Source organism: Castanea sativa, chromosome 5 (genome assembly GCF_040712315.1).
Source record: "Castanea sativa cultivar Marrone di Chiusa Pesio chromosome 5, ASM4071231v1".
Taxonomy (NCBI): Eukaryota; Viridiplantae; Streptophyta; class Magnoliopsida; order Fagales; family Fagaceae; genus Castanea; species Castanea sativa.
Genome location: NC_134017.1, coordinates 52075846 through 52183627, shown reverse-complemented (window position 1 = coordinate 52183627; position 107782 = coordinate 52075846). Strand labels below are relative to the sequence as shown.

At 36.2% G+C, this 107782-nt stretch overlaps 4 protein-coding genes and 1 pseudogene across 8 annotated transcripts; 2 read left to right on the top strand and 3 right to left on the bottom strand.

Moving 5' to 3' along the window:
- Nucleotides 1-8599: 8599 nt before the first annotated feature.
- On the bottom strand, nt 8600-28785 carry LOC142636165 (pre-mRNA-processing factor 39-2). 3 transcript variants are annotated; one of them, XM_075810276.1, is made up of 11 exons: nt 28666-28785; nt 26653-26753; nt 20058-20287; nt 17796-17963; nt 15223-15592; nt 14949-15092; nt 12484-12636; nt 12265-12381; nt 11650-11730; nt 11168-11317; nt 8600-10842 (listed from the first exon to the last, which is right to left on the bottom strand). In XM_075810276.1, exons 1-11 carry the CDS (start codon nt 28682-28684, stop codon nt 9028-9030), a joined length of 3348 nt encoding a protein of 1115 aa, XP_075666391.1. In that variant the 5' UTR covers nt 28685-28785; the 3' UTR covers nt 8600-9027. The 3 variants fall into 3 exon arrangements, with proteins under 3 accessions (XP_075666391.1, XP_075666392.1, XP_075666393.1); XM_075810277.1 differs by lacking the exon at nt 20058-20287; XM_075810278.1 differs by lacking the exon at nt 26653-26753 and having other exon boundaries at nt 28666-28777.
- Nucleotides 28786-40105: 11320 nt separating this feature from the next.
- LOC142636369 (putative LRR receptor-like serine/threonine-protein kinase At1g07650) lies at nt 40106-55143 on the top strand. 2 transcript variants are annotated; one of them, XM_075810572.1, is made up of 24 exons: nt 40106-40247; nt 43246-43417; nt 44162-44233; nt 44324-44392; nt 44470-44541; nt 44819-44890; nt 45018-45089; nt 45231-45306; nt 45399-45466; nt 45591-45662; nt 45755-45826; nt 46599-46667; nt 47193-47258; nt 47619-47681; nt 47762-47797; nt 47903-47943; nt 48182-48558; nt 48627-48822; nt 49118-49258; nt 50117-50235; nt 50394-50604; nt 50713-50950; nt 52625-52775; nt 54550-55143. In XM_075810572.1, the coding sequence occupies exons 1-24, from the start codon at nt 40148-40150 to the stop codon at nt 54922-54924; spliced, it is 3000 nt and encodes a 999-aa protein (XP_075666687.1). In that variant the 5' UTR covers nt 40106-40147; the 3' UTR covers nt 54925-55143. The 2 variants fall into 2 exon arrangements, with proteins under 2 accessions (XP_075666687.1, XP_075666686.1); XM_075810571.1 differs by having other exon boundaries at nt 40118-40247; nt 45231-45302; nt 45395-45466.
- Nucleotides 55144-57211: 2068 nt separating this feature from the next.
- Nucleotides 57212-70995, top strand: LOC142635392 (putative LRR receptor-like serine/threonine-protein kinase At1g07650; annotated as a pseudogene).
- Nucleotides 70996-77574: 6579 nt separating this feature from the next.
- Nucleotides 77575-90908, bottom strand: LOC142635391 (putative serine/threonine-protein kinase PBL21; the record flags this gene model as incomplete). Its single annotated transcript, XM_075809552.1, has 6 exons — nt 77575-78017; nt 79893-80025; nt 80127-80254; nt 80421-80572; nt 80696-80828; nt 90830-90908. Coding segments are annotated over 6 exons (1068 nt in total), but the record flags the coding sequence as incomplete, so codon positions are not given.
- Nucleotides 90909-96662: 5754 nt separating this feature from the next.
- LOC142634491 (pentatricopeptide repeat-containing protein At5g46460, mitochondrial) lies at nt 96663-100248 on the bottom strand. Of its 2 annotated transcripts, none has more exons than XM_075808784.1 (3): nt 97908-100248; nt 97454-97778; nt 96663-97317 (listed from the first exon to the last, which is right to left on the bottom strand). In XM_075808784.1, exon 1 carries the CDS (start codon nt 100206-100208, stop codon nt 98103-98105), a length of 2106 nt encoding a protein of 701 aa, XP_075664899.1. In that variant the 5' UTR covers nt 100209-100248; the 3' UTR covers nt 96663-97317; nt 97454-97778; nt 97908-98102. The 2 variants fall into 2 exon arrangements, with proteins under 2 accessions (XP_075664899.1, XP_075664900.1); XM_075808785.1 differs by having other exon boundaries at nt 97454-97767.
- Nucleotides 100249-107782: the final 7534 nt, after the last annotated feature.

Below are 107782 nucleotides of genomic sequence, written 5' to 3'. Positions count from 1 at the left end.
GAGTGCGCGATAGCTTTCCAACGCTAAAAGAATATCTCTCGTGACCACCGCTATGTCTCGACCTCGAGAGGTTGATGAGATTCGTTTGCATATATTGCGGTGGCTAACCATGCCGTTAGTTTGGTTCTTATCCGAGATGACAATAACATCCGGGGAGACCGGTTTATTATGTAAGCAAATCTGCATGAGGCCGAGTCAGTTATTTGCCACTTTGGAGAAAGCTATCTTGGCGGTGGTACATGCTACACGAAGACTTCCCCATTACTCTTAGCCTCATACGGTTGTTGTTCTTACACAACTCCTCTTAAATCAATTTCTGCGAAGTGCGGATTATATGGGAAGAATTGCCAAATGGGGAACTGTCTAGGAGCTTTCGATATCAAGTATATGCCCCGCACCTATAAAGGGACAGTCATCGCGGACCTTGTGGCGGAATTTGGCCGAGCCTTCGTTAGAAGACTATCAAGAAGGCATGGGTACGAAATCGGTAGGAATGATTTCGTGTGAAGGGCCTCCATTATGGAAAGTCCATGTTGATGGAGCAGAATCGAGAGGGGATCGGGTATCGGACTAGTTTTGATATCCCCGGAGGGAATTACTTTTGAGAAATCTTTAAGATTGGGATTCTCGGCCACCAACAACGAAGCGAGTATGAAGCCGTCCTCGCGGGGATGAACATGGTTCATAAGATGGGAGGAAAGACGGTGCGATGTTCTCGGATTCACTATTGGTGGTAGGCCAAGTAGAAGGGAAGCTAGAAGCAAGGGATTCCGAGGAATGCGAGAGTACCTAACCCGTGTCGGTATATGCAACCTAAATTTGAGTCTTTTTCACTATTGCATATATCCGTACGGATGTGGCAATACCCATGCCGACTCATTAGCCACGCTCGCGACGTCCTCGGCACAAAGTCTACCACGAGTTATCCTCGTTGAAGATCTCGTTGAAACCCACTGGACGGATGGTAACTCCACTCAAATTCTTCAAATTCGGACGGGGCCTAGCCTGGATGGATCAAATAGTAACATTTCTCAAAAATGACATCCTGCTGGAGAAAAGGTCCGAAGCGATAAAGTTCGCAGAAAGCCACTCGTTTACAGTTATCCGAGGACCAAAATTGTACAAACGTTCCTTTTCGGGACCATATTTGCTATGCATACACCCCGAAGCAACGGAGCTACTTTTGGAAGAGTTACACGAAGGGATTTGCGGAAGTCACACAGGAGGAAGGTCTTTAGCTCACAGGGCCCTTACTCAGGGCTATTGGTGGCCAAATATGCAGAGAGAAGCGCAAGATTATGCAAAGAAATCTGACCAATGTCAAAGGTTCGCTCCAAATATACATCAACCAGGTGGAGTCCTGAATCCTCTATCTAGCCCATGGCCTTTTGCCCAATGGGGCTTAGACATTGTTGGACCCTTCCCCAAAGCAACGGGAAACAGACGGTGGCTTCTCGTGGGAACAGATTACTTCACCAAATGGGTTGAAGCTGAGCCATTATCAAACATCAGAGACACGGAAGCAAAAAAGTTTGTATGGAAGAATATCGTTACCAGGTTCGGCATTCCTCATACTCTCATTTCAGATAACGGTTTACAATTTGATAGCAGAGCCTTTCGGAAATACTGCTGTGATCTTGGTATTACGAATAGATATTCCACTCCGGCTTATCCGCAAGGAAATGGGCAAGCCGAGGCTGTCAACAAAGTAATAGTGAGCGGACTCAAAAAGAGGTTGGGTGACGCCAAGGGGAGGTGGGTGGAAGAACTGCCACATGTCTTGTGGACGTATAGAACTACACCACGAAGATCCACAGGAGAAACACCCTTCGCTACATGACTTATGGAGCCGAGGCGGTAATCCCCTTAGAAACCGGGTTCCCACCCCGAAGAAAAGCTCCTTTATTCCGGATAGCAATGATGATCCGTTAATGAGAAACTTAGACTTAGTTGAGGAACGACGAGAAAGCGCCATGGTTCAACTAGCTTATTATCAACATAAGCTCAAGCGGGGTATGATTCTCATGTGAAACTTCGACCTCTTGGACCGGAGTGACTTAGTACTAAGGAAAGTTTTGGGCACGATGAAGAATCTGCGTGGGGAAAATTGGGGCCCAGCGGGAAGGACCTTATCGTATTACTTCGGTCGCGAGGAATAGGGGCCTATAATACGGAAGATTTGGACGAAAATGTTGTACAACGTCCCCGGAATGTAAATAATCTACGAAGGTACTATTACTAAATAAAGGGCACTTCGGCCGTTCTTTGTTGTAAACTACATTATATTCGTTATCTTCATTCGTCTAAGTATCGAAGCTGAAACTTGGTGTGCTGGATCACTCGGACACATACCTCGTCTAAATTTATTCTCTTTACTAAGTGTTAAACAGATCCTAAGTTACGTCTGGTCCTCGGATCATCTACTTTGGGAAAATTAACATTTTAAATTTATTCATCTAAGTATCAAGCTGAAACTTGGTATGCCTGGATCCTCGGACCACATACCTCGTCTAAATTGATACTCTTTACTAAGTGTTAAACAGAACCTAAGTTACGTCTGGTCCTCGGATCATCTACTTTGGGAAATTTAACATTTTTATCAAGTTGAAACTTGGTATGCCTGGATCCTCAGACCACATACCTCGTCTAAATTGATACTCTTTACTAAGTGTTAAACAGAACCTAAGTTACGTCTGGTCCTCGGATCATCTACTTTGGGAAAATTAACATTTTATCAAGTTGAAACTTGGTATGCCTGGATCCTCGGACCACATTCCTCGTCTAAATTGATACTCTTTACTAAGTGTTAAACAGAACCTAAGTTACGTCTGGTCCTCGGATCATCTGCTTTGGGAAAATTAACATTTTATCAAGTTGAAACTTGGTATGCCTGGATCCTCGGACCACATACCTCGTCTAAATTGATACTCTTTACTAAGTGTTAAACAGAACCTAAGTTACGTCTGGTCCTCGGATCATCTACTTTGGGAAAATTAACATTTTTTCAAGTTGAAACTTGGTATGCCTGGATCCTCGGACCACATTCCTCGTCTAAATTGATACTCTTTACTAAGTGTTAAACAGAACCTAAGTTACGTCTGGTCCTCGGATCATCTGCTTTGGGAAAATTAACATTTTAAATTTATTCATCTAAGTATCAAGCTGAAACTTGGTATGCCCTGGATCCTCGGACCACATACCTCGTACGAATTGATACACTTTACTAAGTGTTAAACGTAACCTAAGTTACGGCGGTCCTCGGATCATCTACTTTGGGAAAATTAACATTTCGAATTTATTTATCTAAGTACCAAGGCGAAGCTTGGTATGCCTCGATCCTCGGATCATTTACTTGGGAAAAATTAATACTTCGTTCTTTTTTGACATAAACATCAGATATTTGCATAGACCATATGCCTTATCTTTACACAATCAAACTAGAGATCCAAAATGAAGAATCAAATACTCCAAATGCATCACTTAATGCGAGTTCCCGGCATAATTAAAGCCCTCTGGAGTATCAATTTCAATTCAAGTTGTTGTTAATAACTTTGGTAAAAGACAAAAAGATGATATTTATGGAATGATATGATCAACATAAAACAAAAAATATATATAAAAATCATCTAAAAACAACATTCATTCTTATATTAAATTCCAAATAGTACTTTTGCACCTATACTTAGGTATTACACTTGGAGACAAAATAAAAATAAAGAAAGGAAAGACAACAAGCAAGTCACTTGTTTACTTAATCTTGAGAGGGCCTTTGGGGTCTTGAGGAGATGGAAGCTTAGCCGAGGACTCAACGGCAATTCCTTTGCCTTTGGGATCATCTATCAAGGTTATTGGGTTAGCTTTATCACCCAACTCATCCTTTGAAGATTCCCGAAGATCACTTGAAGGCTGTACGTCTTCAATTGCCTTTTCTTGTGCGGGGGTCAAGTTGTTCGGGGGCATCTTCGGGAAGAATTGAGTCTTCACGAACACCCCCTTATCCTCGGATGATCCAGGGGCAGCTTCTTGTGCAAAGGTGTCGGGAATGGAAGAAGCGCGAATTGCGGGAGGATAGTAGACACTCTCTCGCTTTCCAAGAGTGGAAGAGGCATCAACCCCGGCTTGGGAAAGTGCCTCATTCCACACTTGGAGGCGGATAGTGCCTACATACCTCGGGAACACGAGCTCTTGAAGGTTTCAGTGACCTCCTTCACGCCTATATCATAACCGTCTTGTTCGGCTTGGTCCCTCGAGTTCTCGGCCTCTTCTTTTGCTTTCTCAGCCTTTTTCTTCTCCTCAATGGCTTCTTCTTTGCCCTTGATGGCTTCTTCCTTGGCCTTCTCAGACTCGTTCAGATCTTTCTTAAGATCCTCTACGAGCCTTCGTGCTACTAAGAGGTTATCCTCAGCTTGGCGAAGCATTAGGCAACTCGATCCTCGGCTGTTTAGTCGTCGTTTTCGGATCAGCCTCTAAGCCCGCCTTAGCACTCTCGGCCTTAGCCAATTTTGCGGTGACCTCCCCGGTTTCTTCTTATGAAGGTCCGAGATCTTTTGAGCGAGTTTCACGCCCGGACTCCTCGGCCCTCGAGACTTGTAGGAATTAATGGCAATCTTTTACGCATAGGCGAGATTGAACGGCCTACGAACAAAACATATAAAACTTAGACATATAGATATATATAGGAAATAAAAACAAAAGTCAAGGTTTTAGAGAAAACTCACCATTGCAAGCTCCTTCTTCAAAGTCATGAAGACGGTGTGGTCCCTTTTCTTTCTCGGCTCGATCATATCCTCGGGGAGTAACGGTGCTCGCTCCAAAGCATCCGCGACGCATGCCGCCTGTCCCTTCATCGGAATTTCTAATGGACGCATCCACGGCAATGACCTCGTCGTCCATAGAAAGGTCGGGAAGCCATACGGGGGCGCGTACGACCGCTGTTGGTCGGTTCTTTTCCGACCTAGTCCGTATGGTGCGGGCCTGCTTTGCACCCTTTTCCACCTCGGGCTCCTTGGAAAACGAACCCTTTCCTACCTCCACAATTTCCTTCCCTTTTGGATCCCTTTTTCTTTTGAGATCGCCTATGTTGGCACGTTGAGTTTGGGAGGATGGAGGAGGAGGAGGAAGCCTAGCTTCAGGGCGTTTGTCAGCACCCTTTTCTTGAGTCCGAGGGCGCATCTCTTTTGGAGGTTCTTGGACTCTAGGGTCCTTGTCAGCGCCCTCAAGGACATCTTTCAGCCGGGCTTAATCTTTCGTTGAATGCCCATAACGTCAAGTTCTTCAGAAGTAACCTTTGAGATTTGGGTAGAAGTGCCGAGGATGGAAGTTGAATCTTCAGGAGAGTAGAGTTGGTTAAAAACCTCAAACTCGTCCTCGGAATCTGGTACGTCAACTTCTTCTTCTTCTTCTTCTTCCTTTACAGTGAGGTAGGAAGATGCAGCTTCACCAGAGGTTAAATTTGTGGAGAAAGGAACTGTGGGAATCCCAACTGGAACAAATGGTGGCGGTTGGATTGGTTGGGTGACCAAAGTACCTTGAGGAATGGTAGTCCCCCCCGGTAGCAAAAAACCCTCCACAGCAACGCTAATCCGAGGAAGACGAGGATCGCGGGCTTTAATCACGCACTTCGGCGCCTGAAAAGCTTTTGATATTGGAGTGTAGCCGAGGATCAGATGAGCCGCACGGAGTTGACCGTCGGTGTGCACGAAGATCTCGGCTTGTAGGATCCTATCCAATCGCCCGAAATCCACAAGGTTAGGATGACGATCCGCCGCGTGTGGATCTGAGTTATCCAAGTAAAAGTGGGTAAGAGTAAGTAAAAAGACGAAAAATAATAGTATGTAAAAGAAACTTCACACTGGAGTCCCTTCCCTTGTCGGACAGGGAGGCCGTCGTGCCAATTTCTGATATGATTAGGAAGTCATTTTTTAGGCCCTTATTTGATTCGGGCGGACATTGAATTAGCGACTTCGGGTGTCTAGACTTTAGGTAATATTCATCTTTTTTGCTTAGGTGATGGAGGTTATAAACCCGAGTTCACGTCGTGGTGAGTGAGCCCTAGGTTCATCTTCTCATTTAAAGCATCTATGGAACCTAAGATCCTAAAGACATTTGGGGCACACCGGGTGGGAGCCAACCTAAAAGCCCTAAGATAATCCCTAGTCACGCTTCCCGTAGGATTTTCATTCCCCCTTCGATGAAAGCAATCATCGGGATTACAACTTCCCCCGTTTTTCTTTTTGTATAATACTCTTCCTCGTTACGGTACATAATGGATACATCCGAGGAATTTTGTACTTAACCTTAAAAACTGTTCTATTTTTTCGTTTGAATCCACCGGGGACGCAAATCTACCCATTCTTTTTGAAAAAAAGGGGGTGTGGAGAAAAATAACTATGCCGAGGATGAAAGACAGTGAAAAAGAGAAGTCGGGAAAGACAAGAAACAAAAGAAACAAAAAGCATAAGGAGGGGCGAGTATTGAAGAACTTACTTTTAAAAAAAGGAAGAAAGCACGGTCATTACCTCGGACGGGTACTTGATAGACGAGAGAGAGTACGGGGAGATGAAAAGTATGGCAGGTACGTTATGAGGTTTCTGTAGTGTGAAGAATTTTGAAGAAAATTAGTATTTATATGTCAGAAGGTGTTTTAAAGCGGGCGAATTCCCGCTTCAACCCAGGAATGGCTCTCGACCGTTGGATATGTGTCATATTAATAAAACGTGGGGGACATAGAAGCGCCAACAATCAATTCGGGGGCGTTTCGCATACCGAAGCATTGGGAACACGCGATGGGTGATTCGAAGTTATTTGTCAACAATATTGCCAAAAATTCTGTGGTAAAAGGGTCTTTTTAAGTCGAGATTCTATTTTTCTCCCGAGGTGAAAAAATAAAGAAACTCGAGGGGCTATTGTAGGGGTATTGGGCCCAATAGTATATGAAGGATGGCCCAACGAAGTATTTTGGGCTGGAAACCCAAAATCCGAAGACATCAAAATGGTCGTGGACTATTTAAATATCCAAATACGTCCGAGGAGTAGTTTTGTCCTCGGATTACAAATCCGAGGACATAGGGAGAGTAGGTTAGTTTCCTTTGGTTATATTATAAATAGTCCTACAATTATGGGGATGCACGTATACGTGGAGGGCGATAGAAAGAACGGTGGAATGTCTAAAAATAAAGCCGCTACCACCGCCCATACATTAAAAGCTCGTAAATTGATACGGCCGACCGTATAGATGGAAGGATGGGACCTGAACATCGAGCTTGGAACTTGGTCCCTAATCCCAGCGGGCTTTAGGGAAGAATGGATGGGACAAGTATCCAAAAATGAGGATTGCAACTAGGAAAGTGGAAGGTGATGAAGGGAAAGAAAAATATATAAATAGGAGGAAAGGCATACGAAGAAGGGGAGGACTTTTTGAGTAGAAGGGATAGAGTCAATAGTAAATGATAATCAACACTTGTATCCAAACTTGAGAAATATTATTATAAACCATCCTCGGACATTATCCGAGGACGACTTCTCAGTCTTACTCTTTGCAAACGATTCTTTGTTTTGTTCCATTGGGCCCAAAGCCCGTTCTTTTTGTAATTGTCTAAACCATCCTTGAAATCTAAATTACAAACCCATCCTCTACAAATTCATTGTGAAGAAAGGCCTTTCAAGCCCATTTTTCTCCCAGTCGTTGTTTGGGAACTTGAATTGTGTCCTTACAGATATCATGATCTCTTTGCTCTGTCTATTACGAGTAGAAATATATTTTCAATAGTATTGCCATGAGATGTAATTTCATTAGTTAGTTGAATATATTAAACTCCGAAAAAAAATATTTCGAGAATCAAAAGGTTCCGTTATATTAATGGAATGAGAGTATTTGCTCATGTCCAAAACATAGAAGAAACATTGCTTTTTTTTTTTTTTTTTAATAATCTGCAATAACATTAAGAAGAAAAAAAAGGGAATACAAGAAGGACGATCTTTCCTTACAAATTGACTCGATGACATGTAGAAGATTGCCATTATTGAAAAAAAAAAAGATAGCCTAGAATGAACAGCGTATCTAGCGGCCGCATAAGCTGCTGAATTGCAGCATCAGCGCACCCAAGAGAAAAGAACAGAAGGGAAAGACATAGACATAAGGCGAATGTTATAAATATAAGTACGATTGCTTGGTTTCAAAGATAAGCTGGAGAATTGTGAATTACACTAAGCATAAAGGGGAATTTTTTTTTTTTTTTCACAATAAGAAATAAAAACACAATTATATGAGACACAAAACCAAGAAAATTTTGGAATTTGATGCAATTTCTAGTGAATCTCCGCTTTGACTCAAATTCCACTAGGTAGTCTCATTTTTTTTTTTTTTGGAGCAACTCCACCTCAATCCAAACAAACATTCTTTGAACATGTTAATCATGGTTTCCACTAAAGCCAAGTTTGTACGTGCCTAAATCAAAATAAGTGCAAACTTATACCTTCTTTTTTCTTTTTTTTTTTCTTTTTTTTAAACCCATATTGCGGATTCATAGTAGAATAAACCTTTAACTTTGATACCGATTTATTAAAATTTAGAATTAGAATTTATACTCATGCCCAACTAATAAGAACCCCATGGGAAATTGAAGATTTGAATTCCTGCCAAAAGGGAAAGAGGAAAGAAAGTTCAGTGTTTTACAATAGAAATTGGGTCTAATTATATGTTTTGGCTAATTGCTGCTTTCTCGCAATTTAATGGTCTTAAAATCACATCAAATGGAAATTGCATTTTCAGTGATCTTCAGTCTTATGATGACTGTACACCGTATCATTGGCACACAATTTTTTTCTTTTTCCCATTTTAGCTTTGCATCTGGCTACCACAACCCGCCAAGCAAAGGGGATCCAATCTGGATATTGCCCTGTAATTCTAGTGTATATTGCCTATTACCATCCACAATGAAGTAAACAAGTAATCCTTCCAAAACGTTTTCCAAGTAATTGGTCACATAATCAGCTCCTAGTAACATCTTGTTGGCGACAATTAACATTCTATGTCTGAATGTCTGATGGAGTATTCTGTTGCTGGTGTTCTCTCTGTTCTACCTCTTCTTCTTGTTGCAATGGCTGCTGCTCTTGATGTTGTAGAGGCTGTTGCGGGTACAGCAGTTGCTGTTGTTGCTGCTGATAAGGTTGTTGCAGTGAAAGCTGCTGCTGCTGATTGTATTGTAACTGTTGTTGCTGAAGCTGTTGCAACTGCTGCTGTTGAAAGGGATTTTGTTGCAGTTGATGGTAATGTTGTTGCAGTTGCTGCTGATACTGCTGTTGCTGGGGATGTTGCTGCTGCTGTTGCAGTTGCAGTTGTTGTTGTTGTTGTTGTAGAAGAAACTGCTGTTGCTGGTAGTAATAATATTGCCACATATGATTATTCTGAACAGGCCCATACTGCCCATCACTTTGTATTACATACTGAGAAGTCTGCGAAGCAATAGGTATAGCAGGCAGCTGAGACTCGGATGCAGTGGCAATACTCTGTTGCTGCACATTTTGCACTTGCCAGGCATTGTTAGTTGTTAAATTAGTATGAGCAGCTGCTTCTTGAAACTGATTTTGTCCTTGACTGCTTTGCTGAACTTGTGCATTTTGAGAAGACTGATTGGAATAACATTGACCTGTAGGCATTTGAGCATCCATTTCAGCCCTTGGGTACTTTTGTGGAGGCTCCTGCCGATGTTGATGTATTTTTCGTTGTGAATGCCCTCGAGACCCAAATTTAAAATTTCTGCGAACTCTATCAGGATTATTTCTTTGCCGCCAATTTCCACCACTATTTGCAGTAAACTGTGGCTGCCTAATTGTCTGCATTGGAATAGGATTTTGATGGCTTGCTGAAGCTGAGGGATTAACCACTTCAATTTTAGTTCTGGAAGAAGCTTGAGTACCTAATGGGCTGCACAATGAAGCATTGGGACTAGCACTGCAACTGCTCTGTAGCATACTTCTATTCAACATTTGCGTATCTTCAGAAGATTCACCCGTGTGAGATGTGGAGGGAACCGATTTAGGAAATCTATCATTCTGGGTGTTCAAGGAGAGATTCTCCAACAAAGGTGGCTTCAGGTCTTGTTCAGTCTCATGGTCATACTGTTGCTGAACATCAGGTTCTTTCAAGCATTCTTTTGAAGATTGTAGAGATTCAGCTCCATTAGCAATATGACCAAGTCTGTCAACAGATGACACTATTGGTTCAGAAATATCTTCTCTAGGCTGCTTGTAACGTTCTGGAGCCACCTGTTTTACTTGTATCAAATTTAAAGATGACACATTTGGATCAGGAGTATCTCTTCTGAGCTGCTCGGGAACTTCTGGAGATACGTGTTCTTGTACTAAATCTACAGATGGCACACTTGGTTCAGGAGTCTTGTCTACAGAAGGCACACCTGGTTCGAGAGTACTGTCTACAGAAGGCACACCTGGTTCAAGAGTATTGTCTACAGAAGGCACACCTAGTTCAAGAGTATTGTCTTGGGGCTGCTCAGAAACTTTTGGAGATGCCTGTACACTGTTGCCATCGTCTCTTGATTGGATCTGGTCTACAGAGACCCGCTCAATTTGATTATCATTATTTTCAAAAGATGGAAGTTTCTGTTCTGATATGTTAGTTGGAGCCTGGTCAGAACGGGTATCATACTTTTCTAAAGGTGACATTTTCTTGTCTCGTAAAGAGAGTTGGATCAAAAGGTTAGAACTCAAATCTCCATATTGCTGATGAGGCTTAGAGAGTGTCCTTAGAGAGTGTGGAAATAATCGTATGTGCCGGTTCCATGCCTTCCTCAAGTCATGGATGGTTCCACAGAGGTCAACAAACTGCTCCCATCATACATTGAAGTTGAAGAAGAGAGAGATCCTTAGTCAACATATGGCATGAATGAGGAAAGGGCTTTCAAATGAAACACATTAAACTAAAGAATATGGAAGAGAAAGATACAGACTCACAAACCAGGAAGAAATGGAACTTCCTCACCAAAACTAGAAAAACAGAAAATGAAATGGGGAGAGAGAGAGAGAGAGAGAGAGAGAGAGATCATCACCACTTTATACTATATTGCCCATGACCAGATTGATGGATACTACATCATCCACATTTAATATCCTCTACATCTTGAAATAAGAGTTTAAAGAGAATTTTTACCTCTATATATAAGTTTGAAATATCCTCCGCATCTTTCCCATTTAATCCTTGAGATATTCCTGGCCCTGGAGATATTGCATTAGCTATAACACAGTCTACCACATTTATGTGCCTTGGGCCTTCATGCATCATTGTGAAATTTACCAACTCCTGTAGAAATTAAAATAAAGCATCTGAAGCAACAACTAACTGTTTAATAGCAGTTAGAACACAATTATAATGCTGCAGAGTCAAGGGTTCATAATTTAAGAAACAAACTGACAATTTAGCATTAAAACTTGATTGTGACCATTTATGCAAGCCTGTGTATGGTGCAGAGACTGTCAATCATTTTTGCTTCAGGATTTCAGAAATGTAACAAATAAATTGAAAACTATAAATTTAAATTGATACAATTCAATGTTTACATATTGTCATTATTTTCGACAAGCATATTAATGTGGGAAGCAATAATATGATTAGATGGAAAAAGGGCAGAAAACCTCTAATAGTAATTTGCAGTGAGGCACGTGTTTGATGCCATCAACCAAGACATTTATGGCAGCATCTGCACTACCAGAACTCTGTAGTGTAAACCAAAAAAACAAATTAGTAACCATATCTAATGTCAGCTTAAATGTAGAACAAACACAGAAGGAACAAATTACCCAAAAGAGAGAAAGAAAAAGAGAGGAACAGTTCATATTTGCAAAACAAAGAAGCTACAATGAAGAAAAGGTGCTTCCTAAAAGGCCAAACTGGGAATGCATATTTACTCTCCCTTACCAGTTTTATATCAAATCCACGGAATTCAGCTTTACTTGGTTCAATGTATAAGTATCTCAAACACAAACAAGCATAAAAGCACACAATAGCAAATTTAAAGTTTTGAAAATTTTGAATATGATCTTTTCATGTTGAAGAAGAAAGACTAATTCTGGGAAAGCAGAAATAAAACAATAGTAAGACTCTCAAACAATTTACCCTGAGAAATCAATCAATAAGTAATTGACAATTAAAATTTTAATTTTTTAAAATAAATCTGGATCTACAGACAGTGCATGTAAAAATTGATAAAATTGCAATGTTGAAAAGTTGAGTGTGGATATATCACCTACCATATATTTAAGCCGAGAAAAATGCACATATAAAATGGAAAGAGTCTGCGTCATTTTCTTCATGGCAGCCATTTCTAGTGCTTCTTTGTATACATTGGAAGCTGCTTCAAGATTTCCCTGATAGTGTTGGAACACAAAAGCATATGTAATTTATTAAACTAGATATAGACAGTATAAAGTCAAGTTTCCTTTTGAAAGACAAAAGAGAGGATTACACACCATACGTTTTTCCATGTTAGCTTTCATTTTAACATTTTCCACAAAGTTGGGACCAGATTCTGCCTCGCATTGAAGAAAAGCAGCCTGGGCCCCACACACATCTCCTATTTGCTCCTTAAACCTGGATTTGAAAAGATGGACCACTGGAACTCTCTGCAACGAACATATGAGGAGGGCCATAAACACCTCCAGTCATGTATAAAGCAATCGAGTCAAAGTATCCTATGAAAACCAGCAATCAAACAAGTTTCAGAGTTCCATAAGCTTGTCTTGTAGTTAGTTAGAGTACTGTAGATACAGGAAAGAATTCTGATTTAGTCCATCTGCATAATGTCATTCAAGTCTTCCTCGAGGGTATTCAGGACAGTTTAGCTAGTTCTTAGATAGCATTAAACAATATTCACACTGCCCAATATACGATATCAGTACAAAACATTATTTCATGATAAAGCTATAATAATATCACTACGCTCAAGTAGTTTAAATGGTGCTAAGATGGCAGCATATTCCCACTATCACACAATGCGAAAATTATTTCCAGTAGTTCACTTTTTATTTATAAGGTAAACATAAGAAGGTAATACATCTATGGGAGTCAAGATTGCGGATACCTTCACAAGAATTTTCGTATGAGGAATTACCTTTTAATTCAAACAAAAAATTGCAAAAGACATACTCTCCAATAATTTAGGGCCCATTTGGTACGTATGTTTAAACAACAGTTTTCAGTTTTTTTGGAAATACGTGTGGATGAAAAAGTATGTGAAAATACGTGTAACGTTATTTAAAAACTAAAAACATGTGTTCAAACACATGTACCAAACATGCCCTTAAATACAGAAAAAGCCTATGTAAAAAGTTAACATATATAATTAACGTAATGTTATCTAACATATCCTCATAGGTGGCGCCGGGAGCAGGTCCATTATGACAGATCTAAACAAATTAAGTTGTCAAACTTATAGTCTTTATAAAATACAAATATCTACGCAAATAAATAATAATTGCTTTCTTGATCACTCTATTATGTATACGAGGGTACCTATCCTCCAATCATTTGTGTACAAAAATTCAATCATTTTTTTCCACTAATAACCTCTATTTCTTCCACATCTTTATCCATTCATATTTTGATTGTATTGCATGACACATATTATCTGCAGTAACCCTCCAATGAACTATAATCTTAGGACATAATTGAACTAAGATTTGATCCCAATTAATTGGAATTGGCTATTGATCCTCGTCAACTTGGGATTGGCCACGTATAACTTCTCTGCTATTCTATCCTATCAATGTCATATTCTTAGTCACAACCCTAATTAACACATCTTCACTACTTCTGTAAATGTTATTTTCTGCCTCTCTATTTCTATTTCTTCCTCAACTTGAATTAAATCGCTCCTGAACAATGTACTGATTAGTCTTCATTACAAATACAATCTTCTTTTTGATAAGTCATAAACACAAACAATTTTTCTTTGACAAAGACGGGGATCAAACTCTGGAAAAAGACCTCACAGAGGAGGTGACTATATCACCAAGCCATAAGCCAATGGACAATCTTATGCAACTTACCCTCATCTTTTCATCAACAAGAATCAATAGCTTATAGGAGAACTGGAACATCCTGGTGATTTCAACAAAGACATCCAAGGTTCAAATTCCCCTCATAGCCAATAACCAATAGGAGTCACCCCTACCTTTGAACAGACCATTTCATTCCTTATCAATCCTAGCATTCCAGTCCATCTTAATATTCACACTTTGGCTGCATTCATCATGTTTCTTTTTAACAACTTAAAAAATTTTGCACCATCGAGCATAGCTGGTCTTCCAATAATCCCATCAACCTATAATTTTACGAGTAAATGCAAAGCACACCCTCTAAGTTTGGGGTCATTTTGACTTTAGCCTCTAGTATTTAATACTTCTGATTTTAGCCCTAAATATTTGAGTCTGTTTTTAATGCAGTCCTTCTGCCTAAACACATTAATAATGAGGCAGTTAAATGCCACCTATGCCTGTAATTTGCACTAGCTGGAACAATTAAAATGATAATAATAATAATAATTCTTTAAAATCAAAGTATTTAACTCAAAAATAATATAAAATAACTGGATTGATCTCTCTTTCTAGCATGTTTTCGACATCCAAGCAAAGAGACTACAACCCAATTCTACCACCACACCATCGGCTCACCACCCATCACATATCATCAATGTGTGTACGATATACCCAATTGAGAAAAGACCATATTCAAAGAATTTGCAATTTCAGAGAAAGAGAAAAAGTCAAAGTCAAAGAGGAAGTGCCACTTGAGCTAGAGCTCATTGGAAATGTGTTTTCAATTTATACGGAAACCAATGGGCAATATTAAAATGATATTAACAAACAAATTAGTGTACTTGAAATGGAAGAGAAAAAAAAAATTATTTATATATATATATATATGAGGAACATACCTTCAGAAAAATTAGCGTCGATCGGTCCAAAGCATTATTGGCTATTTCTCTTCCTCCCTTAGATTCCATAAATTCCACGTAACGCACCCAAAATTCTGGGTAATTAGCACATGGAATCAAGCATCTCTCATAAAGTTTAACAGCCTACCATTAGGGAAAGAAAGGGGTGGGTATTAGAAATCCTAAGAGAAGGGAGAGAATGTAAAGGAGGAAGAAAGGGGGGGGGGGGGGGGGAGCAGGCATAGTCCACATAAGCACAAGGATAATATTTTACCCAGTCAAAATCCCCATGCATCTCAACAAAGTCCAGATAGTTATGCCAATTCTCCAATTGACTTGAATCTAGTGGCTTGACATGGAAATAAGACCTATGAATATTAGCTTCAAAATGACGAATTTGATCATCTAATTGGTGTGCTTCTTTATAGAACCATTCTCCCACAGACAGATATTTCTGCAGTGCTTTAGATCTAGCAAAGCCAGCAGATGGATCTAGCAGGTCTTTGATGATACAAGAAATCTCATCATCCTTAAAACATATTGGCTTTTTGCTTTCAAGCACAGGTTCTTTCTGTAATTTTTCAGTAGCAGAAATGCTCTGACACTTTATCTCCTCTTCCCAAAAAGCAACCAACTTCTTAAAGCTGAAGAAAAATGGAACTAATAAGATACAATTTATATGGAAAAAAGAATCATGGTAAAACACTGGTAGTATCACAATAAAAGAGAATGAAACGGAAACAAAAATTAACTGCCTTAATAAATCATGGTTTGTTGGTCACAAGATTTTCAAAATTCTTACACAAGTACATAATGGTACTACAAAGAAAAATGTGTAGTCACTGAAGAACCAAACATCCGATTGATAAAATCATATAAGATTCAATTCAAGTAAAAATTTGATGAATTGCTAACAAGAAAGTTCCAATATCAGATAAATCAATCAGCTCAATTGTAATTGGTAGGATGGGCATGGTTTAGGTATCACAGATTTGCAGCTTGAAAACAACTAATAAACTCAAAATTACTGCATATAAGTGTAATTTTGGGAAGAGTCACTGAATATTAAAAACAAAATTTGAATAGTAAATTGAAAGTTTTTTTTTCCTTGTTTTTCCCCCTTTTTTTTTTGGTGTGTGTGTGTGTCACTGCATATAAGGTAGATGAAGACTGAAAATAACATCAGTAGAAGTGATGCAGCACAAGTAGGAAATGTGAATGATAAAAGAGGAACAAAAGGAACAACAGGAAAAATCCTAGGCTTCACCACCTAGAACCTGCCTGCAAACCCTAGGCATCACCAGCTAGGGGTACTTGGCATCACCGCCAAACAGAGGAAAACAAAGGAGGAGACATTTCTCAACTCACAATAATCATATTCTTATTCAAATTCAACTGCCTTTCACCATTACAAGAGTGCTAGTTAAAATGTTTTAGGGATTATACTAATATGGAAAGCATCTAATCAAATCACTAAAAACTGTCTACATTAATAACCAAATTCAAAAAAAAAAAATTAATTGCAAATTAAGACAAAAAATCTTGGTTCCCTGCATCAAAAAGTAATACAAAATGACATGTCAATTAGGGAAGTAATAGAGAGCATGACTTTAGATAAAATAGAATGGAGGGAAAGAATTCATGTGGCTAACCCAATCTAATCCATCGAGAATTCATAGCTGATTCCAAAATTTTGGGACTAAGGCCTTGTTGTAGTTGTTGTGTGTGTGTGTGTGTGCGCGTGTTACGGAGGTAGGGGGAGCAGAAAAGAATGTGCAACCTCTTTTTTAGGTAAGGCATGCAATCTTAATGGCCTATCATGTGAATAACAAAGATCTATATCCAGTATATTACTCATTTACCTGATTATCATTATAAGTTAAAATCATTGAAACTTCCAATACTAATAGCTCTAATCTAAAGCCATCAATCAAATAACATGGTCAATCAAAATGAGTTCAATCTTAATGTTTCTCCTAATTAATAATTTCTTTTAATGATTTGGGTGTTTTTGTTTTCTTTTGATAAGAAAATATCACTACTGAAAGATACAAGTAATAAGAGATCCATGATGTATCATTTGTTCACACAACTTGCTAGAAATGCATCAACCAGCCCATGTCACAGTTGGGTCATCTATCATGTTTTAATCAAAATATGATCTGATATTTGCAAAATCCTGACTTAGTCATCAATGTAGTTATATATTGGTCCATAATCTAACCCTATGTTTGGATGGAGGATATAAGTATAACAGGAGAAGACAAAAGTACATTCCCGCCACCCTTCCCCTCTCACCCACTCCCTCCAGCACCCTCCATTCCAAACACACTTTAGATCAGAACAATGCCATGTGAAATAGGGTAATGCCTAAAGGTTAACAGGAAGAGGAGATGGACTATCTGGTTTTAAGCACTTTAATTAGTGTATTCCAGCCACCCTTCTCCTCTCCTCTCCTCTCCTTCCATTTCCCACCATTTGAAACATACATTTAGAAGCAGAACAGTGTCATGAGGAATACGGTGATGACTTAAGGTCAACTCAAAGAGAAGGTGGACTACTCTGGTTTTGAGCTCTTTGGTTGATCATGGAAGAGTTCATATGAATAAGAGTGAGCAGTACATTAATGTTGGAACAACTAGCGTATAAAAGGGAACATTTTGGTTGGTTTTCTAGTCATTCATAAAAAACGTAACGGGAATGAAATAAGAATCACATTTGTCATTAGGAACATGATTTTAAAGGGTTTATATAGCAACATTTTCTTTTTTTCATATCTCAAAATTTTTAGTTTTTAAACTACATTATGGAATTGGGAAAAGAGAAATTTAGAAAAGCAAGACATACCAATTATGATAATGACGCAACTTTTTGGTTGGGAATCGTAGAGCTTTGATGTAAATGTGTGTTAGGGAACTCCACTGCTGTTGAGAAAGCTCAAATTCAATGTATTTGTCCCACAAAGTATGGCACATGTAATCTTTTCCAACAAAGGAGATACCTCTCTGAAACAATCTGTCAAAAAAATAAATAAGAAACCATTAATTGCCTTTTGAATGGCTAAATGTGTTTCATCAATCAAGAAGATCCAAGGTATTGAAAAGTACTGAAATCTTTAAAATTAAAAATAACAGAATTAAATGAAATTTAGAATTTTTTTGATAAGTGAAATGAATTAGATTATGCACACTTAATTATTCAGCTTTCAGAAGAAGACATTCAATTGCCGAAGCATAGACTACTTCATCATAAAAATATATGCACACTTATTTACAGCTTTCATCAATAAGTATTGTTCAGATAGTTGTGAGCCAGAAGGTAAAAATCCTTCCGCATTTATCACTCTGGCATTACTACTTTTATGGTTTTGATATACTCCACAAAGGTGCGGGGTGTTGGTTCTGACGTTCTTTGTTGGATGCCAACCAGCAGACAAGGTTTTAAGGTGAGTGGGTATTACCATTCTATTTCCCCTTCTACTGGCAGTTCTTTCCCTTAGAAAATGGTGTGGCAATCGAAGGTTCCTCCTCGGGTAGCTTTTTTCTCTTGGACTGCGGCTTTAGGCAAGATTCTAACTATAGACAACCTTCGGAAGAGGCATTTTGTTGTCCTTGAGTGGTGTTTTATGTGCAAAAGGTGTGGGGAGTCTGTAGATCATCTCCTCCTTCACTGTCCTATAGCCTTTGAGATGTGGAGTATGATCTTTAGCTTGTTTGGTGTTTGTTAGGTGATGCCTCAAAGGGTAGTGGATTTGTTGGATTGTTGGACATGCAAATTCAGGCGTCATCGTAATGTAGTTATTTGAAGGCTTGTGCCGCACTGTTTGATGTGGTGTATTTGGCGGGAACGGGATTCTAGAAGCTTTGAGGGTCGTGAACGGTCCATGATTGAGCTTAAGTCTTTCTTTTTTTTACTCTTCTCGAATGGTGTCTTGTTTTACCATCTTTTTCATGCATTTCCCTTCCTATGTTGTTAGATCGTTGTAATATGGTTTCTTGATGTTTTGCCTTTTTGTACATTTCCTATGTACTAGGCTGTGCGTTTTTATAAAATTTCTTTTTACTTATCAAAAAAATACCTAAAAATAATAATAATAAAACCCATAAAGTGAAACTGGCAATGGACATTAAACTAGACTCAATAATTAAAAACCCATTAAGTTATTTCTATTCTATCTGATAACCAAGATTAAAACTAGAATATTACTCTCTAGCCAGGACTTCCACAAGCACAAAAATAACATGGCAAATCAAAACTCAATCCATTAAATACAGGGTTGTCCAGATCATATATTTAAAAGGGTGGTACCAAGTCTCTTGTTAATGTGTTTGACGGAAATCATGGAAGAAACAGTCCACACCAATGTTCACTTCCTCTAGCTTCCCAAATACTAAACAAAGCTTGATATCCAAAGAAGCTTCATTTTTTTAATACCCACTGATGACCTAGTTTTACTCAAAATCACTTTTTCCAATAAGAAATGGAACATTCTACCTTTTCTGATTGGGCGTGTGTCTGTCTATAATATATATGGCATTCATACTAGGAGAGGAGGGACAGAGATGAAAACTGATGATACAAAGTGTTTTTCTTTTTTTGTTCAAGTTTGTAGTTTTGTGTTTTCCTTTTATGCTAGACTATCTTCATCTGAAACAAATCAAGTTTGTTGTTTTACTTTTTCCCCATTTATACCAGACTATCTTCATCTGAAAAAATCAACTTTTTTGCGTAGAAATCTTTTAAATAATTGGACACCTAAGAAGGCAAGAACTTGTCTGTCTAAGTACAAATAAATCCTTCCACCAGTAATTAACTGCACCTGAATAACCAGGCTCCAAGGTGCATTGTTGAGATGATAGATAAAAACTGCACACAAGTTAGAAAATAAAACATCCCACTATCATAGTGTGATTAGAGTCTAAGAAGCAACATTTTCAAGTAAATCCTTTCATATTTCTAAGTGGAAACTGTTGTAGTATGGTTCATTTTCCAAGAATATATTCATATAACTGAGAATTCTAAGAGCATAAAGCATGCATGTCTTGCAATATATATAAAGCAAGCAATTGTTGTGGAGGCTAAGTCAAATTTTCTAACTATTGATATTACCTACGGATATCAGATGAATCCTCAAAAACTGACATACTGAATGTACAGTAATCAACCCACACACCAACAGAGTATGTTGCTGACTGGACAGCTCGTTCAAAGATTTCAACAACCTTGTCAACAGTGCATAATCGTGTCTTATGATCAGCATACTTCCTCCAGTATCCATAGCACAAGGGGAACTCAGACAAGAAGGAGTCATACACTAAACATATTTTTTTAATGTCATCCTGCAGTAGTTGCACAAAATATCTTATTTGCAGTCAGCATACAAATTAATCTGTGAGCAGCAAAAATTAATAATTAAGATTTAACTAAGGCAATTGCAATGAAGTAGACAGACTAAACAAAAAGTACCACTAGAGCTAACTCATCGAAGTAGATTTGTACAAACTTTCTTTATAAATCATAAACACATAAAGGAACTCATTAGAAGAGTAGCATCCAAGTGCCCATGATGTGCAAAAGAACTCTACTCCTCAAGGGGCATTAGCAGATATAAGACAAAGTTAACAAATCAGGACAAAAATTAGAAAAATAAATAAAAATAAAGAGGGAGACAGAGAAACAGATATACATTTTTTTGATAAGTAAGAAAAGAATATTATTAATAAAAGAAAAGCAAGAAAAATACAAGGAGTTCACAGTAGTGAACGAAGGAAAAAAAGAAACAGAAAGACAGAAGCAGCCCCTAATCTATTTTATTAGACAAAAGAAAATCCATAAGGGTATAACAATCCGAGAAACCCAACAACAAGACCAATCAAAGAGGGTCCGTTGGCAAAGCTCTAATAACTGAACCACAACTTTCCCCTCATCCTCAAAAGACTGCCGATTCTGTTCGGTCCAAATGATCCACAATAAATAGCCTGGAACCAAATTCCAAATTACAGAACTATGCTTCCCAAGCCAATTATACCAAAAAAATAATAAGTCCGCCACTGAACCTAGCATGACCCAATCGATCCCAAACAGCCGAAGCATATACATTCACAAAGAATGAGCTATTGGACAAAAAAGTAATAGGTGATCCACAAATTCCGCATTACAGCAACACATACAACAGCGATTCGCCAAAGGGCGACCACGAAGCATAAGGTTATCCAGGGACGATTCTGCAAAAGGAAAAAAGGGTCCTAAGAAAAAGGAAAAAAGGGTCCTAAGAAAGTCAAATTAGATCCTATGAATGCATGTATCATTTTTGTCAAAAGCTTGCCTACCTCTCTCCATCCACTTAATTCCAATCATGCATAGTGGCCATGTTCTAAGAATCATGCATCTCTATTCTCTAAATATCTAATTCCACCACATCACCTGATGCACAGTGAACAATATGAATTAAACCACCACATAATTCCATTTATGCATGGGTGTGGCTTGTGGAGAAGTATCCGCATGGAATGGGAGAATTTTAGCAAGAATATTCGTTTTGAGGTAGGGGTGGGGGATAGAGTGAAGCTATGGACGGATCAATGGTGTGGGGATTCTCCTCTTCAATTGACTTTTCCGAGTGTGTATGGGATTGCATCCAATAAAGAGGCATCGGTGGCCTATTCTCTAGAACGGTTGGGGATAGAGGAGCGGAGAAGCTGGAATGTTCACTTTACTCGGAGACCAAATGACTGGGAGATGGGTGGCGTGGATGATTTTCTCCGTACCTTGGGCTCTAATCTTCCTCCTACTGAGAACGGAAATCGTATGCAATGGAAGTTGACAAAGAATGAGGATTTTGATATTCGTTCGTTTTACAATAAGTTGAGAAGCCTCTTTCCCATTATGTTTCCTTGGAAAGGTGTTTGGAAGGTTAAGGCTCCTCAGCGTGTTTCCTTCTTCGTGTGGACTGCTGTATGGGATAGGATCCTTACAGGTGATAATTTGAGGGGTAGAGGGTTGGATTTTGTAGACTGGTGTATCATGTGCTGCAGTAATGGGGAAACGGCGGATCATTTGTTACTACATTGTAGGAAGACTTATCGGCTGTGGAGTTTGGTGTTTAGATCTTTTGGGTTTTGTTGGGTCTTGTCTGGTTTGGTTGCAGATACTCTATTCGGTTGGTGGAATTGGCCTGGAAAGCATTTCTCTAGCATTTGGAATTTAGCTCCATTATGCTTGATGTGATGTCTTTGGAGGGAGCGAAATAGGAGGACGTTTGAGGGCATGGAAAGTTCAGATGACCAGCTTTTGGCCTCTTTCAGTGGCACTTTGTTTGATTGGTCTAGGGCTTGGGGACTCACCTCTAGTAATTCTCTCCCTATGTTCCTTAGCTCTCTCCTGTGTACTTAGTTTCTTTTTTTTTTCTTTTTTTTTCTTTTTTTTTTCGCTCTTCCTTTTGTATTTTTCTCTCTGCCTTATGTTTTTCTACATAAGGTAGTATTCTTGAATATATATCTTTATTACCTATCAAAAAAAAAAAAAAATTCCATTTATGCATGTATGCATCAGTGTCATTTCTGTCAAAAGCTTGCCTATTTCTCTCCATCCACATATTTCCATTCATGCATAGAGGCAGTGTTCTATGAATAATGTGCCTTTATTCTCCAAATATCTGATTACACCACATCACCTGAAGCACAGCAAACGATATGAAGGTCAACCACCGCATCTCCTTGCTAAACATTTTAATAGGAGATGGTCCACCAACTTGTCAGAGCTTCTATACATGCAAATCAAAACATGGGTATCTCTATAAATAGAAATTTTTAATTTCAAGAATGCCACAGATAAGTGATGGCTTTCCTTAAATATAAGTTCATTTTACAAAAATAAAAAAGTGTTGTCAAACATACATGATATATATGCAAGAGGGCCTCCTAAAAGAAACTCCAAAAAGGAAAATTATGGAAGACTGCTAAGAACAGTCATTCAGTCAACATAAATGTGGTAAGCTCTATTATGTTGAAAGTTCAATTATTTCGTTTATATTAGAGTATCCACATTACATTATGATTGCCAATTTTCCATGCAACCTTTCAAGCAAAAGTGCAAAACTTCAGTAGGGATACCAGCACATGACTTCAACTCAAACTGTCATCCCCTTTTAGAAGCATACAATTACAACTCTTGCATCTAGTGTGGCACCAACCCAATGTATCTCCTCAGAATTCACTTTTGCTTAATGTGGATAGTCTGGTATGAAAGACCAGTTACACTGTAGTGTTGCATTCAAGCTGTGGAGCTTTGTTTTTCAGTCCGTTGGGTTTCAGCGGGTGTTACCGAGCACGGTCACTGATCTCTTGTTGGGATGGTGTAATTGGATAGGCAAGCCGTCTTTAGATATTTGGATTTTGGTTCCATTATGTTTGGTGTGGACATTTTGGTTGGAATGTAACCGTTGTACATTAAGGAGTTGGAAATTTCAGGGACACATTTGATAGAATTGTTTCCTAGATCATTGTTTGATTGGTCTTAGGCATGAGGTTTTACTAATTGTAACTCCTTTCTTGAGTTTTTAGCATCTTTGTCTTTCGGTACATGACATTTTGAAATTCTTTAGATTCCTTTGTGTTCATTTCAATGTGCATAAAGTAGTCTCATTCAATAGATTATTATCTAGTTATCAATAAATAAATAACCACCACTTCTAGCTCCTAGTTATTTTTTGATTGGTAATTATGCACGCACCTGGGGTCTTAAACGCACCATCTCACCCTCAACTTGCTCTTACAAGAGGAGGAGGTGCCATTTGAACCAGTGCTTATTGGCAGATTCAGCTACAAGTCTTGGAGGCTCTCACAAACTTTGGAATCCAATAAATAACACACCCAAACCAACTCATATAACTCACAACTACAACAATTTGCTATACTGAAATGTCAAACAAGTCAGGGGGAAACCAACAGCAAAGGGCTCTTCTCTACACCAAACAACAAGCCAAAAAAGGGTCCAAATACCATCACCAAGAATCAAGAAGACATGCCAACCAAAATAATCCCTGCATCAAGATCCATATCCAAAACCTGACATCATGCAGCCTATGACACATGAATGTACCAAATTATGAATTGTCTCACAACCACATGTTTCACACTTGCCACCAGTCCTGGTGAACCCCAAAACCACTTGCCTAAAAGAGCCATACTAAACATAGACACTTGCATAATGTCTCTTAACCACCAGTTTTAAAGGAAAGAAAGTCACCCCCCCAATAAAACAAGTGACACCTAAACTCCTCCCTGACATCACTCCAAAAGAAAATATTGAATAAGAGATTATAATATATTTCAAAGATTTAATGACCTCTTTTTGGCAGAACGTCACTTTCATTGTAACTTGTCTCATTTTCATCATCAATGAATTAATTAACCAAAGACGAGAGATATTTATAAAAAGGAAATTAAATAAAATTGAAAAAGTTGTTTTTCGATTCTTCCATGTGTTTTGCAACATGAGCCTCAGGAACCTCCTGATTGCTTGGGTTGCAAATATTTATACAAGTGATCATGAGAACTATTCAGTGTTCAAAAGAACTAAGAACAACAGAAATTTAATAATGAAAAAAAAAATTTATATATATATATATATATATATAAACTGCTTTCTTCTTAATTTTTGACAAGTAAAAATATTGAGTTTTATGATTTCTTCTCCGGAGGTAAGAAAATTAACCAACAAAAGTTCAAAGTATCCAGGAACCCTAGAAAGCTCATAGTAGAAAAAGTAAAATAAGTCAAAGTCCAATCATAGAAAGTCTTCAAGAATCAGAACAAACTTTGATAAGTTCAAATCTTTCCCCTTGACACAACAAGAATTTTTTTCTCAAAATAAACCACACTAATCACAAAGGAACAACTTTCCTAATCTCCCTATAGCTTCTCTTTTCGAAACATCCCTTCCAATACAATAAGAACAACACAGGATGCCAGTCATGTTGAACCTAAGATTGCATCTGACCCTAAAGATAAAGTCTGTGTTTGGAGGCCTGCCAGCTCAGATCAGCTAGTGGACATACAAAGCAAACTGCACCTGGTTAAATTGAAGGAAGAAGATAGAGTCTTTTGGTCATCATCCCAGAAGTTTGTGTGCACTGAAACATGGAATAAGGGAGCTAAGGTGGGTTGGTTATTGTGGTTCAGTCTAGTTATTCCCAATTCCAGGCATTCTGTCATAGGCTGGATGGTTGTGCTAAACAAAATCCCAACCAAAGCTAGACTAATTCAATGGGGAATTAATGTAGACAGCTTATGTGGGTTTTGCAGGTCCTCAGGGGCCATCTTTTCATCCAATGCTCATTGACTAAAAGAGTGTGGGAATCCATCATAAGGTCATGCCTAATCTCTGATTTTAACACCAGCTGGCAAGAACTAGTTGATTGGAGTGTGGTTCACCTACAGAGGATGGGCCTGAGAGCTACACTCTGTAAAATAGCTTGGTGGGAAACTATTTATCTCCTGTGGAGCCAAAGAAATTCCATCCTTCTTGTTAAGAGGCTATATTCTGAAGATCAACACAATAGAATAATAAAAACAGATGTTAGAGGAAGAGTTGAAGGCAAACAGATGTTCAAGAATTCAATTCTGAAATGTGTACTGTGCTGTAAATGGGGGATAAATGCATCACTGGGTTTGTAAGGATGCTTGACCTTGTCTATTTAGAGTCTTTAAGTTGGGGCTGATAGGTGTCCTTTTGGTGGCTGTTTGATTTGTATTTTGTTCGTTTGACCTCAGCTGAATCCTATATATGCTGGGGTTGGATATTTTGCATCTGACTGTAATCTTGCAGGGCTTTGGTTTTTTGCTCTCAGTTGGGCTGTATTCTTGTGCAAGTATTAACCAAACTAGGAAGCTCCCAACCTAGGAAGCACCTATAACACCAATCAAGACTCTATATATATATATATATATATATATATATATATATATATATATATATATATATATATATATAATTTTTTTTTTTTTTTTTTTTTTTTTTGGATAAGTCAAGACTTTATATATGAATACCATATACGTGCAAGTATTCATATATAGACTTGCACATAACCAACCTAGGAAGCACATATAACACCAATCAAGAAAATAATAAACACTTGCACCATAGACATTAATCTGTCTCAAGAGGTTGTTGACCTTCTTGGTCTTGGATATATAGCACTTAGCAGAAGCTCCCTCCCTTGAGTACCACTCTCGAATTAACTTTCTCTTGGCACCATTGTATCAAGGTGAATAATTGATGACTTCTTGTCAATTAACTTAATGCCATGGTTCTTTGAAATTCAGGTTTTACGGAGTTATAAGTTCTTTCATATTAAATAACAAATAATCCTGGATAGTTTCTAAAGCAATAAGTTCTTACGGATCTTAATCACAGATAAAGCTAGATATTTAACATGGTTGATACAAATATAGAGTTGGGAGTAAAAAACTTTCCAATATGCAAAGTTTTTTTTGGGGAGTAAGTAATAAAATTTTGTTAAAATGAGAAGGCATATCATGTACATAGGATATGTACACAACAATCTCCACAGGCAAGGAAAAGTTTGTATCTAAATTGCTGGGCACAGCCAAGTCAACAGTTAAAGATGATTTTTAGAGCACATTCAAAAAACCAATAATTGAAAGAGTCCAACAAGATTTTGAATTGTGGGCATGGAACTTACAGGATACATTTTGTCAATCTCCGAAATAAGTGATGTCCATTCATGAAAATCTAATGGACCTTTAGAAATAACTTCATGAAGTTTGAGCTCATCAAAATCAACTGCAGGAAAAAAGAAAATGCTAATGAGCTGCTTTATTTGGCTGGTGAGTTTCTAGCATCACATGATGAAGAAATAAGCACCAAAAGCATTTGACTTATCCTATATAAGCAGATTTCTATATCTTAATCCAAAACAAATACTTTTTTTTTGATAAGTCTGAAACAAATAACACTTTAAGTGTCTAGGAGTTGCCCAGGAAAAAATAAATACTTATTATTAAATTAATCAGCAGCTACAAGTCAACAAAAGTAATAAAAGTCTCATTAATGACTCCCAACTTTAAAGATTAAAATGCATAAACTTTCAACATTTAAAAAATATATATAACCTTTCAACTTATGTAAGGGAAGAAAGTTTGATTGGTCTCGGTGTTGGGGTCTCTCGGATTGTTTTACCCTTATGGATTTCCTTTCATCTATTAGAATAGCTTAGTGGCTGTTTGTGGCTGTTTGTGTCTTTTTGTTCACTACTGTGAACTCCTTGTACTTTCTTGCTATTCCTTCTTTTTTAATAATATTTTCTTCTTATTTATCAAAAAAACAAATGTAAGGGAAGAAAGTTACAGAATAGGGTAATACTTATATACCATTATTTACGTGTTATACATTAGGTTCCCCCAAAAAATAATTGGGGGTAAGACTGCCTACCATAACCTTTCTCAAACTTCGCAAAAGTGAAGGCTTTGTGCTCTAGGTACAACATTAGGTTACCCAATTAAATTCAAACACATGGTAGCATTGAAAAATAAAGCATAAACATTGTTATCTTTTCCAAAGACAATTAAATTCAATGCAACTATGTGTTTTGAATTTAATTGAGAAATCTAATGTACTACACCTAAGGGATTGTACCTAAATTTTACCCTACAAAATAAACATCTTGTGCCTTGCAATTGCACAGTATACTTCTTGCAATAACAGTGGATATCTAAGAGCTCAATGAATGACATAGAAGCCTAAATTGAACTCATTATGCATGGCATAAACCCTATAGATACAATGAATTCCAAAGAAAATTAACCAACCTTAAATACATAAACTCTATGGATACAATGAACTCCTTAAAAACAATTTGAGCAATTTTATAGCTTGTTTGCTTTCAGCCTAGTGTAACATATCCATCCATTGTCTTCCTATGTCACCATAAAATTAGACCATTTCATGCATCCATTTGAAGAACATATTCTTGTTTTCATGAGTACAATTTTGGACACCTACACCTATCCTGTCACAAGACTCACAACATACTTGCACAGATCGTCGAACTGGGAGTGGAAAATTCAAGCCCATTCTTGAACATTACTTAAACATAGTCAGCATCGGGTTAACCCAACACGACTAGTTACACTTACACCCACTGTTTACGGCCATATCCACTGGCACAACATACGCTAATAAATCAAAACCCACCAGGAGTTTCAAACCAGCAATCATTTATAATCATAAACAACTACGCCTCTTAATGAGCGGGAGCTTTGTGCACTGAGTACGACCTTTTTAAGATGAAACCGAGCTACCCACAAACACCACTCTTATCATATTTATAGAAAAGCTAATTCATGCTCATTTGCCAATTAAAGGCACAAACCTCAAGCTTAATTTTTAGCTCAGCAACCTTCGCTAGAAATTCAGACAATGAATTCCAGAACAGTGCGGACATGAGTGACTCTAATTTTGCATATTCCAGAGCTTGATTCTCAGTCGAAATAAGCATATTCCACCCAAGATTGAAAATTGCTATCTGGGCTAAAAACCCTAGCTCAACCAAGCCAATTGAATGCAAAAAGCCCTAGCTTTTTTTTTTAATTACCATACGTTGTGAAATTCTGATTTCTTAGTATCCGAAACTGAAATTGCATTACTAAGCAAAGGAATTAGGTGCACAAAGAAACTCCAAGAGAGGGAAATTTACCTGGAGACTTTGATTCCATTGGGAACTGGCTGAGCACTGGAAATTAGGGTTTTTGATTTGGGCGAATCGATGCCGTCAGGGAAGATTTGCTACTAAGATAAATTTTAATTTGTGCCAAAATTTGAAAGTTGTTATATTTTAACAAATAAAATAATATAAATATATATATTTTTTAAAAAGAGTATTACTAGTTTTTTTTTTTTTTTTTTAAGAGTATTCCTAGTTTTAAAAGAGTATTTACTAGTTTTTTTAATACTTGATAAATAGAGTTGGAGGGATTTAGAGGCTGCTTTACAGTGTATTTTAAACGATAATTTTAATTAATAATTACAACGATGTGATTAAATCTAGAATTAGGTTGTACATGAAAAAGTAGATCATATTATCTTAATAAGGTTAAAGAAATTAAAGTTGCACCTTGTGAAAGAGATAAAAAAATTAAAAATTAAAAAAAATGTGTGATTTTGTAAGATAAATCATATATAAGATACGGAAAAATAACGCTTATAACTTATAAGAGGGTATAATAGTGAACCTCATGGTTTAAGCATTATAAAGTATAAACTGTAATAACCTTATGGTGTGCAAATATTATTTTCCTGGACGTGTTCAATGCTTGTTTCAAGATTAAATATAGAGACAAAGAGAGATAAATATTTGAAAACAAATTCATGTAATGGTTTTTGTTTATTGGATAGGTTGGAGGCTTTTTTTTTTTTAGTGTGGTTATTGCTACAAAGCCATTGATGCTATGCTTGCAACTTTATTAAGGGAAGCTATAGGTTAGTAGAATGAATTCTAAGTAAATAAATTAGCAGATATAACAAAACAATTACTTGAAAAGAAGAAAAAAAAACTATAATTCTACACATGAGGCTAAGAGAGGAAGAAAAAGAGGATAAAGATAATTGATGAAATACTAATGATAATATGGAGTAGAACCTTCAACGGATATAGCTTTCTCAAGGTATGGAGAAACAATTGAACTATAAAATTGTTTAAGAGGGCTGGGATCTTTCGGTTTCCTTTTTTTTTTTTTTTTTTTTTGAAAAATGGTTTTGTAGTAGAATTGCTCAATATATGTTTAGAAAATCTTAAGTACAATTTATAATTTTCAAAATTAAAGTTGATTGGCCACTAACTTATGCGATGCACGGGATATATATCACTTTGCTTAAAGGAACAATCACTTAAAAATGAAAAAACATAAATAATTCCAATATAAAATAAACTTGAAAGTGAAAAAAAAAAACATAAATAATTCCAATACAAAATAAGTGTTGAAGATAGATAGAAAGATTGATCAAATATACAATACTCTTTGCAAAATGTTATTTGAAAATAAAATGATAAAAAAAAAAAAAAATTCATGTTCAAACAACTCATCAAAGTGGAATTTGGTTATTACTAAGATCTTCTATGTAACTTACCGAGAAGATAGTGTTAGCTTTAGTTATAACATTTAACTTCTATGTAATTTTTTGCTTTAACTCAATTGTCATTTTGGGATAAATCTATAGACATCTCATTTTTACTACTGGTACTCATCCCCCGTCTATCACCATTGTCATCATTTCTTTGTTTAAAAACTTTTGCAAAATCTGAAAATTGAATAATCCTTTTTTTTTTTTTTTTTTTGCCATTTGCCATCATCAATATTCCTAAAAGACCAAATTTTGCATGCTCCTGCAAGAAGTCATAGTTGTGCAAATACTAATCTTTAGTAGAAAGAGAACTCAACATGCAAACACAATTATGGCTTGTAGGGACTACTAAATTGGTAAGATCCATGGGAAGCTTTGAAATCTAAGTAGATCCAAGTGAGGCTCTTCTATCTTGAATTTTAAAGGTAAAAATATATCGTTTTATAACATTGATGCTTCAAGATCTTTTTTGGTAATAAACGATGCATTTAATTAAAATTTTAAATAACCAAAATAGAGTTCAGGACAGAGCCTGTCATAATTGTAATACAGACCCAAGGAATCATAGAAGACATAAAGACATATCAGTAGGGGCCTATCAAAACACAATCTTGTTGTAGATGTCTATATTCTTGCAAGAGCATCTGCACTCTGTAACTCCCCCCACCTTGATCTAAACTACAACTCTCTCTTTGAAATTCAAAAGCAGAGAGTAGCAGAAACATATTTGCTGATGCTGCATCATCAAAATTCCCACATGAGAAAGAAACCCTTCCAGTATGAGAATTGTACCAGCTAATCTGAGTAAATAAACATAACCTTCTATGCTCTAGCGTAACTTTCTACTTTATTAGGAAAAATAATAACCAAATAAACTTGAATATAGTCCCAAAAGTTGTGGGTTAGGACAGGTAATGAGAAAACAAAAAAGAAAAAAGTTCCATCATTATACTACTTGTCACATACCTTCAAGAATTTAATACTTAATTTTCCATATTAAAGAGGAATGTGAGGCATCACTGCTTACTTTAGTTGAGGTGGCAATGGCACACTTGTAGGTATTGTATGTTCTAACTTATACCTCAATGAAGATATCAACTGTTTATGCCGTGATTCTTTTCTCTTCAATACTTTAATCCAAGCCATTCAACTTCTTCTTCCTCCAACTGAAGTATTGGCTAGATATCAGAATAATGGCATGCAAAACGCATCCGTTTCTTTATGAGCTTGTACATATACCTACCAAGTCAATCAATAAAGACAAAAGAACTGAAAAAAATAGTAGAAAATAAGTAACTTTAAATTTGATAATTAAATTTTATAGTTCTTAAAATTTAAAGATTGTGTATACTGCACATGGGGCTTCAACAATGCTAAAATATCAACTAAAATCAGCATAGAAAAACCGCTCTCAATAAACCAAGTTTATTAACCACATACACTGTAAGAAAAACAAGAATTACATCCATACCTTAGAGATGTTTCAATAATGTATAAATAGAATCCCGTATGAAGTTTGCATATGTATGATAAGTCACAAACATAGCAATGAAACTTCATTGCACATACCAAGAAAGCCTGATATATATTTAATCTGATAACGACTGCAGAATTAATATTTGAATCAAAGAATATAGGGTGGCATTTAGGTCTCGTAAAGCTACACAACTTTGCCCTTAGATGGTGGCCTGGTTTACTTTGCCAGCTGACAGTAAGAGTCGAACTTAAATGATTATTCAGATACCTGTTTAGCATATGGAAAAAGTTAATTGGAGAAGAAATTGAACTTTCACAAATTCTGGCTAGAAAATCAATAAGAATTAGAATTAATAAATAAAAATAAATCAAGCAACAACCAAAAGGAAACTCTCAAGTATAATTGTTTGGAAGAAAGAAGATATACAACCATATAAGAATGCTAACATACAATTTTGAAAGTACCAAATGTTAAGGCCTTAAGGGCAGTACTTATACACCAATAATTTTTTGATAATTGTTTTATCAAATTTTTTTTTTTTTGTTGATAATTTGATAGTTGGGGAATGAGGGGATTTGAACCCTGGATGTCTCATGTTGGAAACACCAAGAAATGCTAGTTGAGCATGGCTCTTGGCAATATACATCAATAATATTTAGACTATAGACTACAGTCTGCACAGTATCATGTTATGTACACTTAATGAGTAGCCTGACAATGATTTGGAATGATTTCAAAGGTTCAAATGATTGTGTCCCAATCTTAGCATCTGAAGCTAAAGCCCACCAATAAAACAAAAATGTTGATTATCCATCAAGACACCACTAGGTAAATTCCAAAACAGAAGATCATAAGATATATCTGGCAAGTAGAATGACAACAAAGCAAGTAAAATGTATATACAAAAATTAACTTTGTGTAGTCTGCCTGAACTTCTAAATTGCAACAGTTGATAAGCAATCCACACCATCGAAGAAATGAAATGCCATCTTCATCCACATATGCCCTGCTTGATGGAATCCCTAATAACTGTCCAATATCAAAATTATGAGAAAATTTGTCATCATTCATGTAGCAGTTGTACTCACAAAATCCTCTTTGCAGCCTGGAAAAGAAGCTAGCAGCCTGCTTCTTTGAGGTTGAAATGGAAAGATAGTCATCTGTAAACCTAAGAAGTATATATCTATCCCCACTACTTTCCTCTGCAGAAGCATCCATAGAAATATGTCTTCTAGATACATCTTTACTAGCACCTTTACTAGTTTTTTCAAGAAATGGAATGATCAAATTCCTTCCCAGATGTCCATAGTATAATGAGCAAAGTAGAGGTGACAAAGCACTTCCTTGAGGAATACCTACACCTTGCATGAAAAACTTTTTTATCGAATTGCAATACATTGTACTTAACATGTTCCTTTAAAATGAAAAATAACTCTTCTTTTTTCACATGCCTGCTCCACTCCTGTAAGAAGAAAAAATATTAAACAAAACTTAGCTTCCTCAAAAGAGATGATTTCTTTACAAGTATAACAATTCAGAACAGAGGCATTTCATTTTTCCACTTTAAAAGTACACTGTCCCATTCAGTTGACATCTAATTGTGGAGTCCACTAGGATGATCTGACACTTAGTTTATTGAAATATTAAGTGATGTCTGTTGCTTCAAGCTAATAGCAATTTCAATTGATAGGGAATGAAGTGGCATTTACCTTTTCAACTATAACAATCATTACATCTGCACAAGTGAATGAAAAAGATACATTCAGATTCAATTTCTTTTTAAAACATAATTCTCAGATATCATTGAATTATACTTCCACCTATACTTCACCAAATGCAGATTAGAGGATGTTAACATGCATAGTGTTGTGGGCTTTAGGCCCAACTAGTTTACTTGTATAATACACATTTTTGTACTACACTCTTACTTGTACTGCACTTATATGCCTCCTATATAAAGGCACTCATGTATATTCTTTTAGTGAGAAATACAATACTATTGAATTCAGCATTTCTAACATGGTATCAAAGTCACTGCTCTGACCTTTTCTTAGCAGTTTTGTCTTTATTGGTGGTACTATATTCTCAACATCGCTTCCGCCATCACAGCAACCAACGCATTTTTTTGCCGTAGAACCTCCGACGTCTTCTAGTCATTGTCCTTGGGTTTCGGATCTGCAGCCGCCGTCGTTGAGGAGTACCGCACCACACAAACCACTGCACTTCCTATCTCCGCCGTGCATCTTGCTCCAATAAATATTTTTCAAGTACCACAGTGATCGCCTCTTCCCAATCTACTCAATCGTGGAAACCTCGCAGTAATCGGAGCCTCCACGCGCCCTCACACGCCGTCCAAATCTTCTGCACTGAAGCTTATGCGTCCACGCGCCGCCACGCACCGAAATTCTTCCTCACGCGCCGCCACGCGCTCACACGCATTACACGCGCCAAACTTGCACCTACTGACGTCAGCCCAAGGTGACGTCATCACTACCACATCATCGCTGACATCATCGTCCATCTGCGCTGCTAACGTCACCCGCCACGTCATCGTTGATTGACGTTGACCCACGTGCTTGGTTTGCCAAATTCAGCTCTACCATTTCTTGTTTAGGTTACATGGCCAGTCATTATGATTCTGCCTTATTTCTTCATTGCACTGACAAATGCACTATTTTACTTCTCCTGTATGTGGATGATATGATCATAACTAGTGATGACCTTAATGGCATTCAAGAACTCAAGAATTTTCTCAGTCAGCAATTTGAGATGAAAGATTTTGGACATCTCAGCTACTTCTTGGGTCTTGAAATCACTCATTCTACAGATAGACTTTACATTACTCAAGCCAAGTATGCATCTGAACTCTTGTCTAGAGCTGGACTCACTGATAGCAAGACTGTTGACACTCTAGTCGAGCTTAATGCACATCTGACTCCCTCGGGGGGGGGGGGGGGGGGGGAAACCATTGTCTAATCTCTCTCTTGACAAACGCTTAGTTGGCAGCCTAGTTTATCTTACTGTTAGTCGTCCAGACATTTCCTATGTTGTTCACCAAGTGAGCCAGTATCTGTTTGCTTTACGATCGACTCACTATGCTGCTGTTCTGCGCATTCTTCGGTACCTAAAGGGCACTCTCTTCCATGGTCTTTTCTACTCTACTTAGTCTCCTCTTGTTCTCCGTGCATTTTCTGATGCTGATTAGGCAGGAGATCCCACTGATCGCAGGTCCACCACTGGTTATTGCTTTCTTCTTGGTTCTTCTCTGAATTCTTGGCGAAGCAAGAAACAAACTCATGTGGCCCGTTCTAATATTGAAGCAGAATATTGTGCCCTTGCTGATACCACATTTGAGCTTCTTTGGCTATGATGGCTTCTCAAAGACTTAGGTGTGTCTACATCCTCTGCTACTCTTCTTTATTGTGACAACAAGAGTGCCATTCATATTGCTCACAATGATGTTTTCCATGAACGGACTACACACATCGAGATCGATTGCCATTTTATCCGTTATCATCTTGTCCATGGTGCTCTCAAGCTAATCTCAGTCTCCTCTACAGATCAACTTGTAGAAATCTTCACCAAGTCACATCCTAAGGGACGCCTTCGTACTTTGGTTGACAACCTCAAGTTGGTCTCACATTCACCTTGAGTTTGAGGGGGCTGTTAACATGTATAGTGTTGTGGGCTTTAGGCCTAACTAGTTTACTTGTATAGCACACATTCTTGAACTACACTCTTACTTGTACTGCACTCATATGCCTCCTATATAAAAGCACTCATGTATATTCTTTTAGTGAGAAATACAATACTATTAAATTCAGTATTTCTAACAGAGGATAAAGGGCATGCAAGATCCCCACTAGAGTTCCATGTATAAGGGTGTGAAAGAAAAGTGCAGTGACATGAAATTGCATTTTATTAGTTCAGGCTCGATCAAAGTAATCCCTATGCATAGGGAAGTAGACAATATATTTTCATTAAATGTAGAAACGATGAAAAAATCCTTAATTGGGTATGTTGGTAACTATTGGAAAATCACGTGTTTATATTGCATACAAAACATACGTAGCGAAAATTTAACGAATTTACTTCATACACAATTGATAACATGCACTATGTAAGTTTTAGAATTTAAGAACAAGAGAGCGTACCTTGGAGCAGTGAATTTCAAAACCGAAGATCAGAAGCACTTGGGAATACTTTCAATCTTCACTCCAATTCCACTAACGCCCAAGAAGTGTGGTCTCTCAATCAGTTTCTAAGGGAGAATTAGAGAGTGTCACAACACTCATATACAAACCATTTCATCCTTGTATGTTCTTCATGAATCCATTTATGAAAAAGACTTATGAAAAACCCTCTTAAAATTCTATATGTTTCTCTTTTTATATATAACTGATTATCTAATTGGGTTAGCCTTTTGGGTTATTCTAATTGGCCTCTTGTGTGTGGCTTGGAGTGGGACCAAAAGGGACCAATAAGACACTAGCTCCAATGGGTCTTGGGCTTTTTAGTCAACTCTTGACAAGTCCAAAGTTACCATTAATTATACTCAATACCACTATATGAATATAATTGCACTCTAGGCCTTACTAATAAATTATATCCCAAGACTTTATTATACATGCAACTCCTTCATTAAAATATTCGTAGTAATACAAAGTCATGAATATAGACTGCCACTTTGAAGATTATTACATCTTAAACCTTGAGTGCTTGGTTTAATCCTTTATGTTATTCATCATATATTTATGAAATCCAATTTCATAAATATATACTTTAGTAACTCCTTACTAAAGTGGTTGGGCCTAACACTCTAAATAACCAAACCCATTAAATTTATCTCAAGGGAATATTTTATATCTCCATTAAGAGATTATGAATTCTATCTTAAAAATATATGTTTCATCAATACTAAATGCGGTTGTCCAACATACTGAGGTTTTGATCATTATTAATATATCTCACTCCTGATATATCAAAATAACCTGCATCTCATAATTAGGTCCATTATTCTCTCAAGATTTAGATTTGATGTAAATAGAAGTCGTGTGATTTATTTTTTATTTGACAGTCGTTAAGAGAATAATAAATCTCACAATGGTCCAGTTCAATATGTCTTAACTCTTAAAACATATCAACATATCAACTAGAAATCTCTACTTCCATAATCAAAACAAATCATCTTAGTTGATATGTTATAATCTTCGCAGATGAAACGTCCAATTTCATCACCGACTACGAACTACATTTTGAGTTTACAAGGAACTTGTGATTTCTTCTGTGACTAAATTACATACAATGCATATTATGGACTAATATAATGTCCCATTAATTCATTTGTAAATAGTCTCATATAATTAAACAATTTAATTATTTATAACATGACAATAAATTGAATTTTAGGGCATAAATCCCAACAGTAACATGTGGTATGCTTAAGGAAATTCACAAGTCAAGGACCAAATTGAGAGAGGAATTTGAATCAAAGAGTGGCTATACTACACAATGGGCAGAACTGACTAAACTGGAATAGAGGCATGGCGGCAGCTCTTCAACAAAATAGATCAATTTTCACTGTCAAAATTTTTTGGAAATGGGTAAATTTGCTACGGAACTTCTGCATGGTTTGCAATCCTTTCCTATTTGGTTTAAACTTTTTATTTTTATTTTTATACAAGATTGAATTTCTACTCTAACCTAATCTAAGTGTATATGTGTGTGAAGCTCCCTTTTCGAGACTTGAACTCCGGTTCTTGCCCCCCATACCCCACAAGTATTTACACTTGTGAAGTGACCACCACACCAAGGGTGCGCGGTGGTTGGTTTAAACATTCTTAAGTCTCTTTTGTTTGTTATTAGTAATACTAGTAGAGGAATAGCTTATTTAAAGTCCTAGTCCTAGGAAAGGATTTAACACCTGCCGACATAAGGCTTTATTGTAGTAAATAATAATTATAGAGAGTTTGATTTTAATAAAATTTCAGCATCTTATTCAAAGCTTTGAGGGTGTGACTACCTTCTCATACCTAAGTGTGATTGCTAAGGAAAACCTAAGAGTGATTGTCCTAGTGTTTTTTTCTTTTTTTATTTCATGTTATTTTCATCATTTTTTTAATAGCAAACAGCCATCAACCATTCAAGATCTAATCAAGAATCTAATTTAATGCTGAATTTCTAGAGACCCTACATCAGTTAGGATAAAAGCTTGATGACAGTAGTAATATGGAAGAGAAAGAATACTACCTAGTCATCACAACATTGATGCATCCAAATATCTTATTATACCACATAGATACACCACATGGGCTACAAATACTTTATTCTTTGTCCCATTTAATGTACATCAATGCATAACTAACATAGGCTGCATATGCTTGGTGAATGAGCACATTAGGGGGATTGAGGAAAGTTGGTTCACTAGTCAAAGCATAACTGACCTAAGTCTAAATCTAAATGACCCAAATATATTTTTAAGACTAAAGTACCTTTTTGGCCCTTGAAGTTTTGGTTTCGTTTCATTTCAGCCATTTACATTTCAAAATTTTCATTTTGGCCCTTCATGTTTTATTTCATTTTCATATTGGCCTTACCATCCATTTCCGTTAGAAATCTTTTTCTCTCCTTATTTTTTATTTTGATAAGTATTAGTAATCTTACCATCCATAATATGTTATTTTGCCTACAATAAGGAAATTACTACATTCCACAACATTATAGAGCTAGTATTTCATGAATAGTTAAATACAAAGGACACTTAATGATTAGATTACTAAAGGAAATGGATGATAGGGCCAATATGAAAATGGAATCCAACATTAAAGACCAAAATAAAATTTTGAAACTTATTAAAGGGTTAAAATGAAAACAACCCCAAACTTTAAAGACCAAGAGTTATTAGTAAGTAACACATGTATCCAACGGATCTTGAACCCACAACCTAGCCCTCCACACTTTACTGTTACAAGGGAAGAGGTGTCGTTTGAGCTAGAGCTCATCGGCAACCCAAATACACTTTAGTTGACAACTAAATAAGAGTCGCAACCAATTACCCAGTTCCCAGGCCATAACAAAATAGACAAGAATACCCTTGTCATTCAGTACAAAAACCAAATGAGTGTCCGTCAGTCTCTGCAAGTACCAAAATTAGGGTAGCACAATTAGCTGGGCCTAGGAACCACTCAAAAATCTCTGCAAGTACCAAAACTATTTTCATTTGGTAGAGAGTTTCATTTGAACATCAAAACTTCTAGTACTAAAAGCTATGATTTGATCTAGAAAAAAAAGGTAGTCCCTACTATTTTGCAAAATCAGTGACAAAAATATAAAGAATAGTCTTTAGAATCCTGATACTATGTGACCTAGCTGATAAAAATATTCTAGAATGGTAGTAAGAGTTGATAATATGTGACCTAGCTGATAAAAAGCAAAAGCAGGAATCCTTAAAATATTCAATGGAAATAGAAAAGATCTATAAGAAAACATAACAAATCTTATGCAACAAACTGTTATTAATGGGTAAAGAGATGATGCCAATATTAGTCCTAAATTAGAATTAATAACAGCTTACCATATATGATTTGTTATAAAATTACTGTAAAAATATTCTGAATGTAGCATTACTTTTATTTTTGTAAAACTCATTTTTGTGATTTTCAAACCAAGGTGTTTAATATTTATATTAGGGTGATCCAAATAAATTAGTTTAGTATATAATTTTTGTTGTAAGTATATATATACATACATACATATATATATATATATATGTGTATATATATATATATATATATATATTTGCAAATCAGGATGTGGAGCCACCCCTACCAACTCAATTATAGATTTGAGATCTCAGGCAGTTATTAAAAAAATTCTAATTCAAGGGCTGATATTAAAATGATTTTTCAACTTTTTAATTTCAGCCATTAGTTCACTATTGAATAAGGCTATTGCATCAAATCCAGATTCACTCAACTACCTATTGTAAAAATTAAAAATAAACCAGAAAAATAAAAAATAAACCCACATAATCGTAATTTAAAGACTTTTACAGGTTATATGTAAAGATCATCCATCAGTTTGACATAAATTTATTTCGCTTATTTATTTATTTATTTTTAAAATTAGTTAAAGTATACTTGAAATTAAAAAAAATAACATTTAAAAAATCAGTATTATATAAACAAACATGTTTTTTTTTTTTTTTAAAGAAACATATTAACAAACAAGTAAAACGTTAAACGAAAAAGCACATGACAAACCTAAAAAAAAGTCTGACAAATGGATGAGACATTAAAAAGCCAACATTAAATTTCATGACCAAGGCTTTTTTATATATTATAAAGTTAGCTTTTTGTTGGTTTTGCAATATGGAGAAATCTCATTTATCTTAGGAATGGGACATAGTCCTAACTATTAAAGATTCAAAAGCAAAAATAAAAATTATTGAATGTTAAGGGCCCTACTCTTTAAATTGTAGGGGTCCCTTAACATTTAACAAGTATTATATACATGGTATATTAGACTTTTTGCACTTTGCAAACAAAGCTCGCGGAATAGCTAGTCGGCATAGCAAACAATAATGGCGAGGCTTGTTCTTCCTTACATTAGCTTTATAGTGTTCTTGTTACTTATATGCATGGCAGTACAACCTGGAATAGGGACAACTCATAGTGATGAAGGTCAGGACATTCTTTGCTCTGTTTTCTATCTATATAATATTTCTATATATTTTTACTCATACATAGGATCAAATCTGTTCTTTCAAACTGGACATCTATACATTCAACTGTTTTCAACAAAATCCGTCAACATTAGAAGGAGTAGGCGAAAACAGTATAGTTGATATCCAATATTGCTCTGATTGATTATTGTTATTTAATTACTTTACTAGTTTAGGTTCTATATAGATGTATGTGTGTCAGTGTGTGTTTATTTCTTAAAAAGAAAAGAAAAGAAAGGGTTCTATAAAGAAGCTTAGAATACCTCTAATAATTTTTTTGCCACATCAAATTTTGTTTTTTATTTTTGAGAAAAGTTAAACAGCGCACAATTTTAATCTAAAACATATATATATACACACAAATGATATATATGGACCTTTGTTTTTTTCAAACATGATATATCATCCCAGCCACATGTTTCCTTCTGGGATTGAGACTCAGGAGATGCAATAATTTTTCAATGATTGAGAATATCAGAGTTTAATTTTAACAATTTTTAATTTTTCAACTTTTCTCACCTATGGTTAAGATTGAAAATTAAAATTTTTAATTCTCAATCTCACTCTCTTTTGCACTAGCTTAACTATAGAGCGGGAACGGGATTCAAATCTTTCCTTCATCACCAACTTTAGTATGTGCGGTGATTGATTTGTCTTCATACATGCTGCATGTATGACATTACTTTTGCATGTTTTTGAAATCTTTTGGGAATAAGAGTATTCAAATTGGGATGTTAAAAAATTTAGTATTTAGGTTGTGTTTAGGATTTGAGAAAAAGTTAGTTTATTTTAATTTTTAGCTTATTTTTCTCTTAAAGTGGTTTCTATTACATTATTAAGTGGGTCCCATTGCTCCAAAAGTCAACTATTAGCTTCTTTCTTTTTATTTTTTATTTTTTATTTTATTTTATTTTTTACATACTTTCGGTAAAAAGTTTTCAATTTTAGCAAAATAAGTCGTTTTTAAACGGACTTTTAATTAGCACCTCAAAAAGGCTGCTTTATTTATTTTAACACATCACTTAACAATACACCCTACATCTCATCTTCTTTTAACATAAAAGTATACAACCCAATAAAAATTCATTTTCCTATAACCCATGATACCACCAAAATCATCCACAACCTATAGCAACTATTGAAACCACCATGATCACCGACTAGTTCACATCACCTATGCACTATCGAAACCCAAAACCACCATGATCCACCAACACCCAATCAAAATGTTATTATGAGTATCCCAACCAAAAACCTACTAGTTGATCACCCATAACCGACAACAACACTATTGGCACCTGACCAAAAATCACCATGATCAACTCAATCAAAAACCCAAACCAAACTCAATCAACCATAGTGACCGAAAACCCAGATCAACACCGCAACCTACTCTAACCTAATCTAAGTGTATATGTGTGTAGAGCTCTCTTCTAGAGAGTTGAACCTTGGCCCTTGCTCCTTAGACCCCACAAGTACTTATAATTGTGGAGTGAGTCGAGTGACTATTGCGCCAAGAAAATAATATTCCAAAAATGAAACTTCTTTTTATAAAAATAACTTTTAACTCTCCTATTGTAATCAAGGAAAATATCCTTTTATGTAACCTTGAAATCATAACATATTATCACAATATTTTCTAATTAATGTGTTGAATTTTATAATTCTTTATCAATGTTATATTCTTTTTAAAGTCTTTTGCAATCAACCCATATTTTGATACTTCAAAATGAAATCTAAGATAGAAAGAATAAATATTGGTACTTTTGAGCTAATCAGAAAAATAAAAAATAAAAAATAGAAAATAAAAAATAAAAAATAAAAACTCATGCATCATCTTTAGAAAGTCAAGGCCTACATAGAATATTTTAAAATGTTCAAATATATGATCATATTGTAGATATATACTTCTAGGTTAATTTATTTTTAATTTTACTTTTTAAGTATTCAGGTAATTTGTGTGAATATTTTATATTTATATGAATCTTTGAAGTTTGAACTTCATAAGAGAATGACTATATATTGATTATTTATATTTATTACTTGTTCGAAATATCTATTTATAGTGAGCTTAAATTATGAATGAATAGCTTAAGCATATACTAACTCTAAACTAGGCATAGAAAATCAATTGAAACCAAGCATGGGAAAACTAAATTATAGGTTACATATATCTTATATTTACTATTTTAATATTTTTCCATTTAATAAATTAAGTCATTTTTTTCTTATACTAATAATAAAATTTAGAATTAATTTTGTCCTCAATATTATGTTTTAATCTTGCTTCTCTAAACACCTAAATTAGGAAGTAGAAACACTAAAAGGTATAAGGTGAGATTCAAGCCTCTCAACCTATTATGTTGAAATGAAGGCATTAACAAACTCAATGCCACCTCGTTAGCCCAACCATTTTAGTATTTCACATAGATAGATAGGGTACCCATAGTCAATTGACCCAATGAAAGAGCCCAATTACTTATTCAATTTCTCATAGCTCAAAATAAAATGTGGGAGAAGAAAAGACCTCGAGAAAACTTTGAAGATTTTGATCTTAATTCTTTTAATTTGCTTGAGGCAGCTCATTTCTTATTTATTAATGAGGCATTACAATTGGATTTTTTTCCCTTTCTTAAAATTTTTAATGCGCATCTCAAGGTTCAAGTTTTACGGTGATAAGTGTTTATAGTTCTTCTTTAAATTCATAATTTAAATTACTTTTTTGTCTACTCAGAGCAACTAATAGTAACCTAGCATTTAAAATTTATTGTGAAAATGTTGTGGATATAACATTTTTAAGTTAAACTTTAATTAAGATTTTTTTTAGCATAATATTACATTATTTGAATTTATTACTTGGTTAAGGAATTTGAATGCTATTGACTATATTAAATCTAAAGCCAACAAAATAGGTAAAAGGTTAAAAGGAAATTGATTAAGTTTGATTTATCATGCAGTGAAAGCCCTTGGTGAAATAGCTGAACAATTGGGAAAGAAAGGCTGGAATATGAATGTGGACCCATGCATAAATGACTCAAGTTGGTTAACACCAAAATTGGATTCGAGGCCATTGTACAACAATTCTCTCATTTGCAATTGCCCTGGTAGAGTATGCCACGTCGTTAAATTGTAAGTCAAAGTTAAACTTTTATTTTGCTAATCAACCAAAAGAACAAACTGCATAGTGTGAAAATTTTTCTCCTTCTTAGATGGAAGAAGTGGCAGCAGGTTTAGCTTATTAGGGTTTACGTTGCTTCTTCCTTCTTTAAATATATATATACGCGCGCGCGTATTAAACTTTAAATTTTAGATGGATACTTGAGTACCCAGTTAGCTTACTTACTAAGACTTATTTAATTGAATTACCCATTTGGATCTTGTCAATTTAACCCAAATATTTAATTGGACTGAGTTAAGACTTACCCAAATTAGGTGAGTCATGAGTGAGTTAATAGGTTTAGGTAAAAATTGTCACCTCTACTATATATGGGTCTTATTGTATTGCTTGAGAAATTATATAATATGTAGAGATTGTTTTATTCAAATGAAATTAAAGTCACGATTTTCAAATCCAGACTTATTTCCATTATCTTTAAAGTGTGGGTAGAAGTGTGGAAAACAATTTGTATGTAATAAATACTATACTTTAAAATTTTAGAAAAATGATCCCCTCCCTTCCAATTGAATCTTGATTCTCTCAAATTTTTAGTTGGTTGTACAGCACATAATATTTATTTAATTTTTTTAAAATGAGAAGGAAATAGCGCATTAATAAGAGATTTTATCCCAAAATTTTATTAATACTTTCTCTCTTTTTCTCTCCCTTTCTCTCCCTCTTTATTCTAAACAATTCAAAGTATCCTTGTCACACAGGATTCTTAAAGGGCAGGATCTCAGCGGTGTGCTTCCACGATCTCTGGTGAAGCTACCCTACCTGACGTACCTGTAATAAAGAGCACCCATTATTTGTTTTAATAATTAGCACTCCCATAATTGATTTAACCACATAATTGCACAATTTCCTCTTGATTATAGTGATCTCAATCGTAACTTCCTTAGCGGTAACATACCCCACGAATGGGCTTCTACAAAGTTGGAATATTTGTAAGTGATTCCTCAGTTCATGTCCAAGACTAGCCATTAAAGGCTCATTCTTATTTAATTAAATGGATTTGCTACAGGTCCGTCTCTGTGAACAACTTATCAGGACCAATTCCAAGCTTCTTGGGAAACATTACCACACTTAAATACTTGTATGCTCTTATTTTGTCGTTCTTTCTGGAAAATACTTGAGTTACTACCAATTTAACAACATAAAAGTTACAAACTGATGTGTCAATAAAAGTGGATGCCAATCACCTAATGAATGAATGAATGTTTGAATTTTTTATTGGTGATTGGTGGTGACACATCGGAGCAGAAAAAAATTGAAGTATTTCTATCATCACTGTGTCATATAGACAGTAAATTATGTCATACTTCCATTTGGTCTAACCGGCTTTAATATTTAAGAATATATTATACATTCAGGAATATCGAGAACAATCTGTTTTCAGGAATGGTTCCCCTTGAGCTTGGAAAGTTGGTTAACTTGGAGAATCTGTGAGTTTCTTTGAGTTTTTTCTCTTAATTTTTCAAATAAATTTTGATTTGTCATTTCTAAATTGTCATTGATTTGCTTAATCCTGAACACATGAAATGACCTCAACTTTAATTTTGGTGACTATAGCACTCTTAGTGCTAACAATCTCTCAGGAGAGTTGCCAGTTGCGCTAACTAAGTTGACCAAATTAAAAGAACTGTAAGTGGTTGAAGCCTTTTCCATGGTTGCTAGTACTTCCAAGATTTTCCTTAAAAAAAAAATCTTAGTCATTTTGGTGACTGTAACATTCTTCTTGTTTGTATTTTGTTCAATAATGTTTTTGTTTTGGGATACATGCAGTAGAATTAGCAGTAACAACTTCACTGGAAGAATGCCTGACTTTTTCCAAAGTTGGAAACAACTTGAGAAATTGTATGTGCTTTTTCTTACATCCCTATCTAAATCTCTTTAAAGTAAAAGGTTTCAGGTGTGATCTAAATCCATTTGAATTGTGTTGTTAACAGAGAGATCCAAGCTAGTGGTTTTGAGGGGCCAATTCCTTCTAACATTTCTATCTTGAGTAACTTAACTGAGCTGTGAGTTCTGCCTTTCAAGATAACAATTCTTAACTTAATCTCTAGGATATGCTCATGTGATGTTTTAATTAATGAAATTTAATGCTGAAGAGCTAACAGTTATTGATGGTGCAACTCTATGTAGAAGGATCAGTGACTTAGTTGGAGGGGATTCAAAATTTCCAAACTTAGGAAGCAGCACACGAATGAGTAGATTGTAAGTCATTCTTTTGTTGAACAATCCTATAGATTGGAATGAAAACAAAATTTACCACAGTTTTGCTCACCAGAAGTTTATTTACATTGCAGAATGTTGAAGAGCTGTAATATTTCTGGACCAATTCCTCCATCTATATTGAGCATGACCCAACTTCAAACCTTGTATAGTGCTACTGTCATTTCTCCTTGACCCTCTTATTTTTAGTCTTTCTTAATGGAAAATGAGTGTACTGCAGCCCCCAGATGATTGGACATTTGAACAGAACATGGTCAGTTATATATATATATATATGTATGTATGTATGTATGTATGTATGTATAAAAGACAAAACCAGAAATAAAATCCAAAAATACCCAATAATCAAGTAAAACCCTTAACCTAGAGTGTGTGTACGATGAGTGTATAAGGACTGTGAGAGAAGAATTTTCATATATATATATATATTATAGATATGTACAAATGATGGTTTCATTTTTTTTTTTTTGGTAATATGAATAGATTTTTTTTTAACAATTTGATAATTATAGTAAGAGAGTAGGAAGTTAAACCCCGGATGGCTTCGTATGGAAACGTTAATAGATGTCAGTTGAATTACAATGCTCTTAAAATATAATAACTAGATATTAATATATAGAAATTTACGGACTTAACCTTTGGGTCATACTTTACTTTCTAGAACTTAGAGCACATATATATTTCAATAAAAATTAGAATAGAAACTTAAGCCAAAATGGGTACTATTTGAGGGAGTTGGTGGTAACAGAGCTCATAATTATCTCACTGATTAATGAGTTTCTAAATCAATTAGTTGTTATAATAGATTGTGTTCTTAATTTTAACTTGCATTCTTTTAGTAGTTGACATTTTGTGTCATAACTTTTTCTATATATAGTTCAGATTCATAGTTATAAACCCCTTTTTTTTTTCTTGCAGAGATCTCAGCTTCAACAGATTGGATGGAAAAATTCCAGACTTTGATGGTCTAACACAATTGACATACTTGTAATCTTCACAACAAAACCCTTAACCTAGTTCAATTGTAGAGTAAATTCAAATAAACAATTAGGCAGCTAAATCGCATAACCATATGTAGCAAGGTTTGGCTTTTGGCCAACATCCATGGGTGAATCTGCAATGAACTTCACTCTGTATACACCTAAAACTAGAATATTCTCCATTTCTTTTAGAATAGGTTAAAAGGTGCACTATATTAGGGTAAAACACAGCCATATTGTTTGAGTTCAATTGTCTCTGGAAAACATAACATTTTTTTTTCTTTATTAGTTAGTGCAACTATGAGCTAATATACACTATGTGTCTGTTTGGCATCCTTTAGCCAAAATATTTGCTTATATCCATTTTTTGTCCCATCTTTTACCAAATAAACTTTTTCATTTTGGTAATAAGCTGACATATTTTTTCCCACCTTTTAGCAAATAAGCTACTGAAAATTATAGGTTGCCAAACTTAGTCACGCTATATTTGTTTAGTTGATGATATTGTTTTCTTACTTTTTTTACTAAACAGGTGTCTGACAAGCAACTTGCTCACTGGGTCTGTTCCAGACTGGATCATGAGCAGAGATAGTAAATAGTATGAGTTTTCATCTTAAATTCTACTTCAATATTGCATTGACTTGTGAGTCTAGAGAAAGATATTTTTAAAGTTATTAGTTTATTACCATGATACTATATACATAACCTTGGACACTGCTCTCAGACTTGGTGATTCAGGTGGTGGACTTGAACTGGTTTAGGTTTAAAGAGTAGAGAATTCTAAACTAACATACGCCTACAATAGGTTTTGGTCTCTTGGACCATAATATATTAACACTTTTCACCATGAATAGTTTAAAGTTTTAACAATTTTAGCAAAATACTCTTAAAAAGTACTTTGTTGTTCTTGTTTGGTGTTATAGTGAAGAACAATATAATAATCTTGCTTTTTGTGCAGCCAAATAGACCTTTCTTACAATAATTTGTCAGAGGGCTCTGCACCAACCTGTACAGATAACATGTAAGTCTGCCTTCTTGAGGTTTACACACTTTTCTCTTCATAACCTTTTCTGAAACTAACTGATTTTTCCTTTGCATCAGAAATTTCTTCAAAAGCTTTTCTGGAAGGGACAAGTTGTAAGCTTTAAACTTGTAATCTTTTAAGAAGAACCACAGCTTTTTTTTTTTTTTTTTCAATTTATTTGGGATAACTGACATTCTTTATCTACTTCACTAATTAAGAACACTTCGTGAGTGCCTGGATGAATCTCCATGTTCGAAAGGTAATAATCATATATGAATATCAATTCGAATCAAATTATGATAAGGTATATGCTTCAATTGTCTAGTCAGGCATTCCTCTTTTGTAATTTCCTTCCAAAATGAAGAAAAGAGTTTAGTTAAATATTTCATCTTTTGTAATTTCCTCTTTTGTAATTTATGTATTTGTACATGACAAATACATAAATTATTTAACAATAATTGTCTACTTGTATTTGATTTGGTACTGCTTCTATGTAGATTGGTATTCAGTGCATATAAATTGTGGTGGGAAAGCAACCACAATTGGAAACATTAAGTATGAAGCGGATGTTGACCCAGCTGGTCCAGCGAAATATGTTCGTGTGAGGGAGTATTGGGGATTCAGTAGCTCTGGAAGATTTTGGGATTTAAACACTAGTGCAAATGACTATATAGCAAATAATGTATCCATACTCAAAATGAATGAGTCTGTATTATACACAAGTGCACGCCTGTCTCCTCTTTCAATCACATACTATGCCCGCTGCCTAGCAAATGGACCTTACAAATTGAAACTTCACTTTGCGGAGATAGTAATCAGAGACAATAGATCTTTTAACAGTCTTGGAAGGCGGATATTTGATATTTATGTGCAGGTATCCTGTCAAATTTATTTCTATCTGTATATTATAGTAAAGGAGTTAATTGAGTTAATTTGCTGCAGGAAAAATTGGTGTTCAAAGATTTTGATATTGAAAATGCTGCACCAGGGGTTGATAAAGTAGTTGTTAGGGAATATAAAGCAAATGTAACAAATAAAGTTTTGATGATTCGCTTTTTTTGGGCTGGGAAAGGAACAACAGCTGCCCCAACGAGAGGAACATATGGTCCCCTCATATCAGCTATCTCTGTGGAAGCTGGTAATTATATTGGAGATTGAGAATCTTGTTGTTGTCCAAGTTCTTCCATACTCAGATTAGATTGATAAACTGTGGAATCATAGGAATTTAGTGGATCTAGAAATCCATATGTATCTGCATTTAGATGAAAGACTCAAAACCATGTTAAAGTACATATAGATGGAAGACTACAAAAAACTTTATTTGTCTTTTAACCATCTATTGCTGTCTTGCTTTGGATTTTCTGTATGGTGCTAAATATATTTCAGAATGCAATCTTAAAATTACTGTCCTTACTTATTTTTATTTTCTGTAGATTTTAGTCTCCTTGATGATGGCAAGATGAAGATATCCATTGTGGTTGGAGCTGTAGTTGTAGTGCTACTCCTCATTTTTATGATTTTGGGCATTCTTTGGTGGAAAGGTTGTTTGGGAGGGAAGAAATCAAGGGAAAATGGTAATCTGTGCAAATCTTATTTGGAAATTATAGAGGACAGTATTTAATATCTCCTATTATGGCATGAAGTTGGAACAACGTATAGAAAATGAAAAATTTTATTTTCCTTTATCTATCCCTAGATGATCAGCATTCCAAAGTACATTTTAAAAAGAAACTGTAGGATTTCTGGGCTCAGAGCTTATGATCTTTTATTTGGGATGATGATTTGGGTCATTTAGTTCCAATTTTGATGATAATGAGCCCATGGAATTATTCAAAAAAAAAAAGTCTTTATCATTGCTTACTTTTTTAAAAACTGCATAAAGTAAATTTTCAAATGAATAATGTGTTTTTGGCTTAAGTTCTCTGTCGTCGAGTGATGTCTAAAGGTTTTCATAAACCAAGTTTTTAATAGAGAAAGTATTATTTTGAAAGATTTCACTCTCAACTTGTCCTCAAAGTCGCATGAAATTTGGTTTGTTTGTTTAATATTCTTATTTTAGTTGCAAAATGATCTTGTGACAAGTATCAAGCCATCTCATTCTATGATAAATGAATGGAGTATTTCACCTTTCCATTTAATTTTTTGATTCCCAATAAAGTACTTGTAATTGAGAAAGAGGAAAAAGATAAAATCTAAAAACTTACGGTTTTCTATACTTGTTCATACTAAATACATCTCTCCTTCACCCCCTCCCCCTCGCGCATCGCCCCGCACAACTTCTACTACAATATATTGCCATCCAAAAGCCTTTTATTTTCTTATCCTCTTTAAGATTTATCTAACTAGACAGGAGGCATGCATATTTTTGGTTAAACATTGTTCTTGTTATACTATAAGATGCATTTTGACATCTCAGTTGATGCCTTTGACAGAGTTAAAAGGATTAGACCTGCAAATTGGTTATTTTACATATAGGCAAATAAAAGCTGCCACTAATAACTTCAATGCTGCAAACAAGCTGGGGGAGGGTGGTTTTGGATCAGTTTACAAGGTACCTGACAACTCTTTTTCTATTCTAGAATGAGTTTTCTTTTCATCCATTTATTCTTATTCTTATTCTTATTCTTATTCTCCTTATTGATAGACATTTGAAGAGTTACACAATAAAATACATACCTGAAAAAGTATATTTTTCTATTCTTGATGCAGGGTATACTATCTGATGGTACTGTAATTGCAGTTAAGCAACTTTCATCAAAATCAAGGCAAGGAAGCCGTGAATTTGTGAATGAAATAGGCATGATATCTGGTTTACAACATCCAAATCTTGTTAGACTGTATGGATGCTGTATTGAAGGAAAACAATTATTGTTGGTATATGAGTACATGGAAAACAATAGCCTTGCACGTGCTTTGTTTGGTAAGCTAATATTTTATACCTTACCATGCATTTTATGTTGATAATAGAATAATGAGGACAAACACTAATCATGAATTTCATTGATTGGGTTTTGGACATGAATTTCAGGCCCTGTAGATAGCCGGTTAAAATTGGACTGGCTTGCAAGACAGAAAATATGTGTTGGTATAGCAAAAGGCCTGGCTTTCTTGCATGAGGAATCAACGTTGAAAATTGTTCATAGAGACATCAAATCTACTAATGTGTTGCTTGACAAAGACCTTAACCCTAAGATCTCTGACTTTGGTTTGGCCAAGCTCGATGAAGAGGAGAACACACACATTAGCACCAAAATTGCTGGAACAATGTGAGCTGACCTTCTTTCTTTTGCCCCCTCTATACTTCGTTTTGGAGTCTATTTTTTCCCTCTCTTCTATTTCATTACCTCTGCAGATCTTGATTATGAGGCATAGTGAATTGATGCTGATCTTATACATCGGTAATTTGAGTTGTCCCCTGAAAGTACACCAGAATATGTCTGGAATGAAATCTCTGCACTAAGACAAGTATAGAAAATACTGTCAGAAAAGTATTGACCAAAGTACTTGACTGGATCTTATATCTATTTGGCAACAACAAGTAATAAGGTCCATGCTCTTCAAACTGAATTCTAATGCTACATCCCCTTTTTTTAATGAACAAGCAAATATAATCAACCAAAAAGACACAATTACAGCTTAAACAACACAATATACAAGCTGCCATGCTGCAGACACTAGGTTGTCAAAGCAACCTCCTACAATACCCCCAGATGCACGTAAACCTCTGCCCAAAACCCATAAGCAACAACACAATTCACCCTAACACATAGTAGCTTATTTGCAATTACTAAAACAAGCAGCTATACAAGCATCTGGGACAACAGATGAACCTCCGAAACCCCTGACACATTGTCAAACCCTGCCAGTAGCCAGCCACAAACAACAAGAAGCTGGACAACAAATCTGGCAGCACAAAACAGAGCCCATTTGCAACTGAATTCTCAGCTTAGAGCAGAGAGCTTGATCACTGATTGAAGGTATGGAAGGAAGAAAAGCCTCAGGTCTATATCTCACATCATTTCAAGATATTCTTCACCGTGTTATTCTTGGAATTCAATGGGTCCTAATGCAGTATCTGATTTCTCAACCTCAAAATGCAATATACTGTTGCTGTCACAACAACTTTACTAACCACTTGAGAACACCCCCATTGCGTCAAACTCCAACCAGTCACAGGGGACACCACTGCCGGGACACCACCAACTCACTTACAAACAGTTTGAAAGAAGGGAATAGAATGGCAATCCACCTCAGCACAACAGTATTCCACACCAATTTCCACCAATCCACCTCACCACTCCTAACTCTTATGGCGTCCCAAGTAGAATGGCAAGAAAAACACTACTTGTTGTAAGAGTCCACCTCACCTTATCTTCATCATGCAACTAATCCAGCAAGCATTCTAACTATACAGCACTAACAGCTTCACTTCTAGGTGGTTTCCATTGCAATTCACCATTCAAAGTAACACTAGACACTCTAGAAACTGCCATCAGCACCAATCACGATGAATCAAGTCCAACAAAATCAATTATCATTATAGGTCAAATTCTATGGCCAAACCATCATGTCCCCACCTTCTCACATAAACAGGGAGATATAGCAGACTGGATGTATGGAATAATTCCCTCCCCCCCCCACCCCCAAAAAAAATCTTTTAGTGCAACTACTCATTAAATTTGATCCACTTTGCCACTTTTAGAAAACATAATATCTCTATTTTAATTTACTTATTACTCTTGCTTTAGTTGATTTATTATTGCTTCTAGCTCAATGAAGCTAAACTCACTTGTGGTGGCCTTATTAATTGCAAGTTGCACACATAACAATTGATTGGTAATCTGATGGTTGGTAATTGACTGATGTTGGCCTTTTTGGATTTAGAAGTTTATAAGATCATATTAGTGAACCAAATATCATGATAAATTTATGTGTTGCAGAGGCTATATGGCACCAGAATATGCATTATGGGGTCATCTAACCTACAAAGCGGATGTTTATAGTTTTGGAGTTGTTGCATTGGAAATTATTGCTGGGAAGAACAACATGAAATATCGACCAAATCAGAACTTCGTATGCCTTCTAGATTGGGTAAGATACATCATTCTCATGTTGTTTTAAAATGTACAGCTAAAAGAATATAATGAACCAAAGTTTTTTTTTTTGGGTAGAAATATGAACCCAAGTTTCTTCTTTTGGAACTACTCTATTTGACTAGGTCAACCTGCTTTATGTTTCACTGGGTTCAAGTTGGAAAATAAACATCATTCAGTTGAAAACATACATGTGAGAGAGTTAGGCAAATTATGCAGGTTTTTTTTTTTGGTTGTATCTTCGAGGTTCAAGTTGCATAAGGGGCTGTAAACAAGTTGAGCCGAGCCAACTATTAAAATTTCAGGGCTTGTTCATTTAATAATATTTCAAACACGAGTTGAGTTCAAGCTCATCACCAAACAAGATTAATGTTCAAGCTTAGTCCATTTTCTTGTCGAACAAGCACGAGCTTGTTCATGAGATACTTGATCAACTTATTATTTTCCCATATATAATAAAATCATGACTAAATTTTTTATCCCTTCACAAATCTATGAATTTTTACTACTAATGCACTCTATATTATCAATAACATATAATAACTAATTTGATATTATATGAACCTATTTACAAATCTACGTAATCTATTCTATATAAATATAATTTTAGACAAGTATACATATAAAACTATAACACTATATATTGTCAAATCAAACTTTCTTGTTCACAAGCTTATTCGTGAACACATTATCATGTTTTAGTTTGTCTAGTTTAATATTCAAACCCAAACTTGGGCTTGAGTTGCCTTGTTTGCTAAAAATCAAACATAACACTTTTGAAGCCATTAAATCTAGGTGGGTTTATAGGGATGCAAATCTTGCTACTGATATGTCAGCTAAGTGGTCTCTACATAGCTCTATTTGTAGTTGTTTTGATATGGGATTTAGCCCCCCTCCCAAGCAAGTTTTGTTAATGTTATCTTGGGTAAGGCTGCCCAGTATTCTCCATAATGTTTTTCTTAGTTTTGGTTAATAATATTTCATTCAGCAAAAAAAAAAAAAAAAACCCATAAAAAAACCTTTTTTCAAGCTGAGCTTGAGCTGTTCATAAACAGTTTTTGTTCACTTACAAGCATAACTAATTTTTATTTATTGGAATTAAAGTGATGTGCTGGTGAGTGATGTTGTCTTAACATCATATAATTCAATAACACTGTCCACAGGTTCTAATTATCGGAAGGAAAAAAAATGTCCGTAAGTTCTTTCCATGAAAAACTTGGATTTGATCTCCAAACTTCTACTTCTTTTATGAACAAACACAGACACACACCCAAAAAAAAAAAAAAAAAAATTCTTAGATATCTTTAAAATACAGGAAAATTAGATTATGTTTGGCTTATAAATGAAAAGGGTGAATTTACAAAACAAATGTTGATATTAACTGCCTTTATATTTTAATGAAAATGTCATTCTTTTTTTCATTATTAACTGTTAATTTCCTTTTCATATTTTAATTAGAGTAATGTTTATTTCATGCACTATTACACACATAGTATATCCACTCACAAAAACACAAGGGAAAACGTGACTTGAAAAGTCTCAATTTCGAAGTTTGAAATCGTGACTTCAACTTCTAAATTGTGACTTAAAGTAATGTTTTCCCTTATTTTTTGTGAGTGTGTGTACTATGTGAGTGATAGTATTTTCTCATTTAATTAACATGGTAGCCTATTGTTTGCTAACTTGGGGAACACCATTGATAGAAAAAACAGAATTGAATTGTTTGTTTTTTCTTTTAATAACTTACAAACTCTTTTCATTTGTCATTTTAGGCCATATTGTTACAACAAAGAGGAGATTTGATGGAATTGGTGGATCCAGAATTGGGGTCTGATTTCAGCAAGGAAGAGGCACTTAGAATGATTAAAGTAGCTTTATTATGCACTAATCCATCACCAGTGCTTAGGCCTGTCATGACTGCAATAGTGAACATGCTTGAAGGCCGGATAGTCATTGATGAATTTACCGGAGGTCCAAGTATTTATAGCGATGAATGGGGGTTCGAAGCCTTAAGAGATCAATATGGGGAGAGCTCACGACCAAACTCAATGGAAAGTCAAAGCCTTGTTCAATCATCAAATGCAACATGGATTGGTTCTTCTTCTACATCTGCCCACAATATCTATTCCACCAATCAAAATGAATGAGGAGTGTGGATGGCAAGAAATGTGGGATTTTAAGTAAAATTAGTTAACATAGGTACGTTATAACTCTACAAACATGGTTAATAGTGTTTTGCTTACCGTTAAATCTAACAATAATCTACGGTTTAAAAAAAATTTTTACCTTGAACCTATTTCATATATTTCTATATAAAAGCAACTAAGTCTCCAGCTTATGCGACAAGCATTGTGCTTGTTTAATGATTAGAAACTATGAGCTTTGTGGTTTTAATTCCAAGATAGTACTTTGAATGGGATTTGGTTGGGAGAGAGACATTGCCAGCTTGTGAAGCTAAACGGTATTTTCCAAAATTATTCCTTCTTGATGATTATAAACTTTACATTAGACAGTGTCACAGTATAGTGATTTAAAAAAGTAAAGAAAAAGAGTGATTTGAAAAAATTAGTCTCAATTTATAACTTAAGAACTAGTTTAATTTAAAGGCTCCAAAAAAATAATTTAATTTTAGACAAAATCTTTGACACATCCTCATCAAATTCGTGGACAAAATTTTGACCAAACTAATCTTAAAAACTCTTCAAATAGAAAAAAAAAAAAAAAAAGATCTTCGCCACAGAAAATACATCGTAACGGCACACAACTCCATACCATCTGTGTCCAGATTTTGATCTAAAGCTTAAAAGAATTCCTTGAAGTCCTGCTCAGTGCTCCACGCGATGTTTTTTTTCTACAGCTTTCTCATGCTCATTAACTACGTACACATTATATGCAGCTATATATGCAAGTCCAAAGGCAATGTATCACTCCTTATTAGCTAGTACCTGATGCTGATGACCAGTGACCACCCACCTTGGACTCTCCTGTCTGTAAGTTGTTGTAGCTGCATCTACTTTTAACAACGTATTCACCAGAGAGCCATTTGGCATTGATATAATTAAGCCTTTCTCCCATCCATAATAGCCAAGAATGGTCGAGGAAGGCTCAAAATCTGATAAACTAGGGGGTAGTAAACAGTACACAGATCGAAGCCTTGCATTGGTTGGTTCATTCCACATTCTCCCTGCCCCTAGTGCAATTTAAGTCAGCCATATGCCATTTTATGCATCTTATCGGTACAATTTGTAGGTTTATACCAAAATTACCTCCAGGCCAGCCCAAAGCCTAGGCCTAAGGCTCCTTCTCCATTATAAAAAGACCCAAATATTTTTAATGATAATTGACTTCTTTTTAAACAGAATATATAAAAATAAAAAAATTGGGGTGCTGTTTTCCCACCACTGCTTGGAAATATAATATCACAAATATACATTTCGAATCATCAAATATTAATTACATTTCCCTAACTAACAGATTGAGGCTTTAAACATTTAGTCACATAATCTCTATCATGACCACACCAAATAATTTCTACTTCTCTTAGTGGAGGGTAAGCATAATTTTGAGTTGTTTCTCAAGAGCGTTAGACATGTTTAATCAAATGTGGCCAAATGGGTTATATATAAATACCATACGGGGGCAGAAGAGCTTAAAATAATAACAATAGATATTTTAACACAATTTCAATAATAGATTAAAACACTTGCAGGAGGTAATAGTAGATACAAAGATTTGAGCTAGAATTGGAAAAGGGTTACAAGCTTCGGACCTCCTAAAGGTAGCTTAGAAACTATAGGAAATTTGAAACTAATAATATTGAGTGATGCCTCTAACCTAAAAGGGACATCCCTTTCATAGGCAAAATAAAACATTGTTTAAACAGTGAATAGTGAACAGTAAATATTAGATCAGCAATGCATGTGCTGTCTAGAGAGGGAATCATCCCCCGTGGGGAACAACTAGAGCAAGAGCCAATCTTTTATCTAGGAATCAAAATAGCTTTAATAGAATGAGTTGAGTTGGTGCAACTTTACCAGGGTATCAATGCAGCTTTATGTTTAGCCCTTTTGGCTTCTTGCGCCGACAGCGTTAATTCGCACACAAATCTGGTGTGGAAGCTTTATCATGAACAAATAATTCCTGATTATAGGGGTAATAAGGATTATCATTAGCAACAGAGGCTTTAGAGGATGCTTTGGATTCTTGATCATCTTCCTCATCTCCTGAGTTAGCATTTGTAACTTCTTCCTCATCCTTCCAATTTTGATTTAACAGAGCGATTATGTCAGTTCTATTAAGACCATCAAAGGTAGACTTTTTCTTTTTGGTCTTGGTAGAAGACTTAGCAGGTTTAGTTGCAGATGTGGTAGCAGGTGCATTGGGTTCAGGCATGGTTGCCTAAACAGGGGGGTAAGCCAAAGCTTGAGCTTTGACATGAGCAATAGTGTTAACAGTGCTTTGAGTAGAAGCAAGGAATTCCAGGACAACATTATCAATAACATCTTGGGTGTGGGAGAACTTGTCCCACCATTTAACAAACCATTGCCTAGTAAGAACATTGCCTTCCTTGACATATTGCCATTTTAAGATCTAGGGGACCTTGTATTTTTTTGAAAAGTGTAGGGTTGCAGGAAATTTAGCACCATGTGGATTTGTCTTATAAGTAGTTGTAAAATACTTGTAGGAGTCAATTAGAGGTCCTGGGAAAAAATTAGTAACAGAGCCAAATTGCGTCCACCAACAGATGAACCAAAGTGGGAGTTGAGAATTGAAATTTTTATCAAAATTAACAAACCTGGATTAGGTCATAGTGGAACATAAGTGGAACATAAGATTTTTGTATTCCTAACTGAACACACTTGTGACAAATAAAAAATAATTAATTACTTTAAAAAATATCGTGTCAACATCTCAATAAATAAAAAATCTAGATCAGTAAAAAAAAATGAAATGATTATTTTTTAAGAAAAAAAAAACATAAAATGATTTTATAAAAACACTAAAGTTTTCTTTTTATTTCCTTTCATTTTCTTTCTTGCTAACCAAACACATAAAAAAAACACAAAGAAATTGATAAGCCACTACAGAACTCATTGAATTGCTAGAACGCACCACCGCTTCATTGTTTTTGTTTACGTGTAGTAATACAACGTTAGAAAGTATATTGTCATGGACAAAATTTGACTACAAACTTAGTTTAAGTTTTAGGCTTAAAGAGTTTCAAATCTAAAAGACTAATATGACGGTTATATATATATATATAGAGAGAGAGAGAGAGAGAGAGAGAGAGAGAGAGAGAGAGAGAGAGAGAGAGAGAGAGAGAGAGAGAGAGGGCCAAATTGAAAATAGACCCTAAATATGAGGATAAAAAAATATTTGCATTTTCAGGTTTTACTTGAAAAATAATTATAGTCCTTCTGGTGATTGCAGCAGTCTTAATACTGTTTGTATTTTGTTCAATGTTGTTTCCATTTTGGGACACATATGCAGTAGAATTAGCAGTAACAACTTCATTGGAATAATGCCCGACTTTTTTCAAAGTTGGAAACAACTTCAGAGATTGTATGTGCTTTCACTTTCATTTTTTTTATATCTAAATCTCTTTAAAGTATAGCTTTTAGGTCTGATCTAAATCCATTTGAATTATGCTGTTAACAGAGAGATCCAAGCTATTGATTTTGAGGGGCCAATTCCTTCTAGCATTTCTATCCTGAGTAATTTAACATAGCTGTGAGATCTGCCATTTAAGTCAATGTACAGTTCTTGAAAAAAGAGTCAACAGTCCATGAGCTGCATAATCTCTAGGATACGTTCATGTTATGTGATTTTTAAATTAGTGTTTTTTTTTTTTTTTTCTTTTTCAAGTTTTGTTGAAGAACTAAAACTATTTGATGGTGCAACTCTACGTAGAAAGATCAGTGACTTAGTGGGAGAGGGTTCAAAATTTCCAAACTTAAGTAGCATGAAAGGCATGAAAAGATTGTAAGTCATTATTTTGTTGTAAATTGCTGTGGATTGGAATGCTAACTAAATTTACAGCAGTTTTGCTAATAAGAAGTTTATTTACATTGCAGGATGTTGAAGGGCCGTAATATCTCTGGACCAATTCCTGCATATATATCAGACATGACACAACTTTTAACTTAGTAGTGCTCCTTTTTTTAAAATTTTTTTAAAATTTTAATTAATTAATTTATATATCCTTTTTCCTCTTAATTTTTTTCTTCTCTAACTGGAAAATGAGTGTACTGCAGCCTCCGGATGATTGGACAGACAACGATCAATCATAAATGAAACCAAAATGAGAAATCCAGCAAATCATACTTCAATTGTCTAGTCAGGCATTCCTCTTTTGTAATGTCCTTCCAAAATGAACAAAAGAGTTTAGTTAATATTTCATCTTGTTCAAGACAATACATAAATTAGTTAACAATAAAATGGAAATTTCATTGGTGTTCTATTGTGTCTGCTTGTATTTCATTTAGTGCTGCTTCTATGTAGGTTGGTATTTAGTTCATATAAATTGTGGTGGGAAAGCAATCACAATTGGAAACGTTAAGTATGAAGCGGATGTTGACCCAGCTGGTGCAGTGAAATATGTTCGTGTGAGGAGAATTGGGGATTTAGTAGCTCTGGAAGATTTTGGGGTATTAACACTAGCGCAAATGACTATATAGCAAATAATGTATCCATACTCAGAATGAATTAGTCTGAACTATACACAAGTGCATGCCTGTCTCCTCTTTTGATCACATACTATGCCCGCTACTTATCAAACGGACCTTATAAAGTGAACCTTCACTCTGCGGACATAGTAATCAGAGACACTAGATCTTTTTCCAGTGTTGCAAGGCGGATATTGATATTCATGTTCAGGTATTCTGTCAAATTTATTTTTATCTCTATATTACAGTAGAGGAGTTAAATGAATTAATTTGCTGCAGGAAAACTTGGTGTTGAAAAATTTTGATATTAGGGGTTGATGAAGAAGGGTTCTAAGACTTGCTCAAAGTTTGGTTTAAATTAAGTTTGGAGTCGAGTAATTGCAGAAAATTACTATTCAATTTTTGCAAGGCTCGATCGATTGAAAATTAGACTCGATCGATCGAGAATCATGGATCAGTAATTTTCTGCAAAATTCTCAAACCAGCCCAAGCTCATATGACGTGTAGGGTTAAGTGTTTCACTCCAAGTATAAAAGGAAAAACCTTAGCTACGTTTTAAAAAGTCTTTGTTGAGTTGTGTGTTGGATCTTTTGTGAGATCTGAGAGGTTTTTAACTTCAAACACACACATAGAGCTATCAAGATCAAGATTCATATCAAGAACTTGATGGTTGTTTCAGTTGCTGCATAAAGAACTTTCAAGGAGATCTAAAACCTTTGAGTGGAGTTTCAAAGTCACAAGTAGGAGAACTTGTGGTGGCTACAGATCAAGGAAAGAAATAGTCCGTGGACTCGAAGCTGTCATGTGGTCGTGGTAGTAAGTTTTCTATACGAGGTAGTAATAGGATGTTAGTGATCTGAGTCTTACTGTACAGACTTCAATTCTTTCATAGTGGATTTGTTTTTACCTTGAGAATAGTTAGGTTAAATCATCTCCAGGATTTTTGCCGGTTTGGTTTTCTTGGGTCATCACATCTGTGTCTTCTTTACTTTCCGTATTATATTTGTTTTACACATATTTGTTTAACCTAGATTTAATTAACAAACTTGTTAATCAACTTGGATTAATATTAGGTTAAACATATTGTGTTAAGGGGTCTAAAACCTAACAGAAGCAAATGTAAAAAACAAAGTTTTGATGATTCGCTTTTATTGGGCTGGGAAAGGAACAATAGCTACCCCAAAGAGAGGAATATATGGTCCCCTCATATCAGTTATCTCTGTGGAAGCTGGTAATTGTATTGGAGGTTGAGAATCTTGATGTTGTCGAATTTCTTGCACACTCAGATTAGATTGATGAACTATGGAATCATAGGAATTTAGATAAAAGACTTCATATGTATCTGCATTTAGATAAAAGACTGAAGACCATGTTAAAGTGCATTTAGATGGATGATGACAAAAAAACTTTATTACCATCTTCATCATTTTATAATCATGCTATGCCAATTTGTCGTTGAGCCATTTGTTTCTATCCTTCTTTGGATTTTTTGTATGGTGCTAAATATATTTCTGTTAACATGTAATAGGTTGTGGGCTTTAGGCTCACCTTGTTTACTTGTATAGCACACATACTTATACTACACACATACTTGTACTATACACTCTACCTCCTATATAATGGTACTTATATATATTATATTACTTGAGAAATACAATACTATTCATTCAGTATTTCTAACATGTTATCAGAGCCATTGCTCTGAATTTTTGGTGTGCAATCTGCAGTCCTATCTTCTTAGTGTTCTTCGCTACCTCTGCCGTTGATCTCACCATTAGACTCATTGTTGCCGTCGCCGTCATACATTGAAGACCACTACCATTCCAGTTGCAGCCATAAAATTTTGCCCTGATCCTCTCGTCACCGATACCATCGAAATTGTCTTCTTCTGATCTACATCATCAGAGAAGAATTGACGTCATTGGGCATCTCACGTGCCCTCATACGCTGCCCAAAGTAATCTGCATCAAAGACACACGCCGCCAGAGAATTCTGCTTCATCGTTCCATGTGCTGACGCGCCTCACGTGCTTACTTGCCTCACTCTCCCATGCGCTTCACGCGCCCACTCGCCTCACACACCCATGCATCTCACTTGCCCACGCGCCTCACACGCCTCTAGTAACCTGCTGACGTCATCCTGCTTATGTTAACCCTAGCTTATGTCAGTTGCCATGTCATCGCCAGTCTCCACTAATGTCATCATCCACGTCATCTTGCTGATGTCATTGCTTCGCTGGTTGACTTTGACCGTTGACTTTTTTCAAAGTTGACTTTTTTGCAGTACATGTGCTCATTACCCAGTTTTTCGCGTAGATTTCATTTTTGTAGTCCATTTTTGTGTATTTTGCTTCTAAATGAAGAATAAAGGCAGGTCTTCTTTTTATTACAACAATCGTCGCCGACAATCCAACAAATGTTTTTGCAAACGTCTTAGCCATAATATTGAGACTTGCTATTAACGCAACAAATCAGCTATTTCCATTTCTGCTGCTACTGTTGCTAACACTGAGAGTATCCAACCAACGGCTTCTATCTCCGCAAAGTCCAAGTCTTCTAGATCCACTATCACCATTTCCACGGTTGACCTTCAAAACATAATCGCTAATACCATTCGTATGGTTGGTAATGCATCTTATTCCTCTTCTCTCTCAGTTTCATCTAGTATGTCTCATTTCTCTTGTCTTATGGATTCTTCTTGTTACAACCACATGACACCTCACTCATCCTTATTTTCTCAACTTGAATTTGCACCACACCCTCTTAATATTTGCATAGCTAATGGTTCCACATTGTTTGGTCATAATATAGGTTCTATCTCGACCTTTAACCTCTCGGTTCCTTGGGGTCTTTAATGTTCCTAACCTTTCTTACAATTTATTTTGTGGGACAATTAGCTGAGTTGGGTTATCGTATTACCTTTGATTATTCTGGGTGTACTGTACAGGATCAGAGGACGGGACAGGAGCTTAGGACTGGTCCCAGAGTTGGGCGTATGTTTCTCGTGGACAACCTTTGTCTTCTACCTGTTGCTTCTGTTTCTGTTGCTACTGCAGCTGCTACAGTTTCTTCTATTCATTCCCTTGCACTTTGGCATACTTGACTTGGTCACGCATTTTCCTCTCGGGTGCAACACTTGGCTTCTAGAGTTTTGTTAGGTTCAGTGTCCACAAAAAATTTTGATTGTGTTTCATGCCAGTTAGGAAAACAACCAGTTTTGCCTTTCAATACTAGTGAATCAATTTCCATTGATATATTTGACCTAATTCATTATGATGTTTGGGGGTCTTCCTCTATCTCTAGTATTGGTAGATTTCGATATTTTGTTGTCTTTGTTGATGATTATTCCCGCTATAGCTGAATTTTTCATATAAAACATCATTCTGAATTATTGCAAGTATATTGTAATTTTGCAAAAATGGTTGAAACTCAATTTTCCAAATGAATCAAAATTCTTTGATCTAATAATGCTTTTGAATACAGTCAATATGCTCTCCAAGCTATTTTGCATTCCTATGGCACTATTCATCAACTAATTTGTCTAGGTACCTCTCAGTAAAAAGTTAAAGTTGAATGAAAACTTAAAGTTGAATGAAAACTTCGTCATATTCTTGACACTGTTCGTGCTCTCCTTCTCTTTACCAAAGTCCCTACTCTTTTTTGGGGTGAAGTTGCTCTTTATGTTGTTCATGCTATTAATTGCATTCCCAGTCTGGCCATCCAAAATCAAACTCCATATGAGTGCCTTTTTGGATCAGCTCCAGACTATCACCACCTTTGCTCTTTCCGTTATGCCTGTTTCATTCTTTTTCAGTCGCAAGAGCATAACAAACTTGAGCCTTGGTCTAGACTTTGTTGTTTTCTTGGCTATGGTGAAACTCAAAAGAGGTATCGGTGTTATGATTATGTCTCTCATTGTCTTCGTATCTCTAGCAATGTTGTCTTTTGGGAACATAGCTTCTTTTTCGAGCTCTCTCACTTCTGTGCCTCCCCATCTACCTCCTCTGTCTTAGATCTTTTTTCAGATGAGCCACATATTCCTTCTATAGTTGCTCTTGATCCTCTTATAGACTTCTTTGTTCAACCACCAAATATTTTTAATGCCTCTCCTAGATCCCCCTTTAATGAATAGGTGGAAGATGAATAGGTCAAAGACGAGCTACCCAACCCTGGGCTTGGGTCCCCTGCTCTTGCTCCGCCTGAAGATCTTGCATAAGACATTCCACCTCGTCACTTAACTCGGGTAAGATCCATTCCTGCACATTTACTTTACTATTACTGTTACATTTCCCTTACTACACTGCACGAGCCTCATAGCTATCGTGAGGCCTCCAGTAGCCCTTTATCATAGATTGCAATGAAAGAGGAACTTGATGCATTATCTAAAAATCATACTTGGGATTTGGTGACTCTCCCTCCTAGGAAATTTGTGGTTGGTTGTAAGTGGATCTACAAGATCAAGACTTGCTTTGATAGGTCCATTGAGCGATATAAAGCTCATCTTATTGCAAAAGGTTTTACACAGGAATATGAAATTAATTATGAAGAGACCTTTGCTCTGGTTGCTCGAATCTCATCTGTTTGTGCCCTTTTAGCTATTGCCACTACCAGTAAATGGGACATTTTTAGGATGGATGTCAAAAATACCTTCCTTAATGATAATTTAAGTGAAGAAGTTTATATGCAACCTCCTCTTGGTCTCTCTATTGAATCGAACAAGGTTTGTCACATTTGACATATACTTTATGGTCTTAAACAAGCTCCACGAGCTTGGTTTGCCAAGTTTAGCTCTAGCATCTCTTGTTTGGGTTACAGTGCCAGTCATTATGATTTTGACTTATTTCTTCGTTGCACTGACAAAGGCATTATTTTGCTTCTCCTATATGTGGATGATATGATCATAATTGGTGATGACCTTAGTGGCATTCAAGAACTCAAAGGCACTATTTTGCTTCTCCTATATGTGAATGATATGATTATAACTGGTGATGACCTTAGAGGCATTCAAGAACTCAAGAATTTTCTTAGTTAGCAGTTTAAGATGAAAGATCTTGGACATCTCAGCTACTTCTTGGGTCTTGAAATCACTCATTCTACAGATGGACTTTATATTACTTAAGCCAAGTATATTTCTGAACTTTTATCTCGAGTTGGACTCACTAATAGCAAGACTGTTGACACTCCAATTGAACTTAATGCGCATCTAACTCCCTCAGGGGGGAAACCATTGTCTAATCCCTCTCTTTACAGATGCGTGGTTGGCAGCCTAGTTTATCTCACTATCACTCGTCCAAACATTTACTATATTGTTCACTAGGTGAGCCAGTATTTGTCTACTCCACAATTGACTCATTATGCTGCTGTTCTATGCATTCTTCGATACCTGAAGGGCATTCTCTTCCATGAACTTTTCTACTCTGCTTAGTCTCTCCTTGTTCTCCGTGCATTCTCTGATGCTGATTGGGCAGGAGATCCCACTAATCGTAGGTGCACCACTGGTTATTTCTTTCTTCTTGGTTCTTCTCTGATTTCTTGGCAAAGCAAGAAACAAACCCTTGTGGCCCGCTCTAGTACTGAAGTAAAATATCGTGCCTTTGCTGATATCACATCTGAGCTCCGCTGATATCACATCTGAGCTCCTTTGACTACAATGACTTCTTAAGGACTTAGGTGTGTCCACATCCTCTGCTACTTCTCTATATTGTGACAACCAGAGTGCCATTCATATTTCTCATAATGATGTCTTCCATGAATGGACTAAACGCATCTAGATCGATTGTCATTTTAGCCATTATCATCTTGTCCATGATGCTCTCAAGCTGTTCTCAGTCTCCTCTAAAGATCAACTTGCAGATATCTTCATCAAGTCATATCCTAAGGGACGCCTTTGTGCTTTACTTGACAACCTCAAATTAATCTCACACCCACCTTGAGTTTGAGGGGGGCTGTTAACGTGTAATAGGTTGTGGGCTTTAGGCCCACCTTGTTTACTTGTATATCACATATACTTCTACTACACACTCTACCTCCTATATAAAGAACCTCATGTATATTTTATTACTTGAGAAATACAATACTATTCATTCAGTATTTCCAACACAGAATGCAATCTTAAAATTATTGTCCTTAGTTATTTTTATTTTTAGTAGATTTCAGTCTCCTTGATGATGGTAAGATGAGGATATCCATTGTGGTTGGAGCTGTAGTTGTGGTGCTACTCCATATTTTTATGATTTTGCGCATTCTTTGGTGGAAAGGAATTTGGGAGTGAGGGTATCACATGAAAATGGTAATTTGTGTAAATCTTACGTGGATATTAGAAAGGACAGTATTCATTATCGTTGTTAAATTGCCGATTGTCCCAAAATCTTAAGCTATCAGGAAATGGTGAGTTTAATCACTTAACTATATTTCCCTAGATGATCAGCATTCCAAAGTACATTTTAAAAAGAAACTGTAGGATTTCTGGGCTCAGAGCTTATGATCTTTTATTTGGGATGATGCATGATTATTTGGGTCATTGAGTTCCAATTTTGATGATAATGAGCCTATGGAGTCATGGGGAAAAAAAGAATTCTCATTGCTTCTTTTTATTTATTTATTCCCATTCTATGATAAACGAATGGAATATTTTGCATTTTCATCTAGTTTTTTGATTGCTAGTAAAGAACTTGTGATTGAACAAGAAGCAAAAGACACTTAGAATAAAGTGTACTCGTTCATCTATTTTTCTTTTTTCTCCCCCTTATAGCTTGTGTGTTCAACTACAATATAGTGCCTTCCAAAGGCATTTAATTTTCTTCTCCTCTTTAAGAGTCATCTAACTAGTCAAAAGGTATGCATTTTTAATTGGTAAAAAATTGATCTTGTTATACTATAAGATGCAGTCTAACATCTTAGCTTGATGCCTTTGACAGAGTTAAAAGGATTATATTTGCAAACCGGTTTTTTTTACATATAGACAAATAAAAGTTGCCACTAATAACTTCAATGTTGCCAACGAGATTGGGGGAGGTGGTTTTGGATCAGTTTATAAGGTATTCGATAGCTCCTTTTCTATTCTAGAATGAATTTATATTTCCATCCTTTTTTATAATGCATTTTTTCTATTCTTGATGTAGGCTATTCTATTTGATGGTACTGTGATTGCAGTTAAGCAACTTTCATCAAAATCAAAGCAAAGAAGTCATGAATTTGTGAATGAAATAGGCATAATATCTGGTTTACAACATCCTAATCTTGTTAGATTGTATGGATGTTGTATTTAAGGAAAACAAATATTGTTGGTATATGAATACATGGAAAATAATAGCCTTGCACATGCTTTGTTTGGTAAGCAAGTTTTTCATACCTTACTACATTGGTCCATGCATTTTATGTTGATAATAGAAGAATGAGGGCGAAACACTAATGGTTTCTAAACATCAATTCCAGGTTCTGCGGATGGCCAGTTAAAATTGGATTGGTCTGCAAGGCAGAAAATATGTGTTGGCATAGTGAGAGGTCTGGGTTTCTTGCATGAGGAATTGACACTTAAATTGTTCATAGAGACATAAAATCTACTAATACGTTGCTTGACCAAGACCACAACCATAAGATCCATAGTCTTATCCAACATTCTGCTAATTGCATCTATAACTATGACAAACAGCAAAGGAGACAAGGGGTCTCCTTGTCTTAACCCCTGTATAAGGATAGAGATCCGAACCACGTATAGGCATAAGTGGAATAAAACAAAATGGGTAGGGCCTAGGATTTGTTTGGAATTAGCACCAAGTAGTATAAATAGAAAAAATACAGCCAATAAGTCATAACCAAGCATGGGAGAATGATAAGAACCCAAGAATCAGTACATAGACTTTCTTGGAATTAGCACCAAGCACAAGAAGAATTCAACCCAAATTACATTAAGAAAATATTTTTTCACACTAGTTCACACACATATTCACAATTGATGTGAGAATGTCCACATTTTAAAATTATCAGACATTTTAACACATAAAAGTACATGATGAGAAAAAAAAAAATCCTTACATTAATCCATGACCAGCTGGCTACAATAAGGAATCATGTGCTTCACCATAGGCTCTCCAAATTTCACATCTAAGATAGAAAGAAAATAAACTCATAATAAGATTACATAAGATATGAAGGTAAAAATCAAATCCCTCAAATAGCAGCAATTAGAGTTAATCAACATATCACTGGTGAGTGTGATGCAGCGATAGGAAGCCCTCAAAAGGATCCATAATTTTGAACCACGTGCCAAGAGGTCGTGAATTCAAGTACTAGTACAGACCCATACTTCCTAATATGCAGAAATTGTAATAATGGAGTCAAGTGGTGGCACACCCTGCTATAGTGGCTCCCATAGGCTTACCAATATATGTAAGTGACAATGTACCATGAGGCGTGAAGCGATGATTACACACGTGAGTCCCTTTTTTTCTTCTAAAAAAAAAGAGTTATCCAACATCAATCAGGTTCAACAAAATGAATCAGTACTAATTACTAATAGGCCTAATTTAGGATTCGCACCACAATATCTACTACTCCACACACCTAGCACACCTCACCCTGCCCCCACCCCCCCCAAAAAAAAGGAGGAAAAAAACATTTATCTTTGACGGCAATTACTCAAGCACTTTGATCCATTTTGCCACTTTCAAAAAATGTAACTCTCTAATTTAATATACGTATTAGTTGTTATTCTTGCTTTTTTTTTTCTTTGGTTACAATTATTACAAATTTTCTTCTAAAAACAAACTATTACTAATTTTATTACGTAGACCTTACAAACTGACGAGTCAACTTTTAAAACATAAACCAAGAAAGTAATTAAGAATTTAATTATTATATTGCTAATTTGGCACCAATCACATTTGTTTATACTTTTGTAAGTTTTTTGTAATAAAATTTGTAATAGGTCTATTATTTTCCTTTATTGTTTTGTTATCACTTCTAGTACAGTGAAGCTATACTCTCTCATATGGTGGCTGTCTTAATTACATGATTGCATGCTTAATAAAAGTTGATAGTTAACTGCTGTTGGTCCTGTTGGATTTAGAAATTTATACTATCATACTAGTGAACCAAATATCGTAACTGAATGTATATGTTGCAGGGCTATATGGCACCAGAATATGTATTATGAGGTATTTTAACTTACAAGGCAGATGTTTATAGTTTTGGAGTTGTTGTATTGGAAATTGTTGTTGGGAAGGACAACAGGAAACATGGACCAAACGAGAATCCTGCATGTCTTCTAGATTGGGTAAGATACATCCTTTCCATGTTCTTTTGAAACTTTGCAGCTAAAAGAACCATATGAAGCATGAACCCAGGTTGCATCTTTTGGAGCTACTCCGTTTGACACTTTGACTAGGTCAACCTGCTTTATGCTTCCCTAGGCTCAAGGTGGAAAATCATCATACATAATTTAGCTAAAATTGTCTAACCCCGACTTTTAGAGCATCAACATCAAAAAGGCTATATTCCAAATTTAAGCATAAAAAACCCATTTAGGCCCAAATGCTCCCTCCATTGAATGTTGTAAAACGTCAGGATTGTAAAAAAATATACAATTGAGCTACAGTGCGGTTCTAAATGTAGAACCGCACTATAGCTCAATGGGAAAAAAAAAATTTATCCTTAAAGTTTTATCTCATCTCTCTCTCTCTCTCATTCTCTCCACGATCTCTCATCTCTCTCTCTCTCTCTCATTCTGACTCTCAGTTCCTCACTCTCTCTCTCACAACAGCTCCTCCCTCCTCACTCCCTCTCTCACATCTCTCTCGTTCGAAACTTGCACCAGTGCTGGGTTTTGGATTTTGGATGTTGGATCGGCGTCGATTGGTGGACTGGGTTTGGATCGGCGTCTCCGCGTGGGTCAACTAAATGTGGGAGATCGCGGTGGGCTGGGATCGGCGTCTCGGCGGGCTGGGCTGGGTTTGGTTAGCGATGGAATGGGTTTTGGGTCGATGGGTGGCGGTGGGTTGATTTCAATAGGTGTGATTTTGGTGGGCTACGACGTGGTCGGTGGATGCAGCGGCGTTGGTCTAGTGGTGCAACGACTTGGGCAGTAGGTGCAGCGGCGTGGGTCTGGTGGTGCAGTGGTGTGGGATTGACCGTGTTTTTTTTTTTTTTTTTTTGTGGTGTTGATGATCGGAGGGTTTGATGGTTTGGTTTTTTTTTTTTTTTTGGTTGGTGATTGACGGCAGATTGTGGGTTGCTGTATGTGTGTGTGTGTGTGTGTTTTTTTTTTTTTTTTGGTGGTGTTGATGATCGGAGAGGGTTTGATGGTCTGGGTTATTTTTTTTTTTTTTTTGGTGTTGACGGTAGATTATGGGTTGCTGCTGGTAGAGGGGGCAGGTGTGTGTGGTGCGGCGATGGAGGTGATGGTGGATCTTGAGCAGAAAGAAAGAAAGAGAGAGAATAAATAATGTTGTGGAATATATTATTTTATTGTGTAGAAATATTATTTTAATGAGTAGAATAGGAAAATAGAAGTTTTGATGTGGAAGTATTGTAAAATTGTATTGTATAATTGATAAAGTAGCTTTTTAGATGGTAAAATAGAATAGAGTTGGGATAAATGAATGTGGATGCTCTATGAGGCAAGAATTTAGCCAATTGAACAATATTTTATGCTTGCATATTCAAGGCTCAAGTTGCATAACTAATTTTTCATTGAAATCTAAGTGATGCGCTGATAATGTCTTAAGGTTTTGTTAAAATTCTTCAACACATTGGAAAAGTAAACTATATTTTGCAAAAAAAAAAAAAAAAATGAAAAGGATGAATTTCCCAACTAAAAAGAAGTTGTTATTAATTGCTTTATATTTAAATTATAAAAACTATTCTTTTGTTAATTTACTCCTTATTTTTCATAATTTTTTTTATACAATATATAAATTCTATTCTAACATAATCTAAATATATATGTGTGTGAAGCTCCCTTCTGGAGACTTGAACCTTAATATTTTCCCCCACACACTACAAGTACTTAATAGTTGTAGAGTGACCATCGCGCCAAAAGTGTGCAATGATATTTTGTCATCATTTGAATAAGAAGCTTATAGGTTTGCTCATTAATAGAAAATTGCAAAATTAAATCACTTTTTTTTTCATTGGTTTCCTTCTCACTCTTAAACTCTCATCTTTGCCCCTTCAGGCCATCATTTTACATCAGAAAGGGAAGCTGATGGAGCCTGTAGATCCAGAATTGGGGTCTGAGTTCAGTAAGGAAGAGGCACTTAGAATGATCAAGGTGGCTTTATTATGCATTAATCCATCACCAGCACTTAGGCCCACCATGAGTGCCGTAGTGAGCATGCTTGAAGGACAAATAGTCGTTGATGAATTGAACATGGATCTAAAAATTTACAGTAATGAATGGACGTTTGATTCCTTAAGAGACCAATTTGGTCAGAGCCAACGTGAAAGCTCAATGGAAAGTCAGAGCCTCACTCAGTCATTAAAGGCTAGATGGATTGGGTCTTCTTCTTCTACATCTGCCCGGGATCTCTATCCCACTAATCTTGACTCTCGGTAATATATATAATCAACTAAGCATGCCATCTAGCTTCTTTGACAAGTAATATGTGCTTGTTTAATGATAAGTAACTATATATTTGTTTCACCAACTCCCAAAGATAAATGGATTAGCTATGTGACTGTGAGTAAGTCTTGTGGTTCATTAGTCTCAAGTTTCTTGTCATGTGATCTTGAGTTTGGCTCCCTCCATTAGTATACAGCCAACTCCCTGGCTCCTTGCAGTTACCTAAGAGATTTATTCATGAATGTGCAACAGGACGGTTGCCTATGCCTATTGCTCCAAACAGCCTATGGACTAGTTAGGTTTCAAAAAGATTTGGATATCTGTTAAAAATAGAAAAAGAAAAGAAAAGATCAACTATGTGGTTTCAACTTTCAACTCCAACATTTGTAAGAGGAAACTCAATATATTTTTCACAAACTGAAGAATTGTTCCGTCTCGATATGACTACATGTGGCCCTAGATATCTATAGTGTTGAGCTCGTAATCATTATTAATTATAGAGATGCATATACTCTTCTTGTGCATCTGCCCAGGATCTTTATCCTATAAATCTTGATTCCTGGTAATGTAAGCATGCTAATGCCCTCTAACCTTATAAGACAGGTAAATGTTTGTTTAATGACAAGAAACTATATTTATTTCACTTTCTCCAGGAGTGAAAAGCTCAGCTCTGTGGTATTAATTCCAACATGATACTTTGGAGTTTGGATGGGATTTATTTGGGAGTGAGGCACATCTGGGTCAAGGGCACACTCATTTATTTAGCCCATTGTCGGCTTGTGGACAAAAATATGGTCTATGCCAATATTGCTACTTGACTTGATTGACAATTGCAATCCTATGCATCGGATGGGTTTAAGTTATACTTGGTGTATATTTACAAGAGTTACACTATTTTTGAATCATTGGATTTTATTAGATCTAATGTTAGAAAAAGAACAAGATGCCATGATATTAATGTTCTTTATTTTGCGAAATTCTAGGCTTTCTCTCTTACCCCCAAAATTCGTCACTTACACTCTCTTGAGTCTCTATAACAATGTGTTTGGGAAGAGGAAAATGAATAGAATGAAAAGAATAGTTTTAGAATATTCTTCCATTCCTTTGTTTGAGAGTTGTAATTGAGAGAATGAAAAGTTTGTTCCATTGATTGGGAGTATAAGTGGAAGAGAATGGAATGAATATGATGGAGCTACTCTTTATTTCCTCAAATTTTCACTCCCTATCCCAAATTGGAAAGGATTTAAAGGAATAAAATAAAATTTAATGAATTTTTTACTAAAATTCCTAAAATTCTCCAATATATATATTTATTTATTTTAAAATATAGATCTAATAGTAACATTTTCATAAAATGATTCTATTCATTTTCGTCTATATTACTCATAAATAAGGTTATTTACCTTCTATTATTTTATTTTAAAACATTCAAATAATATTAATTAATTTCATTCTATTCATTGTCAGTGCTTAATGGTTGGAGGGCTCCCAGCCAAGTCATATCTATGTTGTACTCCAAAGTCCAAACTGACTAGTCAAGTTGTAATGGAAGCTTTTCTTAATTATTTATAGGGGTTTAATGTAATTAAACCCACATGTAGTTTCCTAGAAGACCTATGTTGTTTTTCTTCTTTCTCTCTTCTTCTGTTTTTTATTTTATTTTTTATCTAACATTTAAATGTAGCATTACTCTTTATATAATGAGGATCGTTTTTTTTTTTTTTAAATTTAATTTTATTTATTTTATTTTTTATCCAAGTCATCCTCTTATGCAATAGGGCTTGGACCACAATGGGCATTAACTCATATTATGCCTTTTTAAGCTTTGGGCCTTTTGGCCAATATTTTGGTTTGGGCCTTATCACCCTCCCTCTTCAAGCAGAGACTGAAGCTCAAAGGTGGGCAAGAAGCATGTCAATTGATGAAGGCTGTGATTTAGTGGTAGTGGACGGTGACTGACTTCCTTGTCTGCTATCAATCCTTATCCCTTGCGGTTCCAACATTCCTAGGAGAATTAGAACTATTGTTCAGGTCTGCAAATGCTGCAGCAGCTCATTATTTAGCCAAACGGTCTTTGATCTATAATTTTGTGGGGTCTTTTGGTATCGACTGTTGTCCTTGTTTGGTTGGTATTCTTGTAAAGGACTCTGGTCCTTTGTAATTCTATGGTGTTTGTTAAAAAAGTCTTCTAATCATACATATAAAAAAAAAAAAAAAAACTGTAGTGTCCGAATGACTTGCTCGTTTACTCAAGTCGATGTTTCCCGACAATCGTATAATTGAAATGCAATTTGCAGTCAATTTCCACTCATACGTGTAACCCAATATGCAACCTATAAGTTTATAACATGTAGTCCCTAATACAAAAATGTGTCAAATTTTTTGTTTTTTAACATTGCTCAAAAGAATTTCCTCACACACAAGGTCCAAGATTTGATTTTTCAGATTTTTGTGGGTCTATTTGGTGACATGGAAGATACATTGTATTCGTTTATTTATTTATTTTGGCAGAATGTATAGATGTGGACCCTTTTGTCCCAAGGCTACGATTAAAATCAATCATCAAAAAGAAAAAGAAAAAAAAGAATATATATATATATATAGGCCGGCTAAGGCCATGTGCGGATAATACAGATAAAGGCCGGCTGAGGCCATGATATTACAAAAATGAAAATAGGCTAGAGCCATCTGATTACAATGCTAAGGGTTGTAAAGAGGAAGCAAAGCTGAATTAAACTCTTGGTTGGAAGAAGAGGGAATTTTGGAGTTGCTGAAGTTGCTCCTAAAATTGGACCTGCTGAAGAATGGAGTCTTAGCTTCCTTATATAGGCTGGATGGAGCCTTGGATGCTGGCTGAAGATTGCTGAAGTTACGGAGAGTAAATTGCTTTTACTGAGGTGAAAGCTGTTTCCACCGAAAGCAATAGTAATTCTGAATGATTGTGTCAGTGAACAGTAACTTTTACTGTTCCAATGAATAGTGCTTTGTCCCCTTACTTTTCCGGATTTGGTTACTGTTCATAATGCGGGTACTGTTCATATCAGTGGCTGGAGCTGATTTTGAATAGTAACCGATTTGGAATCTTATCTTGAGTTGCTTGGTCAGGATGCTTTTTAATCGCTATCCAAATTATATCCGCTATATGGATCTTGGGAATCCTATATATATATATAAGCAGAGACTTCATGCAAGAAAGTATGAGGTTATGCTATGTGACGCCTTCTTTGATAGCCATCCAGTTTTTTTATTTGGTTCAAGTTACACCTCATCTATTACTTATTACTCCTCATCAATCCTCTCTCTCAAGTCTCAATTGACTAAAATAACTTTTAAAATTTCAAGTATACCATTAATTGTTTAATAAAGAAAAAAAAGAGAAGAAATACCATTAATTAAGCTCTTCTACGTCTAACCCTTAGTTTGTCCGCCTCTTGCAATTATCTAAGTTATATAGCTGTTCTACATCTAACCCTTCAGTTGCCCACCTCTTTCAATTATCTAAGTTATATATTAATTAGTACACTTCCTTCTAGCCATGAGTCTCCTTTTACAATCACTTCTCTTTTATTTCTTCTTCTTTCTAAAATCTTTAGCTACACATATTTTAGCAATCACATTTTTATAACTCAAATTCTTGATGTATTGTTGGACAAATTGTGCTTGAAATGAGTAAGTCCTATGGCAAAATCGCAGTTTTGCATTTTGAAATCTGTAAAGTTCAAACATGGTGAGTAAGGGTTTGAAATTTTATTCTTTTTCTCCTTTTGAAATTTTATTCTAGAAAAGTGATTACGTTCTTGGCTAAGTAAGAGGAAACACAAATAGTGTGCTTTAACTAATATAAACTAAATTAATTTTTGTTGTTGTTATCAATCTAATATTAGAGTTTGCAACAGAGGGTTAGGTTTTAATTGTGTTGTTATCAATTCAATATTAGAGTTTGCAATTTTGATGTGTTGGGTGTTTTGTTTGAATTATTACAAACAAATAAAAAGATATGGTTTATGAAATCCTATGACAAGGGCAATGGCAAGGAATCCAATTGTATCCAATTTCTCTCTCTCCACACCTTTGCAAATACCACAAACGTATCATCATAATTGGAATGTCCCGTTATTTTCTTTGGGATGTTATTTTTAATTTCAGCAATCAACTGGGTTTATTTTTATTTTTTGGGCACAATGATCATCATATGCAAAGGTTAAAATCTAGAGCATCTTATCACAACTATTAGTATACGTCATTTTATTACTTTCTAACTTCCATTCACGTAACTGAAACTATATAGTGTTGACTAATGACTATCCTTGGTTAAAATTTCATTTCAACTACTACTAGGCATTAGCCACCTATTGGTGCTACAGTGCTCAAAGGCCCTATAGGAAATTTATGGCTTAACTACATATTATTGCTAGATATCAGCACAACACAAATTTCATCTTTCATGAGCATTTTAATTTATTCTTCTTTCTCTTTTGAATTTAACTTGCTTTTTATCAATGTTCATTCTTTGTTGTTAATTAATGATATGCTTTTGATTCCATAAAACATTTGGATATTAATGTTTTCATTCTTAATCAATTTGAGTGTTATTTGGATGTAGTTAAGCATCAATGTAGTAGACCTCATGTTAATTTATGCGTTGCTTAATGTACTTTGTGGAAGAAGGTGAATTAAAAGGTCTGAGTTTACATGTGCAAGGGATGAACTTTATGCAATCTTCTATAGGAAGTGGACCGTTCAGACAATGACATAATAACACATTAAAGAATGTAAATTCCGTTCATGTTTCCTAGCTATAAGAAACTTTTTTTTTTATTTAATAATAATTTATAGTTCTAAGGCATGCAAATGCTTATATTTGGCAATTTGCTTTGTAAATTTACAAAGTTTTCTACTTATGATGAGGAGTTTCATATTTGAAAGCTTTAAAGGGGAAATTAAATATAAATGTTCCTGGAATTACTTTTTAACTATTGTTGTTTATGACTATCAAACGAGTAACAACTGCATATTGCAAATTTTCATATTAATATTAGTTTGGGATACTTACAAAAAATTACAGAGAATGTTGCCAAATCTAAATTTGGCAGATTTGGCACTAAATACACTCAATAGAATTTTAATTTTAAAATTGAGCTTTAATAGGACTTGATTATGGTTAGGAACTAGGTTTTGGTTTGAATTTAGTTTTACTAACTAAACTCTGTAAATTAAACATGACTAACAATAATTGTATTAATGAATGCAATGGGTTAAAAGATATTTTCTTTACAAAATATTTCAAAATGCACCACGCATCGTGCAGGGATATCGGCTAGTTTTAATAATATTAGTTGCTAACCTTTGCGATGCGCGAGAAAATTACTGAAAATGAAATCTAATGAATGCTAAGCAATTATGCAAAATACTGTTTAAATTAAAGACAAATATTAGTGAATGTTGTTATCCTTAAAGGGAAAAAAATTTAGCATCTGATTTAAGAGTCAAAAAGTACATATTAAATAATCTTATTAAAATTTTTTTGTTCAACGTTTTTTTAATCAAACATTAACAAATGATAAAGAGACAAATTTAAATTAAAGTAAAAAAGGGGAAATTAAGTTGTCCTGACCTTTCAACTCAATCTAGGAGCTTTTCTTGAATAGTTACCAACAGTTTTATAAGCTAGAGCAAAGATGATAAATCTACATTAGCAAAAATTGTCATTGAAAATGCAAAATTACTGACAAACGGCAATGTAAATGAAGCTCTAAAAACTGAGATCCTATAAAACATGTGTTGCATGCTAGGCAATTAACTCTAATTATCTAAAATCCGTGGAAAAACATGGCAGATTTACTTGAAATAAACAACAAGAACATTGAGTGTTTGTTAAAGCCAAACTCAAGTTCAATAACACTAAAAAATAATTCTATGCTCTATTTCATATATAAGTATTCAATAAAATAAAACATGATGGTTATAGGTAGTCTGCTACTATCGTAACTGAAATCTTATAGTCACTCGGGGGTTGGGGGAAATGCTAGAGATCACAAATTAGGCTAGGCTCTAGGATAGGCATTCTCGGGTTTTTGTGTTAGAAGCAGCGTGCGTGTTCTCCTTTTCTTTTGTAAGAGAGGCCAATAGTGTTTCTTTAAAAAAAAAAAAAAACTTAATTGAGAAAATAAAAAATGCTAATTTGGAAAATTGTGGAACTAATAAAATTGATGTGACAATATATTATGAAGTCAACAAAAAGCCAAAGAATTCAGTTTTATAGTATAAATATAGATGACAATATAGATGATAACATCACTGTAAACAATCCATTATTCTTAGAGATTTTTCTTTTGAATAAAAATAAATCAATAAATTACTGTAAGATACATAATAAACAAGATACGGGTAAATAAAAATAAATAAATAAAGACCATTATTAAGAATAAACTTCAATGGTTTGACCACAAAAAAAAAAAAAAAAAACTTCCAATGGTGATAATTAATTCACACCGACAAACAATTCCGTGTTTGGTTCATTAGATGAAAGAGAAATCCTTCATGGGTCCTCCACAAACATTTTATTTTCTCTCTTTACTTCTTCTTCCTAACCAAACAAGGGAAATGAAAACATCCTCTCTTTTTCTTCACAGAAGAAGATTCATCAGCATCCCACTCATCTAATAAACTTTCCAGTACTGTTCCACCAAGACCCCCAGTGAAAAGACGTAAACCCTCCATGAACTGAACAATTTGTGACATCGTGGGGCGTATCTGATGATAGACCACGCAACGAAATATCAACTTTGTAATTGCTACTCCATCAAGAGCATGAAATCCAGGTTCTCTCTTCAGGCTCTCATGCACGAGTGGACAGTCAACTGGTTGGAAGCCAGAATGCTTGTATTTTACCCAAGCCCATAACTCAGGTAGTTCATCATCATATTTCCACTTCTCCCCACCGAAGGCATGTTTACATATGAGTTCAATAAGCACAATAGCAAATGAAAACTGATCTGCTCTCGGCCCCCATTTTCCTGTTACAAATTTTTTTTGGTAAGTACTATAGTAAAATTAAAAGAGGGGGGGAAGTACAATTGGAATGCCAAAAGACTCATGGGTCCAAGCTATTATTCTACGGCAAAACATAACTTTAAACAACAGACAGGGACAGGAAATAAAAGAGAACAAAAGGGTAAACCTAGTCTCACAGTCAGGCTTCCTATTCACTCCTATGGTTTGCACATCCGAGATATGGTTGCCCACTAAAGAATATAGAACGATATAGAACACTATAAACCTGATACGTAGACTCCAAAGAATATAAACCTGACACAAGTACTAAACATTTTCTAAAAGTGCACAAAAAGTGTGTGCCACCCTAGTACATAGAAGGAAACAAAAGAAAAAAAAACCCTACTAACATCTGGGCCTGTTTGAAAACATTGTTTAAACAATATTTTTTATTGTTTAAACAGCACAATACGTATTTCTACAATACTTTTTCACCACGTGTATTTTCACAACATTTAAGCAACATTATTAGAATAACATTACCAAACGGGTCTCTAATGTTTTATAGCTCAAAACATCCAATATCGAAGAAAAAGTAAAGCTATGAGTAGCAACAATCAATTTGTATAAAGTTACAGAATTAAGAGCTTAATATCTTGCACTGTAAGTTCACCTTCTAAATGTAAAAATGTACAGGAATTCCATTAATGCCAAATACAACACATAAGTGCCATTGGCCCATTGCCACATTCCAAATCATAACTGAATTTGGTTGCACAATTTCTTTGGCAGGGTGAATTTAGTGTTTAACGGTAAAAATAGGTGCACTTGGATTTAAAGGTCGTTGAAAAAAAACAATCAAGAAAACATAGCTTGGGATTGAAACAATCAAGAAAACACAGATTTTAGGTTGCAGTTTTTGAAAACTATGACTATTACTCTTGAAATATTGTTCTGGATTCATATGTTTGAATGCTAGTTGAAGGGGCAACGAGTATTTATAAAAGGCTTCCTAGTTTTAAAAAGTAAGTAAACAAGAGATTTAGCCTCTTCATATCATGTTAGGATATGAGATAGTTAGAGCTTAAACAAATCACAAGGAGGCTAAAATAGACGAGATGAAAGGCTGAATCTGAAACCAAAATGATACAGGACAGAAGGTTTGAAACTAAGAAGTCATCAGGGTTTCAGTTTCAGCACCAAAAACTTTATTAAAAGCACTGCTGACAAGCTGATACTAGAAATTAGGTGTTAGAAAATTGAGAAATTAGGTGAGGTAAAGCTAGTTATTTGGTAGTAATTAGGTGTTAGAAAATTGAGAAATTCATACTAGAAATTCTCAGGGCATCTCACTTTGATGCATAGATGTTAAAGTGAAAGAGCTTATAGGTAGAGAACAATTGAAGTTGCTGAAGAACAACTTGAAGCTGTAAAACAGCAAATATGAAGTAAAGAGATGAGGGAAAACAGAATAAACTAGGGTTCTTAGTCATCAAACCTAATGAAGGGATACATCTTGCACCAAAATTGTAATAGCACCATACCACAACTTGAGCATCACACAGCCAAAATATTGTAACTTCATTCATCTCACTCCAGATAAGACAATGCGTCATTCATTTCAAGTTAAAAGCTTGGCACCTAGTAAAAAGGAACCCAAGCAAACTTGCCAATCAAGTTCAACTTGACAACCATTCAAATCTATGATGGTTGACCAAGACTTAATTATAACTAGATCCACTACAACAGGAACCAAATGGAAGACCATTCACAAGATAGCAGAAGTCAAAAAGTCTAGCAAAACAAAATCTTCCACAACCAGAATGCAAGGAATGCCTCAACAACAACATGCACACAACTTTAAATACTGAAATACATTAATACACAAATGGAGATACCTGTCTTGAAAAAACTGTTGTCTAAATAGGGAATATCTGAGATTAACATGACGTCCTGGTTCAGAAGATACTGCTTTTCACCAAGAGCTCCACCAGTTAGAAAAAAAAAGTCGAATAGTACTGGATTGAAATCCTGTGAAGCAATGAAGATCAAATCACACCAAGTTTTAGAATCATTTTGCTCATAAAACAAAAGTGAGTCTATTGAAAGCATGGAAGAAAACCAAAGATGACCTGATCAAGCATTATAAGAGCAGGGTGAACAAAGTGAAGTAGGTAAGGGGGATTCTGACAATGCAAATGCTCAAGCACACGTGCAATCGCAGATGCCACCTGCATTCTTTGTTTCCAAGTTAAATCATCTGCAAATGCAATTAAAGCACTTTCCATTTAGTTTTTTCGATGGAAGTGGGCATCAATGGTTAAAGTTCATACGTATGTAATGCATGAATCAGATGAACAAACAGCAAAAATGTCACAATATACGAAGATTATAATATATATATACACACACACACCTAATCTTACCTTTGTCAGTGAGGTTGATAAGAGTATCCTTTGATCTAAGATCATAGACAACACCAAAGTGGTGATCTTCAACTTCGCAGCAATATCCAATCAATTTTACCAAATTGGGGTGATTTACAACGTCTGGATGTGTCAGAAAAATGCATTCACTCAACAACAACAAAGATGAAGCAAATCAATTTTATTTTCTGTAGTTCTTCTTTTGAACATAACATGTAGTAGCAGTAGTAAATAATAAATGAAAGAAACGTGCGTAATGTATTTATATACATACCTCCAGTCTGGTAAGACCATAATTAGCATATTGTCTGGCAATTCTTCCAACATCAGGGTGAAGCCATATCTTGACAGTAACTTCTTGACCTTGCTGAGTTTTCCCCCTATAGACTTTCCCGAAATTTATCTTTCCTGATGATGCCGAAAATATCACCAGTGAGTTGCAAGCGCTCCTCGAACGAAAGCAATATCTGCAAAAAGAAAGCAAAGGACCTAAAAGAGAGCACCGGTGTGGTGTCGGCCAAATACCCTCCGAAGGTCAAGTTAGAATCTCCTTCCTTTAACCCTAGAGTGCCAGAGTTAAGAATATTATGCGTACCTTTATACCTAGGGTTTCTGGGGTATTTATATTGAGTAGAATTACCTTTCTTTTAGGATACAACTTCCTTCTCAAGTTCCTTTCCATATAGGGGTCTTCCCAAACGTGCGTCGCAAGAAGTCCAAATATACACGTTTGCGTGGGGATAAAGCAAAAGCTTATCTGAAATATATCAAACGACGTGCCACGTGGCATCCATAATTAATTTATACAAGACGGACATTCAAAGAACACCCAACCGTCATAGCTGGGTTACTCATGGTGTCGATCCGTCCTCACCGTCTCCATCCACTTACTATTTTTATCCCCTTCAGTTGCCCCCTTCAGTCCTTGGATCCGTCCTTATAATCTGACGGATCCATGGAATGACTAAAAGCAATGTATTAAATGGGGACGGCCTTGGCATACCATGACGGATGACACGTGGCCCGTACTTCTGACGAAGAGCACGTGGCCCTCGTGGATTGGATATTTCCCCAAAGCGAGGCGTCGCTTCGTATTCCGTGCCCTCTGTTCTATAAAAAGCCAGATTTTTCTCTCCTCATTTCATCTTCATATCAAAAACTTGTGAGCAGAGCACAACCGTCACAACTATCGTGCCTTCCTGCCATCTCAACAGATCCGTCCGTCGTTCTTCGTCAGAAACCGTCTCAATCCGGTATGTATTACAAACCTTTCTCCGTCTTTCTTTGAATTTCATTGTTTTAAGTATATGCACTTTCTTTAGAACCGTCGGTATCTTAGGTTATACCGTCATAAATGTAGGTAATGTCTAGTGCGTCAAGTAACCAGTCGTTTGCCCGTGAGGGGGCGGGCTACGATGAAAAGTTCCCGTCAGGTCCAAGAGATCCTGACACTTCAAGTGAAGAGAGGAATTCGTCAAGTACCTCTTCTTCCCTTGACGATGGTATAGAGACAGAGAGTTCAGAGTCGTCCAGTAGTAGTTTGGACGGCGTTGATCCCCCCGTCCAGTCAATGATTGGCCCAGATGGCCTTAGGGAATTCGTCATGCTGCCTCTCTGGACGGTAAATGATTTTAGGTCGTCCATGACTGAATCCCAACTCAACTTACTTAGGACCAAGTATCAAATACCGGATAACATCCGTCTGCGTCTTCCCAAAAAATCAGAGAAATGCTACTACAAGGGAGTAGACGGTGTTGGGATCTACGAGCAAGCTTTAAAGGCGGGGCTCAGATTTCCATTAAGTTCTCTTCACCGTCGACTTCTTCAATACCTTGGTCTGTCCATTACCCAAATCTCCCCCAATGCCTGGAGAGTGTTCATTGGGGTTGAGGTTTTATACGGGGCAATGTCTGACGGTTCCAGAAGGTTGACGGTGGAAGAATTTTTCCATTGTTACCGTCCGACAGAGATTGTTAAGTCCAAGGGGATGTATAGCTTCGCAGCTAGAAGTCCTTTATCGAGGCTCGTCGCTGACACTCCGTACTCGAACAGATCGGAAGAGCCGTTACTTCTTTTTAGAAGGGGACGAATGGATGTGTCATCCAGAGATGTAACTAATATGCCCGTCGACACAACATGGGGCATAATGCCTCCGTCGGGTATGTGTATCCCTTTTGCTTCCGTCCGCCTTTTTTATTTTCATTTTTTTCTTTTAGGCTTAACCGTCCTTTATTGCAGCGCGGGACCGTCCACAAGTTGACTTGGAGCAAAGGAGTTTTCCGGAGAAAATCTTCAACAAAACAAAACTGCAAGAGAGGACTTGGGCTCAACTCGTCACACTCGATACGCTTCATCGGTATTGTGACGGACCGTAACCTTCATCCGCCGCCCGTCAATACGATAACAGAATTCGAAAACGTAAGTTCATCAAAATTATACCCGTCCGTAATTCTTCTCGTTTTACTTTTTTATCTTCTCTCTCATCCGTCTTTGATTTACAGAGATGGACGCCGCCAGAGGAAAGCATTCATTAAACAACAGCGGCGAAGAAAAAGCAAGAGGGAGGTCAAACAAAGGGGACGGTCCCACCCGTACCGTCAAAACGGATTCAAGTTGAAAAACGGACCGTCCTCCCAAGAAGCAAAAGACCTCCACCGAGCCCGTCGTGGCTTTAAAGGCAGAAGACGGGCGTCAAGCATGGAAAAGGCAAAGGCTTGATGAAAGGCCCAAAGAACCTCCGAGGAGAAACCACCCGTTCTCTTCCGGGAGGATTCTAGCTATGCCCTTGAGAAGATGTCGTCTATGCCGACAGCCGACGACTATGCAGCCTCGGCAACCATTCAACGGAAGCTATGGGTGAGACGGGTCTTTTCACCCTTGCACGTAATTTTGAATCCGTCTAATATTGTTACTAAGTTCCTTCACATCCGTCATAACGTTGTATTTTGCTTCCGTGCCATGGTGATGATGAAAGGGCTCCATGGCCGTTGTCTCAATCATGAGACATCCATGGACCGTCCGAGAAAGAAAAGCCGTACGATGGAGGATGAGCCGCACGAGTTGAAGACCTACAAGATCAACATGGACGTAAAGCTCAAATATTCGGAGCAGTCGAGAGGAGGTGGAAAAAGAGAACGGGCATCTTCGTGAGATATTGAAGGACAAGGAGAAGCAGCTGACGGAGACAACATCCAAGCTTCACAACGCAAAAGAGATTGCCGTTCTAGAATATCGGGATTCTGAACTCCTGCGGACGGAGCTAGGGAGCTCCTTTGCTGACGGGTTCGATGACGCCATCCGTCGTGTGAAGTCATCGTACCCCGATCCGGACGTATCCCATATATCTATCGATGCTCAAGGGCAAACGCTTGCACAATCCGTCCGTTCGGAAAGTACGAAGAAGTGTTTGCCGTCACCGCTCCAGCTCGACGAAGGCGAAGTTCCACCTCCCGGCAGCCAAATGACGGTCCAATGGTCGAGAACTCTCCTCCTAAGAATGAATAGGACACTTGCATTTTTGTACATATTATGACCGTTGTAAGAGAACTTTATTTAATCCGTCATTTGTAATTTAACCTTTGATTTGTCGAATCTTTTATTGCATGTTGCTTGCTCATTATCCGTCGTGCTTTCGCTTAACCCGTCCACTTGATGAATGGCCTTTCAAATGTGTTTTTGCTAACCGTTTATTTTGTGAACGAGATTTCTTTTACTCTTTGGGTGATCCGTCCACTTTGTGGACGTGTAGGTTTCTAACCCGGTGGGTGATCCGTCCTCTTTGTGGACTTTAGGTTTTTCACCCTTTGGGTGATCCGTCCACTTTGTGGACTAGTAAGTTTCTCACCCTTTGGGTGATCCGTCCACTTTGTGGACTTGTGAGTTTATCTCCGAGTGGGTGATCCGTCCACTCCGTGGACTTGTAGGTTTCTCACCCTGTGGGTGATCCGTCCACTTTGTGGACTTTAGGTTTTTCACCTTGTGGGTGATCCGTCCACTTTGTGGACTTGTAGATTTCTCACCCTTTGGGTGTTCCGTCCACTTTGTGGACTTGTAGATTTTCACCCTTTTGGTGATCCGTCCACTTTGTGGATTTGTAGATTTTCACCCTTTTTGGTGATCCGTCCACTTTGTGGACTTGTAGATTTCTCACCCTGTGGGTGATCCGTCCACTTTGTGGACTTTAGGTTTTTCACCCTGTGGGTGATCCGTCCACTTTGTGGACTTGTAGATTTCTCACCCTTTGGGTGTTCCGTCCACTTTGTGGACTTGTAGATTTTCACCCTTTTGGTGATCCGTCCACTCTGTGGATTTGTAGATTTTCACCCTTTTTGGTGATCCGTCCACTTTGTGGACTTGTAGATTTCTCACCCTGTGGGTGATCCGTCCACTTTGTGGACTTCGTGTTTTGCACCCTGTGGGTGATCCGTCCACTTTGTGGACGTTAGGTTTTTCACCCTGTGGGTGATCCGTCCACTTTGTGGACTTGTAGATTTTATTGTAGACTTTCATCAGCATGTATAAAAAATTCCTCTCATAAGTTTCAATAAACCAAATTGTTCATGAAAAAGAAAAACTCAGCTCTAAGAAGTAAAAAGCCATAACATTTAAACTGAAAAGTAAGGCAAGAGGTATTGTGACCGCCGCACTATTGGTAGTACTTCTTCAGTGCTCCGTGTTCCAGGGGTGGCCTAACTTCTTTCCGTCTAATGTCTCCAAGTAGTACGTTCCTTTCCCCGCGCCATGAGATGATTCGGTACGGACCTTCCCGCTGGGACCCGCCTTTCCTGTGGATGCATCTTTCGTAGCGCCAAGCACTTTACGCAACACTAGATCTCCAACTTTGAAGTCCCGGTGCCGAACCTTAGAGTTGTAATGTTTTGCCATCATGTCCCGGTACCGCGCCGCTCTTCGGCCGCCGTTGCCCTAATTTCATCAACAAGGTCAAGCTCTAGACGTAATGCTTCGAATTCTTACTCTCGTCATAACTTTCCACGCGGTAGCTCGTCAATCCCACTTCTACCGGTATGAGGGCTTCGCACCAAACGCCAATCGAAACGGTGTCTCTCCCGTTGGCGTCCTTGCCGTTGTTCCGTACGCCCATAGGACACTTGGTAGTTCGTCCGGCCATATGCCCTTTGCCCCCTCGAGCCGGTCTTGATGATTTTTAACAAGGACCGGTTCGTGACTTCAACTTGTCCGTTGGCCTCGTGGACGAGCGGGCGACGAGTAGTGATTCTTGATTCCCACTCGAGAACAAAAATCTCGGAACGCATCGTTGTCGAATTGCTTCCCGTTGTCCGACACGAGCACTCTCGGGATCCCATATCGGCAAACAATATTTCTCCATACAAAGCCGCGAATATTTTTCTCCGTGATAGTAGCAAGAGCTTCGCTTCCACCCACTTGGTGAAGTAGTCGATACCAACCACCAAGAACTTCGCTTGTCTTGCCGCTATTGGAAATGGACCCATGATGTCTAACCCCCATTGTGCGAATGGCCATGGGGCCGTCATGGGTGTGAGTTCCTCCGTTGGCCGCCCGATAAGGTTGCCGAATCGTTGACACTTATCGCAGCTCTTACGTACATACGGGCATCCTTCGCATTGTCGGCCGCAATACCCCGCCCGAGTAGTTTGTGTACCGCAGATCTTGATCCCGAGTGGTTTCCACGCATCCCTTCATGAACTTCCCTCATTACGTAGTCTCGCTTCGTCATGGCCTGTGCATCTTAGATAAGGTCGGGAGAATCCTCTTTTGTAGAGGATGCCTTTGATCGCATGAATCGGGCAGCCCTAACCTTCAATTTCCTAGCTTCTTCCTTCCCGTTCGGAAGCTTGCCGTCCTTGAGGTACGCCACGATTGGAACCGTCCAACCCTCTCCAAAGGGTTAATTCCCGCACCCGAACATTATCTAGTAACGATGAATATTGGACGAAGGACAATACCTCGCTTCCGGGACGACCATAGGTTCGGCCGAAGCAGCCTTTGCGAGTCGATCCGCTTCTTGATTCTCTTCTCTCGGTATCTGAGTTATCGTGAATTGGAGGGCACTCGTCCGACCCTTCACTTCTTCGAGATACCTTCTCATTCGTTCATTCCTACAATCATAACTCCCATCAACTTGGCTAGCTACGATTTGGGAATCGGAGTAGACCATTGCCTTCCCGGCCCTACCGCTATCGCGAGCTCCAATCCCGCTACTGTGGCCTCATACTCCGCTTCATTATTCGTAGCAGGAATTCCGCACGGATCATAGATTCAATTTTATCTCCTTCCGGGTATGGAGTACAACTCCGATTCCTCCCGCATGCTTATTGGAGGATCCGTCTATGTGAATTCTCCATGTAGGCGTCTCTTCTCGCCCCCGCTCCTCATGTGTAGTGAATTCCGCAATGAAGTCTCGCCAATATTTGTCCTTTCACACTGTTCGTGGCCGGTATTGGATATCGTACTCGCTTAGCTCGATAGCCCACAAAGCCATTCGTCCGGCGGTTTCAGGATTGTGCATTGCTCTCCGCAATGGCCGATCCGTCGTGATTGTTATCGTGTGTGCTTGAAAATACGGCTTCGCTTTCGAGCCGCAGCTTACAAGTGCGAAGGCGAGTTTCTCTATCCGTGGGTACCTCTCCTCGCCGCCTCGCAGCGCCGGCTCACAAAGTACACAAGCTTCGGACCTTCCCTTCCTCTCTAATGAGAGCCGCACTTACCGCCGCCGATGAGACAAGAAGATACAGAATAATTCCTCCCCCGGCGTAGACGGGCTAAGTAATGGCGGCGTACAGATATGCCTTCAACTCTTCAAATGCCCTTTGGCGCCGTCCGTCCACTCAAAAGATTTCCTTAGCGTTCTAAAGAAAGGGAGACACTTGTCCGTTGCTCTTGATACGAATCTATTTAAGGTCGCTATCTTTCCCGTCAGCTTTGCACTTCCTTCACCGTCCTTGGAGGGGATAGATCCATAATTGCTTTCACTTTTTCGGGTTGACCTCAATGCCCCGCCGGGACACCATGAACCCTAAGAACTTTCCAAGAAGCATTCGAATGCGCATTTGCTTGGGTTCAGCCTTCATTTTGTACGTTCGAAGAGTGTCAAAAGTCTCCCGGAGGTCCCTCGCATGATCCGACGCTTTTACGCTTTTTACCAACATGTCATCTACGTAGACTTGGACGTTCCGGCCAATCCGGTGCTCGAACATCTTGTTCATTAATCGTTGGTATGTGGCTCCCGCATTCTCGAGCCCGAATGGCATTACCTTGTAGCAAAAAAGCCCTTGACTCGTCACGAATGATGTCTTCTCTTGATCCGTCTTCTCCAACTTAATCTGGTTGTACCCCGAGAAGGCGTCCATGAAGCTCAACAACTCATGTTTTGCGGTTGAGTCGACTAAAGCGTCAATCCGTGGGAGCGGGTAACCGTCTTTAGGGCATGCTTTGTTCGTATCCGTGAAGTCAACGCACATTCTCCACTTCCCATTTGACTTTTTGACCATTACCACATTCGCCACCGCCCGGGTAGTACACTTCTCGTATGAAGTCCGCTTCTCGTAGCTTCTCGCACTTCCTCTCGCCGCGGCCCGATCCCGCTCAGAGCAAACACGCGTTTCTTTTGTCGGACCGGGGGGAAGGAAGGTGATACATTCAATTTATGAACTATGACGGCCGGATCTATTCCCGCATGTCGTCATGGCTCCATGCGAACACATCTTGGTTTTCTTTAAGGAACATTAGAAGCGCATGTCGAATCGCTTGGTCGACCGAGGTCCCTATCCCGGTGGTTCGATCGTGCCTTGAATCATCTAGTTGGACTTCTTCCAATGTCTCCACGGTTCTCGCCATTATTCTCTCGTTCTTCGATGCTCATTGTCCGTACATGGTCATCCATCTCCATCATGGCCACGTAGCATTCCCTTGCGCTTACTTGATTTCCGCGTAGTTCTCCAACCCCATGTTCTGTGGGAAACTTGATCATCGATGGTAGGTTTAAGTGATGTCTTTCCATGCGTTGAGTGTAGGTCGTCCGAGTATGGCGTTGTATGCCGAGGAACAATCAACCACTAGAAAGGAGATATTTTTAGTTATCCGTCGTGGGTAGTCTCCTACCGTCACCGCCGCCGTGACGGATCCTAAAGGATGGACCCGGGTTCCCCCAAAGCCAACGAGGGGCGCGGACGCCGGATCAAGCGCTCCTTTGCAATCCCCATTTGCCGGAACGCCGGATAGTAAAGGATATCTGCTGAGCTCCCGTTGTCTACTAGAACTCGGTGGACGTTGAAGTCTCCTACCTGTATACTGACCACAAGTGCGTCGTCATGGGGGTGGTGAAGACGCCGGGCCTCGTCTTCAAAAAACTCGATACTGGAGTCGTTCCGCCGTATTCTTTCTAATGAAGGTCCCGTCGACTGGACACTTTGCACCGTCCGCAAATAAGTCTTTCTGGCCTTCTTGGACGATCCTACTGAAGCGTTGCCCCCCATTATCATCCGTATGTCTGCCACCGGTGGTCTGGGACGCTCGTTTTCCCGTCTAGGGTTCTGTTCCTGGGGCTGATCAGCTCTTTCCTTCCTCACGAACCTTTGCAACCTTCCCTGCCTTATAAGGGCTTCGATCTGTTGTTTCAAGTCATAACAGTCCGTCGTATCATGGCCGTGGTCACGGTGAAAGCGGCAATATCTATCTCTTGGCCTTTTGTTCGGATCTCCCTTTAACTTACCCGGAATGTCAAGCTTCCTTCATCTTTGATTTGCATAAGCACTTGGTCAATCGGGGCTATGAGGGGGTGAAACTTGTAAACCTCCCCGAAGGTGGTTTGGGTCTCCGGTCTTCTCGTCGATCTCTCGGTTCTAGCCGCTTTTCGTCCGTTATCCGGTTTCATATCTTCCTCTCTCTCCCTTTTCTTTGGTTTATAGTCGTCTCTCGCCGCATGGCATCCTCCGCATTCATATACTTCGTCGCCCCGTAATAGACATCGGACATAGTCTTTGGGTCATTCTTACATAGGGAAAATAAGAACTTACCCTCTTGTAACCCGTTTGTGAATGCCGCCACAAGTGTCTTGTCGTCGGCCTCGTCTATCGAGAGGGATTCCTTATTGAAGCGGGCTATATAAGACCTCAATGTCTCACCTTCTCGTTGTTTAATTCCCGCATGCATGCAATAGACCTCTTGTGTCGATGACTTCCAATGAAGTGTGACACAAACCGCGCTCCTAATTCCTTAAAAGTGCCGATGGAATTAGGCGTCAACTTGCCGTACCAATCCCTCGCAGCCCTTTCAAAGTGGTGAGGAAAGCTCGCACATGATTTCGTCCGTACACCCCGAAGATGCATCGTTGTTCCGAAAGACTCCGTGATCCAACGGGTCCTTGGATCCGTCATAATTTTCCACATGGGGCATTTTGAACTTTGAAGGGACGGGGCATGAATTCACCAACGCCGTGAATGGTGAATCCGTTCTATGGACTAGGTCGTCCGTATTGCCGGATACCCGTCCCTTAAGGGCGTTCATCATGGCATCCATACGTTCCCTCATCTCCCGCATCTCGGTGGCTATGTGAGTCGGCACCGTGTCTAAAGCAAGTGGTGGATTGGTTTCTTGTCGCTCGGGTCTAGTCGGAGCGTTGCCGCCCTCGGTCTTTCCGCGTTCCTTCCTTCGGCTAGCGCCTCCCCGATCTTCCCGTGGTGCACTCGATTTGCGGTTATTTGCCGCAACCGTTCTTCCAAATCATGATTCTCGCTTAGTGAGGCGCTCAACCGCCGCCGCAAGCGTTTGGACCTCGCCTTTCCAAAGCGGTGGTACGTGGTTCGTCGCCTTGATTGTTGTTCGTCGCCATCGATCGGGTGAGTGCCATGCAACTCTTTGTCTCGTGATAGAGCGAGGCTAAAAATAATCGAAGATTTTCTTCCTCTATTTCCTACGTACGGCGCCAACCGATGATGCCGAAAATATCACCAGTGAGTTGCAAGCGCTCCTCGAACGAAAGCAATATCTCGCAAAAAGAAAGCAAAGGACCTAAAAGAGAGCACCGGTGTGGTGTCGGCCAAATACCCTCCGAAGGTCAAGTTAGAATCTCCTTCCTTTAACCCTAGAGTGCCAGAGTTAAGAATATTATGCGTACCTTCATACCTAGGGTTTCTGGGGTATTTATATTGAGTAGAATTACCTTTCTTTTAGGATACAACTTCCTTCTCAAGTTCCTTTCCATATAGGGGTCTTCCCAAACGTGCGTCGCAAGAAGTCCAAATATACACGTTTGCGTGGGGATAAAGCAAAAGCTTATCTGAAATATATCAAACGACGTGCCACGTGGCATCCATAATTAATTTATACAAGACGGACATTCAGCAACACCCAACCGTCATAGCTGGGTTACTCATGGTGTCGATCCGTCCTCACTGTCTCCATCCACTTACTATTTTTATCCCCTTCATTTCCAATAAAGTTTTCTTCGCTAAAGGAGTTGGTTAGAAGTTCCAAATCCCCCCAGCAATATTTTTTGGTTTGCAATCAGCAGAAAAATCCATCTCTGCATATTTTTTTTAATCCAATGTTAATGACTTAATTAAGAATACATTTTTACACTATGATTATAATCCTAAGACACAGCTAAAAGGAATAATATGTCAACTTGCTATGATTGTTATAATATATATATATATATATATATATATATATAGAGAGAGAGAGAGAGAGAGAGAGAGAGAGAGAGAGAGAGAGAGAGAGAGAGAGAGAGAATGCATTGTGCGACAAGTCATATTAATGGAAATTGTCATACTAGAAACCATCCACACAACCAAGAGCCCTTTCAGCTCAATTGGCACCAGTAGAAGAGCAAGGAATTTTTTCTATGGAGAGCCAAAGTAAATATAATAAAGTTCTTAAGTGAAAAAAAAAATTCTTTAGTTTATAAATTAACTTTGACTCAATAAAGTTGTGCCCTGCACTCCTTCATAGTATTAAAATCATGTATAATTTGATTCTAAACTAAATTACATAGCAATGCCTTTATGGGAACAAGATTTGTTTATTAAGGTTCAAATCTTTGAGCTATTCTAGGTGTTTTGGCACTTGAAATTTCAACATTTGATATATGTAAAGGATTGAGCAAAGTTTGTAACACTTTTTCTTTTAGAATATGCATCAATGATAGATGGTTCTCCAAAAATTATTCACAATTTGATAATCTGAATAGTGAATTTTATAATCTTTCAATTTCTTAATAAACAAGTCTATAACAATAATTTAATTTAATTGGTCCAGCCACTAATATCAATTGAACAAATAATTAACAAAAAATACTTTTTATCAAATTATAATAAATTGCTATAATATTGTCTAGAGAGTCGCTGCTTAGTTAGAAATTACACAATTGTTTGGTACGTAGTTTATAATTGATTCTAAACTAATTTTTTTTAGTAATTTCTATATTTGCAGTTAGACAAAAAACCAAACGATTGTGTAAATTTTTCTCAATAAAATAATTATACATGATACCTGATCAAATATAATTATATAATATAATAAAAAAGCAGATACCAGTAACTTATTCTTAATTAAAAAAAAAGAAAAAGAACTTAGTACAATTACTCAAACCATTGTTATCAAATATAAACATCAAACCAACCATAACAAGCCAGCCACAAATATCAAATTTAAAAATAAAAATAAAAATAAAAATTTTAGATTATAAAAAGATGCTTGCTGTTGACCACTCGTTATATTTTTAAATCTAATAAACAAGATATACTGCAAATATCAACTACTTCAACTTGTCATTAATTGACAAACTCGAGTTTCCAAAAAATGTTATATAACTAAATAAGTTTGACTGGGTACTTTTTCATAAATATTTTCTAAAATTATATTATTTGGCAAAAAAAAGGCCAAACAAAAACTCTTAAAGTAACCACAAACACTCAAAACATACCAACAGAGAGAGATACAATGACCACTTTCGTTGAGTCCGCCTATAGTACAACCAGTGAGTTGGGTTGTGGAGGCAAAGTGTTGAGATGTTGCAGCGTCTGTGTTAGAATTTTTTATGATTTTTTTTTTCAGGTAGCATTAGATCTCTATATATGTGTGTGTGTTTGTATTTGGACGAGTCCTTATTCCTGATTTACATAGAAGAGGAATCCTAATTTTGAAAGGATTCTTTTTCTGTTTCCTTATATTGCGGATGAGATTTGGTGCTTGGATTTGTAAAGGTGATTATGGGCCAGATTGTATTTTATATGGGTTGCTTCAACTTTCAATTGAATTTTTTTTTTGGATATTTTCTTATCTAAGAATCTGGTAGGCCGATAATTTCCCTAACAATTAAAATTTTTCCCATTTTATCAGTATTATCAATGGAAAATTTGAAAATTCAAGGGGTTGAAGCCCGGGAAAAATTATTAGGTCCATTAGAGTTACAATGTAGATTATTATAAAAAATTATTAGATGATGTCACATTTGCATGAATATTGATAGCGCTTTATTGGTTAGGAGGATGTACCTAGCATGGACATTATTCATACTACTATTTATCTACTAGTCTTATCATACGCACTTTGCATTTATGATGAGTTTTTTTCTTTTTTGGGTTTAATGTCATAATTTTTTACTCATTCTAATTTGAAGTTAAATGTTTTTTCACAAAAATTGCACATCTAAAACTACTAATACGGCCAGAAGTGTTATAAGGCTAGCTATAAAAAATGAATGTTATTTTGATGTTCATTTTTTGTACCTAGACTTATGACACTTTTGGCCGTATTAGTAGTTTTAAACGTGTAATTTTTGTGAAAAAACATATAAACCTCGTATTAGAATGGATGAAAAATTATCACACAAAAAAAAAAAACCTCTTTGTGTATTTGTTCAATAAAATTTATGTAACTACCAACCACCAAAATAGTTAAAAGTGTAATGAAACCTAGCACAAAAAAAAAAAAAAAAAAAAAAAAAAAAACTATGATAGTATTGAAGTCATTGTGTGGATACTTTTACTTACAGACCTAAGAAAGTAAATTGCATTCCAATCTGAATAACAATTTGTATTATTTGATCTCATCTTCTATTTCTTAGAGATTTGAATCCTGATCTTTGTCCCCTACACTCCACAAGCACTTATACTCATGGAGCGACCACCATATTTATAATATATAAATTCTATATTTGATTTTAAAAGAAGTTAAGTAAATAACAAAGTTTTATCCATCATACCTTGCATTTTATCTTAGTGGCACTTTCTAATCACCGTGTGAAGCACTAGATTTGAATTATGCCCCACCTATTTTCTAAATTTGTGTTTGATCAACTATAAAATAAAATTTTAAAAAAAATTGCTTAGTATGATATTTACGGATAAAGCTTTAACTACAATCTCTCAAATATATTGCAATCATTTTTGCATCTTCACTTATGTGCCCAAAGATATCACATGCAAAGCAGAATTAATAAACTCCAATCTTTGAAACCTATTGCAACCATCTTTGCATCTTCACTACTATGCCCTAAAGATATCATACAAAGCAATGAATGAACTACTAGATTTAATTTTTTTTTTTTTTAAATTCCCCATCCAACTTTGTTAAAGGTGAATTTTGATTGTTGGTGGTGCATGAACTGATTATCGCACTATTTGTGTAGTTATTTAGCCAAATGTCAGTGCTTGCACTCCAAAGGAAACTAATTAAAAGATATATTAAGGGAGCAACATAAGTGGAGTTGAGTAAAGGATTATCTCTTCTATATTTACAGGAGAGTAATTCTTAGGTACTTCTACAGCACGAAAAATGATACTTCATCCTCTCACATTCATAAAAAGAAGTAGAGAGTTAGATCCAAAAATTTTCCTTTCCGTTTCCTCAAAAAAGATAGACTTAAAATACTAATTTTTAATACCCAGTATGAGATGAATACATTTCATAAATTATTTTTTGTGTAGTTAATTATATGTTAATGATAGGGTTGGCTTAAAAAAAATCAACTAAAAAAATGATGGCATTGCAATTCATTTATTTTGGAGATGAGATTTTATTTACTCTTAATAATAAAAGGATTAGACAAAGAATTTGGAATGTAATCAAATTAAAAATTTTTATCAACTTAGAAATTATAGGAGGAGAAGATAAGAGAAAAAAAAAAAATTATATCTAATTTTTTTTTATAGAAAAATGTACAAAAATTTCTACAATTTGGTGCAGCCACTTAGCACAATCATAACTTCTAAACTCAACTTTTATTATATAGTATATGATGATATGATATAATATGATATTTTTAAATGTACAAAAGTTTCTTCAATTTAGTGCTATCACTTGGCGCAACTACGACTTCTAAGTTCAACTTCTATTATATAGTATAAAATGATATGATATGATGATATGACATATACGAATATATAATAATATATAATAATATGAATATGATGTAAAATCAATTACTTTCGTGCTAATATGAAATCTCATTTGGGTGCCCACAGTATTCATCTCTTGCCTTCATTTCCGGTTCCTTTAAAATCCTCTCAATATTTTGGCTCTCCCTTTCTCCATCTGAAACTTTGTTTCCCTGGCTAACACTTTCTCCCTAGCTCTCAAAACGGTCCTTTTTCTTATGTTTTTGTAGAGATCACTGGCGGAGCCAGGGGGGGCCGAGGAGGGCACCTGCCCCCCCTGACTCCTAAAATTTTTTAGCATCAGTACTCAAGTATTTACTGACATGGAGGGAAAAAAAAAAGAAAAAAAATGACTTCTTGGTTGAACTTGACTCTCAAGAAAAAGAAAGGAAAAAAAAGTTCACAAACACCAAACTTTTGTCTTGTCCTACATCACCTATTTCACTATTTTTTTAAAATTTTAATTTTATATTATTATTTACACAATTTTTACTATTTATGATACTTTTTATAGCATTTTATTCTTGAATGATGCTAGTATACTACATATTTTACTACTTATATCTTTCAAATTAGCATGTCACCAATCAAAAAAAATAATTTCAAACATTTATTCATTATGTTTTTTTAAGTAACACTAATCACATTTTTACTTCATCAATTTGTAAATTTTTTAGTAGCAATGAATTTGTTATTTTTGTTTATTTATTTTAATAATATGAAATATATTCATATTTGCTTATAATTTTTTATTTATTCTGTTATTATTTTTTACTAGTATTTTTTAGATTAATTTCACTTTTAATATTGTCCCTCTAGACTAAAATCCTGACTCCGCCACTGGTAGAAATATCAATTCAATGGCTAACAAAGACAAAGATCAGGACAACGATGCCACCAGCGTTATAGAGATGATTCATTACATAGAAAATTTGCTTAGAGAGTTAAGGAAAACGATGAAGAATCTTATTAAAAGTACCAAAGGAAGTGAAGCTTTAAAGGTGAGACTTGAGTCACTGAAGAAAGATCTTGAAGCTATTGGGAAGATGTTCAATGAGTCGATGAAGGAGTACTTTGAAGAAAAAAACGGTGTGATCTAGAATTTGGTTAATCCCTCAATTAATATATGAAAATTCCATGAGCCCAAGGGATCATTCTCAGTCACAGTCAACCCTGCATAGAGACGTAATTCTTGCACGAGGTTTCTTCATTTCTACCACTTATATTTATGTTTATAGTTAAGTCTTGTTTTTTATATTTATGTTTATAGTTAAGCCTAGTTTATCTAATAAAAAATTTATGTTTATACTTAAGCCCATTTGGATAGCGTTTTGCTCCTCACGTCTGACATTTTCGCCTTTTTTTTTTTACTAGCGCCTCTTGCACGGTTTATAGGACATGAACAGCATCTCGGGCATGCTCCTTGTAAAACCAAGCGAATAATTAATTATAATTAATAACACTCACAATTCATGTAAGTGACAAATTTTTTTATTTTTTCATTTAAATTAATGTATTGTATGATTCTTGTTTAATATTATAAATCTTAAGTTATATCCAATACTACGTTATTTAAAATTTAAATAATGTGATGTTTCTTACAAAGCCATACTGAAAATTAAATATTAATCATGAAATAAGTTCTCTCTATTTCAATAATTCAAATGCAGGATTCAATTTTTTAAATATGCTAAGATTTTATTTTAGGGAGTCAAGATTAAAACAAAAGGCTGAAAGCAAAGTTAAACCCCATTTTTTTTAATTAATATAGATTACAAAATAAATAAAAATTAAACAAGAATTTAATTGTTATAAAAATTATAATGTTAATGTTAATGTAAACAGTAATTTAGTTTTTTCGCATCTAGTGTCAATTTACTCAATTGCCCTAGTCAATTTATCAACACTTAATTGATAGTAATTTTTTTTAATTCATAACATTGTTTAAAGGAATAAACTGAATATGGGGAAAGTTAACTTTACAAATGTTCATGCTTGAAGGAATAAGGCCTTAACCAAGCTCCACTCTGCTTCATCAGTTTATCTCTTGAACCATTCAACACTATGAGAAGAAATCTCCATCTCTGTTGCACTAAAATTATTTTTCATATTATCTTGTTCTTCCTTGAAGCCTTCTGTCTCCTCTTCCATTATTTCATCATCATGCAACATATCGCTTGCTGAGGTCCTCCAGTTTTAACCAGCAAACTCAATGAGACTCGTCTCAACATTATCTTCTTCTTTCTTGAACCACTTGATTTATGTCTTCAAGACCTCAAGTCCCTTGTTACTGTTTCTAAAAGCTTCAAGATTGTTGTTCTTGTGCGTCCACCCGCAAGACCCTTCTCTTTAAATATCGTTGCTCTTTATTCAATACTTTGGTCCAAGTCTTTAGAAGCTTGATTTGATTCTCACTTTTTGTGTTTGTTTCTTGCATGATCCATTTGTTCATCTTCAGGTCCCTTTTCTTGAGAATTTGTGAGCAATGTCATAGCTGTCTTTCTTAACCACTGTTGTTCCTTTTGTAAAGAACAAAGAAAAGATAAATAGTACATCAGAGACTGAGGGAAAAGAGAGGAAAACAAAGTTTAAACAGAGATCAAAATAGCAGAGGAATAAAAAGAAAGAATTTTAAGAGAGATAAACAAAGAGTACCTTAATTTTAAATCTCAATTCTGCAAGAAAGTTTGGCATCTTTCTTCATCCCTTCAAGCTCCTCTCTACTCTTTCGTTCTCACAACATTGGCAACGCTTGACCAATTAACAATTCTTTAACCCCATATACAGAGGGCCAATATCACCACAGCTGGAGAGTTTCAACTTATGAAAAAAAATATGATCATAAGTAAATATATGCAAAACTCTTTTAGGGGATACACAAGGAGAGATTGGCTTGCAGCAAGGGACTGAGCATACATGCTGCTGATACAGTCAACTTCGAAGGAATGATTTATAATTTATTGGTGAATCTCTCAAATATCTGCCAAATTTTCACAATCACTAAAATCAGTTCTGCTTCTGACCATTATGTATAACATTTTATCCTTCAAAATAGTCAGCATGCATCATTAAGTTTACTTCCAATCAACAAATTTTTTTTTTTACATACCTCATTATGAGACTTCCATAGGAAACACGGATCAGTAGAACTCCCGTTTATTGCTAAGAGAACTCCCACTTCTTATGCCCTAACCATCACCACTGTATGAATTTTTAATAATCTGATGGTGAGGACTATCTAGGAAGAAGGCAATTTCCAGCATGGAACAATTTCACGTGGACTTATCATATAAGCCTATGATAGCTACCAATAATCCCCACAGGAACAGTTTCCATTCCTGAAGTGATGAAAGCGGCTAGAATCTCTTACAATGATCTCCCGCCCAACAATCTTTGCTATAAGCTTGATGGCAGAATGGCAATCGCCGCATACTCGAAGATTCTTCATTACTGTTATTGTACTCCCCTCCACAGTACTAATTAACCCAAATCCAATAGCGAGCCTCTCACTATGATTAGATAATGCCTCTTCCTTTTGTTCAACCTCAACATCATGCAAAGCAAACTTTTGATCAGGAACATATCCCAATTCCTTCAGCTTTCCTCCCAACCAGTCCAGTTTTTCATATATTTTTTCACTGAAGGGGTGGGACCTATCTCCAGAAAGAAATTCATGCCTCTGTCCCTTTAGAGTAACCCAACTGGATCCCGCTTGTTTAACAACACCACTATGTTTCATCTTCCCCCGTATCCTAGAGACATCACCCCATCTATTTGCAGAAGCATATAAATTAGATAATAAAACATAAGCTGCACTACAATGTGGCTCCAAATCAAAAATGTGTTTTGCAGTTCTTTCAGCCACATCTATGTTTGAGTGCATCCTAGAAGCACTAAGCAAAGCCAGCCATACCGTGTAATTTGCTTTTATGGGCATGTCATTTATTAGTTCTTCTGCTTCTTCCAACTTGCCACATCGACCTAAAACATCAACCATACATGCATAGTGTTCAAGCTTCACCATGGATTTATCTCGACTGAAATATTTAAAAAAGCATCTCCCTTTTTGTAACATCCCAGAATGGCTACAAGCAGAAAGCAACCCAGTAAATGTGATTTCATCTGGATCTACCCCTGCACGTATCATTCTGCTAAACAGAGTCAAAGTCCACAAGCCATACCCGTGTTGTGCACATCCAACAATGATAGAGTTCCATGAAACAATATTCTTCTCAGCAATAGGTTTGAATATAGCTATGCCATCACTTATATTTCCACATTTCATATACATGACAATAAGAGTATTACCCACAAAGACATCGGTTTCCAAACCCAACTTAATACCTGCAGAATGGATCTCTTTGCCCCTATCTAGAGCCTCTAATCCACAACATGAATTTAAAGCACTAGTCAAAGAAGACTGATTTGGAAGGACGCCTATCTTTATCATATCCCCAAAAACCTTCAATGCATCCTCATGCTTACAATTTGAACCATATCCCGTTATCAGAGCTGTCCATACTACTACATTTTTATGCATTCTCTCATGGAAAACCTTGCAAGCATTCTCTATTTGCTTGCAATTTGCATAAAAAGTTATAAGTGAAACGGATATAAATTCATCAAAATGGTACCCCACTTTAACTATCTGTCCATGAATCTGAACACCTACACGAAACTCTAATATATTTGCACAAGCTGTCAATACACAAACCAATGTGGTTGAAGTGGGCTCCACACCAGAACCCACCATTTTCCCAAAAAGAAACAAAGCCTCATCGCTCTTCCCATTCTGGTCAAGCCCACCAATCATCGAAGTCCACGAAATCACATTCCGAAGAGGCATCTCCTCAAACAACTTCATCGCATCCTCAACTCTACTATTCCCACAATACCCATAAATCATCGAATTCCACGCCGCCACATCCCTCGCCGGCATCTCCCGAAACAAGCACTCAGCCACCTCAACTCTCCCAAACTGCAAGAACCCATTAACCATCGTGGTCCAAGAAACAACATTTCTCTCAGGCATTTCGTCGAACAGCTTCCGAGCCATGTCCAAATCCCCACAATCCAAACACCCTTTCACCATCGAATTCCAGCAAACCATATCTTTAACGGGCATTTCATAGAACAGTTCCAAAGCATCGCCAAGTCTACCGTTTCGCGCATAACCCGTAACCATCATGGTACACAGAGTCATATCCGGAACCGGGATTTGGTCAAAAAGCACACGAGCTTCGTCTAATCTTTGGTTCTTTAGGTGAAGGGAGAGCAACGATTTATAAGAGGGAGTGCTGGCCTGTGTGTGATTCACCATGCCCATGAAGCATTTGGAAAAATTAGAGCGTGAAACAGAAGCACGTTGAAATTTGAATTTTCGAAAAGAAATGGCGCGAAATGTTAACATGGCTCCGTTTGTGTTACTGTTACGGCCAGAGAAGAAAATCAGTGTCGGAGAGGGCTTTTTTTCTTTTCTTTTTTAGCACGGTCAAACACACCGTTTTTCTACTTTTCTTGGAGTTTTTTTGCCATTAACACAAAAATTCTAAAGGGTGTTTGGTTTGTGTTTTCAAACAACGATTTTTAGTTTTTAAACAATATTTCACATATTTTCACTAACTTTTTTATCCACACGTATTTCTACAATTGTTTTTAAACAATAATTTTCAGCTTTTAAACACATGTATCAAATGGGTTCTAAGAATTTCATTAGTTAGCATGATTTTTAAACTACTTAGGAAACTAATATCTCGAGTTTTTGAGACTCAGTATAGCAACTTTCAAACTCAAGTTTTATGCGGAACTCGAGTTCCTAAAGAAAAAATGCAAACCTTATTAACAAAGAAAGAAAAAGGTAGAGATGTTGAGAAAAGAAACAATGCAAGATCAACAATGAAGAAGAAAGAAGCAACAACAACAAGAACAAAAAAGAGAAACAACATAGAGATCAACAACGAAGAAGAAAGAAGCAACTCAACAAAGAAGCAACGATGCAAAACCCAGCAAACCAGAAAAGAAACAATGAAGCAACCTAGGTGGTGAAGTAACGGTTCGGACTAAACCTAGGCGGTGAAGGCTTCAGGTGATGGCGGTGGCAAAGGCTCTAGGTGAGGGAAATTGGCTCAGACTGAACTTCTCCACTTTGGATTCTCTCTCTTTCTCTCTCTTAACCAAATTTGCAGAAATCTGATCCTTTGGGTTTTGGGTATTTTCTGAATTTTTGATTTGGATCTTAAGAAAGAAAATCAGATTCTCACACACACTCTCTTTCTCTCTAAACTAGATTTACAGAAACCCAAGCCTTTGGGTTTTGGGCATTTTCTAAATTTTTTATTTTGGGTCTTAAAAAAATAAAAGAAGGAAGAACAATAAGAAAAACGAGAGCTCAATGTAGGAACTAGAACTTGAGTTTCTAAAACTCGAGTTCCACGCGGATTTTAAATAGAAATCGTGTTTTAGAGACTCGAGTTGCTACAGTGAATTTGAGTCTAAAAGATTTGAGATGCTAGTTTCCTAAATAGTTTGAAAACATTGCAAACTAACGAAATTGTTAGTAAAATGGTTGTATTTTGCAACAAAAAAAAAATCCACTTTTCTTGGGTTTTAACTCTTTTTTAAAAATTTTTTTTTTTGAGAATATCTTGGGTTTTTTTTTTTTAATACTTTTTATAAAAAATCAGTTATTACTCCAAACATTGTCAAAAGTATCCCTAATTTAATTAAATTGTCCTTATTCCTAAAAAAATAAAAAGAAAATTGAGTTAAAACTGTTATTTAGAAAAATTTAAAAACCAAGAAATTAAAAAAAAATAAAAATAATAACCACAAGACTACACCCAAACCGACCAAAATTGCCTGAAAAATGAAGTAACCGCACTGCACCACAAGTCGTAATGAATCATATTGCACTGCACCACATTGTGTGGTGTGGAGTGTAGTTTTGTAATAAGAAAATTGCATTGCATCGTACTCATATATTTATTTCAATTTGAATTTATATATTGTTAGTGAAAATACACAGAAATCGATTTTTAAGAAACTAAAATTTAGAATTTGAAATGGAGTAAACTGCTCGGTTTAGTGTGTGATAGTTTTTAGGAAAAAAATATATATCAAACGTGTGTGAGATATATTTAAATAGAGTGTGCTAATTTTTAGGAAAAAAATTTCTTGGGTAGTTTTTTTTTTTTTTAATTTTGTTGAATTACAATTTTAACCCTATTTTTTATTTTTTGAGAATACAAATTATCTAATTAGATGAGGGGTATTTTTGACATTTTTTGAAACCATAACTAACTTTATAAATCCTCTTAATATATAGAGATTAAATATATATTAATAATTTAATATTGTATGAAGTAGGTGACCAACCTAGCGTTAGTGCATTCCAATTTCATGTTAAAACGATATCGTTTTAGTTAGATACAAAATCAAAAATTCAAAACATCATTCACTTTTCCATCTCACACTCTCACTATCACAAAATCAAAAGTTCAAAAGTTTAATATTATTTTTTATGATTTTTATATACTATATATTTGTGGTACTTTTAGTTTACCATCATTCTGTCTTGGAGAGAGAGAGAGAGAGAGAGAGAGAGATATATATATATATATATATAGGTTTTTTTTAAAAAACTTACTATCAAATTATCATAACTATCAATAGCAAATTAGAAATTGGCCATAACATATTGAAAAAATATCATCCCAAAACTGGCCAAACCACACCTTGTACGCCGTATCGCATATGTGACTGCAAAATTGAGATGAGGTGCAGTGCTTAAAATGACCCAAAATTGCACCGCGAACATATAGATAGTATAATTTCATTAATAATTGATAATTGCACTATATATAACAAACTACTTTATGAATTCCAATTGCAACCCAAAATATTCTCATAAAGATAGGACAAAATTATATCTTTTGTCAACTTTTCCTCTCTTTTTTTTCAAGTTAATCTTTTTTCTGTATTCTATCAATCTTCTTTTCATTTTTGAAGTTATTTTTCTATTTTATTTGATGAATAAAATAAATAGAAAGTAGTTAATCTTTAGGTTGTCACCGAGAAACTAAACAAATCCTGAAGTCATGTAATAGAGAGAAACATGGAAATTGTGGAATTTCACTTCTCTTGACGTTGGTTGAAGTTCTATTATTTGTTGATGTTCTCAATACTTATGTTTTTTTTTTCTTTTTCTTTTTTTGTGTGTGGCTAAATAGAAAATTTGATGCCATTGGTGTTACTAACTTTGGTATGTACATTTTTTTTTAAAAGTATATATTGATGTGCATTGATAATAGCTTAATTTTGCATATTTATATCATTGTTAGAAAGCATTATCATACTTATTTTGAGGTAATTCATGCATTTTATATTTGGTTTTGGAATAATGGTGAATAATCAATTTCGTGTTTAATTGAATCTTATTGCGTGAATTTATCTTTTGTAGGAGAATGGAATTAAATAAGTGGATTTGTGCAAAGAAGAAAGTTAATGGACTTTACTTTTACAAGGGCCATGATGAAGTTAAAGAAGACCAACCCAATTAAATTTAAGTCCAATTGGAGCAGGGAATTAAAAGAAATTTGCATCAAATCCAAGTTCAATTCGGATTAGGATTCCAGCCTGCACATCAGTTAGTATTTTTGGTATAACTTTCGGCTCAGATGTCCAATTGAGATGATTCAAGTTGGGCTGGAAAGTTAACTTAAAGGGCTACAACTTTGTAGTTTACCAAAAGTCCTAATTCTGACGTTAAATGGGCTAAAATTATCGGTTAAGTGAAGCCTAAAAATCTGAAATTTTTCCCAAACGGGAATTCAACTTGTAATAGGATTCCTTGGCCTATTTAAAGGCTCTTTAGGGCAAAATTCAAGGGAGGCCAGTCCTAGGGCTGAGGGCTGAACATAAAGAGTGCAGCTACTTCTTTGGTTTTCTTCCATGATAGTTAGTTTTATTTTATTTGTCTAGTTTAATGTTTAGTATTTTATTCTTGTATTTTATTTTAATTATTATGAGTAACTAAATTTATAATTAGGGTTGAGGATGAAACCTTGTTAAGGATTATTAGTAATATTTATGTGATTTGATTTTTCCCACAATAGTTGTTCTTTAATTATTTAAATTGTTCTTGCTTCATATCAATCGACTAAGATGAGATTCTAGATATGAGTTCAATCATGTTTTTCTCATGATTTAGGATTTGTCTTAATTAATTGAATGCTTGGTTTATTAATTCTTGATTATAAAATTGGATATCGCTTGTGATTTATTTGTCAATGGATACAATTTATGATTTGATTTTTAGAATTGGATATATCTTGTGATTTGTTTGGCTATAGATACAATTGATGATTTGATTTTATACTTAAGAATCGAATAAGAATATGCTTTTGATTTTTAAAATAAAGATTTTAATGAGAATATTTTCGATGATAGCAAGATTGATTTCTAGATTATCATGTAGTAGTTAGGAAAAATTAATGATCATAAATATATGCTGATATGACTTACAAGGCGGATTCCAAAACCTTAATTCTTTTCCCCTGATTGTTTACATCTTTTTATTGCTTTATATATTTGCTTAGTTTAACTATTTGCTTAATTTGATTATTTGCTTAGTTTATTTAATTTTAAAACAATCAATTTTTATTAAACTAGATTAGGATTAATTTGGTTAAGATTTAATTTTCCTACGTTCATTCAAGTCCCTGTGGGTTCGACCTCGTTCTTGTCAAACTATACTTCGGTACGGTTCGTACACTTGCGAGTATTTTAAAATTTCACAACATATATAAGTGGTTAATTGAAAATTGCTTAATTATTTTTCTCATTCTATTATTTAAAATTTATGCTTTCAAAGTGGGAACAAAAAAATATAAAGTAATCCAATTTAGTTACAAATTAAAAGAGGACAACATAAAATAACAACAAACATTTATATAATAATAATAATAATATATTTTCTTTTAAATGAAGAAAACATTTTTTCATAAGGAGATTACTTATAATATTTATAAATTAATAATTAAAAATCGTGTAAAGCACGAGCCAATAACTAGTCAATCAATCAATATCAATATATATATGACATAAATGTACTTTTAATTCCTACATTTTGGTTTTTTTTTTCCATTTTGGTCCCTACATTTTTATTTTACCATTTTTTAGTCCTTAAACCAATTAACGCGTGATATTTAAGTTCTTACCGTCACTCAACTAACAGAAAAAGTTAACATGGCTGACGGTACATTAAAATAATAATTAAAAAATCTATTTTGGCATTAAAAAAATGCCACATCAGCATCTAAATTAATTTTAATTAAATAAAAAAGGCGTAAATGCACTTTTAGTCCCTACATTTTGACTTTTTTCATTTTAGTCCCAACATTTTATTTTGACCACTTTTAGTCCCTAAACCAATTTACGCATGTTATTTTTGTCCTTTCTATCAGTACCGACGGAAATTGCTGAGGTGGCAGCTGGAGACATTAAAATATTATTAAAAATTTCACGTCAGCATTTATTTTTATTTTTTAAAATAATTTGTCAATTTTAACTATATATAAAAAAAAAGAAGCAGAATTAAAAAAAATAAAATCAAATGCCTATGAACACAATAACACAAACCCAGAAAATCAAACCCAAAAACACGAATCAAATGCTAAGGAAACCCAGAACATAAAGATCACAAACCCAAACCCAACCCTCAATCTCTAGCAAACCCAAAACACCACATGCCCCATTTGACTGCCCAGCTCCGACCACCTCTTCCTCCACTCACCACCGACCCAAGCCACCGATACTTTTCTCCTTTTCCTTTTTCTTTCTTTCTTCCTCCACTCCTCACCGGCCCAACTCCCCTGTCGTATGCCACCGACACACACTGACACATATCGCCCTCGCCGCCGACCCAAGCCCCAAGCCCCAAGTCCCAAGTTAACCCAGTCTGACCCATCTCGCCCTCTCTTCTGAGCTCAACCCCAGCCACCCTAGTCGGTCTCAACCCACCCACCCCAGACCAACCTCAATCCACCCCACCCCACCCCAATCTCAACCTATCCCACCCCGATCTCAACCCACCCAACCCATCCAACCCAGACCAACCTCAACCCACCCTAGCCACCCTGATCTCAACCCACCCAACCCAGACCAACCTCAACCCATCCACCAAACCCCAATCTCAACCCACCCAACCCAGACCAACCTTAACCCACCCCAGCCGATCTCAACCCATCCACCCCACCTCGATCTCAACCCACCCACCCCAGACTAACCTCAACCCACCCCACCTCGATCTCAACCCACCACAGCCACCACGAGCCACTGCACCACCAAGTACCACGAGTGAGAAACATGAATGAGAGAGAGAGAGAGAGAGAGAGAGAGAGAGAAAGAGAAAGAGAGAGAATGAGAAAGTGAGATCAGAGAAGAGAATGAGAAAGTGAGACACGGATGAGAGAGAGAGAAGAAAAACTAACTTAAGAAAATGAGATGAAGAGAAAACACCAAGGAGAGTTTTTTTATCTTAATTTTTAGTGATTTTTTATTTTATTTCTGTTTTTTATTTAATTAAAATTGATAAAAAAAATTTTAATGTTGACGTGGCATTTTTAATAATATTTTAATGTTTCCGGCTGCCACCTTAGCAATTTCCGTTGGTTGACTGACGGAAAGGACGAAAATAACACGCGTAAATTGGTTGAGGGACTAAAAGTGGTAAAAATAAAATGTAAGGACTAAAATAGAAAAACATAAAAAATGTAGGGACTAAAAGTGCATTTACGCCTAAAAAAAATTAAAAACAAAAAATTACATGAGATCTAAGAACATAAGAACTTGTTCTTCAATGTTTTTCTTAAATCAAGTAATAAACCTAGCAACGACATCAAATCAAGAATCAAAGAGTAAACCCAGAATAAAAGAACATGAACATCAAAGAACATGAACATCAAACCTACCGGAAAAAAAAAAAAAAACATGAACATCACCAAATCAAAGAGCATGAACAAGAGCAAACACAAGAAAACCCACATGAACATAATCAAAGAAATTTCGAATACCACAAGTTAATAACTTAAAAAACAAAAAGAAATTTCAAAATGTGAAATTCCCAGCAAACGCCAAAACCAAATCTCCAGCAAACCCCAAATCTCAAATGTCTAGAAATGATCACCGATCAGACCAACAACAACAGCAAACCCTACAATCCTAACCAACGAACCCAGTCGAACCCAGCACCCACCAACATCTCTTTCTCTAAACCCAGATCCGATCAAACCCAGTCAAACCCACCAATGATCACCGATCAAAGCCGAAGAGAAAGGCCAGATCCCAGCAAATCCAGTCGAAACCAGCACCCACCATCTCTTTCTCTAAACCCAGATTCGATCAAACTCAGTCAAACCCAGCACAAAAATGAAAAGCCAGCAACCTCAGTGGCGGCGACGCGTCGAACTCTCCCTATTCGACGACGCCGTCGAAGAGCATGACTCGTGAGAAGGCGCCGCTCTCTCTCACTCTCACCACCACCACTCTCCGATCCACAATGGCCAGTTGACTAGGGTGCGCCAAGCCCCTAGCAACCTCAGTTCTGCCTCATTGGCTTCGTCAGCCGGGGTGGCCGTGGGGAGAGGTGTTGATTTTGGTGCGAAGAAGACGAAGGCGCTGGCGTTGGTGGCTCAGGCTAAAGTGATGGAGCAATGTAAAGAGAATGAGTTGGAAGCTTTGGAGGCATTGATGGAAGCTGATTTTGAAGCTATCAGATCTCGTGGCACAAATGCTCATGTGATTCCTAGTCATTGCGGTGAGTTTCAGTTCCAAACCCCAATCATGTGATCTCATGTAATTTTTTGTTTTGAATTTTGTTTTGAATTTTTTTATTTAATTAAAATTAATTTAGATGCTAATTTGGCATTTTTTAATGCCAAAATAGATTTTTTAATTATTATTTTAATTACTGTTAGTCACGTTAGC

Coding starts and splice junctions, on each gene's coding strand:
- LOC142636165 (XM_075810276.1), bottom strand. Junction 17,964..20,057: donor GATTCATCTGATATCCGTAG/GTAATATCAATA, acceptor TTTTTTTGACAG/ATTGTTTCAGAGAGGTATCT. Junction 12,382..12,483: donor CTAACATGGAAAAACGTATG/GTGTGTAATCCT, acceptor CAACACTATCAG/GGAAATCTTGAAGCAGCTTC.
- LOC142636369 (XM_075810572.1), top strand. CDS start 40,148: ATGGCGAGGCTTGTTCTTCCTTACATTAGCTTTATAGTGTTCTTGTTA. Junction 44,393..44,469: donor TCTACAAAGTTGGAATATTT/GTAAGTGATTCC, acceptor GATTTGCTACAG/GTCCGTCTCTGTGAACAACT. Junction 47,944..48,181: donor TGAATCTCCATGTTCGAAAG/GTAATAATCATA, acceptor GCTTCTATGTAG/ATTGGTATTCAGTGCATATA.
- LOC142634491 (XM_075808784.1), bottom strand. CDS start 100,208: ATGTTAACATTTCGCGCCATTTCTTTTCGAAAATTCAAATTTCAACGT.